This window comes from Dendrobates tinctorius, unplaced genomic scaffold, assembly GCF_039654945.1.
Source record: "Dendrobates tinctorius isolate UK_male_01 unplaced genomic scaffold, ASM3965494v1 ptg000192l, whole genome shotgun sequence".
Taxonomy (NCBI): Eukaryota; Metazoa; Chordata; class Amphibia; order Anura; family Dendrobatidae; genus Dendrobates; species Dendrobates tinctorius.
The window spans coordinates 6,190,558-6,312,453 of NW_027361859.1; the positions used below are offsets into that span (position 1 = coordinate 6,190,558).

The 121,896-nt window shown below is 46.1% G+C and overlaps 3 protein-coding genes across 10 annotated transcripts; all 3 read right to left on the minus strand.

The window, feature by feature from the left end:
* Positions 1-10,693: 10,693 nt before the first annotated feature.
* LOC141055795 (uncharacterized) lies at positions 10,694-98,500 on the minus strand. Of its 2 annotated transcripts, none has more exons than XM_073552508.1 (12): positions 98,384-98,500; positions 82,849-82,955; positions 82,540-82,719; positions 82,334-82,457; positions 82,156-82,250; positions 56,658-56,748; positions 39,684-39,790; positions 39,375-39,554; positions 39,169-39,292; positions 38,991-39,085; positions 37,903-37,993; positions 10,694-12,547 (listed from the first exon to the last, which is right to left on the minus strand). In XM_073552508.1, exons 1-12 carry the CDS (start codon positions 98,472-98,474, stop codon positions 11,496-11,498), a joined length of 2,337 nt encoding a protein of 778 aa, XP_073408609.1. In that variant the 5' UTR covers positions 98,475-98,500; the 3' UTR covers positions 10,694-11,495. The 2 variants fall into 2 exon arrangements, with proteins under 2 accessions (XP_073408609.1, XP_073408608.1); XM_073552507.1 differs by having other exon boundaries at positions 10,694-12,550.
* Positions 57,464-61,280, minus strand: LOC141055921 (uncharacterized). Its single transcript, XM_073552635.1, has 6 exons — positions 61,218-61,280; positions 60,985-61,060; positions 58,751-59,927; positions 57,955-58,051; positions 57,640-57,718; positions 57,464-57,510 (listed from the first exon to the last, which is right to left on the minus strand). The coding sequence occupies exons 1-3, from the start codon at positions 61,278-61,280 to the stop codon at positions 58,924-58,926; spliced, it is 1,143 nt and encodes a 380-aa protein (XP_073408736.1). The 3' UTR covers positions 57,464-57,510; positions 57,640-57,718; positions 57,955-58,051; positions 58,751-58,923.
* Positions 98,501-99,768: 1,268 nt separating the features above from the next.
* Positions 99,769-103,242, minus strand: LOC141055823 (gastrula zinc finger protein XlCGF66.1-like). 7 transcript variants are annotated; one of them, XM_073552536.1, is made up of 6 exons: positions 103,068-103,242; positions 101,120-101,216; positions 100,805-100,965; positions 100,496-100,675; positions 100,290-100,413; positions 99,769-99,913 (listed from the first exon to the last, which is right to left on the minus strand). In XM_073552536.1, exons 3-6 carry the CDS (start codon positions 100,880-100,882, stop codon positions 99,909-99,911), a joined length of 387 nt encoding a protein of 128 aa, XP_073408637.1. In that variant the 5' UTR covers positions 100,883-100,965; positions 101,120-101,216; positions 103,068-103,242; the 3' UTR covers positions 99,769-99,908. The 7 variants fall into 7 exon arrangements, with proteins under 7 accessions (XP_073408637.1, XP_073408640.1, XP_073408639.1 ...); XM_073552539.1 differs by lacking the exon at positions 103,068-103,242 and adding an exon at positions 101,916-103,056 and having other exon boundaries at positions 100,805-100,883; XM_073552538.1 differs by lacking the exon at positions 103,068-103,242 and adding an exon at positions 101,916-101,929.
* Between the last annotated feature and the right edge of the window lie 18,654 nt (positions 103,243-121,896).

The following is a 121,896-nucleotide window of genomic DNA, read 5'->3' on the forward strand; positions in this document are numbered from 1 at the left end:
TGGTGGGCTCTGGGGGCTTAGTTCAGGAACAGGCTCAGCCAGAACCCAAGATTTCCCTCCCTGACAGATTTTCTGGAGGGAGAGATCAATTCTTGGTGTTTCAACAAGCCTGTAAATTGTATTTCAGGCTGCGCCCTCGTTCATCAGGGAGTGAGGAGCAATGGGTGGGAATTATTGTGTCCCTTCTTAAAGGGGATCCCCAATCCTGGGCCTTCTCCCTACCAGACGAATCTCCATCATTGGTGTCCGTGGACGAGTTTTTTGTGGCTTTGGTGCTTGTGTATGGGGATCCTGATGGCATTGCCCTGGCGGAATCTTGACTCCGTAGGTGTAAACAGGGAGCCCAGGTTGCTGAGGAGTACTGCTCAGAGTTTAGGAGGTGGGCCACTAACACTCAGTGGAATGACCCTGCACTTAGGAGTCAATTTGTACAGGGTTTGTCTCCAAAGTTGGAGGATACTCTGGTGCAGTACGCCGCCCCCAGGTCACTGGAGGCCGCCATGTCTCTCACCATCCGGGTGGATAGACGCCTTAGGGAAAGACATATACAAAAAGTGCCCCCTGATGTCCTCGCTAGGGAGGAGGACCCACCACTGCGGACGGAGGAACCCAGACAGCCCGGAGTTGTTGATACACAAAAGGGGGTGTCTGCGGCTCGTCGTGGTGGGGGGTATGCCTTTCCTTTATCCTGTGGGAAGCCTGGCCATTTTATGAGAGCCTGCGCAGTTCATGCCAAGTCTCAAGATGAACCCATGCAAGTAGGAGTAGCTAGGTTGTATTCGGAGCTGCCTACGGTTCAGGGAGTGGTGTCGGCATGTTTGTACTGTGGGCAGACTGGTCATGTCCTGACGGCTTGCCCATTGCGTGCCAAATTATCTGTGCCATCTGAGAAGCCACATTCCCCTGGTCGCTTGGAGGGAGGCGACCAGGGAGTATACATTTCCTCCATTTTGCCCTCCCAAGGTACCATGTCAGCAGAGGTCTTGGCTGGCGGGGTACCGGAGGTGATACCGGTGCTTGTGGACAGCGGAGCAGGAGTCAGTCTGGTGGATGCTCACTTTGTCCAGACTCATGGTCTGAGGTGTAGGACGCTAGCCCAGCCTATAAGCGTCCAGGCCATAAACTCTGCTCCACTGAGCCAGGGGAGCTTGACCAAAGTCGTAGAGAATATCCATCTGTGTATAGGACATCATGAGGAGTCCTTGTCATGCTACGTCTTGGAGGGAATGCCAGTACCTATTGTTTTAGGCCTCCCTTGGCTGAAAAGACACAACCCGGTAATAGATTGGCGGGCGAGGGAAGTGGTCAGCTGGGGGCACTCGTGTGAGGACTGTTGCCTAGGAACTACTGTCTCTGCCGTCTCTCTTCAACGGACCCCTTCCTCTCTGGTGGGGGCAGCAGATGTGCTGCAGGAGAGTGGGGCAAGTCACAACCCTCGCCATTGGCCAACCCTGGGAGGCGCAGACCTCATGGTGGAAGGGGTTGGAGGGTGGTGTACCCCTTGGTGAAGTGCGGGGGTGTGAGTGTGGTGACACAGGGGGACGTCTCTGTTGTCAATCCAAGAAAGAGTTCTCCAAGTGGTGACAAACGAACGAGTGGCAATAAACGTTCAGGTCCGGACCTGTGTGTGAACGAGCGTGTATGGGTGGCCACCAAAAAACATCCAGTGGAAGTGTGTTGCAGAGTGTTACCAGCTCATACCAAACATACACAACCCGTTCCCCAGGTCAGCGCTTCGGAGATGTGTGTTGCCTCCAGAACATACGATGCCAATACCAGCGGGCTCATTTGTCATCAACCTGACATGCAGGTAGTTGCTGGGGTGAAATCTGGGTCTGGGCATCCCTGCTGTAGGTGGTTCCCTGATGGGGAGCGGTCTTGAGGGTCCAGAGGCCCCTCATTAAGGGGAGGGTACTGTCATGATCCATGCTGGATCAGGACTGATAAAAAGCACAGGTAACCTTTTTTTCCTTAAGCTGTGCTTAAGTTTGGTTTTTGCCCCTGGTGGCCATTACGATTATTGAACTGTGTGTGTCATTTGTTCTAAGTATGCCCCCGGTGGTGGTGAGCATCATTGCACTTGTTTCTTTAGTTAAGTGCACATGATTATAATGCAGGTGTGATTGCTCTGGCTCTCATATAAAAAGAGTCACAGGTGTTGCAATCAGCTTAGGTGATAGTGTTCATTTCAACCATCCTTGGTGGAGGAAGGAGCTGGAGAGCGTTCCATGCAGCACTGTATTAGCCCTGGTGTGAAAGGAGCCATAGGGGATTTTCTTGTAGCTCTGACAGAGCTTGGTGACAGCGATTCAGGAGAGCTGCATTCTGGTGGTGGACTCTGTTGCCAGGAGCAAGTTCAACAGAGTAAAGCTAAGTGGTGTTTCCCTGTTTGTTTTTCCTTAGTGTGTATTAGTACAGCGGTGGGGCCAGTGCCTGCGCCACCCAGCTCCCTAGCAAGGGATAGGTGTAGGGTGTGCTAGGGCGACAGGTTCCTGATCGGCGCCCGATGCGGAACCGGCATAGGGAACGTTAGGAGCATTAGGGACACTGACTCAGGGGAGTGCAGGTCTCCATGTCCCCTTTCCCTATCGCAGGGCCCACCGTTGTAACCGTTTTCCCTTTCCCCGTGTCACACAGGACAGTATCACGTGCCATGTCTTGTTGTTTATAGTTACCGGCCTGCGGGTCGCGTCACACAGGACGGGTCATTGTGACAGTCTGTGACCAAACTGTAAGAAACCGCCTAAAGGAAATGGGATTTACATACAGAAAAGCTAAACGAAAGCCATCATTAACACCTAAACAGAAAAAAACAAGGTTACAATGGGCTATGGAAAAGCAATCGTGGACTGTGGATGACTGGATGAAAGTCATATTCAGTGATGAATCGCGAATCTGCATTGGGCAAGGTGATGATGCTGGAACTTTTGTTTGGTGCCATTCCAATGAGATTTATAAAGATGACTGCCTGAAGAGAAAATGCAAATTTCCAGTCATTGATATGGGGCTGCATGTCAGGTAAAGGCACTGGGGAGATGGCTGTCATTACATCTTCAATAAATGCACAAGTTTATGTTGATATTTTGGACACTTTTCTTATCCCATCAATTGAAAGGATGTTTGGAGATGATGAAATCATTTTTCAAGATGATAATGCATCCTGCCATAGAGCAAAAACTGTGAAAACATTCCTTGAAAAAAGACACATCAATGTCAATGTCATGGCCTGCAAATAGTCAGGATATCAATCCAATTGTAAATCTTTGGTGGAAGTTGAAGAAAATGGTCCATGACAAGCCTCCAACCTGCAAAGCTGATCTGGCAACAGCAATCAGAGAAAGATGGAGCCAGATTGATGAAGAGTACTGTTGGACACTCATTAAGTCCATGCCTCAGAGACTGCAAGCTGTTAGAAAAGCCAAAAGGTGGTGCAACAAAATACTAGTGATGTGTTGGAGTGTTTTTCGTTGGTTTGTTTTTCATGATTCCATAATTTTTTCCTCAGAATTGAGTGATTCCATAACTTTTTTCCCCTATGCTTGGTTTAAAAAAGTAACCATTACTGACTACCACATTTTTTTTCTTGATTTCTTTTACTGTTTCTTAAAGCCAGAAAGTTGCCATTTGAATTGACTTTAGTTTTTGTGCCATGTCTGTGATCTGCTTTTTTTTCCACAAAATTAAACAACTGAATGAACATCTTCCAAGGCCGGTGATTCCATAATTTTTGCCAGGGGTTGCATAAATTGAGTCCTTGCTTCATCGGCCCAATTGAGGTTCTCAAACAGATAAATCCTGTAGCCTACAAGCTCAAATTCATGTCTTCTTTATGGATCCCCAGTTCATTTCATATGTCTCTCCTCAAGCCTGCCATCCTTAGTTCCTTCTTGAAGGATCCGGGTACCACTTCTGCTCCAGTTGGCTCTGAAGATGTTTTCGAAGTAAAGAATTTTTTGACCATCAAGAGGGAAAGAGGAAAACATGGAGAACATCTTCTCTTCAAGATATTTCTTGGGGGCTTGAAGAGGGGGGGTAAAGGAAGGGGTTCTGTAGAGCCATTGTCCATGCACACTTCTCCCCTCCTCTGGGAGGAATGCAGACCCACCACACCACTGCCTCTGTCCCACACTTTCTCTTACTCTAGTTGCTGCCCGGCGGCTTAAAGCACAGTGCCAGGGAATCTTCTTAAAGGGACAGATTGTGCCTCCCTACAGTGTCCAGAGCCAAAGGCTGGGAGACACATTATTTACCTCCTGAATGGAGGTGACTGAGCAATGTGTAAAGTTAGTTTTTGCACACTTGCTAGTTGTTAGGTCCCCAGTACCCACCCATCAGTTTACCTGTCCTATACCTGTCTGCCCATACTTGTGTCCCTGTAATCCAGCCATTCCTGTCAACACCTGCCTGCCTGTATATCAACCATGCCTGTCTGAATCAGCCTACCTGTATATCAGCCGTGCCCGCCAGCAACTGTTTGCCTGTATATCAGCACAATGGGGCATCTTCAAACAGAAGGTGGAGGAGCGCAAGGTCTCCAACATCACCCAGCTCCGTGATGTCATCATGGAGGAGTGGAAGAGGATTCCAGTGGCAGCTTGTGAAGCTCTAGTGAACTCCATGCCCAAGAGAGTTAAGTCAGTGCTTTAAAATAATAGTGGCTACACAAAATATTGACACTTTGGGCAAAATTTTGCCATTTTCACTTGGGGCTGTTCTCACTTTTGTTGCCAGCGGTTTAGACATTAATGGCTGTGTGTTGTGGTATTTAGAGGATACACAAACTTTACACTGTTATACAAGCTGTACACTGACTACTATACATTGTATCGAAGTGTCATATTTTCAGTATTGTCAAATGAAAAGATATAGCAAAATATTTACAAAAATATAAGTGGTGGACTCACTTTTGCGATATACTGTATCTATATATACAGTCATGGCCAATACTGTTGGCTCCCTTGAAATTGTTTCACAAAATGAAATATTTCTCTCAGAAAATTATTGCAATTACATATGTTTTGTTGTACACATGTCTATTTCCAAAGCTAATTTCACACAAACCCCCAAAACTGGGCCAGACAAAATTGTTGGCACATTCAGCTTACTATTTGGTTGCACACCCTTTAGAATAAATAACTACAATCAATCGCTTCATGTAACCATCAACAAGCTTCTTCAATGGGATTTAGATCCGAACTCATTGCTGGCCACTTCATAACGCTCCGGCTCTTTGTTTTCATCTATCTATTCATTCATCTATTCACCTAACTAAAATATTTAACCTCTCTCTCTCTTCTGGTATCTTTCCCTCCTCATTTAAGCATGCCATCATACATACAATACTTCAAAAAACCATCCCTCGACCAAAACTGTGCTGTTAACTATAGACCCGTCTCTAATCTTCCCTTCATCTCTAAACTCATGGAACGCCTGGTCCACTCCTGTCTTATCCGCTATCTCTCAGATAACTCTCTTCTCGACCCTCTCCAATCCGGTTTCCGCTCTTTACACTCTACTGAAACTGCCCTCACTAAAGTCTCTAATGATCTACTAACAGCTAAATCAAATGGTCATTACTCCATGCTAATTCTCTTGGATCTCTCTGCAGCATTCGACACTGTGGATCATCAGCTCCTCCTCACTATGCTCCGTTCCATTGGCCTCAAGGACACCGTTCTCTCCTGGTTCTCCTCCTGTCTCTCTGACCGCTCCTTTACTGTATCTTTTGCCGGTTCCTCCTCCTCTCACCTTCCCCTTACTGTTGGGGTTCCTCAAGGATCGGTTCTAGGCCCCCTCCTCTTCTCCTTTTACACTGCCCCTATTGGTCAAACAATCAGTGGATTTGGTTTCCAGTACCATCTCTATGCTGATGACACCCAATTATACGCTTCTTCTCCTGACATCACGCCAGCCTTTCTAGAAAAGACGATTGTCTAAACGCTGTGTCTAACATCATGTCCTCACTATATCTGAAACTGAACCTGTCAAAGCCTGAACTCCTTGTGTTTCCTCCCACTACTAATGTACCTATACCCGACATTGCCATTTCCGTGTGTGGTTCCACTATTACTCCCCAGCAACATGCCCGCTGTCTTGGGGTCATACTTGATTCCGAGCTTTCCTTTGCCCCCCACATTCGATCACTGGCTCGCTCTTGTCATCTGCACCTCAAAAACATTTGAAGAATTCGACCTTTTCTTACTTTTGACTCTGCAAAAACTCTTACTGTTTCTCTTATTCATTCTCGTCTCGACTATTGTAACTCTCTTCTAGTCGGTCTCCCTCTTACCAAACTCTCCCCTCTCCAATCTGTCTTGAATGCTGCAGCCAGGATCATATTCCTCACCAATCGTTACACCGATGCCTCTACCTTGTGCCACTCATTACACTGGCTACCCATCCACTCGAGAATTCAGTATAAACTTATTACCCTCACCCACAAAGCCCTCCATGACTCAGCACCACCCTACATCTCCTCCCTTGTTTCAGTATACCACCCTACCCACGCCCTCCATTCTGCTGATGACCTGAGGTTAGCATCCTCAATAGTCAGAACCTCCCACTCCCGTCTCCAAGACTTTACACGTGCTGCGCCAATTCTTTGGAATGCACTTCCCAGATCAATACGACTAGTCCCCAATCCCCACAATTTTAAGCGTGCCCTGAAAACGCATTTATTCAGACTGGCCTATCGCCTCAACACATTAACCTAATTTATCCCTGTGTGGCACAGCCAAAAGTTTTACCATAACCAGGTTCCCCGCATCATGTTCCCACATGCTTTATGCATCCATTAGCCCTCTGTGTCTGTACTATTACACACTTAACATTATGGCTGGTCCATACAACTCAGCGTACAGGCAAGAGAAGTTGACATACTGCGGATTTGAAATGCAGTTTATGCAGAGCAAAATAAAAGCACAGTGGGAATGACAGTTATGTAAATCCCATCCACTTTGTTGCAACTGTAAGACACTGTGTTCTTACATCAGCAAAAATACGCAGTCAAAAACGCACCAAAAGCTCATTGTGGGAACGTTGTCTTGAACGTTTTTGAGAAATTTGTCTTCAGGTGCATTCACTTGAGAAAGTTTGAATTAAGAAAAAATTACATTTGAACAGTAGATTTGAAGAATCAGTCCACAAATTGCATAATGCTCCAACATCAGGGAGGTCAGGCTAGGAAAAAACAAGTGTCAAATTGACTATTTTTAATGTGACTTGTGAGGAGCTGGACTTGTTCTATGACTACTTCCAATGGATGTAGAGTGAAATCCGCAGCTCTAAGGGATGCAGACTTTCTTCACTATAGAGCACCTGTTACATAGATATTATTATTGTGTTTAATTAGAAATTTGCTTGCTGTGTTTTATTAGAGATTTGCTTGCTCATTAGATCAGCCTCAGGAATCAATGTTTCCATTCAGTAACAGTAAGCAGAGGAAGACGTCCTGGTTGGATCTTACATATACATAAGGCCAGACAGGATGTTACTAAAGGTAAATGTTTGTCTGTTACAAACACCCAAATATAACAGAAATCCTAGAAAGTCTACTACTAAGGCCTGTTTCACATTTCAGTTTTTTAACATCAGTTGAAATCCGCCAAAGATGGAATAAACGGATCCGTTTCCGTTTGAGAACTAACGGATGCAGCGGATCGGTTTTTTTGTACGGATCCGCTTCAGCCGCCAAAGTCGTGAAACTTAAAGGAGACGCGGTCTGGGGGGAGAGGGAGAGAGATTTTTTCAGGCTGCTTCCCGAATGCTGTTGAGGGTTAAAATGCTTGGCAGAGCAAATCTACTGGGCATGCGCACTTGAAAATGACGGCCCACCACTACAAAAAAACGTTTCATAGTCTGTCTCCTCTGCCCGGGAGACGCTACAATTCAAGCGGATCCGTCAAAAAACGGATGCAACGGACGACCATCAGTCAAAATCCGCCGCTAATGCAAGGCTATGGGAGAAGAAAACAGATCCGCCAAAAAGGGGGCGGATCCGTTTTTTTCTGAAACTGGTGGATTTTGATTGAAGTCAAAAAACGGAAGTGTGAAACAGGCCTAAGGCAGATAGATGAAGCTGCAACGCATAATGAGGTCCCTGTTATGGGGACTTTAACCACCCAGATATTAACTGGGAAACAGAGACCTGCGAAACCCATAAAGACAACAGGTTTCTGCTAATAACCAAGAAAAAGTATCTTTCACAATTGGTGCGCAGAATTCAACCAGAGGAGCAGCACTTTTAGACCTAATACTATCTAATAGACCTGACAGAATAACAAATCTGCAGGTCGTCAGGCATCTACGAAATAGCGACCATAATATTGTACAGTTTCACTTGTCTTTCACTAGCGGGACTTGTCAGGGAGTCACAAAAACACTGAACTTTAGGAAGGCAAAGTTTGACCAGCTTAGAGATGCCCTTAATCTGGTTGAGTGGGACAATGTCCTCAGAAATAAGAAAACAGAAAATAAATGGGAAATGTTTAAGAACATCCTAAATAGGCGCCTGCACACTGCAGTATTCTGCTCTGCCCTCAACAGGGCAGAGCAGTGCGCCTGCGCCGGAGCCACTACAGGAAGGGAAGAAGAGGACAGCATCGTATGAAGATGGTAGGCACCAGACCGGACCGTGACGCCCACTGGACCGGACCGCCCCCTCGGTGAGTATAATATAACGTGTTTTTCTTCTCTTTCAGGTTACATTGGGGGCTTATCTACAGCATTACAAAATGCTGTAGATAAGCCCCTGATGTCAATGCCGGCAGCTGATAGGCCAAAAAAAAGGGTAACAGATTCCCTTTAAACTACTAAAGCAGGATGACACAATTGAAGCTCTAAAAAACTATAGGGAGAGAAATACTTTATCTAAAAACTAATTAAAGCTACCAAAACGGAAACAGAGAAGCACATTGCTAAGGAGAGTGAAATTAATTCCAAACTCTTCAACTATATCAACAGCAAAAGAATCAACAGTGAAAGTGTAGGCCCCTTAAGAAATTGTGAGGAAAGAATGGTTGTAAATGACGAGGAAAAAGCTAATATATTAAACACCTCCTTCACGGTAGAAAATGAAATGCTAGGTGAAATGCCAAGAGATTAAGAAAACCCTATATTAAGGGTCACCAATCTAGCCCAAGAAGAGGTGCGAAATTGGCTAAATAAGATTAAAATAGATAAATAAATCTCTGGGTCCGGATGGCATACACCCACGAGTACTAAGAGAACTAAGTAATGTAATAGACAAACCATTATTTCTTATATTTAGGGACTCTATAGCGACGGGGTCTGGCGCATAGCAAATGTGGTACCAATATTCAAAAAGGGCTCTAAAAGTGAACCTGGAAATTATAGGCCAGTAAGTCTAACCTCTATTGTTGGTAAAATATTTGAAGGGTTTCTGAGGGATGTTATTCTGGATTATCTCAATGAGAACAACTGTTTAACTCCATATCAGCATGGGTGTATGAGGAGTCGCTCCTGTCAAACCAATCTAATAGTTTTTATGAAGAGGTAAGCTGTAGACTGGACCGTGAGTCATTGGATGTGGTATATCTTGATTTTTCCAAATCGTTTGATACTGTGCCACACAAGAGGCTGGTACACAAATCTAAATGCCTGGTCTGGGGGAAAATGTGTGTATATATATATATATAGTATATTCTCTAACTGGGTCGCTGTGACCAGTGGGGTACCGCAGGAGCTGGTGTTGGGATTTATTCTCTTCAACATATTTATTGACGATCTGGTAGAAGGTTTACACAGTAAAATATCGATATTTGCAGATAATACAAAACTATGTAAAGCAGTCAATACAAGAGAAGATAGTATTCTGCTACAGATGGATCTAGATAAGTTGGGAACTTGGGCTGAAGGGTGGCAGATGGTTTAACAATGATAAATGTAAGGTTATACACATGGGAAGAAGGAATCAATATCACCATTACACACTGAACGGTAAACCACTGAGTAAATCTGACATGGAGAAGGACTTGGGGTTCCTAGTTAATGATAAACTTACCTGGAGCAGCCAGTGCCAGGCGGCGAAGGCAAACAGGATCATGGGGTGCATTAAAAGAGGTCTGGATACACATGATGAGAGCATTATACTGCCTCTATACAAATCCCTGGTTAGACCACACATGTTCCACAAAAAAACAAGACTTCAATTGCTATGTTGGCAAAAAAATAAAAAAGTTATGGCTCTTGGAAAAAGGTGACAAAAAGACAAAAAAATAAAAATATGCTCTTTATGGGTTAAAGTAAAAACCAGCAAAATCTGTGGAGGATTGAGAGAGCGGAAATGTTTAGAACATTAATTGGAAAGAACCCAACAGAGAGCTATAACCCTATATCATAAAACTTTATTATATGATAATGATTAAAAAAATGAAGAGGAAAATGAACAAATGATGCTTGCAGTTAATTGTAATAAACAGAACACACTGTCAGGATCCCACCGCTGACACCGATATGTCACGGACAGGGGGATGTGACCTTTGGCCGCACACGGCTATCACAGGCACAGGGGGGATTATCTTAGTTATCCCACTGGAATGGAAGGGGGGCCAAGCCCCCACACTGACATAGCATAGTTCAGTGTGTAAATAAAAGATTCTGCAATGTGATAATCTGGGGAATCTTACGTCATATTTTACATTACCATTACACACACATAAAACAAATACCGTAGTGAAGTATGAAATTAAAATGTTAATTACTTTATTAGCTCTATGATTTGAAGATTACAATGTATTGGCCAAACAAATAAATCCACAGAATATCTGAATTGGACGCCAGATAAAGGCCACGTTCCTTCACTATTTGGTCAGCATTTTACATCAGTATCTGTAAGCCAAAATCAGGAGTGGAATAATCAGAGGAAAAGTATAATAGAAACACGTCACCACTTCTGGATTTATCACCCACTTCTGGTTTTGGCTTACAGATACTGATGTAAAATACTGACCAAACACTCAACGTGTGAATGTGACCAAAGACTAAAACTATTATAATTTCTCTTTGTTGTCAATCATTTAATTCCAGAGCATTAAAAAAGACCCAAAACATTTATTAAAAAATAAATTAATAAAATTATAAATTTGGAATTAAGAGCATAAATGTGACATTGTTAAAAAAAGACAAGTGGCAAACCCACTTTAAGATATTGTTATGTTTACACTAGTTACATCAGAATTATTTGTCTAAGAAGTGAGTGGAATATACATTTCTCGCATTCAGTGTTTTACACTGAGAGATCTTTGATGCGCAATTAGATGTGAGTTGTGGTTGAAGCACACCACACGTGCGCTACATTAAAAAAACTTCTCCGTTCTCTGAGTCTTCTGATTTTTATTCAGAATTGATTTTTGAGAACAAGATTTCCCACATTCAGAACATGAGTATGGCTTCTCTCTTGTGAGAACTTTCTGATGTGTAGCAACATGTGATTTTTTTGGTAAAATATTTTCTACATTCTGAGCACGAAATGTCTTCTACCCTGTGTGACTTATTTGATGTGCATCTAAATTTTCCTTCTGTTTAAAAGATTGATCACATTGTGAACGTGAAAATAGTTTCCTTCCTGTGTGAATTCCCTGATGTCGTAAAAGAACTGATTGCTGGCCAAAATATTTCCCACATTCTGAACATGAAAAGGGCTTCTCCCCTGTGTGAACTCTATGATGTTCAACAAGATGTGGTTTCAACTTATAAGATTTACCACATTCTGAGCATGAATATGGCCTCTCTCCTGTGTGAGTTTTCTGATGACTAACCAAACCAGATGTCTGGCTAAAACATTTTCCACATTCAGAGCATGAATATGGCTTCTCTCCTGTGTGAATTCTCTGATGTGCACCAAGATTTGAATTATGTGCAAAACATCTCCCACATTCTGAGCATGAAAATGGCTTCTCCCCTGTGTGACTTCTTTGATGTGCCACTAAATCTGTCTTCTGATTATAAGATTTACCACAATGTGGACATGCAAAGGGTTTCTCACCTGTGTGAAGTCTGTGATGTCTATTTAGATCTGATTTATGGCTAAAACATTTCCCACATTCTGAGCATGAATAAGGCTTCAGCCCTGTGTGACTTCTTTGATGTGCCACTAAAACTGTGCTCTGTTTAAAAGATTTACCACATTCTGAACATGAATATGGCTTCTCCCCTGTGTGTATTTGCTGATGTGTCGCAAGATTGGATTTATGGTTGAAACATTTCCCACATTCTGAACAGGAGTATGGCTTCTCCTGTGTGTGAGTTCTCTGATGAGATGCAAGTTGGGATTTATAGTTGAAGCATTTCCCACATTCTGAACACGAACAGGGGTTATTTCCTGCATTAACGCTTTGATTTTGCTTCACAGTCTGCGGTGAACATAGGACCAACAGCAAAGGATAAGGTGATAGATCTTTGCTGTGAAGGGCTGAGTTTTCATACGGGTTAATGGTGTGCTGTTCATTTGCAACTTGTGTGAGCCCATGATCACTTGCTTTAAAATCTGAAGATTTTTGATGTCCTTCTTGGCTCGCAGCATAGTCACCTGCTAAGAATAAGCTCATTTTTATAAAGGCTTTCATAACAAATACAAGTCATGTACTCAGTTGTCTATTAATTACCTGATGAAGACAGCTAACAGATCACAATTTAATAGGCAGAAGTTTTTGATGTCTTTATTTTATTTATTATGGGTTGATTGTTACGAGTAGGATCACTACTACCAACAGGTGGCGCTAAAGAGTTCAAGATCTCTTCCTCTCTGAAGAGGCAATTTGCATTTTATTTTATTCAGCATCCTAAAAAGTTTAAATCTGCCTGTCACCACCCCCTTTCTAGTAAATTACTTAGTAGAAAATCATAAAGTCACCGATCGGTCAGTGTTATTTCATAGAATGTGTCTGTTTCACACCTTCCTTGACAGCCACACTTTTGCATTGTGCACAGGAGGGTAGTATGGTCTTGTACAAATTAGCCATGGCTTTAAAGTGAATCTTTCAGCAGGATTTTCTATGTAGTGTGACAGAAGCATAATCATGAGGTAGGCACAGAGACCCTGATTCCAGCAATGTATCACTTAGTTTACTAGGTGCAGTAGTTATGACAGTCAGTTTTCTCTGCAGCAGGTCTAGCATTGCTTCGTTGCTGAGCTGCATATAACCCCAACCAAAACTGTATAAATGTGTATATGAAAATGTGTATCAGACTTACGGAGCGCATTGGCATTTATATGAGAAATCACTTTTACAGTGTAAGGTTGTGGAGTCTCGACATATTGTAAAGGTGACTTCAGGCTCACACATAAACCTTAGTGTGATTGAGAAAATATTCATAGACCTTATATACAGTCATGGCCGAAAGTGTTGGCACCGCTGAAATTGTTCCAGAAAAAGAAGTATTTCTCCCAGAAAATTACTGCAATTACACATGTTTTGTTATACACATGTTATTGCCTTTGTGTGTATTGGAACAACACAAAAATACAGGGGGAAAAAAAAAGGCAAATTGGACTTAATTTCACACAAAACCCCCCAAAATGGGCCGGACAGTATTGTTGGCACCCTCAACTTAATATTTGTTTGCACCCTTTGGAATCAATAACTGCAATCAATCGCTTTCTATAGGCATCAGTAAGCTTCTTATACCTCTCATCTGGAATTTTGGACCACACTTATTTTGTACACTGCTCCAGGTCTCTCATTATTGAAGGCACCTTCTTTATACAGTAAATTTAAGATCTCTCCATAGATGTTCAATGGGATTTAGATCCAGGCTCATTGCAGGCCACTTCAGAACTCTCCAGTGCTTTGTTTCCATCCATTTCAGGGTGCTTCTTGAAGTAGGTTTGGGGTCATTGTCGGAAGACCCATAACCTAGGACGCAAGCTCAGCTTTCTGACACTCAGCACTACATTGCAACCAAAAATACTTTGGTAATCTTCACATTTCATGACGCCTTGCAGTCAAAGCACCCAGTGCCAGAGGCAGCAAAACAATACCAAAATACCACCATATTTGACTGTAGGTACTGTGCTCTTCACTTTGTAGGCCTCATACCATTTTTGGTAAACTGTAGAATGATGTGCTTTACCAAAAAGCTCTCTCTTGGTCTCATCTGTCCACAAGATGCTTTCTCAGAAAGATTTTGGCTTACTCACATTTTGACAAACTGCAGTCTATCTTTTTTATGTCTCTGTCAGCAGTGGGGTCTTCCTTGGTCTTCTGGCATAGCGTTACATTTCAACGGATAGTTCATACACTGATTCAACCTGCCATCAATGTCCAAGGAGATTAGCTACAGTGCCATGGGTTGTAAACTTGAAGATCATGTTGTGCACAATGGTCAAAGAAACATCAAGAATTCTGGATATTAACTTGTAACCTTGAGATTGTTGATACTGTTCAACAATTTTGATTCTCAAGTCTTTAAGACAGTTCTCTTCTCTTTTTGCTCTCCATGCTTAATGTTACACACAGTGCAAAGATTGAGTCAATTTCTCCCCTTTTTCTGATTTCAATATTAGCCACACCTGTTACTTGCCACACGTAAGTTTGAACAAGCATCACATGCTTGAAACAAAGTTGTTCACCTACATTTTTGGAATGGTGCCAACAATATCGTTCAGCCTATTTTTGGAGTTTTATGTGCAATTATTTCCCTTGTTTTTTCTCTGTTTTTTTTGTGTTGTTTCAATACACATTGTATACCAAAACATACTGTATGTAATAGCAATAATTTCAAGGGTGCAACACTGTCAGCCATGACTGTATGTGCTTGATTTCTTCTGCGTATAATGAAGAAAGCAAGTTAATTCTACACTAAGAGAACCTTGGTGGGCATAATCCATGGAAGTCCAGGTTTGGTGTAGCAAAAAAACCCTAGCTATTAAACTGTAGAAAAAAAGAGAGAGTTCATATAGATTTTCTGAACTTGTTAAACTGTTTGTTACTATCAGTTATTAGATTCTTTAGAAGGATGTAGATCTGAGGATTTATACTGATGGAATGTAGGCTGAACTGGATGGACAAATGTCTTTTATTGGCCTTGCTAACTATGTTACTATCAGTTATTAGATTCTTTAGAAGGCTAACTATGTTAAACCATCTAAGCATCACTAGAACACCCAGAAACAGGCATGAAGGATCAGTAGGATGATGGAAGCAGAAGTCAAGTAAACAAATGAACTTTATAAGCTTAACATAACAAGAACCAAATTAAATTTTCAAAGAGGCCCAAGAATTGCATTTAGTCTAAAGTCAGCCAGGTTATCAAGTTATGGACAACATACCGTGCTTACGCTCAAATGAGCCCCTTCACGTCAAGATCTGAACCTCATAAAAAACATTTCTAGTGTAAATTACAGTAGAACATGTTGCAATCTTTAGCAAGGTACAAAATAGATTTAATGAGAACCCTCACAATCTGTGGATTATAAATATTTACTTGAATACCATGCCTTCAAGTATAGATTGAAAACCTAGGTATGCCAAACTGGTTTTAGAGATTAAAATATCAAAAGTACCCCTAGGATTTTAGGCTTAATTCATTCCCTGACAGATAATCAAACTTGAGTAGACAAAGATATAAATATAAAAAGATCTTTGTTGTGGTATCTGGTTCTCTACCTGGGGTGTCCCATAAAGGCACACTCTTCTTAAGGGCCAATCACACTAAGCGATATCGCTATAATGTCACTGGTTTTGTCACGTAGCAGCGATATCGCTGTGTGGTACTTACCTCCGACCGGCTCCCCGCTGGTTATCGCTGATCGCGCGAGAACAGCCTGGGCTGTTTCTCGTCGTCAGCTTCCTGCTGTGGCGACGAGCGACGTGTGGACGCGGGCGGGAGGACGTCTTCATCGCCGTATCTGACAGGTAAGTAGCGACCGCCGACCACTGCTATGTTACTGATGGGATCTGCCTGTGTGGCTGCTCACTAGCGACCACTTAGCGATGTACCAGCGATCCTGACTGGGTCATATCGTTGTCGGGATCGCTGGTGAATCGCTAAGTGTGACAGTACCTTTAGTCCTTACGGGAAAAATATTAAATTGTGCCTCACAGCCTAAAAACCACTATAGTTAATGAATTCTATCTAGGAGAACTTCTGCTCGCTGCTTCCCAGATCCAATACACAAAAATTCCCATATGCAGGGGTGAACCTAGCCTCTGTGCTGCCTGAGGCAAAGTGCAGAACAGTGCTCCCCCCCATAGTAAATTTTTTCTAAATCGATAGAAATTAATCTGGTTCATATCCTGTAAAAATGAGGACAATAGTGGACATTTTAATTTAGAGAAATAGAAAAAGATGTCCAAATACAAGGATGCCACATGATCACACACATACAAGAACCTCACAGAGGAATCCAGAACAAGGGTCATCAATGGCAATGGCAGGCCTGGCACAAGCATACAGACACACAATGATGGCTGCAGAGCGGTGGTCCTGTAGGCAGACGCAGTCCTGCATCCTTATAGTATACACACAGTGGCAGACACCGATTGCCAACCTATTATCTCTGGCACACGCCTACAAAACTCTGGGCAGCTCCAATGTGGCCGCTGCCTGGCACTGACCAGTCAGACATGTCCATCATGCAGCACCATACATACAGTACACCACATGCAACGACTTGGAGTCTGAGCATCAACAAGCCGCCACTGCACTAAGGTGGTAAAATGGCGCGTCTTCACCAACAGACCACGCCTCCTTCTACCAAAACGCTTAGCCAATCACAAGCACCAAACACGGGGCTGTCCGGAGCCAATAGCAGGGACCTTCCTATTGGGTTTAACAAGGGATGTGAGAGCGGGAAGGGGGACGAGCGCAACCGACGCTCAGGAGAAACATGGCTGAATGCCTGTATGTACCGAGAAGCAGCACTGGACGTGGTGTATAAGTTATGAGCAATCAGTCCTGCAGCAGAGTCGTATCTCAAAGGGACAATGCATCCTGCACGAGGGCGTACAAAGAGATCATGGGGCCCCAAAGCAGAAGTTCTCATGGCTTCTCCCCCTCCAAAAAAAAAAAAAAACCTGTCTGGGACACATAAGTACATATCTCACAACTTTGCTGCCGTTGTAAAGTAATTTTCCTCCTATCGAAGCCCCCAGATTCCTCTTTCATTGCCCCCATAAAGTATGATGCCAACAAAGGTGCCCCACAAACACTATGACCCCCACAGTGATTCCTCCACACGCAGAATATGATGACCTTACTGTACCCCCTCAACTATCCCGCCACAGTACGATCCCCAACTGTGAGCCCCACATAGCCCTCCATACTGTATAAAGGCTTCCTCCTAGCCCTTCAAGTAATATCATGCCCCCCACAGAGCCCACCAAATATTATAATTACTTCCATATAATATAATTGGCTTCATATAGTCCTCCATATATTATAATGCACCCCCACATTCCTCCATATATTATGATGCATCATCCATAGTCTTCCATATAAGATAATGCACCCCCATAGTCCTCCATATAGTATATTGCCAGCGTGCAATATTGTATCAAAGGCAAGGATACAACCTTTGACATATATGAACGTCAATGGTGGTGAAGGGGTAAATTCCATTGTATACAGCACACACATACTGGACAACACATGCTCATTACAAACACATCATACAGTCACACAGACACACACATCATACATGTCCTTAGTCTTCATATACACATGCTATATAACAGATGCACAGCAGGTACACATCATATACACAGAACATGCATGCAGGACAAGTGTATATACACACACTTCAAAATGCTCAAAAAATATCTAAAACACACACAACCCCCCCCACACACACACACAGACACATAACCCACTCACACAGAGACAACCCACACCGACACACAACAGACAAACCACACAGAGACCACACAGAGAGACACAACCCATACATTACTCAACACAGAGAGACACAACCCACACGCAGACACACCACAGACACAACCCACCACAAAGACACACAACACACCACAGACACAACCTACACACAAATACGTAGATGCAGACACAACCCACACAGAGACACAACCCCCACAGAGAGACACAAACACAACCCACACACATACAACCCACAGTCACTCAACCCCGACACACAGACACACGCATAAACACAACCCACACACAACCCGCACACAGAATAATAGACACACAACCCACATACACACGCATAAACACAACCCACACAGTCAACACAGAGACACAATCCACACACAACCCACACCGACACACAATAGACAAGCCACACACCACACAGAGAGCACAACCCATACACCACACAGAAAGACACAACCCAAACACAAGCAGACACACCACAGACACAACCAACACCACAACGACACAAGACACAGAGAGATACAACCTACACACAAAGACAGAGAGACAACCCACACACAAGAGACACAACCCCCACACAAACACCACACACAGACATAATCCACACACAGAGACACAACCTACACCCACACACAGACACACAACCCACACCTACACACAACCCACACACATACAACCCACAGTCACACAACCCCCACACACAATGACACAGACACAAAACCCACACACACAGACACATGCATAAACACAACCCACACACAGTCAACACACACACACACACAACCCACACAACCCACACACCACACAGAGACACAACACACACACAACCCACACCATACAGACACAACCAAAATACCACCCAACACAGAGATACAACCCACACACACGCAGACCCAACCCACACAGACCCAACCCACACAGACAACCACACACAACAAGATACAACCCCCCACACAGACACACTACAACCCACACACACACAAACCCCAACACACAATGACACAGACACAACCCACACACACGCATACACATGCATAAACACAACCCACACACAGTCAACACAGAGACACAACCCACACCGACACACAATAGACAACCCACACACCACCCAGAGAGCACAACCCATACACCACACAATACAGAAAGACACAACCCACACACAAGCAGACACACCACAGACACAACCCGCACCACAAAGACATAACACACCACACAAGCAGACACACCACACACAACACACACAATCCACACCACACAGAGAGATACAACCTACACACAAAGAGGCACAACCCACACACATGCACACACAAACCCAAGCCACACAGAAAAACAACCAACAGAGAGACACAACCCACACACAAGAGGCAACCCACACAGACACAACCGCCCCACAGACACACAACAAACAGACAACCCACACACCACATAGAGAGCACAACCCATACACCACACAACAGAGACACAACCCACACACACAACCCACACCAGACACAACCGACACACACACCCACACCCAGACACAACCCACACCACACACACACACACACACCCAGACACAACCCACACCACACACACACAAACAACCCACAAACACAGACACAACCCACACAAACACATGGAGACACAGACTCCTCTGTGCTACAGGGGTGGGAGCTGGTGTACATGTGCAGCTTCCCCTGCTCGCAGCCGCTGAGCCCCACACCCACTCTCTGTGGGGACTGCCCAGCAGGAAATCTGTCACCTTGTGGGTTCAGGAGCTGCTTCTCCTCGGTATCTTCCAGCATACACAGGCTCCGGCTCTGATCTTATTTCCTGGCTTTCACTTCTTCCTTTCAAAGACGTGCCATGCAGGAGCACAGGAGCACTGGCCAATCAGCTCTTCTGTCAGTGATGTGAGAGCGTTCATTGGCCAGTGTTCTTCTCCTGCAGGACACCTCCCCTCTCTGAGTTGCTTAACCCCGATGGTAAAAGCTGCCACACACATCAGTTATCATAAGTGCATATTCCCCCCAGGATACAGCGGGCAGCGGCACAGCAGGAGAGAGCAGGACGTCAGGGAGAGAAGAGCGGCCAAAGGCAGGCACAAGCCGGCATCTGAATGAACGCCCCCGCAGATGCCGCCCCCTTTTTATCAGCAGGTGGTGCCGCCTGAGGCAACCAACTCAAGTTGCCTCATGATAGGTGCGGCCCTGCCCATGTGAACCTAGTAGGAAAAACTAGACTGCGTTTTTCGTTACTATTCATCATGTTTATACATTCTTATAGAGAAAGGTAGAATTATCCCATTCTTTATTATGACAAACTGTAATGGCTGCTTATAACACACTACACACATGGGGATTGACAAAAATATTCAATACTTGACACATCAGTGTTCTGGCGATAAGAGGGAGAAATCAAGGAGACATTCATTACAAAAATCAGTGAATAATGAAAAAGGACTGATCTGATAGAAATATTTTAAGAACAACACAACCCTTAGTCCATTTCTTCAAAAGAGGAAGTAACCCAGAAAGAAAGATCAATTTACTACTAGATATGATGAAACCATTCTATCATGCAACTCCAACTAGGAGGATTGATTTGGACCTTGACTGCCTACCAACGTAATACTAACATGCCCATTTTAAGAATCCACACTAGGAGGATTTACTGTTGATAAACAATCCATGCCCCAGTAAATCCACTTAATCGGGATTGATTGGAATATTGACTGTTTTACAACCTGATGCTAATGAGCCCATCTAACCAGGGCTGTGGAGTCGGAGTCGTGGAGTCAGAGCCCATTTTGGTGGAGTCAGAGTTGGAGTTGGTATAAAATGGACCGACTTCAACTCCTAAAATATATAATATATTGGGTATAGTAGTTTAATGCAGGGCTGTGGAGTCGGAGTCGGAGCCCATTTTGGTTGAGTAGGAGTCGGTATAAAATAGGCTGACTCATTCTCTTAAAATATATAATAAATTGGGTACAGTAGTTTCAATGCAGTTTGTGAGGAATATTTTTTTCATAAGAAATTGGGAAAGTTATGAAATGTCCTATTCCTGATCTAAGGTGTAGACTTTTAGCTGAGATGAGTCTGTGCTGCAGTTTATGTTCATGATAAGTATTGATAAGTATTGCAGCTCCTCCTCTACTGATAAGGGGAAAAAATAACAAAACACACAGGGAAGGAATGCCTGAATTCATCTAAGAACTTCTGGAGTTAACAGGAAAGCAGGATTAAGGTAAGTACTTCTTAAAGCATTTCTAAACTTTCAATAAACTGTGCATAAAAACAATAGTCCAGTATATGTTGTCTCTGTATGCCTGATGTTTTAGTTTGCATTTCTTCTTAGCTCGTGTTTGGAGAAATTAGCTGCTCTGATGACTTATATACAATGTGTGTTGCATATTATAGTGCTGTAGCAGCCCGCCTGAGAATACTATGGGCGTCACTAATAGGTTGCAAGCCAGACACTTTGCATCACACTTACATGTGTGACTGACGTCCTATGCAAGCCTTAGCTATGTGCATTTTTTCTACTAGGCAGCCAACCCCTCCATGGTTTGGTAGGTGTGGGGTGGTTGTTTCTATCAGTACTTTGCACCTGAGCTGCCCCTTGCCTTTATTAGTGGAGTCCCGCTGCATCCTGCTATATGTGCATTTTGTCATCAGACAGGGTTTTGGGAAGGCCATATCTTGTGGTGTGAGTTTTTAATAATGCTTCAAACATGATAAGTACAATTAAACTGATGAATGAGAATAGTGAAGGTGAACAGCAGCTAGAAGAACATTTCACATTCAGTATGTTGGAGATGGAAGGCCACAGTCCTGTTCCCATAAAGGAGGAACAAACAGATATTACTACAGAAGGACAGCAAAACGATTCTTTACAATTACATGATCTTGTTGAAGCTGCTTCACACCTCTTTCACCACATGCTCTGTATTGTGCACACGCTGTAGCTGGCAATTACAGATATTCTGCAAGAGGGACATGCTGGAACTCTGATTAGCAAAGTGAGGAAATTGGCTATTGCTGCCAGAACCCCGAAAATTGATTCCATCTTGAAGAGACGTGCTGGAAAAGGGGCAATTGTGGTTCCAGCCACTCAGTGGGGCAGCAACTATTTAATGATTGAGCGATTGCTTGAGCTGAAACCCTTCCTTATAGATATGGCCAACCCTCAGGTAACACTACATGAAGGTCAATGGACACAGGTGGCTGAATTGAAGGAATTGCTTCATCACCCATTTAGGCTATGTGCCCACGTTGCAGAAATGCTGCAGAAATATCCGCAGCATTCCGCAACTCCCTGCCGCGGAATTCACATGCTTTTTCCCACAAAACACTAGCATTTTACATGCGTTTTTAGCTTGCAGAATGCTAGCGCTTTTCCAAGCGATTTGAAACATCACTTGGAAAAGTGATTGACAGGTTGGTCACACTTGTCAAGCATAGTGCTTGACATGTGTAACCAACTTTTTACTATTAATACTATTCAACAAGTTAGGCCTAGAAAGATGGCACTTCCCAATAAGCATATAAACCAAACAGATCAAGGAAGCATATAGCCATAAAATAACATAGCTTTATTGAAATACATACCAAAAAAGACATAGACAATCATTAAAAAGAGATAGATATCCAATAAGATACCAAAAGTACATATGCATAGCAATTATGTAATATTGTGCCTAAGGCCTCTTTCACACTTCCGTTTTTTACAATCAGTCACAATCCGCCAGGTTTTGAAAAAAAACGGATCCTCAATTTTTTTTTGAGGATCCGTTTTTTTCCCATTGACTTGCATTAATGGCGGATTGCTGTCCGTTGCATCCGTTTTTTGTGAGGATCCGCCAAAAGTTGCTGTCCGTCACCATCCTCAAAACGGAGCTTGTAACGTTTTTTTCTCTGGCGGATCCTGCAAACACTGATTTAACCCGAATTTCTTTCTGGGTGCCGGACACACAAAAAAAAAAAAAAAATCTCTCTCTCTCTCTCTCTCTCTCTCTCTCTCGGCCAGCGATTCCTTTAAATTTCTTCATTTTCAGGATCCGTCTGAAAACGGATCCTGTGCCATCGGTTCACATCACTTGAGAACGGATCCGCTTGTCCGCCTTTTTGGCGGATTATAACTGATGCAAAAAAAGTGAAGTGTGAAAGAGGCCTAACGCTACACCAAGGGGTACACTCATGAATGTCCAAAAAGTACTCAAAGAGTCATAGTATAGTACAATCAGTGTTCAATAATATAAGATACCAATAGAAATGTGACATACATGATATGTATACTGCATAAAACACCACTGATATATGTCATGGGAGTGCAGTTCCTCTGCAAGCTATGTAAATGCTATGGTTAAATTACAACTATGCGGGTAAGTACCCATCAGAAGACATTAGTATAAGAATATAGTAAGTCCCATAGTTCAGACTGCAAGCAGAAATCACACTATAAGGTGCATAGCCATAGTGTCATAATATAAAAATCAAATAGCAACTGAATACATGACAATATATATCAGAGGCTTTGATTAAAACTATACCGGGATGGTTAGCTCATAAGATTCCAGCATAAATGCCTAAGTAAATGGCTCATAGGGTTCCTACAGTGCACTAATCCTATTCCCTTAGTGTGCTGCAGCAGCCCCAAAGAAACATAGTAACAAGCATACGACCTTGTGGTATCGCGGTTCCCAACGCGCGTTTTGCGTGAGCTTCGTCCTGGGGGGTGAGTGTGGCTACATGTCAGCCATGACCCTATACATAAGGCCATAATCATGGAAATACCTTACATGTGTATGGATGTAATCACACAGCTCCCGGAGTGTGACGTCATCTCGGGATGCGCCTCCCGGCTGCCCAGCCACTCCCCCATCCGACACGTCATGATGTGGAGGCGGCTGCAGCAAGCCTGGAAGACCGCGTCTCCAAGGCAACGCACCACACTACGCGATAACGTCGCGGGCCCGCATAGTTGTAACTTAACCATAGCATTTACATAGCTTGCAGAGGAACTGCACTCCCATGACATATATATCAGTGGTGTTTTATGCAGTATACATATCATGTACAGTATGTCACATTTCTATTGGTATCTTATATTTTTGAATACTGATTGTACTATAATATGACTGAGTACTTTTTGGACCTTCATGAGTGTACCCCTTGGTGTAGTGTTAGGCACAATATTACATAATTGCTATGCATATGTACTTTTGGTATCTTATTGGATATCTATCTCTTTTTAATGATTGTCTATGTCTTTTTTGGTATGTATTTCAATAAAGCTATGTTATTTTATGGCTATATGCTTCCTTGATCTGTTTGGTTTATATTTTTTACTATTAGTGCTGCCTATGCAGCATCAATAGTAAAAGATAGAATGTTAAAAATAATAAAAAAAAAAAAATAAAAAAAATAAAAAAAAAATAGAGATATACTTACCTTCTGTCGGCCCCCGGAGTCCTCCCGGTTCTCAGTGGCACTCCTGGTACGTTCTGTTCCCAGGGATGCATTGCATGAAGGACCTTTGTGACGTCATGGTCGCGTGACCACGACGTCATCTGGGGTGATTCGCGCAATGCATCCCTGGGAACGGAACTTGTCGGCAGCATCGCTGAGGACTCCGGGGGCCGTCAGAGGGTAAGTATATCTCTATTTTTTATTTGAATTCTATTTTTAACAGGAATATGGTACCCAGGGCATGGAGGAGAGTCTGCTCTCCTCCAGACCCTGGGTGCATCCGCACATGAGACGCTCACTTTGCGCATGGTGGGCATAGCCACATGTGTAAAGTGAGCGTTTCAATGCAATCCTATGGCGGCGATACCACAGAAATAATGGACATGCTGCAGATTTTACCGCTATGCGATTCCGCAGCAGCAAAATGCGCAGCATTGACACAGCAACTGCGGAATCCCATAGGATTGCATGGGGATGCGTTTTTTAAGCGTTTCCATGGCCACAAAAACGCTAAAAAAAGCAACATGGGCACATATCCTTACAGTGACTAAAAAGTTACAAGCTGAGAATTTAACGCCTGGCATTTTTATACAGGAGTGGAAGAACTTGTTGATTTGCCTGTCCCAAAGAGGAGGTTTAATCGCAGATGGCATTGCTGCTTCAATGAATCGGAGAGAGACACTGCTTTTATAAAATAAAATTCTTCTGGCAGCTGTTTATGTGGACCCGAGTCATCGTATATTGCAGGATGATCAACAGCTAAAGGGAAAGCAGCTCTGATTGAGGTAGCAGTTAGGATGACTGGGCTACAGGACAACCAAGAGCAAGAAGACTCGGGTCCTGCCAGTGCTGCTGCTCCCGTTCCTTCATCCTCAACAGAAGAGTTTGATTTCGACTAGTATTTGGACGTCATGGAGCAGGCAAAGTGTTGCCACAGGGAAGAAGATTCCACTCCCATAGAAAACAGAGTGACCATATTTCAGCAACATTTTTCACTTGCTTTTAAAGAAGTAGAAGAATTCAATCGTTCATCAAAAGTGACTGTGCATGAGGCAATTCCTTTACACCTTGAATTTGTTAGGCTACTTTCATATTTCAGTTTTTAAAATCCGGCGGGCTGCGGCGAAAAGTTGTCAAACCTGATCCGGTAGAAGCCGCAGCCCGCCGGATCATCTGTTTATGCCGGAGACGGTGCAGAAGAGGGAGAGGGAGAGAGAGTCTTCGGGCATGCGCTGTGGAAAAAAGCAGTCCGGCGCTGTCAAAAAACATTGCAGGGAACGTTTTTTGCAGACGCCGGACAGGCATTTTTTGCCGTATCCGGCAAAAGCCGGACACGCCGCATGGACATCAGGCGCAATGCAGCGATAATGCTAGTCTATGGGAAAAAAGCCGGATCCAGTGGCATCCGGCGCCGGATCCGGTTTTTACATTTTTCGCTGCATCTCGCCTGATGCTTAAAAACTGAAATGTGAAAGTAGCCTTAGAGATGATGCCCATGTGGTTACAGCTTTGCCACCAACCCAAGTTAGTGTAGAGAGGTTGTTCTCTAGCCTTAAAATAATTAGGTCAGATTTGAGGTCATCTATGAAGGAGGATCTGATGGAGGCAATTCTATTTCTCAGAACAAATTCATAGACAGCACAAATGTTATTCAGTACGTTTTTTGTTGAAAACGGTTTTTTTCACTTACTGCATACTGTAGAATAAATTGTAGATATGCAAAGGTTTTTTGTTCTAAAGTTGTATTCCAATAAATATACTTTATGTTCTATCTAAATGGCTTGATTATCGTATCATAATAATGATTAAAAGCCTGATGTTACCATTTTACTACAATATATTTATCACTTAAACTTATACATGGGACATGGATGAGAAAGTCGGAGTCGTGAAGTCGAAGTCATGGAAATTGAGGAGTCGGAGGTTTGGCTTACCGACTCCACAGCCCGGCATCTAACCACTGCAAACTAGGAGGATTGACTAGGGTATTGATGGTTTACCAAGTTAATGATGATGAGCCCACCTAACCACTCCAAACTAGAAATATTGACTGGAACATTGATGGTTTATCAGAAACAAACAAGCTCATTTTACAGATGGCTAGAAGGATTGACTTTGCTTACAATGGTTTCACCCAATTTACCATTGGTAAACCGACAATCCTCCTAGTCTCCATTGACTGAGACATTGATTGCTCACCAACTTGATGGTGATGAGCCCACTGTACAACTTCAAACGAGAAGGATTGACAGCCCATTTTATAACAACTGCTAGGAGGATTGACATGTCAATCAATGGTTTAATATGAGTTACAGCAACATGCACATCCAAAGAGGAGGAATAGACTGGAATTTTTTCGGAGTTACAGCACTTCCTGCCGGCTTACATATTTACTAAAACTAGAACTGACTGTACACCTTCATTAACCCCTTTCTGACATATGACGTACTATCCCGTCCATGTGCCCTGGGCCCGTATGCCTGCAGGACCCAAAACCCATGATGGCTGCGGGGTCCTTCCAGGTCCTGCAGGGAGGTGGCTTTTCAGTGCCTGCTGAGAGCAGTGCTCTGCAAAGTGTCAGATCAGCGATCTGATATAATACAGTGATGTCCCACCCTGGGACAAAGTAAAAAAAAAAAAAAAAGTGAAAAAAAGTGAAAATATTTTTTAAAAAATCCTAAATAAAGAAAAAAAATCCCCAATAAATACATTTCTTTATGTAAAAAAAACAAAAAACAATAAAAGTACACATATTTAGTATCGTCGTGTCCATAAAGACCCGCACTATAAAACTGTCCCACTACTTAACCCCTTTACTGAACCCCTTAAAATAAAGGCAAAAAAACAATGCTTTATCATCATACCGCCGAACAAAAAGTGGAATAACACACGATCAAAAAGATGGATATAAATAAACATGGTACCGTTGAAAACGTCATCTTGTCCCCCAAAAAACGAGCAGCCATACAACATCAGTGAAAAATTAAAGAAGTTATAGCTCGCAGAATAAAGCGATGCAAAAATAATTATTTTTTATATAAAATTGTTTTTATTGTATAAGAGTCAAAACATAAAAAAAGACATAAATGAGGTATCACTGTAATCGTACTGACCCGAAGAATAAAACCGCTTTATCAATTTTACCACACACGGAACGGTATAAACGTCCCCCCAAAAGAAATTCATGAAATACTGATTTTTGTTCATTCTGCCTCCCAAAAATCGTAATAAAAAGTGATCAAAAAAATGTCAGGAGTCCGAAAATGGTATCAATAAAAACGTCAACTCGTCTCGCAACAAATAAGACCTCACATGACTCTGTGGGCCAAAATATGGAAAAATTATAGCTCTCAAAACGTGGTGATGCAAAAACTATTTTTTGCAACAAAAAGTCTTTTAGCATGTGACAGCTGCCAAACATAAAAACCCGCCATAAATAGTAAATCAAACCCCCTTTTTCACCCCCTTAGTTAGGTAAAAATAATAAAAAAAAAAAAATGTACGGTATTTATTTCAATTTTTCCCATTAGGGTTGGGATTAGGGTTAGAGGTGTATTGGGGTTAGGGTTGGAGTTAGAATAGGGGTTTCCACTGTTGAGGCACATCAGGGGCTCTCCAAATGCGACATGGCGTCTGATCTCAATTCCAGCCAATTCTGAGTTGAAAAAGTCAAATGGTGCTCCTTTCCCTTCCAAGCTCTGCCATGCGCCAAAACAGTGGTTTACCCCCACATATGGGGTATCAGCATACTCAGGACAAATTTCACAATAACTCTTGGGTCCAATTTCTTCAGTTACGCTTTGGAAAATAAATAATTGGCGCCAAAAATATCATTTTTATGGAAATTTTTTTTTTTTTTTTTCTTTTTTTTTTAATTTTTATGGCTCTACGTTATAAACTTCTGTGAAGCACCTGGGGGTTCAAAGTTCTCACCCACATGTAGATAAGTTCCTTGGGGGGTCTAGTTTCCAAAATGGGGTCACTTGAGGGGGGTTTCCACTGTTTAGGCACATCAGGAGCTCTCCAAACGTGACATGGCATCCGATCTGAATTCCAGCCAATTTTGCATTGAAAAGTCAAACGGCGCTCCACCCTTCTGAGCTCTGCCATGCGCCCAAACAGTGGTTCCCCCCCCAGAAATCAGGTATCAGCGTACTCAGGACAAATTGCACAATAACTTTTCCAGTCTAATTTCTCCTGTTACCCTTGGTAAAATAAAAAAATTGAATTTGAAATAATTTTTTTGTGAAAAAAAGTTAAATGTTCATTTTTTTTTTTTTAAACATTCAAAAAATTCCTGTGAAGCACCTGAAGGGTTAATAAACTTCTTGAATGTGGTTTTGAGCACCTTGAGGAGTGCATTTAGAATGGTGTCACTTTTGGGTATTTTCTACCATATAGATTTCAAATGTGATGCGGTCCCCCCAAAAAAATGGTGTTGTAAAGATGAGAAATTACTGGTTAACTTTTAACCCTTATAACTTCCTAACAAAAAAAAAATTTGGCTCCAAAATTGTGCGGATGTAAAGTAAACATGTGGCAAATGTTATTTATTAAGTATTTTGTGTGCCATATCGCTGTGATTTAAGGGCATGAAAAATTGTGAAATTTTCAAAGTTTTCACCAAATTTCCGTTTTTTCACAAATAAACGTAAGTCATATCAAAGAAATTTTACCATTAACATGAAGTGCAATATGTCACGAGAAAACAACGTCAGAATCACCGGGATCCATGGAAGCGTTTGTCACGCTGTGCTCACCTGGGGGCGGGACCTCGGTCCCGACGTCATCTCTTCCGGAGCCGCAGTCACTCCGGGGGTCCCGTCGGGTGCGCACGCGCAGCTCTCATCCCCGGGTCTCCTCCTACATGTCACGTTTGCGCTTGCGCACCTCTGTCAGTGCTGTATAGGGCTCGGTCCTCTCTATGGTAATGGAGGACCTGACCCGGAACCTGTAGTGGTCATGTGCTTTCTGGCTAGGTCCTGACCCGGAACCAGTAGTAGTCATGTGCTATATCAGACGACCTCCCCCTAGGGGAAGTGCCTGATTATTGTCGTGCTCCCTGGCTTGGTCTGCCGTGTCCCTGCCTGGCTGTGCGCTGTATTCAGGTCCCCTGCCTTGCACTCTGTTGTGCCTCTTGGCACACGCTCTGAATCTGCACTCTGCTTTGTACTTGGTTGTGCCTCCTGGCACACACTCTGACCCTGTGCTCTGTCTCGTACTCGGTTGTGCCTCCTGGCACATGCTCTGACCCTGTACTCTGTCTCATACTCAGTTGTGCCTCCTGGCACACACTCTGATTCCGTGCTCTGTCTTATACTCAGTTGTGCCTCCTGGCACATGCTCTGATCCTGTACTCAGTCTCTTACTCTGTTGTGCCTCCTGGCACACGTACCAATCCTGCGCTCTGTCTTATGCTCAGTTGTGCTCTCTGGCACACACCCTGCTCCTGTACTCTGTTACACCTCCTGGCACACCTGCTGTCTGACTCAGTGCTCTGACGTGCTCCTTGCATGCATCCTGCTTCACTCACACCGGGACGAACGAAGTCTCTGTATACCACGTGTTCCCGTGTCCACGCTTTACACGTTCCTGCAGACACACTCACCTGTTATGATTGAGTCACCGTAGGAGGCAGACACAAAAATAGAAGCTACGTCCAGAAAACCAGAGAAGTTGGCAACTATCAGATTGCAGACCCCTGAGCCTATCAACACAACTAGCAGTAGCCGTGGGGGGTTCCTACGATGCCCTAGACCCCTCGATCACAGCCGGAGCGCTAAATAGCCTAAAGACAGAAAAGGAAATCTAAACTGCCCCAGAGCAGACCCCAAAGTAAAAGGCAGCCCCCTACATATAATGACGGTGAAGCAAGATGAAAAAACACTCACACAGATAGAAAGATAGGCTGAGCAAACGATGGGGCCCAAGCTAACTAAACAGAAAAGGAAAGGAAGGTTGCTGTCTGCAATCTGCCAAAACCCTATCAAAGACATAAGCCAACAGCTGATATGAAAAAGACCCTGAAGCAGCTAGGCTTCAAAAACTAAATCAGCACTCAGGTATATTCAGAAGACAGAGCTAAAGGAATTCAGCACACGCCAGCAGGGAATGGCAGAAATCCAGAAAAACAAAGCAAAACAAAGTCAAAGCACCAATGCAAAAAGCCGAGCAGAAAACTTAGCTTTAGAGGAGCAGGAATTCAGACTGGTCTCCAAGGATCCCACAGAGAAATCACCCGCAGGTCAGAAGGGCGTCGGCAGCCTTATATCCAGTCAGTAACTCCACTCAGCCAGTCATCATCATCAGCCTCAGGTGTTTGATAATCAGGCTCACTACCTTTCTTTACCAGAAGAGGGAGTTCCTCGGGCCTCAGTAGTGAAGGGGAAAATGAACTCACAACAGTACCTCCCCCTTGAGGAGGGGTCACCGAACCCTCAACCACGCCACCAGGGCGATCAGGGTGAGCCCGATGAAAAGCACGCACCAATCTTTTGGCATGAATATCAGAGGCAGAGACCCAGGAATTATCCTCCTGACCATAACCCTTCCACTTAACCAAATACTGGAGTCTCCGTCTAGCCAGACGGGAATCCAGTACTTTCTCTACCTCATATTCCATGTTACCTTCAACCAATACAGGGTCTGGAGGTGCCACCCCCGGAACAACAGGTTCAACAAACCTCTTCAACAAAGATTTATGGAACACATTATGGATTTTAAATGTGACAGGAAGAGCCAAACGAAAAGAGACCGGATTAATAATCTCCAAAATCTTGTAAGGTCCAATAAATCTAAGCTTAAACTTAGGAGAAGCCACCTTCATAGCAATATTTTTTGATGATAACCACACCATATCACCAACCTTAAACTGGGGACCAATGGTCCTATGTCGGTTGGAAAACCGCTGGGCCTTTTCCTGGGAGAGAGAAAACTTATCCACCACTTGGTCCCAGATCTGGTGCATTCTCTCCACCACAGTGTCAACACCTGGGCAGGCAGAGGGCTCCACATGCCCTGAAGAAAATCGAGAATGAAACCCAAAGTTACAAAAAAAAGGTGACATCAAAGTGGCAGAACTAGCTCTATTATTTAAAGCAAATTCGGCCAAGGGCAAGAATGAAACCCAATCATCCTGATTAGCAGAAATAAAACATCTCAAATATGACTCCAAGGTCTGGTTTGTTCTCTCTGTCTGCCCATTGGTCTGAGGGTGAAAAGCAGAGGAGAAGGACAACTGAATTCCCAGCTTGGAACAGAAAGTTCTCCAAAATCTAGACACAAACTGGACTCCTCTGTCAGATACAATGTTCTCAGGAATCCCGTGCAAGCGAACCACCTGTTGCAAAAACAGGGGCACCAACTCAGAGGAAGACGGCAACTTAGGGAGTGGTACAAGATGAACCATCTTAGAGAACCTATCACAAATCACCCAAATAACAGTCATCCTTTGAGAGACAGGCATATCAGAAATGAAATCCATTGAAATATGGGTCCATGGCCTCTTGGGGACAGGCAAAGGCATCAACAACCCACTAGAGCGAGAACATGATTTAGACCGGGAGCACGTCCCACAGGACTGCACAAAATTCCTGACATCACGAGACAAGGAGGGCCACCAAAAAGACCGACTCACCAGATCTCTAGTACCAAAAATACCTGGATGACCAGCCAAAGCAGAGCAATGAACTTCAGACATCACTCTCTTCTTCCACTGGTCAGGAACATACAAATTTCCACTGGGACAACGCTCAGATTTGTCCTCCTGGAACTCTTCCAGAGCACGTCTCAAATCGGGCGAGATGGCAGAAAGAACTACCCCTTCGCCTAAGATGGTAGCAGGCTTGGTCACCACAGGAGAATCAGCAAAGAAGCTCCTAGAGAGGGCGTCTGCCTTGACATTCTTAGTTCCAGGAAGAAAAGAAACCACAAAACCAAAACGTGTAAAAAACAAGGCCCACCTAGCCTGTCTAGGGTTCAAGCGCTTAGCCGACTCTAGGTAAATCAAATTCTTGTGGTCAGTGAGGACCACGACTTGATGCTTAGCTCCCTCCAACCAATGTCTCCACTCCTCAAATGCCCATTTCATGGCCAACAGTTCCCGATTCCCCACATCATAGTTACGTTTAGATGGAGAGAACTTTCGGGAAAAGAAAGCACAGGGATTCATTTTAGATGTTACAGGATCCTTTTGGGACAAAACAGCTCCTGCACCAATCTCAGAAGCATCCACCTCTACCTGGAACGGAAGTGAGACATCAGGTTGCCGCAAAACCGGGGCGGAGGTGAATCTTCGCTTCAGCTCCTGAAAGGAAGAAACAGCCTCCGGAGACCAATTTAACATATCAGCACCCTTCTTAGTCAAATCAGTCAATGGCTTGGCAATACTAGAAAATTTTGCTTTAAATTTCCGATAAAAATTAGCAAAACCCAAAAACTTCTGGAGGGCCTTCAAAGAAGTGGGCTGAACCCAATCATAAATGGCCTGTACCTTGGCCGGGTCCATTTCAATAGTTGACGGAGACAAAATAAATCCCAAAAAAGAAATCCTCTGTACTCCAAAAAGGGGCATTAGTGAGCCCAAAAGGCATCACCAGGTACTCAAAATGTCCCTCCGGAGTATTAAACGCCGTCTTCCATTCATCCCCATGCTTAATGCGAATAAGATTATACGCCCCCCTGAGGTCAAGCTTGGTAAACCAGCAAGCACCTTTAACTCTGGAGAATAGATCAGAAATCAGGGGTAACGGATACTGATATTTAACAGTAATTTTGTTGAGGGCACGATAATCAATACAAGGTCTTAATGATCCATCCTTTTTGGCTACAAAAAAAAAAAAAACGGCACCTAAGGGTGACGAGGATGGTCTAATATGACCCTTCTCCAACGCCTCCTTTATATAGGATCGCATAGCCTCGTGCTCGGGTACAGATAAATTGAAGAGCCGACCCTTGGGAAATTTACACCCCGGGCTCAGTTCAATTGCACAGTCATAACTCCTATGAGGAGGCAGAGACGCAGACTCATTCTCACTAAATACATCATAAAAGTCCGCCAAATAATCAGGAACATCATGCGACTGAGGAGAGGTGGAAAACACCGGAGCCTCACTAAAGGCACACCGACAACCCCAACTCACCACAGACACAGATTTCCAATCCAAAACTGGATTATGAATTTGTAACCAGGGAAACCCCAGAACAATAGTATCATGCAGATTATGCAACACCAAAAATCTGCAATTTTCTTGATGGTCTGGGGCGACCCGCATCACCACCTGGGTCCAAAACTGAGGTTTATTTTTAGCCAAAGGAGTAGCATCAATCCCCCTCAAAGGGATAGGCGTCTGCAGAGGTGTCATCGGAAATCCACAACTTTTAGCAAAATCCAAGTCCATTAGGTTTAGGGCTGCTCCCGAATCCACAAAAGCCTTGGCGGAAAATGTGGACAGGGAGCAGATCAGAGTAATAGCCAGAAGAAACTTAGGTTGAACACCACCAACAGAAAACGTGTGTGCAAAGCATTTCTCTCGTTTAGGACAGACAGAAATAATATGCGAGGCATCTCCACAGAAAAAACACAACTTATTACGCCTTCTGAACTCCTGACGCTGCTCTCTGGAAAAAACTCTATCACAATGCTTAGGTTCAGACATTTGTTCAACAGGTGGCAACACCTCTCGTGCAGCTTTGCGTTCGCGCAAACGCCGATCAACCTGAATAGCTAATGACATAGAATCGTCAAGACCAGAGGGAACAGGAAATCCCACCATAGTATCTTTTACGGCTTCTGACAACCCCTTCCGAAAGAGAGCAGCCAAGGCATTATCATTCCAGGTAGTAAGTACTGCCCACTTTCAGAATTTGACAGTACAATTCTGCAGAATCATGACCCTGGTTCAATGCCAGCAGGGTCTTTTCAGCCTGATCAATGGCATTAGGTTCGTCATACAACAACCCCAAGGCCTGAAAAAAATGCGTTCACATTAGTCAGAATAGGATCATCTGGTTTAAAAGAAAACGCCCAATCCTGGGGATCGCCACGCAGCAAAGAGATGACAATTTTAACCTGCTGCGCGGAGCTCCCTGACGAGTTAGGCTTCAAGGCAAAAAATAATTTACAATTATTTTTGAAATTCAAAAATTTAGACCGATCCCCAAAAAATACATCAGGTGTAGGAATCTTTGGTTCAGCAGCATGTGAATGAGCAAGGTAGGCGGAAATTCCCCGCACTTCCGCAGCGAGCTGCTCCACACGATCAGACAATTGCTTTATCTCCATTGAGAGAAAAAAAAAATTCCCCCTACGGCCTCAGAGATATAGAGGAAAAAATATACACAAAGAAATTCTGACACTTTTTTTTTTTTTTTTACAATTCTTTCCTGCTATAGAGTACCCTAGGATCTGCGGTATGGCGGGTGATTCTGTTATGATTGAGTCACCGTAGACGGCAGACACAAAAATAGAAGCTACGTCCAGAAAACCAGAGAAGTTGGCAACTATCAGATTGCAGACCCCTGAACCTATCAACACAACTAGCAGTAGCCGTGGGGGGTTCCTACGATGCCCTAGACCCCTCGATCACAGCCGGAGCGCTAAATAGCCTAAAGACAGAAAAGGAAATCTAAACTGCCCCAGAGCAGACCCCAAAGTAAAAGGCAGCCCCCAACATATAATGACGGTGAAGCAAGATGAAAAAACACTCACACAGATAGAAAGATAGGCTGAGCAAATGATGGGGTCCAAGCTAACTAAACAGAAAAGGAAAGGAAGGTTGCTGTCTGCAATCTGCCAAAACCCTATCAAAGACATAAGCCAACAGCTGATATGAAAAAGACCCTGAAGCAGCTAGGCTTCAAAAACTAAATCAGCACTCAGGTATATACAGAAGACAGAGCTAAAGGAATTCAGCACACCCCAGCAGGGAATGGCAGAAATCCAGAAAAACAAAGCAAAACAAAGTCAAAGCACCAATGCAAAAAGCCGAGCAGAAAACTTAGCTTTAGAGGAGCAGGAATTCAGACTGGTCTCCAAGGATCCCACAGAGAAATCACCCGCAGGGCAGAAGGGCGTCGGCAGCCTTATATCCAGTCAGTAACTCCACTCAGCCAGTCATCATAATCAGACTCAGGTGTTTGATAATCAGGCTCACTACCTTTCTTTACCAGAAGAGGGAGTTCCTCGGGCCTCAGTAGTGAAGGGGAAAATGAACTCACAACACTCACCCACTCGTGTCTCCTGTGAGCCGGCTGCCTGGTGCCAGCAGTCATGGTGCCTCACCCCCTGGGGCTTGCCCCTGACACTCCATGTATAGGGGGTGGTCTTCACTAGGTCAGCTCGCCCTGGGAGGGTTGGTGTCACGACCCAGAGGGTCCACTCCAGGAGTCGTCACAGCGTTCCAGAGTTATTACCTCATAAAGGGACAGTGGTCAGAATTGTAAAAATTGGCCCGGTCATTAACGTGCAAACCACCCTTGTGGGTAAATGGATTAATCATAGAATGGAAGAGTTGGAAGGGACTTCCTAGGTCATCTGGTCCAACTTCTCACTCAATGCAGGAGTCACTAGATCATCCCAAACAGATATCTGTCCAGCCTCTGGTTGAAGACTTCCATTGAAGGAGAACTCACCACCTCTCGTGGCAGCCTGTTCCACTCGTTGATCACTTTCACTGTCAAAAAGATTTTTTTAAATCTACTCTGTGTCGCCTCCCATTCAGTTTCATCCTATTTTTTCTAATCTTTCGTTGTATAAATGAGAATAAAGATGATCCTTCTACAGTGTGACAGCCCTTCATATATTTGTAGACAGCTATTAAGTCTCCTCTCAGTCTTCTATTTTACAAGCTAAACATTCCCAAATCCTCTAACCGTTCCTCATAGGACATTATTTGCAGGCTGGTCACCATTCTGGTAGCTCTTCTCTGAACTTGCTTAAGTTTGTTCATGTCTTTTTTTAAAATGTGGTGCCCAGAACTGGACCCACTATTCCAGATGAGGCCTGACCAAGGTGGAGTAGAGGGGGATAATGACTTCACATAATGTCTGCTAGAGCCACAACAGACTTCAAAAATAATCTAGAATTCAACCTTCACCGTGCTGAGTGACATGAGGATGGAAGCCAAATGATAACGAAGTCTTGATACATACAGAAATAAACATGACACAACCATGTTGTGAGACATTCGTCAGTAATATTATGAGGTAGCAATCCAGACCCACATCAAGAAACAGCAGGCCACACAAAGCCACGAGGCAGTAAGATGCACAGAGCCACAAGGCAAAAGGTCACTCAAAGTCATGAATCAGAAATCCATCACGTCATCAAGCTAAATGCTAACTCAAGCTAAGAAGCCGAAAGCTAACGAAAACCACAATGAATCAGGCTAAACTACGCAAAGCCAACACATCAAAGACTTAATCAAGTCATGAGGAAAAAAAGACTGAATCCAGCTAAATCATAATGCCAAAGGTTAAACCAAGTCAAGTTAGGAGGCAAAAAAGCTACTCCAAACCATACCATGAGACAGAGTCAATAGGCTAAATAAGAACCAAACTTAAGGCAGCTCATCAAACAGCAGTTGTCAGGTACTGGATTCAGGATATCTAGACTGCCCAAGTTAAGGTTAATAGCCCAGAACCGAAGTGGGCCAATAACTCAGTGAAGTCTCTACTAGGTGCTGCTTCAGGGTATGTGCACACGGTGCGGATTCTGCTGCGGATCAGCAGCGTTTCAGGAGCTGCGGGTCCGCAGCAGATTTAGGTGCGTTGTACAGTGCCAAATGTTGTTTTCAATGGTAAACTGGAAAACGCTGTGCACATGCTGTGGATTTTTCCACGCGGTTTTGCTGCGGTTTACAATCCGCAGTATGTCAATTCTTTTGTGCAGAAACGCTGCAGTTTCATACCTCATCCATTATGAGGTGTAAAACCGCAGGGCAAAACCGCAGATAAATCCGCAGGACGGTTTATCTGAGGTTTTCACTATAAATTCCGCAGAGCAAAAAAACTCTGTGTGCACATAGCCTCAGAATACCTCTAAGGATGTTCCATGAGTCACTGTTGTACGCTCCAATCTGCTTTATGCAAAAGATAGGAAAATCAGCGAAGGAAAAAAAGTGGGAGGTGTCTCTTCATTTTGCTTTAGGCTTCCTACCCAGTAGTAGGATGGCATGCCCCCTATCGAAGAAACTCATACAATTCTGAAATGAGTCAGAATTTAAAGCTAGAAGCCAAAGAAAATGGTCATCTGAGCCATTCATTTACCAAAACTTTTTTTTTCAGTTGTATGATTTTATGTTCAAACTATGTATGAGTCTGAAAGGAGCTAATAAATATCTAGTCATAAAAGTGATCAAAATAACTTAGTAGATGGTGTAGAAATAAGCCTCATTTATGTAGAAAAATGTTATACCCATATCCCATTTGTATTTTAGATATACATTTTATTTGTGTTACCACCTATAACTGAATTACAAATTCATCCATATGTTATATCTATTTTGGCTGAAGGAGAGAAAATATACAATAAAAAAAAACAGACAGAACGCAAAGCGAATGAGAAGAATCTGTGACTTCTCAGCATTTAGTGGTTACTATTCACCTGGGCAGTCATATGCAGGGATCTCCTTTTTACACCACTCATCACCCCTCACATATGTCTCTGTAGTATTAATATGGGTCAGATCTTCAACCTGAAACAATAATTTAAAGAATCAAAACAAGAGAAAAGTTGCCGCGCTAACAACACTGTGTATCCAGGAAAGAGTTAAGGTGTGAAACAAATCAGCCCAAGAACACAAACGGAGGTACTCACTGATAGTGGTGCTTAATGCCGGTTTTTGTCCCCATTCCTGATGGAGGCCAATAACTGGAGAGGCTGAAGTTGTACAGGGAGCGTCCTTCCGTTTGCATAGGAAACAAGACCCCGCGTAGAACGCGCCACAGTGAGCGGCAGGCAGCCTCGGCCGATGGCGCCGTCGAGGACACCTTGAGGAAGGGGGACGGTTCCCCAGAAACGCATCGTGATTGGCCCTTGCACATGTCCGTCTAGTGCGGACCGGTGACGTCACCGCTTTAGCACACACCCCCCGCTAACCACGCTACCCCGCTCGCCATACCACTGCTCGGCGGCGCCATCGGCCGAGGCTGCCTGCCGCTCACTGTGGCGCATTCTACGCGGGGTCTTGTTTCCTATGCAAACGGGAGGACGCTCCCTGTACAACTTCAGCCTCTCTACTTATTGGCCTCCATCAGGAACAGGGACAAAAACCGGCATTAAGCACCACTATCTGTGAGTACCTCCGTTTGTGTTCTTGGGTTGATTTGTTTCACACCTTAACTCTTTCCTGGATACACAGTGTTGTTAGAGCGGCAATTTTTCTCTTGCTTTGATTTTTTTCTTTTGGCAGAGAGCACACTGTATCTGCCTGGTTTGCCAGCAGCTTTCACACTTAGCTGTGTGCCTACTTTTAGCGCCGGTGTGATATTGTTTATTTCAATATTTTAAAGAAGTCATAGACAAATGGAGAAGTCACATCTATGATCAGCTCTAATCCTGCCATCTCCACCGTTCTCATTACACAAGTATAAATCATATAATACTGGTGGATAAAGCAAGACTGAGCACAAGACCTTCACAGCCGTCTACACCTCATAGAGGAGATCTCATGACACCTTCTCTCCATCTACCTGATGATCCTGAGGAACACTGGGATCTTCTTGCTTACAGTCCCATAGAAGAGGGCGGGGACATCTCTCTGGTGTTGTCCTCTTACTGGATAGATCTGGAGGAAACACATACAGGGACTGAATTCATTCTTTACATTCAGATAACTATAGGCCGTGTGTATTTAGTCCTGTCTATTACCTGATGATGTGAGGGGCTGGGGAACCTCCATCATAACGTCCTTGTACAGATCTTTGTGTCCTTCTAAATACTCCCACTCCTCCATGGAGAAATAGACGGCGACATTCTGACACCTTACAGGAACCTGACACACACAATGATACCATCATCCCCCGATCCCTTCATAGCATTACTGTATAATGTCCCAGCATTCCCAGCAGTGTCACCTCTCCAGTCAGCAGCTCAATCATCTTGGAGGTTAGTTCTAGGATCTTCTGGTCATTGATAACTTCATGTATCAGGGGGTGAGGTGGAGGCCCCGTGATTATGTTCAGGGGTCTTCTCCATCCCTCAGACACAGGGTCCTGACAGCGATCACTAGAGGTCTTCTTCACTACTGTGTAATCCTGGTTATGGAGAGACACATTAATAACTCTCACTACAGACATTTCCAGAGTCCTCACCTCTCCAGTTCTGTCCATCTGTTATTCCCATAGATAAGAATGATGTAATGTGACGTCATCAGAATCTCTCACCTCTCCAGTAAGCCAGAAGAGGATCTCTAGGGTGAGGTGTAATATCCTCTCTGCCACCTTGTCCCTGTTACTATCCATCCTTGATGGGTCAGGAAAATTGTAAAAATCTAAATGGAAAGAAAAATTGAAGATAAGTCTGGGTAAAACACATATCACATAAAATATACAATTACTAGAGCTGTGAGGCAGGTATAAAACTATGAGGTAGAACACTTCATATATCTAGAGGTCAGACTCAGTGTCACGGGGCAGTAGTGGGAAAACAGGGGACGAATAACCTGGGCCCCTGCACCGCCCCTCCGGCTAAGGGGGTGCCCTGACTTTCCATAACTTGGGGGTACACTTGATGGTAGTGAGGCCCAAGTACCCGACCTGTCCCTATCTCCTGTTTAGCCCTGAGCTAAACTCCCAACCCCCTCCCCAGGAGGTCAGACAGGGAATAAAGTGAACTGCACCAATAACACGAAAGGAAAGATAAAACAGACACCACGGGGTTAAAGCAACTAAAAACCAAAACTTAGCTTTATCTGCTGCCAATGCTCCAATGTTGTGAACTCATTTTCGGGTTTACCTCTGGCTTCTGGTGAGGGGGATGGAGCTGGCTGTGCTGACAGAGGAGTCGTGAGTTCTCTATCTGGACTCCCTCTGTTGGTGACAAGAGGTAATGAAGCTGATCTAAATGGCAGAGACCTGCCACCTGATGAGGAGGACTGCGATTGGACATCAGGAGTCTCTGATTGGGTTTAAGGCAGCCGACTCCCTATTTTCTTGCTGGTGATTTCTTCTGCCTGGGGCTTCTGGTTTCCAGTTTGGTTCCTGCCTTCTAAAGCTAAGTTTTGCTCTGCTATTGTTCATTTGAGTTTCTGTCTGGTTTACTTAGTTTTTTGTGCTCAGCCAGCCCCGGCTGGGGCTGTGCTGAATTCACATTTTTGTCTCCGATTATTTCAGTTTGTTTTTGTCCCTGATCAGTTGATCTCTTTTGCTCTGTCTTCAGAATATACCTGAGTGCTGATATAGGGAATTTAAGTCTGGCGACTTCAGGGCTTTTTTCTATCAGACGTGTTGGACATCTTTTTGGCAGGGTTTTTGCGTGATTGCAGACAGCAGCTTTCCTTTCCTGTCCTTTCTAGATTAGTGCGGGCCCCATCGTTTGCTCAGCCTATCTTTCTATCTGTGTTTGTGTTTTCATCTTGTTTCACCGTCAATATATGTTGGGGGCTGTCTATTGCTTTGGGGTCTGCTCTGGGGCAGTTTAGATTTTCCCTTTTCTTTCTTTAGGCTTATTTAGTTCTCCGGCCGTGACGAGGCGTCTAGGACCATCGTAGGTATGCTCCACGGCTACTGCTAGTTGTGTGGATAGGATCAGGGGTCTGCAATCCGCTAGTTACCAACCTCTCCGGTTTTCTGGGCTTAGCTTTCTTTTTTCTTTTCCTCCTCGGTGACTCATTCATAACACTCCAAGCAGCAGAGTAAGGCACCCGATCAGCAACACCACTGCTCCAGATAAGCTGAACCCCCTCTGCACCAGGTAGGTCCAGTCTTCACCAAGATTGGTTAGCAAATGACCAGTATTACTAACAGTGATCTGCAGCACTAGGTGGCCTTATAAAGGGAAGAGGGAGTGGAACCCACCTGCATAGATAATTAATCACCATGCAGTAACACCAGCAGCCACCGAGGGAAAAAACCCATAAGCAGACCAACTACAGTTGTAGTAACACCAGCGGCCACCGGGGGCAAAACTGACATTAACCCCCGATGGCCTGAAAGAGAAAAAGTTTATAAAAGAGAATCCAGAATCTGACAGATCCAAAAATGGATCATGACACTCAGAATATCTACCATATTTTTCAGACTATAAGATGCATCAAACCATAAGACACACTCCAAAATTAATGTGTCAAATGGGGGTCCGTCTTACAGTCTGAGTTCAAGTTACCTGTGGGGAGGGGGTGGGTGATCAGCAGCACTGGTGGAGCGGTGTCACAGGAGATGTTCAGTGATCTGGCAATATGACTCCCATCCCAGGTGGTGCTGTAGTTGTTGTGGCCTTCGGGAAATCCCATCACAGGATGGTGCGGCAGGTTCGGCGGTGGTGCTCGGAACTCCACTGGAGTCTAGTGAAAGCCCGGAGGCCCCGCATATCCATTGCTGCGATGCAGTGGTCTGCTGGAAAATGGCCCCGGGGGCGGAGCATGCTAAAATTGAGATCTCGGCAATGAGACCTCATCCCGACATCTCGGGAGATGAGATCTTTGGACGAGATCTTATTCCCAAGATCTCAATCTGAGCATGCGCCGCCCCCGGGGCCATTTTCCCACAGGCCACTGCATCGCAGCAATGGATATGTGGGGCCTCCAGGCTTTCACAAAATGCCGGCGGAGTCCCCCCGCACCACAGAGCACCACCGCCGAACCTGCCACACCAGCCTGGGAAGGGAGTGTGATCATCGCCCGGCAGCGTCGGACTGGGACCGCCACAGAATCGCCTGACTCTTGCTGCCGCCACAGTATTTGTAAGTATTTTCTGACTATATGATGCACCCCAATTTTCCCCTAAAATTTTTTGGGAAAAAAGTGCGTCTTATTGTCCGAAAAATACGGTATGTCTTCTTATTTGGGATCATGTGAGTTATAAATACATTCGGATATTTTTTTTTCAGCTGTTACACTATAAAGTTCTTAATTCTCAATGAAGAAAATTCCCTTTTCACTAAAAAAAGTGAAAAAAATCCTATGATCTCCCAAAATAACAAAAACAATGTTTTTTTCATCATTAAGGCCCAATATAGGTCATTAAATGATTAAGGTTAATCTTGGAAGAAAACGAGTCTTTCTTGAAGACACCAAGACGGGAAGTAACCGGTGAGGTTACAGAAGGGATCGTGCAGAAATGATCGATGACGGTGTAAAAATTGCTGATGTCTGAACTTGGACTTCAGTCACACACACAAAGAGGAAGATAATGTCGAAGTCATTATTTATCTACAGCGAAAGTAAAATTCCCTGGTGTCTTTAATTACGGCAGTGGGAAGAAAAAAAAGGCAATATTGTCCGGGCACTGCGAGGAGGGAACAAGCCGGATCCAAATACGATAATAACTAAAATGGACTCCACGTTTTTAAGACGGGCCGTCTCCTTCATCAGGTGCATACAAGCAGAAAGTCACCCTTGACCCTTGTAGGGGCAAGTGTTGATGTCACAATATATATAAAATTAATCAATAATTTAGTTACAAATTCAATTTCCATGTAAAAATCAGACATTATTCATCAAATTCTAACAGTAAATTTCTACCTGGATCCGGCTTGTCCCCTTCTTGGGGTGCCCAGAATATACCGCCTTTTTTTGTTTGTTTCCTTCCCTCTCATGGTCGGCTCGGGCCAATGAGCACTGTGTGACTGCGGAGGGGGCAGCAGCAATCCGGGGGAGATTTCATGGAGATCCAGTGTTGTACATGGTGAGCACCACTCGCTTATCTTTCTTACCGATACACACATGGAGCGCTTCTATTTGTTATTTTTCTTTAATTAATGCAGTGACCCCCTATTAATGGGTTAGCACCATCTTTTTATATGCAACCAAGAACAAGAGCAAAAAAATGACTCATGTTCAGAGCTCCTTTGTTTGCGGATACATCAGAGAACTACACGTCCTCTTCTTTATGGACAGATTGTCTGCAAGGAATAAAGTAACCGGAGACGTCCAACCTTGTTATTTAGACTGATCAGACTCGTCAACACAAATCAAAGGTCCTGTGACAAAAATAAGAAAAAGGACAGAACCCGAGAGACATCTGCCTGCACTTAGTGGTCTACTGGTTAATGGGAAGCGGGAACGAAGAATTTCTTTTCTTAATACAAGAAAAATAGATGCAAAAACACAGGCTGTTAATGACGTAGGAAAAAATAAAAAATGGCGTGTGAAAATGGCCAAGTGTGACTGCGGACAACGGACAGAACAGTAACAAAGCTCCGGGGAGACGGCGATAGAACCGCTGTACTATGTCCAAGAGGAATCATCACTAGGAAATATTACAGATTGTATCAGTGATTATACCGACCCCAAGAAGAAAAACATTTTTTTTTGGTTTTTTTTTTATAATGAACAATCTCAGTCATGTGCTCAGTCACTTGGAGGGGTGGAGTCAGGGATCACTAGATTAGGCATAATGTCCTCCATCCTGGGCCCTTTCCTAGTATAATATCCCTCATCTTGGGTCCTTTCCACTAATGTTCCCCATGCTGTATCTTTTCCTGGTACAATGTGACCCATCTTGGTCCCTTTCTTTGTAAAATATCTTTCATCCTGGGCCTCGATCTGGTATAAGTTCCCCCTTCCTGGTATAATGTCCTCCATCCTGGGCCCCTTCCTGGTATAAATTCACCAGCCTAAGTCCTTCTTGAAATAATGTCACATGTTCTGTTACTCTTCTCCAACACACAAAAAAAAAATATTTTTCTTTCCTCCAGTCCCACATTGTGCGGCGACTAACTCTATAACAGGCAGCTGACTTCGGCATGCCCGCCGTAAGCATCGCATGACGTCACTGCTATACACCACCTTCGACCGGGGACATCTCCGGTAAGTAGCCAAGTTCTCACGATCAGCTGATCACAACAACTGCAGTGGACGTGACCGCATATGCCACCGTTCAGCCAAAGGCATCCAGATGTAGCAGAGCTGGACTCTTCGTGGAACAGTATGTATATCTTCTCAGCGGACAGGTAAGGATATTGTTGCTTTTTATTTTAATTCTCTTACAGGAGACGTTGGCTTCGGTTGAATAGGCGATGCAGTAAGTGTGGTGTAATTAAGATCTATTAAAGGAGCCTGTGTCATTATTTCAATGATCCCCTTTCTGACATGAGAAGTACTATACCGTCCATGGGACCCGGGCCCCTATGCCCATGGACGGTATAGTACGTCTAGCGCGATCAGCGGCACTCACAGGGTGAACGCTGCTGATCGTGGCCGGGTGTCAGCTGATTATCACAGCTGACACCCGGCACTATGTGTCAGGGGCAGTCAGGACCGCCCCCGACACGTTGATCGCAGTGTGCCGAGGGTTTAGGGAAGCATTGGCAGGGAGGGGGCTCCTTCCGTGCTTCCCTGAGCCCCCCAGAGCAGCACAGTGTGCAGCGCTGCTCCAGGAGCCTCCTTCCCTGCAGGTCCCCGGATTCAATATGGCGGCGGGGACCTTCGGGGGCCTACAGGGAGCCGGCTTCCTCATGCCTGTAAAGCACCGGCATGAGGAAGCCTCCAGCAGTGCCTGTGTCAGATCGCTGATCTTTTCCCTAATAAATTCATTTTTTGGAAATAAAAAGACACATATTTAGTATCGCCGGGTCCGTAACGACCCACCCTATAAAACTGTCCCTTTAGTTAACCCCTTTAGAGAACCCCTTAAAAAATAAAAATAAAAAACAACGCAAGAAATAACGCTTTATGATCATACTGCCGAACAAAAAGTGCAAAAATGCGCGATAAAAAAGATGGATATAAATAAGCATGGTACCGATGACAACGTCATCTTGTCCCGCAAAAAACGAGCTGCCACACAGTGTCATCAGCGAAAAAATAAAAAAATTATAGCTCGCAGAATAAAGCGATGCAAAAATAATTATTTTTTATATACAATTGTTTTCAGTGCATAAAAGCGCCAAAACATAAAAAAAAACGACATAAAAAAACGACAAATGAGGTATCGCTGTAATCGTACTGACCCGTAGAATAAAACAGCTTTATCAATTTTTCCGCACGCGGAACGGTGTAAACGCACTCCCCCAAAAGAAATTCTTGAAATGCTGGTTTTTGTTCATTCTGCATCCCAAAAATCGGAATAAAAAGCGATCAAAAAATGTCACGTGCCCAAAAATGGTACCAATAAAAATGTCAACTCGTCCCGCAAAAAATAAGACCTCACATGACTCGGTGGGTCAAAATATGGAAAAATTATAGCTATCAAAATGTGGTGATGCAAAAACTATTTTTACAATAAAAAGCGTCTTTTAGAGTGTGACAGCTGCCAAACATAAAAACCCGCTATAAATAGTAAATCAAACCCCCCCCCTTTATCACCCCCTTAGTTAGTGAAAAATAATGAAATTAAAAGAAATGTATTTATTTCCATTTTCCCATTAGGGTTAGGGGTGTGTTGGGGTTAGGGTTCGAGTTAGAATTGGGTGGTTTCCACTGTCTGAGCACATCAGGTGCTCTCCAAACGCAACATGGTGTCTGATCTCAATTCCAGCCAATTCGGCATTGAAAAAGTCAAATTGTGCTCCTTCCCTTCCAAGCTCTGCCATACACCCAAACAGTGTTTTAACCCCACATATGGGGTATCAGCCTACTCAGGACAAATTGCAAAACAACTTTTGGGGTCCAATTTCTCCTGTTACCCTTAGGAAATTAAAAAATTGGGGGCAAAAATATCATTTTTGTGGAAAAAAAATGATTTTTTATTTTCACGCCCGGGCGTTATAAACTTCTGTGAAGCACTTGGGGGCTCAAATTGCTCACCACACATCTAGATAAGTTCCGTGGGGGGTCTAGTTTCCAAAATGGGGTCACTTGTGGGGGGCTTCCACTGTTTAGGTACATCAGGATGTTAGGGCTGGCGGAACGCACCAAATTATAAAATAATAGTAGGTGCGTTCGCAGCCCGGGGTCCACCGTGCAGAGGTGGTACACTGCTGCTAAGTAATGGCGGAAGAATAGAGCGGCGTAAAAAAACAGTCACACGTGGGTTACGTCACCCAATGTGAACAGGTGCGAACTCTGTTAATGCACAGAGTCGCACAACCGCTGAACGTAAATGCCGAAGCCTGTTTAGCTCACAGAGCACAGCCAAAAGAGCGCACAGTGTACGGCCACAGAACTCTACCCCAAGGACACGGGGTTAGAGTCCCTTTAGGCCCACTGAGCGCACGGCGTCGCTGCCGCGAGCGCCGCTATAGACGCTGGCTATGAAGTGGAGCACGTGCACTGAGGTGTGCCGAGTCCCTGGTGAGGACTGATGCCTGACTCAACCTCTGTCTTACCTACACCTAAGCCTGGGTGCTAGCAGGCTAGGCTGCACAACACATGCGTACCAAGGGTAGGGGTTTCTTAATGAGTCATTCACCAGAGACATTCATATGTGCATACATCACTCACTCCACATAGTCTGTAAATACAGTCTATCCTAGCGCATGGCCGAGCGGCCATGCAAACCTTTTATAGCCGCGAGCGTCCGGGACCTTTCTGGCTTCTCGGATGGGCCAATCCGAACACGAGCAGGACCCGAGCACGTGACCTTCGATCTCCAATGGGAGATCACTCCACGGGCATGCTCATTGGCCTGACATGTCCCTGGAGAATCTCGCTGCTGAGCAGCATGAATTGCCATAGATGTGCCAGAGGTGGTAGCAGCAAGCAAACCCACGGAGCTGGTCTGGGCAGAGCGCCTGGACCGACAAGTTTGCTGAACAACCTCCTCTGCGGCTGGAGAGGAATGGGAGACCGCTGGAAGTAAGGCTCGGGATTCTCGCTGTGCAGCGACAGAAATCTGACGCCTAACACAGGGGCTCTCCAAAGGCAACATGACACCTGCAGACCATTCCATCAAAGTCTGCATTCCAAAACGTCACTACTTCCCTTCCAATCCCCGATGTGTCCCCATACAGTAGTTTTCTCCCACATATGGGGTATCAGCATACTCAGGACAAATTGGACAACAACATATGGGGCCTAATTTCTCCTGTTACCCTTGGGAAAATAAAAAAATTGGGGACTAAAAGATCATGTTTGTGGAAAAAATTATTTTTTAATTTTCACGCCCGGGCGTTATAAACTTCTGTGAAACCCTTGGGGGTTCAAAGTGCTCACCACACATCTAGATAAGTTCCTTGGGGGGGTATAGTTTCCAAAATGGTGTCATTTGTGGGGGGTTTCCACTGTTTTGGTACATCAGGGGCTTTCCAAACGCGACATGATGTCCGATCTCAATTCCAGCCAAAAAAGTAAAATGGCGCTGCTTCCCTTCCGAGCTTTGCCATGTGCCCAAATAGTCATTTACACCCACATATTGGGTATCAGCATACTCAGGACAAATTGCACAATAACTTTTAGGGTCCTGTTTCCCTTGGGAAAATAAAAATTGGGGGTTAAAAGATCATTTTTGTGGAAAAAATATGATTTTTTTTTTTTTTTACTTCTCTGAAGCCCTTGTGGGTTCAAAGTTCTCACCACATATCTAGATACGTTCCTTGGGGGGGTCTAGTTTCCAAAATGGGGTCACCTGTGGGGGGGTTCCACTGTTTAGGCACATCAGGGGCTCTCCAAACGTAACATGGCGTCCAATCTGAATTCCAGCCAATTTTGCATTGAAAAAGTCAAACGGCGCTCCTTCCCTTCTGAGCTCTGCCATGGGCTGAAACAGTGGTTCCCCCCCCACATATCAGGTATCAGCGTACTCAGGAGAAATTGCACAATAACTTTTGCAGTCCAATTTCTCCTGTTACCCTTGGTAAAATAAAAAAAAATTGGACCTGAAGTAATTTTTTTGTGAAAAAAAGTTAAATGTTCATTTTTTTTTGGAGCACCTGAAGGGTTAATAAACTTCTTGAATGTGGTTTTGAGCACCTTGAGGGGTGCAGTTTTTAGAATGGTGTCAGGTTTGGGTATTTTCTATCATATAGACCCCTCAAAGTGACTTCAAATGTGATGTGGTCCGTAAAAATAAAATGGTGTTGAAAAAATGAGACATCGCTGGTCAACCTTTAATCCTTATAACTTCCTAACAAAAAAAGATTTTGGTTCCAAAATTGTGCTGATGTAAAGTAAACATATGGGTAATGTTATTTATTAAGGTTTTTGTGTGCCATATCTCTGTGATTTAAGGGCATAAAAATTCAAAGTTGGAAAATTGCAAAATTTTCAAAATTTTCGCCAAATTTCCGTTTTTTTCACAAATAAACGCAAGTTATTTGAACGAAATTTTACCAACAACATGAAGTACAATATGTCACGAGAAAACAACGTCAGAATCACCAGGATCCATGGAAGCGTTTCAGAGTTATTACCTCATAAAGGGACAGTAGTCAGAATTGTAAAAATTGGCCCGGTCATGAACGTGCAAACCACCCCTGGGGGTTAAGGGGTTAAAAGACTTTATTCTGGCTGTGTCTTTATTTACCATGTAACTATAGGATTAGTAATAGATGGGTGTCTTACAGATGCCTCTCCATTACTAAGCAGTGGCACTGATGTCACCTGACAATGCAAATGTGACATCAACCCCACAAATATTATCCAACTTGCCACCGCTACAGGGCAAGTAGGAAGAGTCGGGTAAAGTGCCACAATTGGTGCATCTTTGGATGTGCCAATTGTGGGGCGGCTGCGGGCTGCTATTTTTAGGCTAGTCAGGGCCAAAATCTATGGGACTCACCAGCCTGAGAATACCAAGCCGCAGCTGTCTGCTTCCTCCTTGGCTGGTAAGCAAAATAAGGGGGACCCCATGCTATTTTTTTGGGAGGGAATCCCACTATTTTTGCTAACCATCCAAGGTAAGCAGACTGCTGCGGCCTGGTAAGGTTCATGGATATTGGCTCTGTACCAGCCTGAAAATCCAGTCCCAGTAGTCTGCTTTACTCTGGCTGATTAACGAATATAGGGAGACCCCACACTATTTTTTTTAAAATATTTAAAATTATTATTTATTAAAAGGGAGGGGACCTCTGTCTGTGCTTTCTTTCCTCCACTTCCTGTATCATGTACGTCCTATGTCACAAGATTCACCATTATGTAAATTAGTACACATGCGTAGTAAGCTGCATTCCCGAACTTAATACGCATGTGACTAGGAAGATAATGCGGTGTTAGGCTGGTTTCACAGTTGCGTTTTTTTTCACGGTATTTTAGCGCTAAATAGCGCATGCGTTTTTTTTTCCTATACTTTGCATGGGATGCGCTTATGTGCGCATACACATGCGTTTGTACGCGTTTTTCCGCGCATGCGTTTTTTTGCGGTATGCGCTCGGGCGCACAAAATGCAACCTGTTGCATTTTTTGGGCGTCCGACTTGCCTCAAAAAAACGCATGCGCGCGCAATGCGTTTTTTTACAGCAAGACACCCATTATAAGTCTATGGTGAGCATATGTGCGCATTGGCATGCTTATGTATGCGTTTTTTTGCACATGCGTTTTTTTTTTTACCATTAGTTTAGACAATGGAATTTAGGGGTTTGGGTTAGAGTTAGGGTTAGTTAAGGGGGTTTAGGGTTAGGGTTAGGATCAGGGTATGGTTTGGTTAAGGGTTAGGGTCAGGGTATGGTTTGGTTAAGGGTTAGGGTCAGGGTATGGTTTGGTTAAGGGTTAGGGTCAGGGTTAGGGTTAGGATCAGGGTATGGTTTGGTTAAGGGTTAGGGTCAGGGTTAGGGTTAGGATCAGGGTATGGTTTGGTTAAGGGTCAGGGTTAGGGTCAGGGTATGGTTTGGTTAAGGGTTAGGGTCAGGGTATGGTTTGGTTAAGGGTTAGGGTCAGGGTTAGGGTATGGTTTGGTTAAGGGTCAGGGTTAGGGTCAGGGTTAGGGTTAGTAAAGTCATGGTTTGGGTTAGTGTGAGGGGCCACCTAATGTTGGAAAAAAACGCAAACGCGGTAAAAACGCACTAAAAACGCATACAAACGCATACAAACGCATAAAAACGCTGCGTTTTTTTCATGCATGCTCATAAAAATGCTTGAAAAAAACGCAGCATCTGTATGCGTTTGTATGCGTTTTTTCAATGCGTTTTTTTGCGGGAAAAACGCGCTGCAAAAAAAAGCAAGTGTGAAACTAGCCTTACCGCATCTAATGAAAGTGTATTGGTAAAATACGGAGCGGAGACGGAGCGTCTCCACTACATAAATTGACATGCTGCGGTCTGGAAAGACACGCAGCATGTCTGTCTCTGCAGGTAAGCCGTGGGCATCTGTGAACGCATAGTGGGCATGGGATTTCTTGAAATCCCATCCACTATGCTGTAACATCTGGACACCGCAGATTGGATGCTGCGGATGTATACAGCGTCCAACCCGCAGCGTTTACTGATCGTGGGAACATACCCCAATATATCGGCAAACAGGAAATCACTTTTTTTTTCCTTCCCAGAAGCCAACTTTCAATTAGCTTTATTCCAAGCGACAGAAAAACATGCATGCAATGAAAAAACGCATCAAAAACGCAGGTGACCTGCCAGTGACCTCAGATGCAAATTTGGTGCAGATTTCACCTGCATCAAATCCTGAGCAAATACTTAGCCATTCCTGATCGTGTGCATATACCCTAAGTAGTGGTGCTGGCAAATACCAGTAAATCCTCACATGATGTCTTTTTCAGGCAGATTTTGACCAGAATTCGCCTAATAAAGGCCCTCACAAAGGCTACCCATAAGATGAGCATAATACACAGCAATGTTAAAACGACATAGCTCTGCAAATGTTCCATCTTTTGTCACGTCTTTTAACCACTTCAGTATTTGTAAAAAGCCTTGGACATGATCATCAGGATGCTCCATATCAAATACAAATAGCAAAGAAAGGAAAATAGTCTCCACCTGTGAAGAAGAATAAAAATCTAATTTTTATTAGAACCACTAAAACCATGCAACCAGTGTGGGTAACAGAAAAACAAAAAGGTCCAAGTGTGTGAAACCAACGCGTTTCAGCAAAAAGCCTTAATCACGGTGTACATGCTAACATGTTTAATACTTATTTTACCCACTGTACATCGCCCATTCTGGGGCCCTTCCTGGTGTATGTCCTCCATACTGGGCCCCTTCATTGTAAAATGTCCCCACCCTGAGCTCATCCTAGTATATATGTCCTTCATCTTGGGCCCATCCTCCAATATATGTCCCCGATCCTGGCATATATGTCCCTCATTCTGAGCCCCTTCCTGGTGCATATGCTGAGTGGCACCAGGCTGCAAACCAAAAGATAATGCAATCTTGAGATAGCAAAAAACAGGCCACGACTATGTCATGAGGCATTGGGAGAATCACATCATGAGGCAGCAGTCCAGAACCACACGAAAAAACAGCAGTTCACATAAAGCCCCAAGACAATAGCCCACATAAACTCACGAGGCAGCAGGCTAAACTAAGAGTCATGGCCAAAGGCTAAACTATGCTATTAGGCTAAAAGCTAACCCAAGATAGAAAGTCGAATGCTAACACAAGCAACGATACAAATGGTTGAACTAAGCAAAGCCAAAACACCAAACACTAAATCAAGCCATGAGGCAAAAAGACTAAATCAAGCCAAATTACAATGCCAAAGATAAAACAAAGTCAACTCATGAAACAAAAAATGCTACACAAAGACATATCATGAGGCAGAGTAAGCAGGCTTAACACCAACCAAACGTAAGGCATCAGGTCAAACACCAGGCAGGAGGCGTGAAGTGCTGGGTTCAGTATATCAAGGCTGCTCCAAGTTAACGTTAGTACGCCAGAGCAAAATATACTCCGTGCAGTCCCTACTGACAGGGTCAGACTGAGGCACCGGGACATCGGAGAATTCTCCGGTGGGCCCCGCCGCCAGCTCCAGCTCCTGCCTCCTTTAGTCCCTGCCCTGCGAAGTGTGCACCGAGCGGTGCACACTCTAGTCTCTCGCCGGCAGCAGCGAGTAAGCTATGCAAATGATGTGAACAGTGCAGCCGCGCGGCAGCTCTTTCACAGCACCTGCTGCTACTGCCGGCTTCTAAGCGGTGAGCTGTGCAGAGCATGCCTGTGTGTGCACTGCAGTCTGCAGATGAGAGTGCCGTCCTCCACCTCACCTGCTTCCTGCCCGGCACTTCCTGTCTGAGACAGCCCAGCTGGATGACGTCATCATCCAGCGTGCTGTCTCAGACAGAAAGCTGCCGGCGAGGAAGAGGCTGCCGGGATGTGCTGCTGCGGGGAGGTGCTTTGTGTGCGAGTGTGAGAGAGTGATGTAGTGCTGTGTGTGTGTGAGAGAGAGAGGGGTGGTGGGGAAGGACAATGATATTGGTGGGGGGAGGCAATGATGGAGGTGATGGGCAATGATGGCGGTAGGGGAGGCAATGATGGAGGTGAGGAGTGATGATGGTGGTGGGGGGAGGCAATGATGGAGGTGATGGGCAATGATGGTGGGTGGAGGCAATGATGGAATGATGGAGGTGATGGGCAATGATGGTTTTGAGGGGAGGCAATGATGAAGGTGATGGGCAATGATGGATGTGACAGGCAATGATGGTGGTCAGGGGAGGCAATGATGGTGGTGATAGGCAATGATGGTGGGGGGAGGCAAAGATGGAGGTGATGAAATGGGCGATGGTGGTGGGGGAGGCAATGATAGAGGTGATGAAATGGACAATGAGGGTGGTGGGGGAGGAGGCAATGATTGAGGTGGTGGAATGGGCAGTGGGGAAGAATGATAGGGGTGGTGGGGAGAAGGCAATGATGGAGGTGGTGATGAGGACAATGATGGGGTGGAGAGGGGCTGCATTATACTTTATGAGGGGGCTACATTATATTCTGTGGGGAGACTGTATCATACTATATGAGGCTACAGTATACTCTATGGGGGGCTGCATTATGTTCTGTGGGGGGACTACATTATTCTCTCAGGGGACTACATTATATTCTGGGGGGCTACATCATACTATATGAGGGGGCTACAGTATACTCTGTGGTGGGGCTGCATTATTCTCTCAGGGGACTACATTATATACTGGGGGGGCTACATAATACTATATGAGGGGGGCAGCATTATGCCCTATGAGAGGACTACAGTATACTCTTTGAGGGGGGCTGCATTTTATTATGTGGTGGGGCTGCATTATACTATATGAGGGGGGCTGCATTATACCCTATGAGGGGGCTACAGTATACTCTATGGGGGAGCTGCATTATACCCTATGAGGGAGCTACATTATATTCTATGGTGGGGACTGCGTTATACCTTATGAGGGGGCTGCATTTTATTTTGTGGGTTACTGCATTATATTCTATGAGGGGGCTACCCCTCTATGATTCTACCCCAACCTCTGCTACATAATTAAGACGTGTACTACCTTATATTATACCCTATTAGCGTGTTCTACCACACAATTTGTGGTCTTGTATTTATTTCTATGTAGCTACATAGTGGGCCCCAAGAATGATTTTCTCTGGTGGACCCAAGGTGCTCCAGTTTGACACTGCCTACTGGGGGCAGATTTAGAACAACTCTAAGGGTACCGTTACACCTAGCGATGCACCAGCGATCCCGACCAGCGACATGACGCGGTCAGGATCGCTGGTACATCGCTGGGTGGTTGCTAGTGAGCTGCCACACAGGCAGATATCACCAGCGACATCGCTGGGGACGGGGATCGCTACTTACCTATCACACTAGGCGATCCTGCGTCCTCCCGCCCGGCTCCACGTTCGTCTCTCCACAGGAAGCGCCGCAGGAAGTGGCCGACGAGGAATGGTCCAGGAGCTTCTTGCGCGATCAGCGATAACCAGCGGGGGAGCGGGTCGGAGTTAAGTATCACATGCAGCGATATCGCTAGCAATATCGCTGCAATGTCACAAAATCGGTGACTTTACAGCGATATTGCTAGCGATATTGCAGTGTGTAACGGGGGCTTAAGAACTGCAGTAATCCTGTTAGCGATGCTACCCCAGCCGGTGGCAGCAGTCGCTCTAATGGCAGGCTGGGTGGGAAAACACACTGAACTAGATGCCTGAACTTCACACTATGCTCGTCAGCACAGGACCTGTGTGAAGTCAGAGACACGTGATGCACTGGGCTGCAGCCTAGAGATTGCAATGAGGACCTCCCTGAGGAAGGAGGCAGGAGTCTCTGAAACATGTAGGATAGCTTTTTGGTCCTCATTTTGATTCAATTTTTTACAGGGATGGCCAGCGATGCCGGGCGCTCGGCATCGCTGTGCTGATCGCTGGTGAAGCTGTCTGTGTGACAGCTCACCAGCGATCACATAGGGACTTACTAGCGATCCTGACACCTTGATATCGGTGTCGGGATCACTGGTAAGTCGCGTGTGACTGGGCCTTAAGACAATAGATACCAGTGACTCTAAGCACAGTAGTAATTCATTTATCTATAAGGATCTAATAATTCTCCAGTTCCAAATGGTGAAAAGCCGAAGCAGATGGTGAAGAAGTAAACTTAATTCATATACAAAATTTTATGTCCATATTTCATCTGTATTTTACATACCGTATTTTTCGCTTTATAAGACGCACTTTTGTTCCCCCAAATTTTGGGGAAAGTGGGGGGTGCGTCTTGTAAAGCGAACCTGTGTGCTGCTGTGCTATAGAGTGGGGGGGGCGGCTCTGGCATGGAGTCAGGGGGCTGGGCTGGGCTGGATGGGGCTGCAGAGACAGCGGGAGGTCCTGTGCTCCCGCTCATGGGGGCTCATGTAATATTCATTGCACCCACTGTCCATCACCTCGGTGCTGAAACAGTGCCGAGTTGGTAGACAGGGGAGCGGTGCATATTACATGTGCCTGCACTCACCCCCAGTCACTACAGACACTTACCTACTGATGATCGCTCCTGCTCCCAGCTCCTCCATGGCTTTCCTGTGTCTGCTGTCATCCTCCTCCTGCAGGGTGAGCAGCAGCAGCTCATTCAGGCAGCTCATCGCTTCAGGACTTTGCATGATGTGACCATAGGACCTGCGGTCACATGACTCCCAGTGTGCACTGCAAGTCACATGACCGCAGCTGAGCAGCTCCTATTGGTCACATCATGGAAGGTCCTGTAGCTAAAATGAGCTGCCTGAATGAGCAGCAGCTGTGTGCGCCCTACAGGAGGAGGATGACAGCAGACTCAGCACAGACACAGGTAAGCCACAGGGAGGCTGGGAGCAGGAGCGATCATCAGTAGGTGAGTTAACTGTTTATTATTTTAGCATGTGATTGCCAGCAGGGCGGAAATATAGGGACAGGGGCCATGTGTGACAGCAGGGGGAAATATAGGGATGGGGGGACAATGTGTGCCATCAGGGGGGAATATATGAACAATGGGCCATGTGTGCCAGCAGGGGGGAATAAAGGGATGGGAGGGGGGAATATGTGCCAGGAGGGGGGATTATAGGAAAGGGGGGACAATGTGTGCCAGCAGGGGGGATTATAGGACTGGGGGGGGCAATATGTGCCAGGAGGGGGGATTATAGGACTGGGGGGGGCAATATGTGCCAGGAGGGGGGATTATAGGAAAGGGGGGACAATGTGTGCCAGCAGGGGGGATTATAGGACTGGGGGGGGCAATATGTGCCAGGAGGGGGGATTATAGGAAAGGGGGGACAATGTGTGCCAGCAGGGGGGGATTATAGGACCGGGGGGACAATGTGTGCCAGCAGGGGGGGATTATAGGACTGGGGGGACAATGTGTGCCAGCAGAGGGGAACATAGGGACGGGGGGGGGCTGTGTGAATGCCAGCAGGGAAGAATATAGGGACAGGGGGACAATGTGTGCCAGCAGGGGAAATATAGGGACGGGGGGCCGTGTGCGTACCAGCAGGGAGGCATATAGAGGGGGGCCATGTGAGTGCCAGCAGGGGGGCATATAGTGACTGGGGGGGGGTCATATCCAGGATAGGATGGGGGGCTATGTGCCAGCACAAGGGGGCCATGTGCCAGGATGGGGGTTATATAGATACCAGGATGAGGGACATATATATGATTTGTAAGACGGACACTGGCATTATAAGACATACCTCCATTTAACATAAAAAAAAAATTTTCTCTTTTTCTTCACCAAATTTGGGGGTGCGTCTTATAATTAGGTGCGTCTTATAAAGTGAAAAATACGGTAAATATTTTGTGTTACCACTTATAACAGAATCAAATATTCATCCATATTTAATATCTATTTTGGCTGAAGGAGAGAAAATATACATTAGAAAAGAACTGACATACCGGAAAGCGAATGAGAAAAATCTGTGACCTCTCTGCACTTAGTGGTTACTGCTCACCCGGGTGGTTATCTGAAGGAATCTCCTCTTTACACCACTCATCACCCCTCACATATGTCTCTGTAGTATTAATATGGGTCAGATCTTCACCCTGAAACAAATATTGTAAAAGTCACAGACAGATGGAGAAGTCACATCTATGATCAGCTCTAATCCTGCCATCTCCACCGTTCTCATTACACAAGTATAAAACATATACTGGTGGATAAAACAAGACTGAGCACAAGAACTTCACAGCCGTCTACACATCATAGGGGAGATCTCCTGACACCTTCTCTCCATCTACCTGATGATCGTGAGGAACATTGGGATCTTCTTGTTTACAATCCTGTGGGAGAAGAGGACGGGGACATCTCTCTGGTGTTGTCCTCTTACTGGATACATCAGGAGGAAACACATACAGGGACTGAATTCATTCTTTACATACAGATAACTATAGGCCTTGTGTATTTAGTCCTGTCTATTACCTGGTGATGTGAGGGGCTGGGGAACCTCCATCATGATGTCCTTGAACAGATCTTTGTGTCCTTCTAAATACTCCCACTCCTCCATGGAGAAATAGACGGCGACATCCTGACACCTTATAGGAACCTAACACATACAGTGATACCGTCATCCCCCGATCCCTTCATAGCGTTAATGTATAATGTCCCAGCATTCCTAGCAGTGTCACCTCTCCAGTCAGCAGCTCAATCATCTTGTAGGTGAGTTCTAGGATCTTCTGGTCATTGATGTCTTCATGTATCAGGGGGTGAGGTGGAGGCCCTGTGATTGGGCTCAGGTGTCTTCCCCATCCCTCACACACAGGGTCCTGACAGCGCTCACTAGGGGTCTTCTTCACTACTGTGTAATCCTGGTTATGGAGAGACACATTAATAAATCTCACTACAGACATTTCCAGAGTCCTCACCTCTCCAGTTCTGTCCATCTGTTATTCCCATAGATAAGAATGATGTAATGTGACGTCATCAGAATCTCTCACCTCTCCAGTAAGCCGGAAAAGGATCTCTAGGGTGAGGTGTAATATCCTCTCCGCCATCTTGTAAATGTCCATATCCATCCTTGATGGGCAATATGGAAAATTATCTTTTACTGAAGATCTCCACTGAGAAGATCCAATATTGCAAAGACCTAAATAGGAAGCTAAGGAGCCAGATAAGATGAGATAATGAGGGAGGTAAGATGTCACTTGTGCACATTATACCTGGTTATGTCTAGTTCTGTGTGTCATGTCTCTTGCAAAGCAGAATAAAACATCAACAGCAAGCTGGAGTAAATTGAATGAGCAAGACCTTACCATACTGGACGACCTCAAAGCCATAACTGGATGTTGCTCGGTACACACAAAATTAATTTTTTACAAGTGGATTCTTCTGCATGCAGATGTCCAGAACCTAAGAGAGGGGATGACAAGTGTGGATAACAGAGTCTTTGATCTCCAGAATCTAGTTACACCACTCAGGGCGAGGATTTAGGTTTTAAAATCTGCTTCTGTTTCTCAAAAATTTGATGGAAGATCTTGAAGATGGCCTGCGCAGATCTAACTTCACACTGGGGTCCCAGAAGGTGTGGAGGGCAATGTGTGTTCAGAAGCTCTCCTCAGGAATACTGATGAGGCGGAGCCTTCCTCACCTGTCAGATTCCCTTCTCACTCCACAATCAGGTTGTCCTCCACATGGATTTTTTTTTTTTGCTAACTTGCTAAGCTATCAAGATCCAATTTCCAATATAAATGACCCCCCAAAATGACTTTACATCTGAATAGGTCCCTAAAACAAGTTTTATAAAATTTCCTTCTAAAAAGTTTAAAATTACTGCTAAATGTCAAACCTTTAAAATGCTGACAAAATAAAGGAACATTTTACAGAAGGAAGAAATGTGACTATTAACTGTTTGTGTAGTGTGATGATTTGGGATAATCAAAGTTTGGAAATTGCTCATTTTTCTCACGTCTAATATTTTCATTACTAAATGCAAAGCAGAGCCACCTACATTCACCAATAACATAAAGTACAACGTGTCACAGAAAAACAAATATCTCAGGATCACCGGGATATAGGGAAACGTTCAACCAGGGGCCCTCCAGCACCTACCTCCACCTGCAGAGCTACACTCCACATATATGGCTGCTCTGTGAGCACAGGACCTGGGATGAGGTCACAGGAGGGGAGGAGTCAGGGGTCACATGATCAGGGGCCTCAGTGTATGCAGGACTCTGCTGTGCTGGTTGTCATGGTGCTGGATGAGGGGAAGTTTCTGTGTGGGGTCAGGAGGGGTTTACAGGGGGGATGTAGCAGAGCCGCGTGTGTACGAGGTGTACGGAGCAGAGCTGTGTGTGTACAAGGTGTACGGAGCAAAGCCGTGTGTGTACGAGGTGTACGGAGCGGAGCCGTGTGTGTACGAGGTGTACGGAGCAGAGCCGTGTGTGTACGAGGTGTACGGGGCCGTGTGTGTACGAGGTGTACGGAGCCGTGTGTGTACGAGGTGTACGGAGCGTAGGCGTGTGTGTACGAGGTGTACGGAGCGGAGGCGTGTGTGTACGAGGTGTACGGAGCGGAGCCGTGTGTGTACGAGGTGTACGGAGCGGAGCCGTGTGTGTACGAGGTGTACGGAGCGGAGCCGTGTGTGTACGAGGTGTACGGAGCAGAGCCGTGTGTGTACGAGGTGTACGGAGCAGAGCCGTGTGTGTGCGAGGTGTATGGAGCAGAGCCGTGTGTGTACGAGGTGTACAGAGCAGAGCCACGTGTGTACGAGGTGTACGAAGAGGAGCCGTGTGTACGAGATGTACGGAGCAGAGCCTTGTGTGTAGGAGGTGTACAAAGCGGAGTCGCGTGTGTGCAATGTCTACTGAGCAGAGCCACGTGTGTACGAGGTGTACAGAGCGGAGCCGCGTGTGTACGAGGTGAACGGAGCAGAGCCGCGTGCGTACGAGGTGTACGGAGCGGAGCCGCGTGCGTACGAGGTGTACGGAGCAGAGCCGTGTATGTGTACGAGGTGTACAGAGCAGAGCCGTGTGTGTACAAGGTGTGCGGAGCAGAGCTTTGTGTGTACGAGGGATATGTAGCGGAGCCAGGTGTGTATGAGGTGTATTGAGCGGAGCTGTGCATGTACAAGGTGTGCAGAGCCATGCATGTACGAGAGATATGGAAGGAAGCCATGTGTGTAAGAGGGCTATGTAGTGGAGATCTGCATGTATGGATTGGAGCAGAATGTGTACATGGTGTGCAGTGTGTAGCCGCGCGGGTACAAAGTGTGCAAAGCGGAGTTGCCCTCACCCCGTGTTGTCTGAGTAGTATTCTGCCCACATGGAAGGAGTACGATCGTTCAGTGGGATGAGCCCTGTTCCGTGCAGTCTTTCTAAAGACGGCCAGGCCAGCTGACGAGAGCACCAACTGATCCTTGTGTCTCCATCGTTACTTTAAATTCCAGTTGTTATGCCATCCACATGACAGAAACCTAGGATAACATGAAACAGCTGTTGAGGTGCCTCTGCAGTGACCTAAAGATGGTAGCCCTCTTACTTGGTCTCCAGGGTGGATACACAAATTACTGCTGCTTTCTGTGTGAGAGGGATAAACTGCAAGAGAATATCACTACAATAAAAGAGACAACTCTCTGATATTCAATTCAGCCATGGAATAAAAAATGTCCTGCATCCAGCACTTGTTGACTCACATAATTTGATGCCACCATTGCATATCACATTGGGCCTACTGAAGAACTTTGTAAAGACAATGGATAAAATGTGAAAACACCTAAGTATCTCATTGATACATTTCCATGGTTAAGTGAAGCAATATAAAAGAAGGAGTCTTTAGTGAACCTCTGATTCATAAGCTTCAAGATGAGACGTTTCTCTGTTTGTTGCGGGGCAAGGAAAAGGCTGCATGGGCAGCAATCACATTAGTGGTAACATTTTTTGGGAACCTCAAGAGCAGATAACTATGAAGAGTTGGTGAAAAAATCTCTTCAAAACGAATAAGGCCTGGTGCACATGAAACGGAAGTAGCAGTCCATGTTCGCTGATTCCAAAGCACTGCCATCTATTGAACATAGGCGTTCACTGAACCGTGTGGATTCCCCGACTCCAATACATTCTATTGGTGAAATTTCTATTGCAGAAACTAGCTTCTCAGCAAGAGAAATAGACACGCTGCGGTCTGGAGAGACGTGCTTCATGTCAGTCTCCATGAGGGAGCCGCGGGCGTCTGTGGACACATAGTGGGCATGGGATTTCAAGAAATCCCATCCACTATACTGTAACAGCTGGCCATTGAAGGTTTGACGCTGCGGATATACGCAGCAATTACTGATCATGTGCACATACCGTTAGGATCTTGGCTGAAACATGCCCTTAAAGATTCATTTCTTACATTCTGCATCTTTTTCCACCAAACTAGGGACTAGTGAGAGACAAGCATGATGAGAGATTTCATCAAGATATTGCGGCTTTGGAGAGAAGATATCAAGGAAAATGGAATCCATCAATGCTTGCAGATTACTGATGGACAATTGTAAGAGACGATCCGATGCTTTTACAAAATATGAAATGGACCTCACCTCTGTGTCTTCTGGGGTCTGAGATTTCTCCCGGAAGGAATCTTCTTGCTCCCACATTTGCATTATGGTATAAAGTGTGGGACAGAGGAAAGAAACTTATGGGTATTAAGGGATTCACCAAATACACACCACTATGGCGTAATCCCAATTTAGGTGACGTATCAAAGTTAAAGGCTTTTTCTGATTGGGATGAAAAATGGATCTGGTGTTAGGGCTGGCGGATCGCACCACATATTAAAAGATGGTAATAAGGTGCGTTCGCAGCCCCAAATCCACCGTGCAGGGGTGGTAAACTGCTGCTCAGTAATGGCGGACGCTATATGGCGGTATAATAGAAAAACACGGGGGTTAGCGTCACCCGGTGTGTACAGGGGTGGACTCTGTTGCTCCACAGAGCCGCACTACCGCAGTACATAAATGCCAAAGCCTGTTTAAAGTTCACAGAGCTCGGCAAGGTAGCACACAGAATGCGGTCACAGAACTCTGCCCCAAGGACACGGGGTCAGAGTCCTTCTAGACCTTCTGGACGCGCTGTCACACCTGCGGACGCCACTATAGACGCTGACTATGGTGGAGTGTCGAGCACGTGCAACGTGGCGTGCAGAGCCACCGGTGGACACTGATGCCAGTCTCAGACTCTGCCTCTACCTACATCTAAGCCTGGGCGCTTAACAGGCTAGGCTGCACAACACATGCATACCAAGGGTAGGGGTTTCTTAATGAGTCATTCACCAGAGACATTCATACATGCATACACCACTCACTCCTCATAGTCTGGTAATGCAGTCTATACTAGCGCATGGCCGAGCAGCCATGTGACCCTTTTATAGCAGCGTCCTTCTGGGACCTTCCAGATGGTCCAATCCAAGCTGGAGAAGGACCTGAGCACGTGACCTCCGATCTCCAATAGGAGATCGTCCCATGGGCATGCTCAGTGGATCGAAAGGAGGACTAAGTCCCTGGAGTAGCTCGCTGCTGACTAGCAAGCGTTGCTATAGCTGGACCAGAGGTGGTAGCAGCAACCAAACCCACAGAGCTAGTCTGGCAGAGCGCTGGGACCAGCGAGTCTGCTGAGCAGCCTCTTCTGCGGCTGGAGAGGAATGGGAGACTGCCAGAAGCAAGGCTCGGGATTCCCGCTGTGCAGTGACAGGAACCTGATGCTGTAACGTTTGGTTGATAGAGCAATTATTTACAAACTCTGTCCTTAAAAGTTTTCAACAGTTCCAAGAGCAATTCAATTCCTGTCATGTCCCACGACTTGGGAAATCATTTAATATTTGCATTGTCTTTGTTGCATCTCTGTTGCTAGGCAGAAGTTTGCCTTTCCCTGTATTTTGTCCCAACTCTCTCCCTGTAGTCCTGTGATGTATGTTTGTTCCCTCCTTTATTCTCCATTTTGTGATCGTCTCTCCATCTGTATGCATCCTGTTACATGTCCTCTGAAGAATATTCCTTTTTACCTGCTGCTTTCATCATAATACAAGAATTTCAGTTAAAGCATCCCTCTTTTCCTGGAGTCTTCTTACATGAGATCGTGGCTGAGTTAAGCTGTCTGATTAATCGGTATGAACGTGAGTACAGGTCGATACGGAAGGGGCCCAGAAAGAGAGGTCTATCCAGGTACCATACGTTCTACATATCCATGAGTCAGAATAGTAAAAAGGAATAACCTGCCTTCAGAGACAGTAACTCAAGGTCTGTGCTAAATCTTAGTGGAAAAGGACATTTCCCAGATAGACTGTAACCCAGTTCCAGCCAGACCCCAGCGTGCATAGAAGCCACACACTGCAGCTGAACAGAGAGGAATATAACTCCCATCATTACACAGGACCCTGCAGCTGCTCCAGCATTAGATACAAAGTATCAACTCTGTGCAGAGTCTCTGTGTATTTCCTGTTGCTGAACAGTGGGAAGTATAAGGCTAAGTGCACACGTACCTGAACTCTCGCGGAAATTACCGCTAGAATTCTGGAATTCCAGTCCGCGGGAAAATCGCATTTTAAATTCCCGCGATTTTCCCGCGGAAAAACTAGCATTTTGCAAGCGTAATTAGCTTGCAGAATGCTAGCGTTCTCCAAGCGATCTGTAGCATCGCTTGGAGAACTGATTGACAGGTTGGTCACACTCGTCAAACATAGTGTTTGACGAGTGTGACCAACTTTTTACTACTGAGGCCGCCTATGCAGCATCAGTAGTAAAAGATAAAATGTAAAAAAAAATAAAAAATGGTGTTATTCTTACCCTCCGACGTCCCGCGCATCCGTTCCCAGTAATCCTTTGCGAAAATGCCCGCGATGACGTCAGTTCTCGCGGGATCGCGACGTCTCGCGGTAATTCGCGATGACGTCGCGCGAATGACCGCGAGACTTCGCGATCCCGCGAGAACGGACGTCATCGCGAGCATTTTCGCAAAGGACTACTGGGACCGGAGCGTGAAGAGAAGCAGGAAGGCTGCGCGGGACGTCGGAGGGTGAGAATAACAATATTTTTTATTTTAAATTCTATTTTTTACAGGGATATGGTACCCACAGCCCGGAGGACAGTCTCCTCTCCTCCGGACCGTGGGTACCATCCGCAATTGTTCTGCTTACTTTCCGCATGGTGTGCACAGCCACATGCGGGAAGTAAGCGGAACAATGCATTCCTATGGGTGCGGGATCGCCGCGATTCTGCAAATTAATGAGCATGCTGCGGTTTTTACCGCAAAGCGATTCCGCCGCGGTAAAAACCGCAGCATTAGCACAGCATTGCGGAATCCCATAGGAATGCATGGGATGCTTATTTTTCGCGTTTTCGCTGCAAAATCGCGCGGTTAAAACCGCCGCGGAAACGCGAAAAAAATGCAACGTGTGAACTCAGCCTAACCCCCATCATCAACTCTTCCTGCCTGCAATCTAATCATGTCTGAAGCAAGGAATATAATGTCCCTACCAGACTTACAAGCACAGGAAAGAGACCCAGACCCCCATCCACCATCTAGCGAAAGGGGAAAACGTACAGTCAAACCCACATGGAAAGTCATGGAGAATTTAGAGACTGCATAATGTGAATTATATAGTGATGTGTCTTCAGTATGGAAGAAAGTGCTGAGTCATATAGACACTGTATCAAGGCCTGCTTCTCATGAGTTACCACCAGAGTGAGTCCTAGAACAATTATGCACAGCATACCAAATGTATATGGAGAAGAGTGACCAATACATTATTCTCCTGAAGAAACTGAATCTCCCAGAGACTTTAAACGAATTGCAAGGTTTCCAGCAGCTTAATTCTGAAAGAGACTGCACTGTACGTGACATTAAAGCCAAGATAGAGGCTAGAATCGCACGAACACCAGATGCATCTTCTCGCTCATCCAAATCGTGTAAGCACTCAAAACGTTCATCTAGGTCAAGTTCATCAAAATATTCTACTTTTACTGAGCAGCTTATAAGAGCACGTGCGAAGGCTGAAACTACTAAGGTACAAGCTGCCTTTGCACAAAAGAGAGCAGAAATGGATGCAGAAGCGGCACGCATGAAAGCGGAAAAGGAAGCTCTAGAGAAGGAATGTGAGCATGCAACAGCCATGGCAGAATTAAAGGTACTCGAGCAGGCTGTCAGTGGGAGTCAAAGAGACAGCGTCAGTTTGTGTGAAATGGAGGCAGAAGACCCTATTGAACGCACAAGAGACTACGTGCTAAGCCAAGATGGCGAACCGCAGATCATCACTAACACTCTTGATGGTGTTGACGCTTCTCTAGAGCACCAGGATGCCGATCCACTTACAGAATCCTGCATTCAAGGTCATTATACCCTCGACAACCACACAGTGCCACCTCCACATGTAGCAGAAACTATACCCACCAAACCAGTTGCTGGACTAAATGCATATGCCACTCCATACTTCCCCATGTTTCAAGGCCAAGACGTCTCTACCCCTATGTACAACGCCGCTCAGCCTACAATTGTGCATCCTAAGTCAGAAAGAACAGACATGTCCGACTTTGCAAGGTACATGATTCGCCGTGAACTTTCTAAAACCGGTCTCACAAGGTTCGACGACCAACCTGAAAATTACAGAGGTTGGAAAAGTGCCTTTAGAACCGTAACTGGTGACCTCGGCATCACTGCTGCAGAAGAGCTGGACCTGCTGATCAGATGGTTAGGACCACAATCCACAGAGCGTGTCAAGAGACTCAGGTCTGTACATATCAGTAATCCAACGGCTGGTCTCATGGCTGCCTGGGAAAGGCTAGAGAGAAACTTTGGCAGTCCAGAAGCCATAGAGGATGCACTGTTCAAGCGACTTCAGAGTTTTCCAAAGATATCAAGCAAGGACAGTTCAAAGTTCCTAGAGCTCAGTGACCTGCTGTTAGAGCTCCAGCTGGCCAAGGCAGACACCCACCTACCTGGCCTTAGCTACCTGGACACTGCTCGTGGAGTAAACCCCATTATCTCCAAGCTACCATACAATGTACAAGAGAAGTGGACTGCAATAGGGTCAAAATACAAGAAAGACCATCAAGTGTCATTTCCTCCGTTCTCCTACTTCTGTGAGTTTATAAAAGACATTGCAGAGCGTAAGAACGACCCAAGCTTTTCCTACGGAGAATCCAGTGGCCCAGCTTCACCTCCCTCTAAATACGTGAGCACACGCTCGAATGACAGAAACCGCAGGGGTCCAGTGTCAGTGAAGAAGACGGATATTCTTCCCTTACCAACATCAGCCCCAGGCAAGAGCAACAAGGGTGAAAAGATAGAGAACCCAAATCGTGAGTGTCCCATCCACAAGAAGCCACATCCCTTAAAAAAGTGCATCGGCTTCAGGAAGAAACCGCTCCAAGAACGCAAGGAACTTCTAAAGAAGTTCGGGGTATGCTACAGATGTTGTGCTTCTACTGAACACCTTGCTAAAGACTAGAGTTGAGCGAAACGGGTCGAAAAAATTCAAAAGTCGCCGACTTTTGGCAAAGTCGGGTTTCATGAAACGAAACCCGACCCTAGGATGAGGTCGGCCACGAGGTCGGCGACTTACGTGCCAAAGTCGCGTTTCAAAAGTTTGTTTTGTGCTCTTTTTCAGCCAATCAGGATCCACGGACACTGTGGGCAACGTGATGACATAGGCACGGGTCACCACCATCTTTCAGAAGGGCATGCAAGTGATTGGCTTGCTTTCGTGGGCGTCACAGGGGGTATAAAAGGGCGTGCACGCCGACCGCCATCTTACTTCTGCCGATCTTAGTATAGGGAGAGGTTGCTGCTGATTCTGTAGGGAGAGCGTTAGGCAGGGAAGAAGACAAAAAAACTGCTTCTGCTGCTAGCGATTTGGCCTGCACAACACACCAGTCACTGTGTGTGCAGTGCAAGGGGAGGCTATATAGTGGTGTATCAGTGGTGTTGGTTGTTGGGCTGCCTTTTAAGGCTTCCTAACAGGCTGGCATTGCTGTTTACCCACTGCTCCGCAAACTGCTTTTTTAAAAGCAATCCCAATTTTTTTTTTTTTGTCCTGCTGAGAAGAAAAAAAAACTGCTTCTGCTGCTAGCAATTTGGCCTGCACAACACACCAGTCACTGTGTGTGCAGTGCAAGGGGAGGCTATATAGTATTGTATCAGTGGTGTTGGTTGTTGGGCTGCCTTCTAAGGCTTCCTGACAGGCTGGCATTGCTGTTTACCCACTGCTCCGCAAACTGCTTTTTTAAAAGCAATCCAATCTCCCTTATCCTCTAGTCACTTTTGTCACAGCTGTGCCATCGAGCCTGTCACATAGCGCTCAGATATTCATTGGGCCTCACACAATCCAAAAGTGTCCAGTGTCCAAAAGTGTGTGCAGAGATTCAAAATCTCCCTTATCCTCTAGTCACTTTTGTCACAGCTGTGCCATCGAGCCTGTCACATAGCGCTCAGATATCAGTGGGCCTCACACAATCCAAAAGTGTCCACTGTCCACAAGTGTGTGCAGAAATTCAAAATCTCCCTTATCCTCTAGTCACTTTTGTCACAGCTGTGCCATCGAGCCTGTCACATAGCGCTCAGATATCAGTGGGCCTCACACAATCCAAAAGTGTCCACTGTCCACAAGTGTGTGCAGAAATTCAAAATCTCCCTTATCCTCTAGTCACTTTTGTCACAGCAGTGCCATCGAGCCTGTCACATAGCGCTCAGATATCAGTGGGCCTCACACAATCCAAAAGTGTCCACTGTCCACAAGTGTGTGCAGAAATTCAAAATCTCCCTTATCCTCTAGTCACTTTTGTCACAGCTGTGCCATCGAGCCTGTCACATAGCGCTCAGATATCAGTGGGCCTCACACAATCCAAAAGTGTCCAGTGTCCAAAAGTGTGTGCAGATATTCAAAATCTCCCTTATCCTCTAGTCACTTTTGTCACAGCAGTGCCATCGAGCCTGTCACATAGCGCTCAGATATCAGTGGGCCTCACACAATCCAAAAGTGTCCACTGTCCACAAGTGTGTGCAGAAATTCAAAATCTCCCTTATCCTCTAGTCACTTTTGTCACAGCAGTGCCATCGAGCCTGTCACATAGCGCTGAGATATCAGTGGGCCTTACACAATCCAAAAGTGTCCAGTGTCCAAAAGTGTGTGCAGATATTCAAAATCTCCCTTATCCTCTAGTCACTTTTGTCACAGCAGTGCCATCGAGCCTGTCACATAGCGCTGAGATATCAGTGGGCCTCACACAATCCAAAAGTGTCCAGTGTCCAAAAGTGTGTGCAGATATTCAAAATCTCCCTTATCCTCTAGTCACTTTTGTCACAGCAGTGCCATCGAGCCTGTCACATAGCGCTCAGATATCAGTGGGCCTCACACAATCCAAAAGTGTCCACTGTCCACAAGTGTGTGCAGAAATTCAAAATCTCCCTTATCCTCTAGTCACTTTTGTCACAGCAGTGCCATCGAGCCTGTCACATAGCGCTGAGATATCAGTGGGCCTCACACAATCCAAAAGTGTCCAGTGTCCAAAAGTGTGTGCAGATATTCAAAATCTCCCTTATCCTCTAGTCACTTTTGTCACAGCAGTGCCATCGAGCCTGTGACATAGCGCTCAGATATTCATTGGGCCTCACACAATCCAAAAGTGTCCAGTGTCCAAAAGTGTGTGCAGATATTCAAAATCTCCCTTATCCTCTAGTCACTTTTGTCACAGCAGTGCCATCGAGCCTGTCACATAGCGCTGAGATATCAGTGGGCCTCACACAATCCAAAAGTGTCCAGTGTCCAAAAGTGTGTGCAGATATTCAAAATCTCCCTTATCCTCTAGTCACTTTTGTCACAGCAGTGCCATCGAGCCTGTCACATAGCGCTCAGATATCAGTGGGCCTCACACAATCCAAAAGTGTCCAGTGTCCAAAAGTGTGTGCAGATATTCAAAATCTCCCTTATCCTCTAGTCACTTTTGTCACAGCAGTGCCATCGAGCCTGTCACATAGCGCTCAGATATCAGTGGGCCTTACACAATCCAAAAGTGTCCACTGTCCACAAGTGTGTGCAGAAATTCAAAATCTCCCTTATCCTCTAGTCACTTTTGTCACAGCAGTGCCATCGAGCCTGTCACATAGCGCTGAGATATCAGTGGGCCTCACACAATCCAAAAGTGTCCAGTGTCCAAAAGTGTGTGCAGATATTCAAAATCTCCCTTATCCTCTAGTCACTTTTGTCACAGCAGTGCCATCGAGCCTGTCACATAGCGCTCAGATATCAGTGGGCCTCACACAATCCAAAAGTGTCCAGTGTCCAAAAGTGTGTGCAGATATTCAAAATCTGCCTTATCCTCTAGTCACTTTTGTCACAGCAGTGCCATCGAGCCTGTCACATAGCGCTCAGATATCAGTGGGCCTCACACAATCCAAAAGTGTCCACTGTCCACAAGTGTGTGCAGATATTCAAAATCTCCCTTATCCTCTAGTCACTTTTGTCACAGCAGTGCCATCGAGCCTGTCACATAGCGCTCAGATATCAGTGGGCCTCACACAATCCAAAAGTGTCCAGTGTCCAAAAGTGTGTGCAGATATTCAAAATCTCCCTTATCCTCTAGTCACTTTTGTCACAGCAGTGCCATCGAGCCTGTCACATAGCGCTGAGATATCAGTGGGCCTCACACAATCCAAAAGTGTCCAGTGTCCAAAAGTGTGTGCAGATATTCAAAATCTCCCTTATCCTCTAGTCACTTTTGTCACAGCAGTGCCATCGAGCCTGTCACATAGCGCTCAGATATCAGTGGGCCTCACACAATCCAAAAGTGTCCAGTGTCCAAAAGTGTGTGCAGATATTCAAAATCTCCCTTATCCTCTAGTCACTTTTGTCACAGCAGTGCCATCGAGCCTGTCACATAGCGCTCAGATATCAGTGGGCCTCACACAATCCAAAAGTGTCCACTGTCCACAAGTGTGTGCAGAAATTCAAAATCTCCCTTATCCTCTAGTCACTTTTGTCACAGCAGTGCCATCGAGCCTGTCACATAGCGCTGAGATATCAGTGGGCCTCACACAATCCAAAAGTGTCCAGTGTCCAAAAGTGTGTGCAGATATTCAAAATCTCCCTTATCCTCTAGTCACTTTTGTCACAGCAGTGCCATCGAGTCTGTCACATAGCGCTCAGATATCAGTGGGCCTCACACAATCCAAAAGTGTCCACTGTCCAAAAGTGTGTGCAGATATTCAAAATCTCCCTTATCCTCTCGTCACTTTGGTCACAGCTGTGCCATCGAGCCTGTCACATAGCGCTCCGATATCAGTGGGCCTCACACAATCCAAAAGTGTCCAGTGTCCAAAAGTGTGTGCAGAAATTCAAAATCTCCCCTGTCCTATAGACACCTTGTACCTTGTTTTACATTACTATATAGTTTGTTGGATTTTGTCTACATTTCTACCAAAAATGAGGAAGGCTGGTGGAAGAGGCCGTGGAATTGGGCGGGGGTTGGCAGCTGGTAATGATGGTGTTGGTGGTGGATCTGATGGTAGTGGCAAGAGCAAAATAGGACCGAATGCAAGAGGTGCTGACCCTGCGTCATCGTCTGGCTACATAAGGCCTCGAACGCTTAGTTTTCTAGGAGTTGGCAAACCGCTTTTAAAGCCAGAGCATCAGGAAAAAGTTTTGTCTTACATTGCTGACTCAGCCTCCAGCTCTATCGCCTCCTCTTCTTCAGTTGTAAAAAGTAAAAGCACTGAGTCGTCATTGGAGGCTCATGTTCATGAACCACACCTTTCCTTGTGTCCTTCACCCCAACCAAGATTGAAGGATGACGCAGGCCATACTACTGATTACTCCATGGAGCTGTTTTCACATACCATGCCTGGATTATCAAGTCAAATGGTGAATTACCCAGGCCAAGATGAATCTGACATGGAGTGCACTGATGCACAGCCGCTGATGGATGATTCTGCTGGTACATTCACTCAGAGCACTACATTGTCCTCGCAGTGTACAGAGCCAGATTCTGACCCTGATGAGACTCAGGTGCCCCTTCCCGCACACTATACCACCATACACGGTGACACAGAGGAAGGTGCACATGACATAGAAGAGGAGGTGATGGATGACCCAGTTGTTGACCCAGATTGGCATCCATTGGGGGAAGAGGGTGCTGCTTCCAATAGCTCAGATGAGGAGCATCCACAGCAGACATCGACATCGCAACAGCTGTTATCTGGCAGGCCCGGAGCACTCCAAAGACAGGTTCCAAACATCAAAAGAGTTGCTGGACAGCTTGTCCAGAGGGTCAAAAGATCACAGCGTGCTAGGCCGCAAAATGTCTGCCAAAGTAGGAAGAGTGCAGTGTGGCACTTTTTTGAACAAAATCCTCATGATCAGGCCAAGGTTATCTGTAAGAAGTGCGCAAAGACCTTTAGCCGAGGGAAAAATCTGAAAAATTTGAATACCAGTTGCATGCTTAGACATTTAACCAGCATGCACTTGCAAGCGTGGACACAACACCAAACCTCAAGTGCCACATGTGCAACTGATCACAACGAAGGTAGTCAGCAACGCTACATTGTTTCCCCCACTGTAAGCCCACCGGTTAGCACAGCAGCAAATGTTGAGGTGTCGTTGCAAGACCACAGCAGTCAGGGAATCCCACTGTTATATCAACGAAAGACTGATTCTAGGCCATCAGAAAGAACACCAACTCCATCACCATCATCAACCCTCTCTCAGTCCACCCTGTCCACCGCTACTTCCACCATATGCAGCTCTCAAGTCCAGCTCACCCTCCCAGACACTATGAGTAGGTCAAGAAAGTACTCAGTCTCTCATCCGCGTACACTGGGTTTGAACGCCCACATTGCCAAACTAATCTCGTTTGAGATGATGCCCTTTCGGTTGGTGGAAAGCACAGCTTTCCGCGAACTCATGGCCTATGCAGTACCACGCTATGACCTACCCAGTCGCCACTTCTTCTCTCGCAAAGCCATCCCAGCCCTCCACCATCATGTGAAAGACCGCATTGTCCATGCACTCAAGCAGTCAGTGAGCGGAAAGGTGCACCTCACAACTGATGCATGGTCCAGTCGGCATGGCCAGGGCCGTTACGTGTCCATCACTGCGCACTGGGTTAATGTGGTGGATGCAGGGTCCACAGGGGACAGCGGTGGTGGGACAGTGCTGCCTAGCCCACGGTATAGGAAACAGTTGGCTGTAGGCGTTCGACCCTCCTCCTCCTCCTCCTCTTCCAGAAGCGAAAGCTCGTCCACAGAGCGCAGTCGTACGAGCACTCCATCTGCAGCTGCCACTGTTGCACACGATGTGTCCCCTTATCGAGCAGCTAGTGGAAAGCGTCAGCAGGCTGTGTTGCAGATGATGTGTTTGGGCGACAGACACACCGCCGAGGTGCTGGCCGAGTACTTGAAGCGACAAACTGAGTCATGGCTGGGCAGTGTACATCTTGAGGCAGGCAAGGTAGTTAGTGATAACGGCCGTAATTTTGTGGCAGCCATAGCCCTTTCAAAACTCAGCCACATACCTTGCTTGGCTCACACCTTGAACCTGGTGGTGCAGTGCTTCCTCAAAAATTATCCGGAGTTAACAGCCCTGCTCCAGAAGGTGCGAAGACTGTGCGCGCACATCCGCCGGTCGCCTGTACACTCCGTTCGTATGCAGAAGCTGCAGCGATTGCTCCACCTTCCCAACCACCGCCTCATTATCGACATTGCAACAAGGTGGAACTCCACCCTGCACATGGTGGAGCGGCTGTGCGAGCAGAGGCAGGCCATAATGCATTTGTGGGAGGATACACGGCCAGGCACTTTGAGAGCAGACATGGAGTTGACAGGTGTGCAGTGGTCGAAGCTGAAAGACCTTTGTAAAGTCCTTCAGTGTTTTGAGGAATGCACACGGCTGGTAAGCGCAGACGACGCCATCCTAAGCATGAGCATCCCACTTATGCGTCTGCTCATGCAAACTTTGACGCACCTTAAGGAGCAGGCATCTGCAGCCAATGTTGATGAGGAGGAAGAGGAGGAGGGAATCCTTGATGACATTCAGCCATTGTCTGCTCAGGGACCTCTCCTGGACGAGGTGGAGGAAGAAGAGGAGGAGGAGGATGATGATGGGGATGATTACTTAGGGGAGGAGGATGCATCTCGTGGGGCAAGTGAAAATGTTGGCGTGGCAAGGTCTGGTACAGGGTTTGTGCGTGACTGGAGGGATGTGGATTTGCCAGAAAGTGCTCCTCCACCCAGCACTCGCAGTGCATCATTGACACCGGGAACATTGGCCCACATGTCAGATTATGCCTTGCGGATCCTAAAAAGGGACCCCCGCATTGCCAAAATGATGAACGATGACGACTACTGGTTGGCCAGCATCCTGGATCCACGCTATAAAGGCAAATTACAAAACATCATGCCACAGGAGAACCTTGACCTAATATTGGCTAATAAACAAGCAACTCTGGTAAATCGGTTGCTTGAGGCATTCCCAGCACACAGCAGCGGTGATGGTTCTCACACGAGCCGTACGGGCCGGGGGCAGCTTGGCAGAGGTGTTCGTGGTGCACACAGCAGAAGTGGCGTTGGAGACAGGGGTTTCATGACAATGTTGTGGACTGATTTTTCAAATACCGCTCACACAACTGGTAATACTGCATCGATGGAAAGTGACAGGAGACAGCAGTTGTCAACTATGGTTACAAACTACTTTTCCTCCCATATCGATGTTCTCCCACACAGGTCATTCCCCTTTGACTATTGGGCCGCTAAACTGGACACCTGGCCTGAATTGGCCCAATATGCCTTACAGGAGCTCGCTTGCCCAGCTGCAAGTGTGCTATCGGAAAGAGTCTTCAGTGCAGCTGGATCAATCCTGACAGAAAAAAGGACCCGTCTGTCAACCCAAAATGTGGATGATCTAACCTTCATTAAAATGAACCACGCATGGGTTTCCAAGGATTTTGTCCCACCTTCACCTGATGACACATAGGGTGACAGAAAAATGGCTTGCTTTGGTCCACCTCTTCCTGGTACTTCACCTATTTCGCCTTTTGCATCAGCTGAATGTCCAACATCAACATATGCCACTTTCTAAAACTCCCTAACTGTGCTGCCTCCCCCCCATGGCCGGGGTCACCACCTACCGCACGACACCGTGTGAGTGCCGTTGCCCTGGACAGGTGGGTAGGCCGACTCTTGGGCGCGGGCACTGGCACAGGGTCCCTCATAGTGCAATCAAGTGTCTCTGACGGTGGTGGTGCACACCCGCCATCAGACACACCGCTGTACTATGAGGGGCCCAGTGCCAGTACCGATGCCCACGAGTGGGCCCCCCTTGCTTGGGCAGGGCCCCAGCATTTGCAATCTTTACCTCTCCCTGCTCCTCCGCTGTGTAATCTGGGCCGTCAAATCCATACTGTGCCTGACACCGTCTGAGCCTGCCTCCTGAGACATATATTTTGAATGTGTACGCTATCCATACATGTTATCCAGGGATACGGTACCCTTTCTAACCTTTGTGCAATCACGTGCAATCCATACTGGGCCTAACACCGTCTGAGCCTGCCTCATGCTGTATAGACATATATTTTGAATGTGTACGCTATCCATACATGTTACCCGGTGATACGGTACCCTTTCTAACCTTTGTGCAATCACGTGCAATCCATACTGGGCCTAACACCGTCTGAGCCTGCCTCATGCTGTATAGACATATATTTTGAATGTGTACGCTATCCATACATGTTATCCAGGGATACGGTACCCTTTCTAACCTTTGTGCAATCACGTGCAATCCATACTGGGCCTAACACCGTCTGAACCTGCCTCATGCTGTATAGACATATATTTTGAATGTGTACGCTATCCATACATGTTATCCGGTGATACGGTACCCTTTCTAACCTTTGTGCAATCACGTGCAATCCATACTGGGCCTAACACCATCTGAGCCTGCCTCCTGAGACATATATTTTGAATGTGTACGCTATCCATACATGTTATCCAGGGATACGGTACCCTTTCTAACCTTTGTGCAATCACGTGCAATCTATACTGGGCCTAACACCGTCTGAGCCTGCCTCATGCTGTATAGACATATATTTTGAATGTGTACGCTATCCATACATGTTATCCGGGGATACGGTACCCTTTCTAACCTTTGTGCAATCACGTGCAATCCATACTGGGCCTAACACCGTCTGAGCCTGCCTCCTGAGACATATATTTTGAATGTGTACGCTATCCATACATGTTATCCAGGGATACGGTACCCTTTCTAACCTTTGTGCAATCACGTGCAATCCATACTGGGCCTAACACCGTCTGAGCCTGCCTCATGCTGTATAGACATATATTTTGAATGTGTACGCTATCCATACATGTTATCCGGTGATACGGTACCCTTTCTAACCTTTGTGCAATCACGTGCAATCCATACTGGGCCTAACACCATCTGAGCCTGCCTCCTGAGACATATATTTTGAATGTGTACGCTATCCATACATGTTATCCAGGGATACGGTACCCTTTCTAACCTTTGTGCAATCACGTGCAATCCATACTGGGCCTAACACCGTCTGAGCCTGCCTCATGCTGTATAGACATATATTTTGAATGTGTACGCTATCCATACATGTTATCCGGGGATACGGTACCCTTTCTAACCTTTGTGCAATCACGTGCAATCCATACTGGGCCTAACACCGTCTGAGCCTGCCTCCTGAGACATATATTTTGAATGTGTACGCTATCCATACATGTTATCCAGGGATATGGTACCCTTTCTAACCTTTGTGCAATCACGTGCAATCCATACTGGGCCTAACACCGTCTGAGCCTGCCTCATGCTGTATAGACATATATTTTGAATGTGTACGCTATCCATACATGTTATCCGGTGATACGGTACCCTTTCTAACCTTTGTGCAATCACGTGCAATCCATACTGGGCCTAACACCGTCTGAGCCTGCCTCATGCTGTATAGACATATATTTTGAATGTGTACGCTATCCATACATGTTATCCAGGGATACGGTACCCTTTCTAACCTTTGTGCAATCACGTGCATTCCATACTGGGCCTAACACCGTCTGAGCCTGCCTCATGCTGTATAGACATATATTTTGAATGTGTACGCTATCCATACATGTTATCCGGGGATACGGTACCCTTTCTAACCTTTGTGCAATCACGTGCAATCCATACTGGGCCTAACACCGTCTGAGCCTGCCTCCTGAGACATATATTTTGAATGTGTACGCTATCCATACATGTTATCCAGGGATACGGTACCCTTTCTAACCTTTGTGCAATCACGTGCAATCCATACTGGGCCTAACACCGTCTGAGCCTGCCTCCTGAGACATATATTTTGAATGTGTACGCTATCCATACATGTTATCTGGGGATACGGTACCCTTTCTAACCTTTGTGCAATCACGTGCAATCCATACTGGGCCTAACACCGTCTGAGCCTGCCTCATGCTGTATAGACATATATTTTGAATGTGTACGCTATCCATACATGTTATCCGGGGATACGGTACCCTTTCTAACCTTTGTGCAATCACGTGCAATCCATACTGGGCCTAACACCGTCTGAGCCTGCCTCCTGAGACATATATTTTGAATGTGTACGCTATCCATACATGTTATCCAGGGATACGGTACCCTTTCTAACCTTTGTGCAATCACGTGCAATCCATACTGGGCCTAACACCGTCTGAGCCTGCCTCATGCTGTATAGACATATATTTTGAATGTGTACGCTATCCATACATGTTATCCGGTGATACGGTACCCTTTCTAACCTTTGTGCAATCACGTGCAATCCATACTGGGCCTAACACCGTCTGAGCCTGCCTCATGCTGTATAGACATATATTTTGAATGTGTACGCTATCCATACATGTTATCCGGGGATACGGTACCCTTTCTAACCTTTGTGCAATCACGTGCAATCCTTACTGGGCCTAACACCGTCTGAGCCTGCCTCCTGAGACATATATTTTGAATGTGTACGCTATCCATACATGTTATCTGGGGATACGGTACCCTTTCTCACCTTTGTGCAATCATGTGTAATCCATACTGGGCGTGAGAACGGCTGGCGAGCTGTTAAGCAAGCTACAGCACCTGTCCAGACAAGTACAGGGATTCCCTAGCGAGGAGACTTATTTGATTGTTTTCAATGTTGGGACAGCAATTTTTGGGGAGCACTATACTCTGGAGAATGATAGATGGGGCCCACCATACACTGGAACATTCCAAAGGTGGACATCAGACACTGGAGCAGCATTTACAGGGCCCATTATACACTAGAGCATTAGAAATGGGGCCCATTATGTTTGGAGCATTATTTGGGCCCATAAGACAGTGGAGCTTCATTCATGGGGACCAACATATATTGTAGCATTATGTGGAGCTCATCATATACTGTTTCAAACATTATATGGGACCAATGATTCTGTATGGAGAAATAGATGGGCCTCGTCATGAGATGTAAAAAGTGAGGTATTTTTCATTGGACTATACCGCTATTTCTCTGCCGTATCGGAGCATGATGAGTTGTGGTATGTGTTAAAGGGGCGCTCTTTCGCCCAGGGCACATGAAAACCTGGAGCCAGCCCTCCCCCCCCACAGTTTGTAGCCAAATAACCCCCATTTTTCAGTGCGTAACTTGTATTATGAAGTTAATTAAGGTTGACAAGCTTAAGAAAGAAGAATTGATGCTTTTGGCATTCAAATGGGCACTGTAGGTGTGTTTCCTGTCCTCCTCTCACTGCCGACTTTTATTCCCCATTGACTTACATTGGGTTTCGTGTTTCGGGACGACCCCGACTTTTGCCTATAATCAGACGATCTTGCTCGACCCGACTTTTGGAAAAGTCGGGTTTCACGAAACGAAACGCGACCCTAAAAAACCAAAAGTCGCTCAACTGTACTAAAGACTGTAAAACTACAATTAAGTGTATGGAGTGTGACAGTGAGGATCACGTACAAGCACTCCACCCATACCATCCTGACTCTACACGTACTCCTTCCCCCACCACGAGCCATGGCGAGGAGGACGCAGCTCAAACTGCAAGTCATACCACAATATCTCCTTCATGCACAGAAGTCTGCGGAGAAGGTCTCTGGGACAAGTCCTGTGCGAAGATTTGCCTGGTGAACGTATATCCCAACGGTCACCCAGAGAAAGCCGTGAAGGTGTACATCCTCTTGGATGATCAGAGCAACCGATCACTTGCAAGGTCAGAACTCTTTGATATGTTTAACTTAAAGGGAAATGCTTACCCTTACACCTTAGGTACCTGCAGCGGTGTTACAGAGGTCTCTGGGAGAAGGGCCAGTGGTCTCATAGCGACATCCCTCGACAACACCGTGGAGATACCCTTACCTACACTTGTCGAGTGCAACCAGATTCCATCCAATCGAGAAGAGATCCCAACGCCAGAGGCTGCTCTTCATCACCCACATCTCAAGGGGATAGCAAACAAGATACCAGCCCTCAACAACAGCGCAGATATCCTGATTCTGCTTGGCAGAGACATTCTCCGGCTGCACAAGGTACGTCAGCAAATTAACGGACCACACGACGCACCATTTGCCCAACGCTTTGATCTAGGCTGGGTAATTATAGGCGATGTTTGCATACACAAGATGAAGAGACCTAATAACATCTCCTCTTACAAAACACACATCTTGCCAAATGGTCGTAGCACTCATTTTCAGCCATGCCCACATTACTGGGTGAAAGAGAAAGTGAGCAACACCAAGAGGCAACAGGAATCCTTCAACAACATGAACATGCTCCAGCCCTGGGACGAAAACCTCGGGTCAACAGTGTTCGATTCCACAAGTGAAGACAACAAGTTAGCACCCACAAGGGAAGATAAAGAATTCATAAAGGTTATGGACAAAGAATTTGTTCAAGATGACTCCAACAGTTGGGTAGCTCCTTTACCCTTTCGTTTCCCAAGAGCGAGGTTGCCAAACAACCTGCAGCAAGCAACTGCAAGGTTCTCATCCTTAAAACATACCCTAAAGAGGAAACCAGAGATGGAGAAGCATTTCATTGACTTTATGCAGAACATCTTTGACAAAGATCATGCTGAACATGCGCCACCACTGAAGGAAGGAGAAGAATGTTGGTACCTTCCATCCTTTGGTGTCTATCACCCTCGCAAGCCTAACCAGATCAGAGTGGTGTTTGACTCCAGTGCTCAGTATGAAGGCCTCTCTCTCAACAACCTGCTACTAACTGGACCCAACCTGAACAACAGCCTCCTTGGAGTATTGATCCGCTTCAGACAAGAACCTGTTGCTATAATGGCCGACATCCAGCAGATGTTTCATTGCTTCATCATGAAGGAAGACAGCAGAAACTATCTTTGGTTCCTATGGCACAAAGACAACAATGTCAACAATCAAGTCATAGACTACCGGATGAAGGTCCATGTCTTCGGCAACAGTCCTTCACCTGCTGTGGCGATCTACGGACTGAGACGGACAGCCCAGGAAGGTGAGAGAGAGTACGGATCCGATGCTCGTCAATTCGTAGAGAAGAACTTCTACGTAGACGACGGGCTCAAGTCCTTGCCTACAAGTGAAGAGGCAATTGACCTACTCTCCAGGACACAGGAAATGCTATCCACATCAAACCTCAGACTCCACAAGATCATCTCTAACAGTCAAGAAGTAATGAGCGCGTTTCCATCTGAGGACCATGCCACGAACCTAAAGGACCTCAACCTAGGTTCTGATGTTCCTCCCACACAGCGCAGCCTTGGTCTACTGTGGGATATCAAACAGGACACCTTCACCTTCCAAGTGTCGCCCTGTGACAAACCCTTTACCAAACGAGGAGTCCTATCTGTCATAAACAGCATCTACGATCCTCTCGGGTTTGTAGCATCCATCACTATTCAAGGCAATAGTGTTAAGACAGCTCACTGCCGAGAACACTGATTGGGACACCCCGCTTCCGACTCAGAAACAGCAAAGGTGGGAGACATGGAAGAAGTCCTTGAAGTTCTTAGAGCAACTCCAAGTCCCACGTTGGTATTCTCCAAGATCATCTTTGGCTGCAATCAGAAGAGAAGTCCATATTTTCTGCATCTACAGAAGCCATAGCCGCAGTAGCTTATCTGAAGACCTTAGAAGCTGATAAGGTGCATTGTGGTTTCATCCTGGGTAAGGCCAAATTAACGCCGAAGCCTGCACATTCTGTACCCAGACTCGAACTTTGCGCTGCAGTACTGGCAGTAGAAATTGCTGAAGTTGTAAGAGACGAAATGGACATTGCAATCGATTCCTTTACCTTCTACACAACCAAACAAAGCAGTTCTATGTATATGTGAGAAACAGAGTAGAGCGCATCAGAAGTTTTTCTACCCCCGAGCAGTGGCATCACATCTCCACCTATCTAAACCCAGCTGACCGAGGTACAAGACTTACATCTGCTTCTAAGTTTGGTGACAACATGTGGTTTACGCCTCCCAGTCTCCTGTACGAAGATTTCTGTGCGAGCAACACCAACAATGCTTATGAGCTGGTGGAACCAGAATCTGATAAGGAAATCAGACAAACTATCTCTGTCCACTATACTTCAACTACACCTAGGCAAGGGTTGAAGTCTGTTAAATATTAATAATCCGTTAATTTCTTATAAGACTCAGTTCTGTACAATGCTTTAGCTTACACGACATAGGCTATTTTTAAGCTTGGCTCATGGTAGAAAGACAGCTCCATATATGTAGAGACCACGTGCTTTAGGAGACGTATATAATTCATGGCTAACTGTAGAGGTCGCTCTTCTTCTTCCCTCACCATCATGAGACACAGACGCAAGATGACATAACTCAACAGCTGGTATGTTACTTTATTACGAAGAAGCCGAACTGAGAGACAGACGCCATTTGCCATGTGGGTTCCCGGAGAGAAAGAAGAATACATGCTGCTTTGCTATGAACAATGGACAATATCTCTTTCACTTATTTTTATTCACCTGTTTTTCTGTAATAACCTTTCTTTGATAAAAGAATCCAAATAAACCACTATATTTTTATCTGGTAACTAGTCCTGAGTATTTTACAGGATATGCATTATTTTACATTGGAGAGCCAGCCAGATCTGAATTTTTGTACTTTTTTGCGGATTTCCCTCAACTTGCCCACACGGGGGATTGGACTTTGCTAACGTCAAATCATATGTGCAAGTTATCGGGAATTCCACTACTTACAAGAATCACATAGAACCTAGAAGTAAGAATTGCCAGATAGATTGAGAAGTACTACAAGTGCCAAAGAGCCAGACGTGTGAAGACAGGAACCCAGCGTTGTCCATCAAAGGAACAAGCTGAGACATTTCAAGGTAAGATAAAATGGATGTCATTAATTGTCTTGCTAAGCAGAGTAAATTGAAATTTAAGTCTGTAGACAATTCTAATTCAGAAGTTTTATGGTTAAGTTTATATGCCGAGTGTGAACTCGAGAATCAGAGGTTAGATTCTAAGTTTTTCAATAGAGAAAGAGAGAGATTAAAAAATATTCTACAGATGGTAGATATATTTCATAGATCTGTGTCAGAGAAATCCAAAAATGATTGTTGTGATGTTCTCGAGATTGGCTGTAATCAAGTGTCTGTAGCGGCCATTGAAGGTGACCTTGCAGACGTGGAACAAGATGGAGAAGTAGGAGGAGACTTCAGAACTGACGTAGAGGACGTACAAGGGAAAGACGTACCACTAAAAATAGAAGACGCCACAGTGAGCGGCAGGCAGCCTCGGCCGATGGCGCCGTCGAGGACACCTTGAGGAAGGGGGACGGTTCCCCAGAAACGCATCGTGATTGGCCCTTGCACATGTCCGTCTAGTGCGGACCGGTGACGTCACCGCTTTAGCACACACCCCCCGCTAACCACGCTACCCCGCTCGCCATACCACTGCTCGGCGGCGCCATCGGCCGAGGCTGCCTGCCGCTCACTGTGGCGCATTCTACGCGGGGTCTTGTTTCCTATGCAAACGGGAGGACGCTCCCTGTACAACTTCAGCCTCTCTACTTATTGGCCTCCATCAGGAACAGGGACAAAAACCGGCATTAAGCACCACTATCTGTGAGTACCTCCGTTTGTGTTCTTGGGTTGATTTGTTTCACACCTTAACTCTTTCCTGGATACACAGTGTTGTTAGAGCGGCAATTTTTCTCTTGCTTTGATTTTTTTCTTTTGGCAGAGAGCACACTGTATCTGCCTGGTTTGCCAGCAGCTTTCACACTTAGCTGTGTGCCTACTTTTAGCGCCGGTGTGATATTGTTTATTTCAATATTTTAAAGAAGTCATAGACAAATGGAGAAGTCACATCTATGATCAGCTCTAATCCTGCCATCTCCACCGTTCTCATTACACAAGTATAAATCATATAATACTGGTGGATAAAGCAAGACTGAGCACAAGACCTTCACAGCCGTCTACACCTCATAGAGGAGATCTCATGACACCTTCTCTCCATCTACCTGATGATCCTGAGGAACACTGGGATCTTCTTGCTTACAGTCCCATAGAAGAGGGCGGGGACATCTCTCTGGTGTTGTCCTCTTACTGGATAGATCTGGAGGAAACACATACAGGGACTGAATTCATTCTTTACATTCAGATAACTATAGGCCGTGTGTATTTAGTCCTGTCTATTACCTGATGATGTGAGGGGCTGGGGAACCTCCATCATAACGTCCTTGTACAGATCTTTGTGTCCTTCTAAATACTCCCACTCCTCCATGGAGAAATAGACGGCGACATTCTGACACCTTACAGGAACCTGACACACACAATGATACCATCATCCCCCGATCCCTTCATAGCATTACTGTATAATGTCCCAGCATTCCCAGCAGTGTCACCTCTCCAGTCAGCAGCTCAATCATCTTGGAGGTTAGTTCTAGGATCTTCTGGTCATTGATAACTTCATGTATCAGGGGGTGAGGTGGAGGCCCCGTGATTATGTTCAGGGGTCTTCTCCATCCCTCAGACACAGGGTCCTGACAGCGATCACTAGAGGTCTTCTTCACTACTGTGTAATCCTGGTTATGGAGAGACACATTAATAACTCTCACTACAGACATTTCCAGAGTCCTCACCTCTCCAGTTCTGTCCATCTGTTATTCCCATAGATAAGAATGATGTAATGTGACGTCATCAGAATCTCTCACCTCTCCAGTAAGCCAGAAGAGGATCTCTAGGGTGAGGTGTAATATCCTCTCTGCCACCTTGTCCCTGTTACTATCCATCCTTGATGGGTCAGGAAAATTGTAAAAATCTAAATGGAAAGAAAAATTGAAGATAAGTCTGGGTAAAACACATATCACATAAAATATACAATTACTAGAGCTGTGAGGCAGGTATAAAACTATGAGGTAGAACACTTCATATATCTAGAGGTCAGACTCAGTGTCACGGGGCAGTAGTGGGAAAACAGGGGACGAATAACCTGGGCCCCTGCACCGCCCCTCCGGCTAAGGGGGTGCCCTGACTTTCCATAACTTGGGGGTACACTTGATGGTAGTGAGGCCCAAGTACCCGACCTGTCCCTATCTCCTGTTTAGCCCTGAGCTAAACTCCCAACCCCCTCCCCAGGAGGTCAGACAGGGAATAAAGTGAACTGCACCAATAACACGAAAGGAAAGATAAAACAGACACCACGGGGTTAAAGCAACTAAAAACCAAAACTTAGCTTTATCTGCTGCCAATGCTCCAATGTTGTGAACTCATTTTCGGGTTTACCTCTGGCTTCTGGTGAGGGGGATGGAGCTGGCTGTGCTGACAGAGGAGTCGTGAGTTCTCTATCTGGACTCCCTCTGTTGGTGACAAGAGGTAATGAAGCTGATCTAAATGGCAGAGACCTGCCACCTGATGAGGAGGACTGCGATTGGACATCAGGAGTCTCTGATTGGGTTTAAGGCAGCCGACTCCCTATTTTCTTGCTGGTGATTTCTTCTGCCTGGGGCTTCTGGTTTCCAGTTTGGTTCCTGCCTTCTAAAGCTAAGTTTTGCTCTGCTATTGTTCATTTGAGTTTCTGTCTGGTTTACTTAGTTTTTTGTGCTCAGCCAGCCCCGGCTGGGGCTGTGCTGAATTCACATTTTTGTCTCCGATTATTTCAGTTTGTTTTTGTCCCTGATCAGTTGATCTCTTTTGCTCTGTCTTCAGAATATACCTGAGTGCTGATATAGGGAATTTAAGTCTGGCGACTTCAGGGCTTTTTTCTATCAGACGTGTTGGACATCTTTTTGGCAGGGTTTTTGCGTGATTGCAGACAGCAGCTTTCCTTTCCTGTCCTTTCTAGATTAGTGCGGGCCCCATCGTTTGCTCAGCCTATCTTTCTATCTGTGTTTGTGTTTTCATCTTGTTTCACCGTCAATATATGTTGGGGGCTGTCTATTGCTTTGGGGTCTGCTCTGGGGCAGTTTAGATTTTCCCTTTTCTTTCTTTAGGCTTATTTAGTTCTCCGGCCGTGACGAGGCGTCTAGGACCATCGTAGGTATGCTCCACGGCTACTGCTAGTTGTGTGGATAGGATCAGGGGTCTGCAATCCGCTAGTTACCAACCTCTCCGGTTTTCTGGGCTTAGCTTTCTTTTTTCTTTTCCTCCTCGGTGACTCATTCATAACACTCCAAGCAGCAGAGTAAGGCACCCGATCAGCAACACCACTGCTCCAGATAAGCTGAACCCCCTCTGCACCAGGTAGGTCCAGTCTTCACCAAGATTGGTTAGCAAATGACCAGTATTACTAACAGTGATCTGCAGCACTAGGTGGCCTTATAAAGGGAAGAGGGAGTGGAACCCACCTGCATAGATAATTAATCACCATGCAGTAACACCAGCAGCCACCGAGGGAAAAAACCCATAAGCAGACCAACTACAGTTGTAGTAACACCAGCGGCCACCGGGGGCAAAACTGACATTAACCCCCGATGGCCTGAAAGAGAAAAAGTTTATAAAAGAGAATCCAGAATCTGACAGATCCAAAAATGGATCATGACACTCAGAATATCTACCATATTTTTCAGACTATAAGATGCATCAAACCATAAGACACACTCCAAAATTAATGTGTCAAATGGGGGTCCGTCTTACAGTCTGAGTTCAAGTTACCTGTGGGGAGGGGGTGGGTGATCAGCAGCACTGGTGGAGCGGTGTCACAGGAGATGTTCAGTGATCTGGCAATATGACTCCCATCCCAGGTGGTGCTGTAGTTGTTGTGGCCTTCGGGAAATCCCATCACAGGATGGTGCGGCAGGTTCGGCGGTGGTGCTCGGAACTCCACTGGAGTCTAGTGAAAGCCCGGAGGCCCCGCATATCCATTGCTGCGATGCAGTGGTCTGCTGGAAAATGGCCCCGGGGGCGGAGCATGCTAAAATTGAGATCTCGGCAATGAGACCTCATCCCGACATCTCGGGAGATGAGATCTTTGGACGAGATCTTATTCCCAAGATCTCAATCTGAGCATGCGCCGCCCCCGGGGCCATTTTCCCACAGGCCACTGCATCGCAGCAATGGATATGTGGGGCCTCCAGGCTTTCACAAAATGCCGGCGGAGTCCCCCCGCACCACAGAGCACCACCGCCGAACCTGCCACACCAGCCTGGGAAGGGAGTGTGATCATCGCCCGGCAGCGTCGGACTGGGACCGCCACAGAATCGCCTGACTCTTGCTGCCGCCACAGTATTTGTAAGTATTTTCTGACTATATGATGCACCCCAATTTTCCCCTAAAATTTTTTGGGAAAAAAGTGCGTCTTATTGTCCGAAAAATACGGTATGTCTTCTTATTTGGGATCATGTGAGTTATAAATACATTCGGATATTTTTTTTTCAGCTGTTACACTATAAAGTTCTTAATTCTCAATGAAGAAAATTCCCTTTTCACTAAAAAAAGTGAAAAAAATCCTATGATCTCCCAAAATAACAAAAACAATGTTTTTTTCATCATTAAGGCCCAATATAGGTCATTAAATGATTAAGGTTAATCTTGGAAGAAAACGAGTCTTTCTTGAAGACACCAAGACGGGAAGTAACCGGTGAGGTTACAGAAGGGATCGTGCAGAAATGATCGATGACGGTGTAAAAATTGCTGATGTCTGAACTTGGACTTCAGTCACACACACAAAGAGGAAGATAATGTCGAAGTCATTATTTATCTACAGCGAAAGTAAAATTCCCTGGTGTCTTTAATTACGGCAGTGGGAAGAAAAAAAAGGCAATATTGTCCGGGCACTGCGAGGAGGGAACAAGCCGGATCCAAATACGATAATAACTAAAATGGACTCCACGTTTTTAAGACGGGCCGTCTCCTTCATCAGGTGCATACAAGCAGAAAGTCACCCTTGACCCTTGTAGGGGCAAGTGTTGATGTCACAATATATATAAAATTAATCAATAATTTAGTTACAAATTCAATTTCCATGTAAAAATCAGACATTATTCATCAAATTCTAACAGTAAATTTCTACCTGGATCCGGCTTGTCCCCTTCTTGGGGTGCCCAGAATATACCGCCTTTTTTTGTTTGTTTCCTTCCCTCTCATGGTCGGCTCGGGCCAATGAGCACTGTGTGACTGCGGAGGGGGCAGCAGCAATCCGGGGGAGATTTCATGGAGATCCAGTGTTGTACATGGTGAGCACCACTCGCTTATCTTTCTTACCGATACACACATGGAGCGCTTCTATTTGTTATTTTTCTTTAATTAATGCAGTGACCCCCTATTAATGGGTTAGCACCATCTTTTTATATGCAACCAAGAACAAGAGCAAAAAAATGACTCATGTTCAGAGCTCCTTTGTTTGCGGATACATCAGAGAACTACACGTCCTCTTCTTTATGGACAGATTGTCTGCAAGGAATAAAGTAACCGGAGACGTCCAACCTTGTTATTTAGACTGATCAGACTCGTCAACACAAATCAAAGGTCCTGTGACAAAAATAAGAAAAAGGACAGAACCCGAGAGACATCTGCCTGCACTTAGTGGTCTACTGGTTAATGGGAAGCGGGAACGAAGAATTTCTTTTCTTAATACAAGAAAAATAGATGCAAAAACACAGGCTGTTAATGACGTAGGAAAAAATAAAAAATGGCGTGTGAAAATGGCCAAGTGTGACTGCGGACAACGGACAGAACAGTAACAAAGCTCCGGGGAGACGGCGATAGAACCGCTGTACTATGTCCAAGAGGAATCATCACTAGGAAATATTACAGATTGTATCAGTGATTATACCGACCCCAAGAAGAAAAACATTTTTTTTTGGTTTTTTTTTTATAATGAACAATCTCAGTCATGTGCTCAGTCACTTGGAGGGGTGGAGTCAGGGATCACTAGATTAGGCATAATGTCCTCCATCCTGGGCCCTTTCCTAGTATAATATCCCTCATCTTGGGTCCTTTCCACTAATGTTCCCCATGCTGTATCTTTTCCTGGTACAATGTGACCCATCTTGGTCCCTTTCTTTGTAAAATATCTTTCATCCTGGGCCTCGATCTGGTATAAGTTCCCCCTTCCTGGTATAATGTCCTCCATCCTGGGCCCCTTCCTGGTATAAATTCACCAGCCTAAGTCCTTCTTGAAATAATGTCACATGTTCTGTTACTCTTCTCCAACACACAAAAAAAAAATATTTTTCTTTCCTCCAGTCCCACATTGTGCGGCGACTAACTCTATAACAGGCAGCTGACTTCGGCATGCCCGCCGTAAGCATCGCATGACGTCACTGCTATACACCACCTTCGACCGGGGACATCTCCGGTAAGTAGCCAAGTTCTCACGATCAGCTGATCACAACAACTGCAGTGGACGTGACCGCATATGCCACCGTTCAGCCAAAGGCATCCAGATGTAGCAGAGCTGGACTCTTCGTGGAACAGTATGTATATCTTCTCAGCGGACAGGTAAGGATATTGTTGCTTTTTATTTTAATTCTCTTACAGGAGACGTTGGCTTCGGTTGAATAGGCGATGCAGTAAGTGTGGTGTAATTAAGATCTATTAAAGGAGCCTGTGTCATTATTTCAATGATCCCCTTTCTGACATGAGAAGTACTATACCGTCCATGGGACCCGGGCCCCTATGCCCATGGACGGTATAGTACGTCTAGCGCGATCAGCGGCACTCACAGGGTGAACGCTGCTGATCGTGGCCGGGTGTCAGCTGATTATCACAGCTGACACCCGGCACTATGTGTCAGGGGCAGTCAGGACCGCCCCCGACACGTTGATCGCAGTGTGCCGAGGGTTTAGGGAAGCATTGGCAGGGAGGGGGCTCCTTCCGTGCTTCCCTGAGCCCCCCAGAGCAGCACAGTGTGCAGCGCTGCTCCAGGAGCCTCCTTCCCTGCAGGTCCCCGGATTCAATATGGCGGCGGGGACCTTCGGGGGCCTACAGGGAGCCGGCTTCCTCATGCCTGTAAAGCACCGGCATGAGGAAGCCTCCAGCAGTGCCTGTGTCAGATCGCTGATCTTTTCCCTAATAAATTCATTTTTTGGAAATAAAAAGACACATATTTAGTATCGCCGGGTCCGTAACGACCCACCCTATAAAACTGTCCCTTTAGTTAACCCCTTTAGAGAACCCCTTAAAAAATAAAAATAAAAAACAACGCAAGAAATAACGCTTTATGATCATACTGCCGAACAAAAAGTGCAAAAATGCGCGATAAAAAAGATGGATATAAATAAGCATGGTACCGATGACAACGTCATCTTGTCCCGCAAAAAACGAGCTGCCACACAGTGTCATCAGCGAAAAAATAAAAAAATTATAGCTCGCAGAATAAAGCGATGCAAAAATAATTATTTTTTATATACAATTGTTTTCAGTGCATAAAAGCGCCAAAACATAAAAAAAAACGACATAAAAAAACGACAAATGAGGTATCGCTGTAATCGTACTGACCCGTAGAATAAAACAGCTTTATCAATTTTTCCGCACGCGGAACGGTGTAAACGCACTCCCCCAAAAGAAATTCTTGAAATGCTGGTTTTTGTTCATTCTGCATCCCAAAAATCGGAATAAAAAGCGATCAAAAAATGTCACGTGCCCAAAAATGGTACCAATAAAAATGTCAACTCGTCCCGCAAAAAATAAGACCTCACATGACTCGGTGGGTCAAAATATGGAAAAATTATAGCTATCAAAATGTGGTGATGCAAAAACTATTTTTACAATAAAAAGCGTCTTTTAGAGTGTGACAGCTGCCAAACATAAAAACCCGCTATAAATAGTAAATCAAACCCCCCCCCTTTATCACCCCCTTAGTTAGTGAAAAATAATGAAATTAAAAGAAATGTATTTATTTCCATTTTCCCATTAGGGTTAGGGGTGTGTTGGGGTTAGGGTTCGAGTTAGAATTGGGTGGTTTCCACTGTCTGAGCACATCAGGTGCTCTCCAAACGCAACATGGTGTCTGATCTCAATTCCAGCCAATTCGGCATTGAAAAAGTCAAATTGTGCTCCTTCCCTTCCAAGCTCTGCCATACACCCAAACAGTGTTTTAACCCCACATATGGGGTATCAGCCTACTCAGGACAAATTGCAAAACAACTTTTGGGGTCCAATTTCTCCTGTTACCCTTAGGAAATTAAAAAATTGGGGGCAAAAATATCATTTTTGTGGAAAAAAAATGATTTTTTATTTTCACGCCCGGGCGTTATAAACTTCTGTGAAGCACTTGGGGGCTCAAATTGCTCACCACACATCTAGATAAGTTCCGTGGGGGGTCTAGTTTCCAAAATGGGGTCACTTGTGGGGGGCTTCCACTGTTTAGGTACATCAGGATGTTAGGGCTGGCGGAACGCACCAAATTATAAAATAATAGTAGGTGCGTTCGCAGCCCGGGGTCCACCGTGCAGAGGTGGTACACTGCTGCTAAGTAATGGCGGAAGAATAGAGCGGCGTAAAAAAACAGTCACACGTGGGTTACGTCACCCAATGTGAACAGGTGCGAACTCTGTTAATGCACAGAGTCGCACAACCGCTGAACGTAAATGCCGAAGCCTGTTTAGCTCACAGAGCACAGCCAAAAGAGCGCACAGTGTACGGCCACAGAACTCTACCCCAAGGACACGGGGTTAGAGTCCCTTTAGGCCCACTGAGCGCACGGCGTCGCTGCCGCGAGCGCCGCTATAGACGCTGGCTATGAAGTGGAGCACGTGCACTGAGGTGTGCCGAGTCCCTGGTGAGGACTGATGCCTGACTCAACCTCTGTCTTACCTACACCTAAGCCTGGGTGCTAGCAGGCTAGGCTGCACAACACATGCGTACCAAGGGTAGGGGTTTCTTAATGAGTCATTCACCAGAGACATTCATATGTGCATACATCACTCACTCCACATAGTCTGTAAATACAGTCTATCCTAGCGCATGGCCGAGCGGCCATGCAAACCTTTTATAGCCGCGAGCGTCCGGGACCTTTCTGGCTTCTCGGATGGGCCAATCCGAACACGAGCAGGACCCGAGCACGTGACCTTCGATCTCCAATGGGAGATCACTCCACGGGCATGCTCATTGGCCTGACATGTCCCTGGAGAATCTCGCTGCTGAGCAGCATGAATTGCCATAGATGTGCCAGAGGTGGTAGCAGCAAGCAAACCCACGGAGCTGGTCTGGGCAGAGCGCCTGGACCGACAAGTTTGCTGAACAACCTCCTCTGCGGCTGGAGAGGAATGGGAGACCGCTGGAAGTAAGGCTCGGGATTCTCGCTGTGCAGCGACAGAAATCTGACGCCTAACACAGGGGCTCTCCAAAGGCAACATGACACCTGCAGACCATTCCATCAAAGTCTGCATTCCAAAACGTCACTACTTCCCTTCCAATCCCCGATGTGTCCCCATACAGTAGTTTTCTCCCACATATGGGGTATCAGCATACTCAGGACAAATTGGACAACAACATATGGGGCCTAATTTCTCCTGTTACCCTTGGGAAAATAAAAAAATTGGGGACTAAAAGATCATGTTTGTGGAAAAAATTATTTTTTAATTTTCACGCCCGGGCGTTATAAACTTCTGTGAAACCCTTGGGGGTTCAAAGTGCTCACCACACATCTAGATAAGTTCCTTGGGGGGGTATAGTTTCCAAAATGGTGTCATTTGTGGGGGGTTTCCACTGTTTTGGTACATCAGGGGCTTTCCAAACGCGACATGATGTCCGATCTCAATTCCAGCCAAAAAAGTAAAATGGCGCTGCTTCCCTTCCGAGCTTTGCCATGTGCCCAAATAGTCATTTACACCCACATATTGGGTATCAGCATACTCAGGACAAATTGCACAATAACTTTTAGGGTCCTGTTTCCCTTGGGAAAATAAAAATTGGGGGTTAAAAGATCATTTTTGTGGAAAAAATATGATTTTTTTTTTTTTTTACTTCTCTGAAGCCCTTGTGGGTTCAAAGTTCTCACCACATATCTAGATACGTTCCTTGGGGGGGTCTAGTTTCCAAAATGGGGTCACCTGTGGGGGGGTTCCACTGTTTAGGCACATCAGGGGCTCTCCAAACGTAACATGGCGTCCAATCTGAATTCCAGCCAATTTTGCATTGAAAAAGTCAAACGGCGCTCCTTCCCTTCTGAGCTCTGCCATGGGCTGAAACAGTGGTTCCCCCCCCACATATCAGGTATCAGCGTACTCAGGAGAAATTGCACAATAACTTTTGCAGTCCAATTTCTCCTGTTACCCTTGGTAAAATAAAAAAAAATTGGACCTGAAGTAATTTTTTTGTGAAAAAAAGTTAAATGTTCATTTTTTTTTGGAGCACCTGAAGGGTTAATAAACTTCTTGAATGTGGTTTTGAGCACCTTGAGGGGTGCAGTTTTTAGAATGGTGTCAGGTTTGGGTATTTTCTATCATATAGACCCCTCAAAGTGACTTCAAATGTGATGTGGTCCGTAAAAATAAAATGGTGTTGAAAAAATGAGACATCGCTGGTCAACCTTTAATCCTTATAACTTCCTAACAAAAAAAGATTTTGGTTCCAAAATTGTGCTGATGTAAAGTAAACATATGGGTAATGTTATTTATTAAGGTTTTTGTGTGCCATATCTCTGTGATTTAAGGGCATAAAAATTCAAAGTTGGAAAATTGCAAAATTTTCAAAATTTTCGCCAAATTTCCGTTTTTTTCACAAATAAACGCAAGTTATTTGAACGAAATTTTACCAACAACATGAAGTACAATATGTCACGAGAAAACAACGTCAGAATCACCAGGATCCATGGAAGCGTTTCAGAGTTATTACCTCATAAAGGGACAGTAGTCAGAATTGTAAAAATTGGCCCGGTCATGAACGTGCAAACCACCCCTGGGGGTTAAGGGGTTAAAAGACTTTATTCTGGCTGTGTCTTTATTTACCATGTAACTATAGGATTAGTAATAGATGGGTGTCTTACAGATGCCTCTCCATTACTAAGCAGTGGCACTGATGTCACCTGACAATGCAAATGTGACATCAACCCCACAAATATTATCCAACTTGCCACCGCTACAGGGCAAGTAGGAAGAGTCGGGTAAAGTGCCACAATTGGTGCATCTTTGGATGTGCCAATTGTGGGGCGGCTGCGGGCTGCTATTTTTAGGCTAGTCAGGGCCAAAATCTATGGGACTCACCAGCCTGAGAATACCAAGCCGCAGCTGTCTGCTTCCTCCTTGGCTGGTAAGCAAAATAAGGGGGACCCCATGCTATTTTTTTGGGAGGGAATCCCACTATTTTTGCTAACCATCCAAGGTAAGCAGACTGCTGCGGCCTGGTAAGGTTCATGGATATTGGCTCTGTACCAGCCTGAAAATCCAGTCCCAGTAGTCTGCTTTACTCTGGCTGATTAACGAATATAGGGAGACCCCACACTATTTTTTTTAAAATATTTAAAATTATTATTTATTAAAAGGGAGGGGACCTCTGTCTGTGCTTTCTTTCCTCCACTTCCTGTATCATGTACGTCCTATGTCACAAGATTCACCATTATGTAAATTAGTACACATGCGTAGTAAGCTGCATTCCCGAACTTAATACGCATGTGACTAGGAAGATAATGCGGTGTTAGGCTGGTTTCACAGTTGCGTTTTTTTTCACGGTATTTTAGCGCTAAATAGCGCATGCGTTTTTTTTTCCTATACTTTGCATGGGATGCGCTTATGTGCGCATACACATGCGTTTGTACGCGTTTTTCCGCGCATGCGTTTTTTTGCGGTATGCGCTCGGGCGCACAAAATGCAACCTGTTGCATTTTTTGGGCGTCCGACTTGCCTCAAAAAAACGCATGCGCGCGCAATGCGTTTTTTTACAGCAAGACACCCATTATAAGTCTATGGTGAGCATATGTGCGCATTGGCATGCTTATGTATGCGTTTTTTTGCACATGCGTTTTTTTTTTTACCATTAGTTTAGACAATGGAATTTAGGGGTTTGGGTTAGAGTTAGGGTTAGTTAAGGGGGTTTAGGGTTAGGGTTAGGATCAGGGTATGGTTTGGTTAAGGGTTAGGGTCAGGGTATGGTTTGGTTAAGGGTTAGGGTCAGGGTATGGTTTGGTTAAGGGTTAGGGTCAGGGTTAGGGTTAGGATCAGGGTATGGTTTGGTTAAGGGTTAGGGTCAGGGTTAGGGTTAGGATCAGGGTATGGTTTGGTTAAGGGTCAGGGTTAGGGTCAGGGTATGGTTTGGTTAAGGGTTAGGGTCAGGGTATGGTTTGGTTAAGGGTTAGGGTCAGGGTTAGGGTATGGTTTGGTTAAGGGTCAGGGTTAGGGTCAGGGTTAGGGTTAGTAAAGTCATGGTTTGGGTTAGTGTGAGGGGCCACCTAATGTTGGAAAAAAACGCAAACGCGGTAAAAACGCACTAAAAACGCATACAAACGCATACAAACGCATAAAAACGCTGCGTTTTTTTCATGCATGCTCATAAAAATGCTTGAAAAAAACGCAGCATCTGTATGCGTTTGTATGCGTTTTTTCAATGCGTTTTTTTGCGGGAAAAACGCGCTGCAAAAAAAAGCAAGTGTGAAACTAGCCTTACCGCATCTAATGAAAGTGTATTGGTAAAATACGGAGCGGAGACGGAGCGTCTCCACTACATAAATTGACATGCTGCGGTCTGGAAAGACACGCAGCATGTCTGTCTCTGCAGGTAAGCCGTGGGCATCTGTGAACGCATAGTGGGCATGGGATTTCTTGAAATCCCATCCACTATGCTGTAACATCTGGACACCGCAGATTGGATGCTGCGGATGTATACAGCGTCCAACCCGCAGCGTTTACTGATCGTGGGAACATACCCCAATATATCGGCAAACAGGAAATCACTTTTTTTTTCCTTCCCAGAAGCCAACTTTCAATTAGCTTTATTCCAAGCGACAGAAAAACATGCATGCAATGAAAAAACGCATCAAAAACGCAGGTGACCTGCCAGTGACCTCAGATGCAAATTTGGTGCAGATTTCACCTGCATCAAATCCTGAGCAAATACTTAGCCATTCCTGATCGTGTGCATATACCCTAAGTAGTGGTGCTGGCAAATACCAGTAAATCCTCACATGATGTCTTTTTCAGGCAGATTTTGACCAGAATTCGCCTAATAAAGGCCCTCACAAAGGCTACCCATAAGATGAGCATAATACACAGCAATGTTAAAACGACATAGCTCTGCAAATGTTCCATCTTTTGTCACGTCTTTTAACCACTTCAGTATTTGTAAAAAGCCTTGGACATGATCATCAGGATGCTCCATATCAAATACAAATAGCAAAGAAAGGAAAATAGTCTCCACCTGTGAAGAAGAATAAAAATCTAATTTTTATTAGAACCACTAAAACCATGCAACCAGTGTGGGTAACAGAAAAACAAAAAGGTCCAAGTGTGTGAAACCAACGCGTTTCAGCAAAAAGCCTTAATCACGGTGTACATGCTAACATGTTTAATACTTATTTTACCCACTGTACATCGCCCATTCTGGGGCCCTTCCTGGTGTATGTCCTCCATACTGGGCCCCTTCATTGTAAAATGTCCCCACCCTGAGCTCATCCTAGTATATATGTCCTTCATCTTGGGCCCATCCTCCAATATATGTCCCCGATCCTGGCATATATGTCCCTCATTCTGAGCCCCTTCCTGGTGCATATGCTGAGTGGCACCAGGCTGCAAACCAAAAGATAATGCAATCTTGAGATAGCAAAAAACAGGCCACGACTATGTCATGAGGCATTGGGAGAATCACATCATGAGGCAGCAGTCCAGAACCACACGAAAAAACAGCAGTTCACATAAAGCCCCAAGACAATAGCCCACATAAACTCACGAGGCAGCAGGCTAAACTAAGAGTCATGGCCAAAGGCTAAACTATGCTATTAGGCTAAAAGCTAACCCAAGATAGAAAGTCGAATGCTAACACAAGCAACGATACAAATGGTTGAACTAAGCAAAGCCAAAACACCAAACACTAAATCAAGCCATGAGGCAAAAAGACTAAATCAAGCCAAATTACAATGCCAAAGATAAAACAAAGTCAACTCATGAAACAAAAAATGCTACACAAAGACATATCATGAGGCAGAGTAAGCAGGCTTAACACCAACCAAACGTAAGGCATCAGGTCAAACACCAGGCAGGAGGCGTGAAGTGCTGGGTTCAGTATATCAAGGCTGCTCCAAGTTAACGTTAGTACGCCAGAGCAAAATATACTCCGTGCAGTCCCTACTGACAGGGTCAGACTGAGGCACCGGGACATCGGAGAATTCTCCGGTGGGCCCCGCCGCCAGCTCCAGCTCCTGCCTCCTTTAGTCCCTGCCCTGCGAAGTGTGCACCGAGCGGTGCACACTCTAGTCTCTCGCCGGCAGCAGCGAGTAAGCTATGCAAATGATGTGAACAGTGCAGCCGCGCGGCAGCTCTTTCACAGCACCTGCTGCTACTGCCGGCTTCTAAGCGGTGAGCTGTGCAGAGCATGCCTGTGTGTGCACTGCAGTCTGCAGATGAGAGTGCCGTCCTCCACCTCACCTGCTTCCTGCCCGGCACTTCCTGTCTGAGACAGCCCAGCTGGATGACGTCATCATCCAGCGTGCTGTCTCAGACAGAAAGCTGCCGGCGAGGAAGAGGCTGCCGGGATGTGCTGCTGCGGGGAGGTGCTTTGTGTGCGAGTGTGAGAGAGTGATGTAGTGCTGTGTGTGTGTGAGAGAGAGAGGGGTGGTGGGGAAGGACAATGATATTGGTGGGGGGAGGCAATGATGGAGGTGATGGGCAATGATGGCGGTAGGGGAGGCAATGATGGAGGTGAGGAGTGATGATGGTGGTGGGGGGAGGCAATGATGGAGGTGATGGGCAATGATGGTGGGTGGAGGCAATGATGGAATGATGGAGGTGATGGGCAATGATGGTTTTGAGGGGAGGCAATGATGAAGGTGATGGGCAATGATGGATGTGACAGGCAATGATGGTGGTCAGGGGAGGCAATGATGGTGGTGATAGGCAATGATGGTGGGGGGAGGCAAAGATGGAGGTGATGAAATGGGCGATGGTGGTGGGGGAGGCAATGATAGAGGTGATGAAATGGACAATGAGGGTGGTGGGGGAGGAGGCAATGATTGAGGTGGTGGAATGGGCAGTGGGGAAGAATGATAGGGGTGGTGGGGAGAAGGCAATGATGGAGGTGGTGATGAGGACAATGATGGGGTGGAGAGGGGCTGCATTATACTTTATGAGGGGGCTACATTATATTCTGTGGGGAGACTGTATCATACTATATGAGGCTACAGTATACTCTATGGGGGGCTGCATTATGTTCTGTGGGGGGACTACATTATTCTCTCAGGGGACTACATTATATTCTGGGGGGCTACATCATACTATATGAGGGGGCTACAGTATACTCTGTGGTGGGGCTGCATTATTCTCTCAGGGGACTACATTATATACTGGGGGGGCTACATAATACTATATGAGGGGGGCAGCATTATGCCCTATGAGAGGACTACAGTATACTCTTTGAGGGGGGCTGCATTTTATTATGTGGTGGGGCTGCATTATACTATATGAGGGGGGCTGCATTATACCCTATGAGGGGGCTACAGTATACTCTATGGGGGAGCTGCATTATACCCTATGAGGGAGCTACATTATATTCTATGGTGGGGACTGCGTTATACCTTATGAGGGGGCTGCATTTTATTTTGTGGGTTACTGCATTATATTCTATGAGGGGGCTACCCCTCTATGATTCTACCCCAACCTCTGCTACATAATTAAGACGTGTACTACCTTATATTATACCCTATTAGCGTGTTCTACCACACAATTTGTGGTCTTGTATTTATTTCTATGTAGCTACATAGTGGGCCCCAAGAATGATTTTCTCTGGTGGACCCAAGGTGCTCCAGTTTGACACTGCCTACTGGGGGCAGATTTAGAACAACTCTAAGGGTACCGTTACACCTAGCGATGCACCAGCGATCCCGACCAGCGACATGACGCGGTCAGGATCGCTGGTACATCGCTGGGTGGTTGCTAGTGAGCTGCCACACAGGCAGATATCACCAGCGACATCGCTGGGGACGGGGATCGCTACTTACCTATCACACTAGGCGATCCTGCGTCCTCCCGCCCGGCTCCACGTTCGTCTCTCCACAGGAAGCGCCGCAGGAAGTGGCCGACGAGGAATGGTCCAGGAGCTTCTTGCGCGATCAGCGATAACCAGCGGGGGAGCGGGTCGGAGTTAAGTATCACATGCAGCGATATCGCTAGCAATATCGCTGCAATGTCACAAAATCGGTGACTTTACAGCGATATTGCTAGCGATATTGCAGTGTGTAACGGGGGCTTAAGAACTGCAGTAATCCTGTTAGCGATGCTACCCCAGCCGGTGGCAGCAGTCGCTCTAATGGCAGGCTGGGTGGGAAAACACACTGAACTAGATGCCTGAACTTCACACTATGCTCGTCAGCACAGGACCTGTGTGAAGTCAGAGACACGTGATGCACTGGGCTGCAGCCTAGAGATTGCAATGAGGACCTCCCTGAGGAAGGAGGCAGGAGTCTCTGAAACATGTAGGATAGCTTTTTGGTCCTCATTTTGATTCAATTTTTTACAGGGATGGCCAGCGATGCCGGGCGCTCGGCATCGCTGTGCTGATCGCTGGTGAAGCTGTCTGTGTGACAGCTCACCAGCGATCACATAGGGACTTACTAGCGATCCTGACACCTTGATATCGGTGTCGGGATCACTGGTAAGTCGCGTGTGACTGGGCCTTAAGACAATAGATACCAGTGACTCTAAGCACAGTAGTAATTCATTTATCTATAAGGATCTAATAATTCTCCAGTTCCAAATGGTGAAAAGCCGAAGCAGATGGTGAAGAAGTAAACTTAATTCATATACAAAATTTTATGTCCATATTTCATCTGTATTTTACATACCGTATTTTTCGCTTTATAAGACGCACTTTTGTTCCCCCAAATTTTGGGGAAAGTGGGGGGTGCGTCTTGTAAAGCGAACCTGTGTGCTGCTGTGCTATAGAGTGGGGGGGGCGGCTCTGGCATGGAGTCAGGGGGCTGGGCTGGGCTGGATGGGGCTGCAGAGACAGCGGGAGGTCCTGTGCTCCCGCTCATGGGGGCTCATGTAATATTCATTGCACCCACTGTCCATCACCTCGGTGCTGAAACAGTGCCGAGTTGGTAGACAGGGGAGCGGTGCATATTACATGTGCCTGCACTCACCCCCAGTCACTACAGACACTTACCTACTGATGATCGCTCCTGCTCCCAGCTCCTCCATGGCTTTCCTGTGTCTGCTGTCATCCTCCTCCTGCAGGGTGAGCAGCAGCAGCTCATTCAGGCAGCTCATCGCTTCAGGACTTTGCATGATGTGACCATAGGACCTGCGGTCACATGACTCCCAGTGTGCACTGCAAGTCACATGACCGCAGCTGAGCAGCTCCTATTGGTCACATCATGGAAGGTCCTGTAGCTAAAATGAGCTGCCTGAATGAGCAGCAGCTGTGTGCGCCCTACAGGAGGAGGATGACAGCAGACTCAGCACAGACACAGGTAAGCCACAGGGAGGCTGGGAGCAGGAGCGATCATCAGTAGGTGAGTTAACTGTTTATTATTTTAGCATGTGATTGCCAGCAGGGCGGAAATATAGGGACAGGGGCCATGTGTGACAGCAGGGGGAAATATAGGGATGGGGGGACAATGTGTGCCATCAGGGGGGAATATATGAACAATGGGCCATGTGTGCCAGCAGGGGGGAATAAAGGGATGGGAGGGGGGAATATGTGCCAGGAGGGGGGATTATAGGAAAGGGGGGACAATGTGTGCCAGCAGGGGGGATTATAGGACTGGGGGGGGCAATATGTGCCAGGAGGGGGGATTATAGGACTGGGGGGGGCAATATGTGCCAGGAGGGGGGATTATAGGAAAGGGGGGACAATGTGTGCCAGCAGGGGGGATTATAGGACTGGGGGGGGCAATATGTGCCAGGAGGGGGGATTATAGGAAAGGGGGGACAATGTGTGCCAGCAGGGGGGGATTATAGGACCGGGGGGACAATGTGTGCCAGCAGGGGGGGATTATAGGACTGGGGGGACAATGTGTGCCAGCAGAGGGGAACATAGGGACGGGGGGGGGCTGTGTGAATGCCAGCAGGGAAGAATATAGGGACAGGGGGACAATGTGTGCCAGCAGGGGAAATATAGGGACGGGGGGCCGTGTGCGTACCAGCAGGGAGGCATATAGAGGGGGGCCATGTGAGTGCCAGCAGGGGGGCATATAGTGACTGGGGGGGGGTCATATCCAGGATAGGATGGGGGGCTATGTGCCAGCACAAGGGGGCCATGTGCCAGGATGGGGGTTATATAGATACCAGGATGAGGGACATATATATGATTTGTAAGACGGACACTGGCATTATAAGACATACCTCCATTTAACATAAAAAAAAAATTTTCTCTTTTTCTTCACCAAATTTGGGGGTGCGTCTTATAATTAGGTGCGTCTTATAAAGTGAAAAATACGGTAAATATTTTGTGTTACCACTTATAACAGAATCAAATATTCATCCATATTTAATATCTATTTTGGCTGAAGGAGAGAAAATATACATTAGAAAAGAACTGACATACCGGAAAGCGAATGAGAAAAATCTGTGACCTCTCTGCACTTAGTGGTTACTGCTCACCCGGGTGGTTATCTGAAGGAATCTCCTCTTTACACCACTCATCACCCCTCACATATGTCTCTGTAGTATTAATATGGGTCAGATCTTCACCCTGAAACAAATATTGTAAAAGTCACAGACAGATGGAGAAGTCACATCTATGATCAGCTCTAATCCTGCCATCTCCACCGTTCTCATTACACAAGTATAAAACATATACTGGTGGATAAAACAAGACTGAGCACAAGAACTTCACAGCCGTCTACACATCATAGGGGAGATCTCCTGACACCTTCTCTCCATCTACCTGATGATCGTGAGGAACATTGGGATCTTCTTGTTTACAATCCTGTGGGAGAAGAGGACGGGGACATCTCTCTGGTGTTGTCCTCTTACTGGATACATCAGGAGGAAACACATACAGGGACTGAATTCATTCTTTACATACAGATAACTATAGGCCTTGTGTATTTAGTCCTGTCTATTACCTGGTGATGTGAGGGGCTGGGGAACCTCCATCATGATGTCCTTGAACAGATCTTTGTGTCCTTCTAAATACTCCCACTCCTCCATGGAGAAATAGACGGCGACATCCTGACACCTTATAGGAACCTAACACATACAGTGATACCGTCATCCCCCGATCCCTTCATAGCGTTAATGTATAATGTCCCAGCATTCCTAGCAGTGTCACCTCTCCAGTCAGCAGCTCAATCATCTTGTAGGTGAGTTCTAGGATCTTCTGGTCATTGATGTCTTCATGTATCAGGGGGTGAGGTGGAGGCCCTGTGATTGGGCTCAGGTGTCTTCCCCATCCCTCACACACAGGGTCCTGACAGCGCTCACTAGGGGTCTTCTTCACTACTGTGTAATCCTGGTTATGGAGAGACACATTAATAAATCTCACTACAGACATTTCCAGAGTCCTCACCTCTCCAGTTCTGTCCATCTGTTATTCCCATAGATAAGAATGATGTAATGTGACGTCATCAGAATCTCTCACCTCTCCAGTAAGCCGGAAAAGGATCTCTAGGGTGAGGTGTAATATCCTCTCCGCCATCTTGTAAATGTCCATATCCATCCTTGATGGGCAATATGGAAAATTATCTTTTACTGAAGATCTCCACTGAGAAGATCCAATATTGCAAAGACCTAAATAGGAAGCTAAGGAGCCAGATAAGATGAGATAATGAGGGAGGTAAGATGTCACTTGTGCACATTATACCTGGTTATGTCTAGTTCTGTGTGTCATGTCTCTTGCAAAGCAGAATAAAACATCAACAGCAAGCTGGAGTAAATTGAATGAGCAAGACCTTACCATACTGGACGACCTCAAAGCCATAACTGGATGTTGCTCGGTACACACAAAATTAATTTTTTACAAGTGGATTCTTCTGCATGCAGATGTCCAGAACCTAAGAGAGGGGATGACAAGTGTGGATAACAGAGTCTTTGATCTCCAGAATCTAGTTACACCACTCAGGGCGAGGATTTAGGTTTTAAAATCTGCTTCTGTTTCTCAAAAATTTGATGGAAGATCTTGAAGATGGCCTGCGCAGATCTAACTTCACACTGGGGTCCCAGAAGGTGTGGAGGGCAATGTGTGTTCAGAAGCTCTCCTCAGGAATACTGATGAGGCGGAGCCTTCCTCACCTGTCAGATTCCCTTCTCACTCCACAATCAGGTTGTCCTCCACATGGATTTTTTTTTTTTGCTAACTTGCTAAGCTATCAAGATCCAATTTCCAATATAAATGACCCCCCAAAATGACTTTACATCTGAATAGGTCCCTAAAACAAGTTTTATAAAATTTCCTTCTAAAAAGTTTAAAATTACTGCTAAATGTCAAACCTTTAAAATGCTGACAAAATAAAGGAACATTTTACAGAAGGAAGAAATGTGACTATTAACTGTTTGTGTAGTGTGATGATTTGGGATAATCAAAGTTTGGAAATTGCTCATTTTTCTCACGTCTAATATTTTCATTACTAAATGCAAAGCAGAGCCACCTACATTCACCAATAACATAAAGTACAACGTGTCACAGAAAAACAAATATCTCAGGATCACCGGGATATAGGGAAACGTTCAACCAGGGGCCCTCCAGCACCTACCTCCACCTGCAGAGCTACACTCCACATATATGGCTGCTCTGTGAGCACAGGACCTGGGATGAGGTCACAGGAGGGGAGGAGTCAGGGGTCACATGATCAGGGGCCTCAGTGTATGCAGGACTCTGCTGTGCTGGTTGTCATGGTGCTGGATGAGGGGAAGTTTCTGTGTGGGGTCAGGAGGGGTTTACAGGGGGGATGTAGCAGAGCCGCGTGTGTACGAGGTGTACGGAGCAGAGCTGTGTGTGTACAAGGTGTACGGAGCAAAGCCGTGTGTGTACGAGGTGTACGGAGCGGAGCCGTGTGTGTACGAGGTGTACGGAGCAGAGCCGTGTGTGTACGAGGTGTACGGGGCCGTGTGTGTACGAGGTGTACGGAGCCGTGTGTGTACGAGGTGTACGGAGCGGAGGCGTGTGTGTACGAGGTGTACGGAGCGGAGCCGTGTGTGTACGAGGTGTACGGAGCGGAGCCGTGTGTGTACGAGGTGTACGGAGCGGAGCCGTGTGTGTACGAGGTGTACGGAGCAGAGCCGTGTGTGTACGAGGTGTACGGAGCAGAGCCGTGTGTGTGCGAGGTGTATGGAGCAGAGCCGTGTGTGTACGAGGTGTACAGAGCAGAGCCACGTGTGTACGAGGTGTACGAAGAGGAGCCGTGTGTACGAGATGTACGGAGCAGAGCCTTGTGTGTAGGAGGTGTACAAAGCGGAGTCGCGTGTGTGCAATGTCTACTGAGCAGAGCCACGTGTGTACGAGGTGTACAGAGCGGAGCCGCGTGTGTACGAGGTGAACGGAGCAGAGCCGCGTGCGTACGAGGTGTACGGAGCGGAGCCGCGTGCGTACGAGGTGTACGGAGCAGAGCCGTGTATGTGTACGAGGTGTACAGAGCAGAGCCGTGTGTGTACAAGGTGTGCGGAGCAGAGCTTTGTGTGTACGAGGGATATGTAGCGGAGCCAGGTGTGTATGAGGTGTATTGAGCGGAGCTGTGCATGTACAAGGTGTGCAGAGCCATGCATGTACGAGAGATATGGAAGGAAGCCATGTGTGTAAGAGGGCTATGTAGTGGAGATCTGCATGTATGGATTGGAGCAGAATGTGTACATGGTGTGCAGTGTGTAGCCGCGCGGGTACAAAGTGTGCAAAGCGGAGTTGCCCTCACCCCGTGTTGTCTGAGTAGTATTCTGCCCACATGGAAGGAGTACGATCGTTCAGTGGGATGAGCCCTGTTCCGTGCAGTCTTTCTAAAGACGGCCAGGCCAGCTGACGAGAGCACCAACTGATCCTTGTGTCTCCATCGTTACTTTAAATTCCAGTTGTTATGCCATCCACATGACAGAAACCTAGGATAACATGAAACAGCTGTTGAGGTGCCTCTGCAGTGACCTAAAGATGGTAGCCCTCTTACTTGGTCTCCAGGGTGGATACACAAATTACTGCTGCTTTCTGTGTGAGAGGGATAAACTGCAAGAGAATATCACTACAATAAAAGAGACAACTCTCTGATATTCAATTCAGCCATGGAATAAAAAATGTCCTGCATCCAGCACTTGTTGACTCACATAATTTGATGCCACCATTGCATATCACATTGGGCCTACTGAAGAACTTTGTAAAGACAATGGATAAAATGTGAAAACACCTAAGTATCTCATTGATACATTTCCATGGTTAAGTGAAGCAATATAAAAGAAGGAGTCTTTAGTGAACCTCTGATTCATAAGCTTCAAGATGAGACGTTTCTCTGTTTGTTGCGGGGCAAGGAAAAGGCTGCATGGGCAGCAATCACATTAGTGGTAACATTTTTTGGGAACCTCAAGAGCAGATAACTATGAAGAGTTGGTGAAAAAATCTCTTCAAAACGAATAAGGCCTGGTGCACATGAAACGGAAGTAGCAGTCCATGTTCGCTGATTCCAAAGCACTGCCATCTATTGAACATAGGCGTTCACTGAACCGTGTGGATTCCCCGACTCCAATACATTCTATTGGTGAAATTTCTATTGCAGAAACTAGCTTCTCAGCAAGAGAAATAGACACGCTGCGGTCTGGAGAGACGTGCTTCATGTCAGTCTCCATGAGGGAGCCGCGGGCGTCTGTGGACACATAGTGGGCATGGGATTTCAAGAAATCCCATCCACTATACTGTAACAGCTGGCCATTGAAGGTTTGACGCTGCGGATATACGCAGCAATTACTGATCATGTGCACATACCGTTAGGATCTTGGCTGAAACATGCCCTTAAAGATTCATTTCTTACATTCTGCATCTTTTTCCACCAAACTAGGGACTAGTGAGAGACAAGCATGATGAGAGATTTCATCAAGATATTGCGGCTTTGGAGAGAAGATATCAAGGAAAATGGAATCCATCAATGCTTGCAGATTACTGATGGACAATTGTAAGAGACGATCCGATGCTTTTACAAAATATGAAATGGACCTCACCTCTGTGTCTTCTGGGGTCTGAGATTTCTCCCGGAAGGAATCTTCTTGCTCCCACATTTGCATTATGGTATAAAGTGTGGGACAGAGGAAAGAAACTTATGGGTATTAAGGGATTCACCAAATACACACCACTATGGCGTAATCCCAATTTAGGTGACGTATCAAAGTTAAAGGCTTTTTCTGATTGGGATGAAAAATGGATCTGGTGTTAGGGCTGGCGGATCGCACCACATATTAAAAGATGGTAATAAGGTGCGTTCGCAGCCCCAAATCCACCGTGCAGGGGTGGTAAACTGCTGCTCAGTAATGGCGGACGCTATATGGCGGTATAATAGAAAAACACGGGGGTTAGCGTCACCCGGTGTGTACAGGGGTGGACTCTGTTGCTCCACAGAGCCGCACTACCGCAGTACATAAATGCCAAAGCCTGTTTAAAGTTCACAGAGCTCGGCAAGGTAGCACACAGAATGCGGTCACAGAACTCTGCCCCAAGGACACGGGGTCAGAGTCCTTCTAGACCTTCTGGACGCGCTGTCACACCTGCGGACGCCACTATAGACGCTGACTATGGTGGAGTGTCGAGCACGTGCAACGTGGCGTGCAGAGCCACCGGTGGACACTGATGCCAGTCTCAGACTCTGCCTCTACCTACATCTAAGCCTGGGCGCTTAACAGGCTAGGCTGCACAACACATGCATACCAAGGGTAGGGGTTTCTTAATGAGTCATTCACCAGAGACATTCATACATGCATACACCACTCACTCCTCATAGTCTGGTAATGCAGTCTATACTAGCGCATGGCCGAGCAGCCATGTGACCCTTTTATAGCAGCGTCCTTCTGGGACCTTCCAGATGGTCCAATCCAAGCTGGAGAAGGACCTGAGCACGTGACCTCCGATCTCCAATAGGAGATCGTCCCATGGGCATGCTCAGTGGATCGAAAGGAGGACTAAGTCCCTGGAGTAGCTCGCTGCTGACTAGCAAGCGTTGCTATAGCTGGACCAGAGGTGGTAGCAGCAACCAAACCCACAGAGCTAGTCTGGCAGAGCGCTGGGACCAGCGAGTCTGCTGAGCAGCCTCTTCTGCGGCTGGAGAGGAATGGGAGACTGCCAGAAGCAAGGCTCGGGATTCCCGCTGTGCAGTGACAGGAACCTGATGCTGTAACGTTTGGTTGATAGAGCAATTATTTACAAACTCTGTCCTTAAAAGTTTTCAACAGTTCCAAGAGCAATTCAATTCCTGTCATGTCCCACGACTTGGGAAATCATTTAATATTTGCATTGTCTTTGTTGCATCTCTGTTGCTAGGCAGAAGTTTGCCTTTCCCTGTATTTTGTCCCAACTCTCTCCCTGTAGTCCTGTGATGTATGTTTGTTCCCTCCTTTATTCTCCATTTTGTGATCGTCTCTCCATCTGTATGCATCCTGTTACATGTCCTCTGAAGAATATTCCTTTTTACCTGCTGCTTTCATCATAATACAAGAATTTCAGTTAAAGCATCCCTCTTTTCCTGGAGTCTTCTTACATGAGATCGTGGCTGAGTTAAGCTGTCTGATTAATCGGTATGAACGTGAGTACAGGTCGATACGGAAGGGGCCCAGAAAGAGAGGTCTATCCAGGTACCATACGTTCTACATATCCATGAGTCAGAATAGTAAAAAGGAATAACCTGCCTTCAGAGACAGTAACTCAAGGTCTGTGCTAAATCTTAGTGGAAAAGGACATTTCCCAGATAGACTGTAACCCAGTTCCAGCCAGACCCCAGCGTGCATAGAAGCCACACACTGCAGCTGAACAGAGAGGAATATAACTCCCATCATTACACAGGACCCTGCAGCTGCTCCAGCATTAGATACAAAGTATCAACTCTGTGCAGAGTCTCTGTGTATTTCCTGTTGCTGAACAGTGGGAAGTATAAGGCTAAGTGCACACGTACCTGAACTCTCGCGGAAATTACCGCTAGAATTCTGGAATTCCAGTCCGCGGGAAAATCGCATTTTAAATTCCCGCGATTTTCCCGCGGAAAAACTAGCATTTTGCAAGCGTAATTAGCTTGCAGAATGCTAGCGTTCTCCAAGCGATCTGTAGCATCGCTTGGAGAACTGATTGACAGGTTGGTCACACTCGTCAAACATAGTGTTTGACGAGTGTGACCAACTTTTTACTACTGAGGCCGCCTATGCAGCATCAGTAGTAAAAGATAAAATGTAAAAAAAAATAAAAAATGGTGTTATTCTTACCCTCCGACGTCCCGCGCATCCGTTCCCAGTAATCCTTTGCGAAAATGCCCGCGATGACGTCAGTTCTCGCGGGATCGCGACGTCTCGCGGTAATTCGCGATGACGTCGCGCGAATGACCGCGAGACTTCGCGATCCCGCGAGAACGGACGTCATCGCGAGCATTTTCGCAAAGGACTACTGGGACCGGAGCGTGAAGAGAAGCAGGAAGGCTGCGCGGGACGTCGGAGGGTGAGAATAACAATATTTTTTATTTTAAATTCTATTTTTTACAGGGATATGGTACCCACAGCCCGGAGGACAGTCTCCTCTCCTCCGGACCGTGGGTACCATCCGCAATTGTTCTGCTTACTTTCCGCATGGTGTGCACAGCCACATGCGGGAAGTAAGCGGAACAATGCATTCCTATGGGTGCGGGATCGCCGCGATTCTGCAAATTAATGAGCATGCTGCGGTTTTTACCGCAAAGCGATTCCGCCGCGGTAAAAACCGCAGCATTAGCACAGCATTGCGGAATCCCATAGGAATGCATGGGATGCTTATTTTTCGCGTTTTCGCTGCAAAATCGCGCGGTTAAAACCGCCGCGGAAACGCGAAAAAAATGCAACGTGTGAACTCAGCCTAACCCCCATCATCAACTCTTCCTGCCTGCAATCTAATCATGTCTGAAGCAAGGAATATAATGTCCCTACCAGACTTACAAGCACAGGAAAGAGACCCAGACCCCCATCCACCATCTAGCGAAAGGGGAAAACGTACAGTCAAACCCACATGGAAAGTCATGGAGAATTTAGAGACTGCATAATGTGAATTATATAGTGATGTGTCTTCAGTATGGAAGAAAGTGCTGAGTCATATAGACACTGTATCAAGGCCTGCTTCTCATGAGTTACCACCAGAGTGAGTCCTAGAACAATTATGCACAGCATACCAAATGTATATGGAGAAGAGTGACCAATACATTATTCTCCTGAAGAAACTGAATCTCCCAGAGACTTTAAACGAATTGCAAGGTTTCCAGCAGCTTAATTCTGAAAGAGACTGCACTGTACGTGACATTAAAGCCAAGATAGAGGCTAGAATCGCACGAACACCAGATGCATCTTCTCGCTCATCCAAATCGTGTAAGCACTCAAAACGTTCATCTAGGTCAAGTTCATCAAAATATTCTACTTTTACTGAGCAGCTTATAAGAGCACGTGCGAAGGCTGAAACTACTAAGGTACAAGCTGCCTTTGCACAAAAGAGAGCAGAAATGGATGCAGAAGCGGCACGCATGAAAGCGGAAAAGGAAGCTCTAGAGAAGGAATGTGAGCATGCAACAGCCATGGCAGAATTAAAGGTACTCGAGCAGGCTGTCAGTGGGAGTCAAAGAGACAGCGTCAGTTTGTGTGAAATGGAGGCAGAAGACCCTATTGAACGCACAAGAGACTACGTGCTAAGCCAAGATGGCGAACCGCAGATCATCACTAACACTCTTGATGGTGTTGACGCTTCTCTAGAGCACCAGGATGCCGATCCACTTACAGAATCCTGCATTCAAGGTCATTATACCCTCGACAACCACACAGTGCCACCTCCACATGTAGCAGAAACTATACCCACCAAACCAGTTGCTGGACTAAATGCATATGCCACTCCATACTTCCCCATGTTTCAAGGCCAAGACGTCTCTACCCCTATGTACAACGCCGCTCAGCCTACAATTGTGCATCCTAAGTCAGAAAGAACAGACATGTCCGACTTTGCAAGGTACATGATTCGCCGTGAACTTTCTAAAACCGGTCTCACAAGGTTCGACGACCAACCTGAAAATTACAGAGGTTGGAAAAGTGCCTTTAGAACCGTAACTGGTGACCTCGGCATCACTGCTGCAGAAGAGCTGGACCTGCTGATCAGATGGTTAGGACCACAATCCACAGAGCGTGTCAAGAGACTCAGGTCTGTACATATCAGTAATCCAACGGCTGGTCTCATGGCTGCCTGGGAAAGGCTAGAGAGAAACTTTGGCAGTCCAGAAGCCATAGAGGATGCACTGTTCAAGCGACTTCAGAGTTTTCCAAAGATATCAAGCAAGGACAGTTCAAAGTTCCTAGAGCTCAGTGACCTGCTGTTAGAGCTCCAGCTGGCCAAGGCAGACACCCACCTACCTGGCCTTAGCTACCTGGACACTGCTCGTGGAGTAAACCCCATTATCTCCAAGCTACCATACAATGTACAAGAGAAGTGGACTGCAATAGGGTCAAAATACAAGAAAGACCATCAAGTGTCATTTCCTCCGTTCTCCTACTTCTGTGAGTTTATAAAAGACATTGCAGAGCGTAAGAACGACCCAAGCTTTTCCTACGGAGAATCCAGTGGCCCAGCTTCACCTCCCTCTAAATACGTGAGCACACGCTCGAATGACAGAAACCGCAGGGGTCCAGTGTCAGTGAAGAAGACGGATATTCTTCCCTTACCAACATCAGCCCCAGGCAAGAGCAACAAGGGTGAAAAGATAGAGAACCCAAATCGTGAGTGTCCCATCCACAAGAAGCCACATCCCTTAAAAAAGTGCATCGGCTTCAGGAAGAAACCGCTCCAAGAACGCAAGGAACTTCTAAAGAAGTTCGGGGTATGCTACAGATGTTGTGCTTCTACTGAACACCTTGCTAAAGACTAGAGTTGAGCGAAACGGGTCGAAAAAATTCAAAAGTCGCCGACTTTTGGCAAAGTCGGGTTTCATGAAACGAAACCCGACCCTAGGATGAGGTCGGCCACGAGGTCGGCGACTTACGTGCCAAAGTCGCGTTTCAAAAGTTTGTTTTGTGCTCTTTTTCAGCCAATCAGGATCCACGGACACTGTGGGCAACGTGATGACATAGGCACGGGTCACCACCATCTTTCAGAAGGGCATGCAAGTGATTGGCTTGCTTTCGTGGGCGTCACAGGGGGTATAAAAGGGCGTGCACGCCGACCGCCATCTTACTTCTGCCGATCTTAGTATAGGGAGAGGTTGCTGCTGATTCTGTAGGGAGAGCGTTAGGCAGGGAAGAAGACAAAAAAACTGCTTCTGCTGCTAGCGATTTGGCCTGCACAACACACCAGTCACTGTGTGTGCAGTGCAAGGGGAGGCTATATAGTGGTGTATCAGTGGTGTTGGTTGTTGGGCTGCCTTTTAAGGCTTCCTAACAGGCTGGCATTGCTGTTTACCCACTGCTCCGCAAACTGCTTTTTTAAAAGCAATCCCAATTTTTTTTTTTTTGTCCTGCTGAGAAGAAAAAAAAACTGCTTCTGCTGCTAGCAATTTGGCCTGCACAACACACCAGTCACTGTGTGTGCAGTGCAAGGGGAGGCTATATAGTATTGTATCAGTGGTGTTGGTTGTTGGGCTGCCTTCTAAGGCTTCCTGACAGGCTGGCATTGCTGTTTACCCACTGCTCCGCAAACTGCTTTTTTAAAAGCAATCCAATCTCCCTTATCCTCTAGTCACTTTTGTCACAGCTGTGCCATCGAGCCTGTCACATAGCGCTCAGATATTCATTGGGCCTCACACAATCCAAAAGTGTCCAGTGTCCAAAAGTGTGTGCAGAGATTCAAAATCTCCCTTATCCTCTAGTCACTTTTGTCACAGCTGTGCCATCGAGCCTGTCACATAGCGCTCAGATATCAGTGGGCCTCACACAATCCAAAAGTGTCCACTGTCCACAAGTGTGTGCAGAAATTCAAAATCTCCCTTATCCTCTAGTCACTTTTGTCACAGCTGTGCCATCGAGCCTGTCACATAGCGCTCAGATATCAGTGGGCCTCACACAATCCAAAAGTGTCCACTGTCCACAAGTGTGTGCAGAAATTCAAAATCTCCCTTATCCTCTAGTCACTTTTGTCACAGCAGTGCCATCGAGCCTGTCACATAGCGCTCAGATATCAGTGGGCCTCACACAATCCAAAAGTGTCCACTGTCCACAAGTGTGTGCAGAAATTCAAAATCTCCCTTATCCTCTAGTCACTTTTGTCACAGCTGTGCCATCGAGCCTGTCACATAGCGCTCAGATATCAGTGGGCCTCACACAATCCAAAAGTGTCCACTGTCCACAAGTGTGTGCAGAAATTCAAAATCTCCCTTATCCTCTAGTCACTTTTGTCACAGCAGTGCCATCGAGCCTGTCACATAGCGCTGAAATATCAGTGGGCCTCACACAATCCAAAAGTGTCCAGTGTCCAAAAGTGTGTGCAGATATTCAAAATCTCCCTTATCCTCTAGTCACTTTTGTCACAGCAGTGCCATCGAGCCTGTCACATAGCGCTCAGATATCAGTGGGCCTCACACAATCCAAAAGTGTCCAGTGTCCAAAAGTGTGTGCAGATATTCAAAATCTCCCTTATCCTCTAGTCACTTTTGTCACAGCAGTGCCATCGAGCCTGTCACATAGCGCTCAGATATCAGTGGGCCTCACACAATCCAAAAGTGTCCACTGTCCACAAGTGTGTGCAGAAATTCAAAATCTCCCTTATCCTCTAGTCACTTTTGTCACAGCAGTGCCATCGAGCCTGTCACATAGCGCTGAGATATCAGTGGGCCTTACACAATCCAAAAGTGTCCAGTGTCCAAAAGTGTGTGCAGATATTCAAAATCTCCCTTATCCTCTAGTCACTTTTGTCACAGCAGTGCCATCGAGCCTGTCACATAGCGCTGAGATATCAGTGGGCCTCACACAATCCAAAAGTGTCCAGTGTCCAAAAGTGTGTGCAGATATTCAAAATCTCCCTTATCCTCTAGTCACTTTTGTCACAGCAGTGCCATCGAGCCTGTCACATAGCGCTCAGATATCAGTGGGCCTCACACAATCCAAAAGTGTCCACTGTCCACAAGTGTGTGCAGAAATTCAAAATCTCCCTTATCCTCTAGTCACTTTTGTCACAGCAGTGCCATCGAGCCTGTCACATAGCGCTGAGATATCAGTGGGCCTCACACAATCCAAAAGTGTCCAGTGTCCAAAAGTGTGTGCAGATATTCAAAATCTCCCTTATCCTCTAGTCACTTTTGTCACAGCAGTGCCATCGAGCCTGTGACATAGCGCTCAGATATTCATTGGGCCTCACACAATCCAAAAGTGTCCAGTGTCCAAAAGTGTGTGCAGATATTCAAAATCTCCCTTATCCTCTAGTCACTTTTGTCACAGCAGTGCCATCGAGCCTGTCACATAGCGCTGAGATATCAGTGGGCCTCACACAATCCAAAAGTGTCCAGTGTCCAAAAGTGTGTGCAGATATTCAAAATCTCCCTTATCCTCTAGTCACTTTTGTCACAGCAGTGCCATCGAGCCTGTCACATAGCGCTCAGATATCAGTGGGCCTCACACAATCCAAAAGTGTCCAGTGTCCAAAAGTGTGTGCAGATATTCAAAATCTCCCTTATCCTCTAGTCACTTTTGTCACAGCAGTGCCATCGAGCCTGTCACATAGCGCTCAGATATCAGTGGGCCTTACACAATCCAAAAGTGTCCACTGTCCACAAGTGTGTGCAGAAATTCAAAATCTCCCTTATCCTCTAGTCACTTTTGTCACAGCAGTGCCATCGAGCCTGTCACATAGCGCTGAGATATCAGTGGGCCTCACACAATCCAAAAGTGTCCAGTGTCCAAAAGTGTGTGCAGATATTCAAAATCTCCCTTATCCTCTAGTCACTTTTGTCACAGCAGTGCCATCGAGCCTGTCACATAGCGCTCAGATATCAGTGGGCCTCACACAATCCAAAAGTGTCCAGTGTCCAAAAGTGTGTGCAGATATTCAAAATCTGCCTTATCCTCTAGTCACTTTTGTCACAGCAGTGCCATCGAGCCTGTCACATAGCGCTCAGATATCAGTGGGCCTCACACAATCCAAAAGTGTCCACTGTCCACAAGTGTGTGCAGATATTCAAAATCTCCCTTATCCTCTAGTCACTTTTGTCACAGCAGTGCCATCGAGCCTGTCACATAGCGCTCAGATATCAGTGGGCCTCACACAATCCAAAAGTGTCCAGTGTCCAAAAGTGTGTGCAGATATTCAAAATCTCCCTTATCCTCTAGTCACTTTTGTCACAGCAGTGCCATCGAGCCTGTCACATAGCGCTGAGATATCAGTGGGCCTCACACAATCCAAAAGTGTCCAGTGTCCAAAAGTGTGTGCAGATATTCAAAATCTCCCTTATCCTCTAGTCACTTTTGTCACAGCAGTGCCATCGAGCCTGTCACATAGCGCTCAGATATCAGTGGGCCTCACACAATCCAAAAGTGTCCAGTGTCCAAAAGTGTGTGCAGATATTCAAAATCTCCCTTATCCTCTAGTCACTTTTGTCACAGCAGTGCCATCGAGCCTGTCACATAGCGCTCAGATATCAGTGGGCCTCACACAATCCAAAAGTGTCCACTGTCCACAAGTGTGTGCAGAAATTCAAAATCTCCCTTATCCTCTAGTCACTTTTGTCACAGCAGTGCCATCGAGCCTGTCACATAGCGCTGAGATATCAGTGGGCCTCACACAATCCAAAAGTGTCCAGTGTCCAAAAGTGTGTGCAGATATTCAAAATCTCCCTTATCCTCTAGTCACTTTTGTCACAGCAGTGCCATCGAGTCTGTCACATAGCGCTCAGATATCAGTGGGCCTCACACAATCCAAAAGTGTCCACTGTCCAAAAGTGTGTGCAGATATTCAAAATCTCCCTTATCCTCTCGTCACTTTGGTCACAGCTGTGCCATCGAGCCTGTCACATAGCGCTCCGATATCAGTGGGCCTCACACAATCCAAAAGTGTCCAGTGTCCAAAAGTGTGTGCAGAAATTCAAAATCTCCCCTGTCCTATAGACACCTTGTACCTTGTTTTACATTACTATATAGTTTGTTGGATTTTGTCTACATTTCTACCAAAAATGAGGAAGGCTGGTGGAAGAGGCCGTGGAATTGGGCGGGGGTTGGCAGCTGGTAATGATGGTGTTGGTGGTGGATCTGATGGTAGTGGCAAGAGCAAAATAGGACCGAATGCAAGAGGTGCTGACCCTGCGTCATCGTCTGGCTACATAAGGCCTCGAACGCTTAGTTTTCTAGGAGTTGGCAAACCGCTTTTAAAGCCAGAGCATCAGGAAAAAGTTTTGTCTTACATTGCTGACTCAGCCTCCAGCTCTATCGCCTCCTCTTCTTCAGTTGTAAAAAGTAAAAGCACTGAGTCGTCATTGGAGGCTCATGTTCATGAACCACACCTTTCCTTGTGTCCTTCACCCCAACCAAGATTGAAGGATGACGCAGGCCATACTACTGATTACTCCATGGAGCTGTTTTCACATACCATGCCTGGATTATCAAGTCAAATGGTGAATTACCCAGGCCAAGATGAATCTGACATGGAGTGCACTGATGCACAGCCGCTGATGGATGATTCTGCTGGTACATTCACTCAGAGCACTACATTGTCCTCGCAGTGTACAGAGCCAGATTCTGACCCTGATGAGACTCAGGTGCCCCTTCCCGCACACTATACCACCATACACGGTGACACAGAGGAAGGTGCACATGACATAGAAGAGGAGGTGATGGATGACCCAGTTGTTGACCCAGATTGGCATCCATTGGGGGAAGAGGGTGCTGCTTCCAATAGCTCAGATGAGGAGCATCCACAGCAGACATCGACATCGCAACAGCTGTTATCTGGCAGGCCCGGAGCACTCCAAAGACAGGTTCCAAACATCAAAAGAGTTGCTGGACAGCTTGTCCAGAGGGTCAAAAGATCACAGCGTGCTAGGCCGCAAAATGTCTGCCAAAGTAGGAAGAGTGCAGTGTGGCACTTTTTTGAACAAAATCCTCATGATCAGGCCAAGGTTATCTGTAAGAAGTGCGCAAAGACCTTTAGCCGAGGGAAAAATCTGAAAAATTTGAATACCAGTTGCATGCTTAGACATTTAACCAGCATGCACTTGCAAGCGTGGACACAACACCAAACCTCAAGTGCCACATGTGCAACTGATCACAACGAAGGTAGTCAGCAACGCTACATTGTTTCCCCCACTGTAAGCCCACCGGTTAGCACAGCAGCAAATGTTGAGGTGTCGTTGCAAGACCACAGCAGTCAGGGAATCCCACTGTTATATCAACGAAAGACTGATTCTAGGCCATCAGAAAGAACACCAACTCCATCACCATCATCAACCCTCTCTCAGTCCACCCTGTCCACCGCTACTTCCACCATATGCAGCTCTCAAGTCCAGCTCACCCTCCCAGACACTATGAGTAGGTCAAGAAAGTACTCAGTCTCTCATCCGCGTACACTGGGTTTGAACGCCCACATTGCCAAACTAATCTCGTTTGAGATGATGCCCTTTCGGTTGGTGGAAAGCACAGCTTTCCGCGAACTCATGGCCTATGCAGTACCACGCTATGACCTACCCAGTCGCCACTTCTTCTCTCGCAAAGCCATCCCAGCCCTCCACCATCATGTGAAAGACCGCATTGTCCATGCACTCAAGCAGTCAGTGAGCGGAAAGGTGCACCTCACAACTGATGCATGGTCCAGTCGGCATGGCCAGGGCCGTTACGTGTCCATCACTGCGCACTGGGTTAATGTGGTGGATGCAGGGTCCACAGGGGACAGCGGTGGTGGGACAGTGCTGCCTAGCCCACGGTATAGGAAACAGTTGGCTGTAGGCGTTCGACCCTCCTCCTCCTCCTCCTCTTCCAGAAGCGAAAGCTCGTCCACAGAGCGCAGTCGTACGAGCACTCCATCTGCAGCTGCCACTGTTGCACACGATGTGTCCCCTTATCGAGCAGCTAGTGGAAAGCGTCAGCAGGCTGTGTTGCAGATGATGTGTTTGGGCGACAGACACACCGCCGAGGTGCTGGCCGAGTACTTGAAGCGACAAACTGAGTCATGGCTGGGCAGTGTACATCTTGAGGCAGGCAAGGTAGTTAGTGATAACGGCCGTAATTTTGTGGCAGCCATAGCCCTTTCAAAACTCAGCCACATACCTTGCTTGGCTCACACCTTGAACCTGGTGGTGCAGTGCTTCCTCAAAAATTATCCGGAGTTAACAGCCCTGCTCCAGAAGGTGCGAAGACTGTGCGCGCACATCCGCCGGTCGCCTGTACACTCCGTTCGTATGCAGAAGCTGCAGCGATTGCTCCACCTTCCCAACCACCGCCTCATTATCGACATTGCAACAAGGTGGAACTCCACCCTGCACATGGTGGAGCGGCTGTGCGAGCAGAGGCAGGCCATAATGCATTTGTGGGAGGATACACGGCCAGGCACTTTGAGAGCAGACATGGAGTTGACAGGTGTGCAGTGGTCGAAGCTGAAAGACCTTTGTAAAGTCCTTCAGTGTTTTGAGGAATGCACACGGCTGGTAAGCGCAGACGACGCCATCCTAAGCATGAGCATCCCACTTATGCGTCTGCTCATGCAAACTTTGACGCACCTTAAGGAGCAGGCATCTGCAGCCAATGTTGATGAGGAGGAAGAGGAGGAGGGAATCCTTGATGACATTCAGCCATTGTCTGCTCAGGGACCTCTCCTGGACGAGGTGGAGGAAGAAGAGGAGGAGGAGGATGATGATGGGGATGATTACTTAGGGGAGGAGGATGCATCTCGTGGGGCAAGTGAAAATGTTGGCGTGGCAAGGTCTGGTACAGGGTTTGTGCGTGACTGGAGGGATGTGGATTTGCCAGAAAGTGCTCCTCCACCCAGCACTCGCAGTGCATCATTGACACCGGGAACATTGGCCCACATGTCAGATTATGCCTTGCGGATCCTAAAAAGGGACCCCCGCATTGCCAAAATGATGAACGATGACGACTACTGGTTGGCCAGCATCCTGGATCCACGCTATAAAGGCAAATTACAAAACATCATGCCACAGGAGAACCTTGACCTAATATTGGCTAATAAACAAGCAACTCTGGTAAATCGGTTGCTTGAGGCATTCCCAGCACACAGCAGCGGTGATGGTTCTCACACGAGCCGTACGGGCCGGGGGCAGCTTGGCAGAGGTGTTCGTGGTGCACACAGCAGAAGTGGCGTTGGAGACAGGGGTTTCATGACAATGTTGTGGACTGATTTTTCAAATACCGCTCACACAACTGGTAATACTGCATCGATGGAAAGTGACAGGAGACAGCAGTTGTCAACTATGGTTACAAACTACTTTTCCTCCCATATCGATGTTCTCCCACACAGGTCATTCCCCTTTGACTATTGGGCCGCTAAACTGGACACCTGGCCTGAATTGGCCCAATATGCCTTACAGGAGCTCGCTTGCCCAGCTGCAAGTGTGCTATCGGAAAGAGTCTTCAGTGCAGCTGGATCAATCCTGACAGAAAAAAGGACCCGTCTGTCAACCCAAAATGTGGATGATCTAACCTTCATTAAAATGAACCACGCATGGGTTTCCAAGGATTTTGTCCCACCTTCACCTGATGACACATAGGGTGACAGAAAAATGGCTTGCTTTGGTCCACCTCTTCCTGGTACTTCACCTATTTCGCCTTTTGCATCAGCTGAATGTCCAACATCAACATATGCCACTTTCTAAAACTCCCTAACTGTGCTGCCTCCCCCCCATGGCCGGGGTCACCACCTACCGCACGACACCGTGTGAGTGCCGTTGCCCTGGACAGGTGGGTAGGCCGACTCTTGGGCGCGGGCACTGGCACAGGGTCCCTCATAGTGCAATCAAGTGTCTCTGACGGTGGTGGTGCACACCCGCCATCAGACACACCGCTGTACTATGAGGGGCCCAGTGCCAGTACCGATGCCCACGAGTGGGCCCCCCTTGCTTGGGCAGGGCCCCAGCATTTGCAATCTTTACCTCTCCCTGCTCCTCCGCTGTGTAATCTGGGCCGTCAAATCCATACTGTGCCTGACACCGTCTGAGCCTGCCTCCTGAGACATATATTTTGAATGTGTACGCTATCCATACATGTTATCCAGGGATACGGTACCCTTTCTAACCTTTGTGCAATCACGTGCAATCCATACTGGGCCTAACACCGTCTGAGCCTGCCTCATGCTGTATAGACATATATTTTGAATGTGTACGCTATCCATACATGTTACCCGGTGATACGGTACCCTTTCTAACCTTTGTGCAATCACGTGCAATCCATACTGGGCCTAACACCGTCTGAGCCTGCCTCATGCTGTATAGACATATATTTTGAATGTGTACGCTATCCATACATGTTATCCAGGGATACGGTACCCTTTCTAACCTTTGTGCAATCACGTGCAATCCATACTGGGCCTAACACCGTCTGAACCTGCCTCATGCTGTATAGACATATATTTTGAATGTGTACGCTATCCATACATGTTATCCGGTGATACGGTACCCTTTCTAACCTTTGTGCAATCACGTGCAATCCATACTGGGCCTAACACCATCTGAGCCTGCCTCCTGAGACATATATTTTGAATGTGTACGCTATCCATACATGTTATCCAGGGATACGGTACCCTTTCTAACCTTTGTGCAATCACGTGCAATCTATACTGGGCCTAACACCGTCTGAGCCTGCCTCATGCTGTATAGACATATATTTTGAATGTGTACGCTATCCATACATGTTATCCGGGGATACGGTACCCTTTCTAACCTTTGTGCAATCACGTGCAATCCATACTGGGCCTAACACCGTCTGAGCCTGCCTCCTGAGACATATATTTTGAATGTGTACGCTATCCATACATGTTATCCAGGGATACGGTACCCTTTCTAACCTTTGTGCAATCACGTGCAATCCATACTGGGCCTAACACCGTCTGAGCCTGCCTCATGCTGTATAGACATATATTTTGAATGTGTACGCTATCCATACATGTTATCCGGTGATACGGTACCCTTTCTAACCTTTGTGCAATCACGTGCAATCCATACTGGGCCTAACACCATCTGAGCCTGCCTCCTGAGACATATATTTTGAATGTGTACGCTATCCATACATGTTATCCAGGGATACGGTACCCTTTCTAACCTTTGTGCAATCACGTGCAATCCATACTGGGCCTAACACCGTCTGAGCCTGCCTCATGCTGTATAGACATATATTTTGAATGTGTACGCTATCCATACATGTTATCCGGGGATACGGTACCCTTTCTAACCTTTGTGCAATCACGTGCAATCCATACTGGGCCTAACACCGTCTGAGCCTGCCTCCTGAGACATATATTTTGAATGTGTACGCTATCCATACATGTTATCCAGGGATATGGTACCCTTTCTAACCTTTGTGCAATCACGTGCAATCCATACTGGGCCTAACACCGTCTGAGCCTGCCTCATGCTGTATAGACATATATTTTGAATGTGTACGCTATCCATACATGTTATCCGGTGATACGGTACCCTTTCTAACCTTTGTGCAATCACGTGCAATCCATACTGGGCCTAACACCGTCTGAGCCTGCCTCATGCTGTATAGACATATATTTTGAATGTGTACGCTATCCATACATGTTATCCAGGGATACGGTACCCTTTCTAACCTTTGTGCAATCACGTGCATTCCATACTGGGCCTAACACCGTCTGAGCCTGCCTCATGCTGTATAGACATATATTTTGAATGTGTACGCTATCCATACATGTTATCCGGGGATACGGTACCCTTTCTAACCTTTGTGCAATCACGTGCAATCCATACTGGGCCTAACACCGTCTGAGCCTGCCTCCTGAGACATATATTTTGAATGTGTACGCTATCCATACATGTTATCCAGGGATACGGTACCCTTTCTAACCTTTGTGCAATCACGTGCAATCCATACTGGGCCTAACACCGTCTGAGCCTGCCTCCTGAGACATATATTTTGAATGTGTACGCTATCCATACATGTTATCTGGGGATACGGTACCCTTTCTAACCTTTGTGCAATCACGTGCAATCCATACTGGGCCTAACACCGTCTGAGCCTGCCTCATGCTGTATAGACATATATTTTGAATGTGTACGCTATCCATACATGTTATCCGGGGATACGGTACCCTTTCTAACCTTTGTGCAATCACGTGCAATCCATACTGGGCCTAACACCGTCTGAGCCTGCCTCCTGAGACATATATTTTGAATGTGTACGCTATCCATACATGTTATCCAGGGATACGGTACCCTTTCTAACCTTTGTGCAATCACGTGCAATCCATACTGGGCCTAACACCGTCTGAGCCTGCCTCATGCTGTATAGACATATATTTTGAATGTGTACGCTATCCATACATGTTATCCGGTGATACGGTACCCTTTCTAACCTTTGTGCAATCACGTGCAATCCATACTGGGCCTAACACCGTCTGAGCCTGCCTCATGCTGTATAGACATATATTTTGAATGTGTACGCTATCCATACATGTTATCCGGGGATACGGTACCCTTTCTAACCTTTGTGCAATCACGTGCAATCCTTACTGGGCCTAACACCGTCTGAGCCTGCCTCCTGAGACATATATTTTGAATGTGTACGCTATCCATACATGTTATCTGGGGATACGGTACCCTTTCTCACCTTTGTGCAATCATGTGTAATCCATACTGGGCGTGAGAACGGCTGGCGAGCTGTTAAGCAAGCTACAGCACCTGTCCAGACAAGTACAGGGATTCCCTAGCGAGGAGACTTATTTGATTGTTTTCAATGTTGGGACAGCAATTTTTGGGGAGCACTATACTCTGGAGAATGATAGATGGGGCCCACCATACACTGGAACATTCCAAAGGTGGACATCAGACACTGGAGCAGCATTTACAGGGCCCATTATACACTAGAGCATTAGAAATGGGGCCCATTATGTTTGGAGCATTATTTGGGCCCATAAGACAGTGGAGCTTCATTCATGGGGACCAACATATATTGTAGCATTATGTGGAGCTCATCATATACTGTTTCAAACATTATATGGGACCAATGATTCTGTATGGAGAAATAGATGGGCCTCGTCATGAGATGTAAAAAGTGAGGTATTTTTCATTGGACTATACCGCTATTTCTCTGCCGTATCGGAGCATGATGAGTTGTGGTATGTGTTAAAGGGGCGCTCTTTCGCCCAGGGCACATGAAAACCTGGAGCCAGCCCTCCCCCCCCACAGTTTGTAGCCAAATAACCCCCATTTTTCAGTGCGTAACTTGTATTATGAAGTTAATTAAGGTTGACAAGCTTAAGAAAGAAGAATTGATGCTTTTGGCATTCAAATGGGCACTGTAGGTGTGTTTCCTGTCCTCCTCTCACTGCCGACTTTTATTCCCCATTGACTTACATTGGGTTTCGTGTTTCGGGACGACCCCGACTTTTGCCTATAATCAGACGATCTTGCTCGACCCGACTTTTGGAAAAGTCGGGTTTCACGAAACGAAACGCGACCCTAAAAAACCAAAAGTCGCTCAACTGTACTAAAGACTGTAAAACTACAATTAAGTGTATGGAGTGTGACAGTGAGGATCACGTACAAGCACTCCACCCATACCATCCTGACTCTACACGTACTCCTTCCCCCACCACGAGCCATGGCGAGGAGGACGCAGCTCAAACTGCAAGTCATACCACAATATCTCCTTCATGCACAGAAGTCTGCGGAGAAGGTCTCTGGGACAAGTCCTGTGCGAAGATTTGCCTGGTGAACGTATATCCCAACGGTCACCCAGAGAAAGCCGTGAAGGTGTACATCCTCTTGGATGATCAGAGCAACCGATCACTTGCAAGGTCAGAACTCTTTGATATGTTTAACTTAAAGGGAAATGCTTACCCTTACACCTTAGGTACCTGCAGCGGTGTTACAGAGGTCTCTGGGAGAAGGGCCAGTGGTCTCATAGCGACATCCCTCGACAACACCGTGGAGATACCCTTACCTACACTTGTCGAGTGCAACCAGATTCCATCCAATCGAGAAGAGATCCCAACGCCAGAGGCTGCTCTTCATCACCCACATCTCAAGGGGATAGCAAACAAGATACCAGCCCTCAACAACAGCGCAGATATCCTGATTCTGCTTGGCAGAGACATTCTCCGGCTGCACAAGGTACGTCAGCAAATTAACGGACCACACGACGCACCATTTGCCCAACGCTTTGATCTAGGCTGGGTAATTATAGGCGATGTTTGCATACACAAGATGAAGAGACCTAATAACATCTCCTCTTACAAAACACACATCTTGCCAAATGGTCGTAGCACTCATTTTCAGCCATGCCCACATTACTGGGTGAAAGAGAAAGTGAGCAACACCAAGAGGCAACAGGAATCCTTCAACAACATGAACATGCTCCAGCCCTGGGACGAAAACCTCGGGTCAACAGTGTTCGATTCCACAA

Excerpts from the sequence above, each read along its gene's own strand:
- LOC141055921 (XM_073552635.1), bottom strand. The coding sequence starts at position 61,280 with ATGCAAATGTGGGAGCAAGAAGATTCCTTCCGGGAGAAATCTCAGACC. Across the intron at positions 61,061-61,217 it reads AGACCCCAGAAGACACAGAG|TCCCTAGTTTGGTGGAAAAA; the intron begins GTGAGGTCCATT and ends GTCTCTCACTAG. Across the intron at positions 59,928-60,984 it reads TTTCAGCCAAGATCCTAACG|GGCAACTCCGCTTTGCACAC; the intron begins GTATGTGCACAT and ends ACACGGGGTGAG.
- LOC141055795 (XM_073552507.1), bottom strand. The coding sequence starts at position 98,474 with ATGAGCTGCTGCTGCTCACCCTGCAGGAGGAGGATGACAGCAGACACA. Across the intron at positions 82,720-82,848 it reads TCTTCTGGCTTACTGGAGAG|GATTACACAGTAGTGAAGAA; the intron begins GTGAGAGATTCT and ends CTCCATAACCAG. Across the intron at positions 82,458-82,539 it reads TTGAGCTGCTGACTGGAGAG|GTTCCTGTAAGGTGTCAGAA; the intron begins GTGACACTGCTG and ends TGTGTGTGTCAG.
- LOC141055823 (XM_073552536.1), bottom strand. The coding sequence starts at position 100,882 with ATGGATATGGACATTTACAAGATGGCGGAGAGGATATTACACCTCACC. Across the intron at positions 100,676-100,804 it reads TTTTCCGGCTTACTGGAGAG|GATTACACAGTAGTGAAGAA; the intron begins GTGAGAGATTCT and ends CTCCATAACCAG. Across the intron at positions 100,414-100,495 it reads TTGAGCTGCTGACTGGAGAG|GTTCCTATAAGGTGTCAGGA; the intron begins GTGACACTGCTA and ends TGTATGTGTTAG.